A 135,802-nucleotide genomic window follows, 5' to 3' on the forward strand; every position below is an offset into this window, starting at 1 on the left:
GATAATATCATCAATGACGTGTCACGGTTAGAAGTTCTCATAGGAGGAAAACGTGCTGGAAATAATTCACCAGAAATAACCAATGAAGCAGCTGATATTTGTCGGCGACTATTTCAAGGTGGCATCATGGATATCGGCGTTTACCGAGAACTTATTGATGAGCTCGTTGATGACTAGTTGTTAGATAAATGGTAAATAAAATAAGATGATTGTGCATGATAATCATCGTAAACCCACACAGGTTAGAGCGGTAAACTCACGATTACCAATCTATAGTGTTATTTACGGAAATGGACTTGGTGATGTCATTCAGGGATTATTTACAAGGATAGCTCCAAAAGTAGCGCCTGTTGCAAAACAATTATCGATGAAGGCTATTGATATTGTTCGTGATAAAGCTCCTGGTGCAATTGTCAATGTTGCTGGTAAGGCGTTCTCGGCGATCAAGGAAAGATTAGCACGATTATTGCGACGAAAACAACAACCACCGGTGAAACTGGCAAGTACTGAGGTGATGCCTGCAGATGTTAGTAAAATAATAAATCAAGCTGCAAATCAAAAACTAGCGGCGATATCTGAAGAAGCAGAAAAAAATATAACAGCAAATTTAATAGCAGGAAGTGGTCTTCGTCGACGATGATCATCATTTGAAAAATGGTAACTATAATAAAAATGTTCAGGCGCGAATCAGACCCAGTATTTGATATGGAGGCACCTGTCCTTAAGTACGAGTCGGTACGTGATTATCAATTTTATTCCTATGACGCAAGACTACCAAATCAGCGAGGGAGAATCGAATTACAGGTTCATGATACAAGTAGATATTTCTTGCCCGCTGAGGCGTTTATTGAAGTAGAAGGTAAACTTGTAACGGATGTTGTAGCTGATACGGCATATGATGCCAATTTACGTGTTGGTTTTGTCAACAACGGGATTATGGCATTATTTAGTGGCGCCACATACATGATTGATGGAAAAAATATTGAATCAATTCAGAATGATGTTGATGTTGCTACAACAATAATTGGTCTGGCGAGATATTCTGACGACTTTACAAGATCAGCTGGTCCAACAATGATGTTTGCCAAGGATATTACTGACAACGCTGATCATGTTCAGTATATTAAGTTACAGACACCTCAAGTTACTGCATCTGATCCACAACCGGTTGCTGATGGTCCTGAATACGCAGCCAGACCAGCTGCTGCTTTTGATATTATAAAAAGTGTTAGTGCGACTTTCAACTTGGGATTTGTAACACGCCGAGCAGCTCTGTCGGGAGATGATAGAAATTTTTCGTGTGCAATTCCATTATCTCACATCTTTGGATTTTGCAGAAATGTTAGAAAAGTCATCTTTGGAGCTAAACACACAATTGTACTCGTAAGAAAAGGTGATGATAATGATGCAATCTGGCGAGGTGCTGGTGTTGATGACGCTGGTAAAGTAAATATATCGAAGCTTTCATTGTGGATGCCAGTAATAACTCCATCTATTACTGAGGAACAAAAATTACTATCTTTTATGGATCAAGGCGGTAAATCATTGCTATCATGGTTAACAGTAACCACAGATGCTGCTCAAAGCAATATTAATGGTTTATTTACATGGCATATAGCATCACAACAGGGTGTTTCTGCACCACGACATATTTTTATTGCACTGCAAAATATTAACCGGATAAATGATCAAGAACGTTCACATATGATATTTGATAACCTTGGAGTTAATGAAGTTTCCTTACGGATAAATGGACATCAAGAACCAACAGAAAATATACAACTAAATTATGCACAAAATCATGTAGCGCGCGCATATCATCGTTTAATGTCATTCATGGGACGTGATCAAAATATAGATACCGGTTTGCAAATATCACAATTAGATTTTACAGGTCTATATCCGATTAATTATTTTTCGCTAGAACATCTTGATTTATCCAAACAATCTGTTGTTGATATACACTTTCGAGCTCATGTTACTAACCCACCACCTGGTGGTGCCTTCTACAGAGCGATCGCGGTCATACTTAGTGACAAAGCCATGTTACTTGAAGGTGGTAGTGGTCGAATGAGGGTCGTTGATGCACCAGTGGAAAATCTTTAATTATTCAGAAAAAATATTATTTATATAAAAAATGTCGTACAGTCATGTTAATGTTACTCTGACTCCCGGTCAGGTAAAAAAGCTTAAATCAAAAACCGCCAACAAATGCGGAACTAAAATATCACTAAAACGAGATCATATTAGTGGTGGTCCAAACAAATTATCGTTGACAAATAATCAGATTAAACATTTCAATAAAGCCCTAGAATCAAAAACTGGAGTTCAATTCCATCTCTCCCCGAGCGCCATCAAAGACATGGTTAAAACGGGTGGTATATTTCCACTACTCGCGGCCATTCCGGCATTAATAGCTGCAGCTGCTCCAGCCGTAGCAAAAGCGGCCGCGTTAGGTGCTGTTGGAACAGCCGCTGGAATGGCACTAAAGAAAGCAACAGGGCAAGGATACAAAAAAAAGGGGCGCGGCTTAAGATTGCCAGGATCTCGTTGGGGGAGAGGCCTAAGGCTTCCAGGATCATTTCGTTAGACGTTCCAGCATCAAATTTTGATTTACTTAATGCCGCTAAAAAATTAAAAATATCTGCCTTTAGAGGTGTTTTTATGCGAGATCAATTACCGAAACAACCAAACAAACTAGAAACAGGTATTATTAATCTCGATGAACGTTCCGGACCCGGTACTCATTGGGTATCATACGCGGTTGATCCCCGTGGAATTGTTTATTTTGATTCGTACGGGTTAGCTCCACCTGTTGAATTTATCAAGTATGTCGCACCACTCCACGCAACAACCAGAGGTTCCAAAGTTTGGTATTCAACGCTACCCACACAAACAATGACAGATCCGCCAATATGCGGCCGTGAAGTAATTAATGTACTCGACGCTATATCAAAATCATCCAGGCCGCCAGATAAAGTCGTGCACGATTATACAAGCAACCGATTTGTTGCGCGTAAGGTGTTTTAAACAACGGGTCTTATTATAATGGTTGATATTTACGGAAGATCTTATTCACGCGTTAAGAAAAAGCCCGGCGACGTTGATCTGTCGAAGTATGCAACTAAGGATGACCTCGCTGATATTATGAACCTAGCTGGAGTTGACCCAGATGAAGTTGTTATTTTTCAGGATCGATATGGTAAACTAAAAACCAGCAATATCAAATGGAATGATATAGTCCGGCGAGTACTCGGTGCAATTACGGATAATATTCCCGTGTTTACTGACGGTGGTAGAATCAGAGATTCAAGTATGTCACTTAAAACCATCAGAGATGAAATTGCAAAAAGTGTTGCTAATCGCGTGAGAAACACCGGTGACACAATGATGGGTGAACTTAGCATGAACGGGAACAAAATAGTAGTTTTAAGAGATCCAACATCTGACGAAGACGCAGCAACAAAAAAATACGTCGACGTCAACTATGGCACCGTAGACGGTAAATTATCCACGTTACGGGCCGAATATGATGTTCACGTAACCGGTTTTTTAAGGCTTCGAAGAAATTTTCAAAAAACCGATGATTCCATTGATAAGTTCTTTGGCACTCCTCCAGTCATCAACATGAAACTTTCTGATATCAAAACTGACCTAGACACGATCAAACAAACACAGCAAGACATCGTAGCGGGAATTCCTGAGATTGTCAACAAAACAAATTTGATTAAAATTCCAGCTGCAATAACTCCCGGGCATATTACAAACATCGTATGCACGGTATCATCGGGATTTGCAACATGGTCGCAGCAAAATAATACTATCAAATATACCGCAACAGTCACTGGCGTGTACAGGCTGTCTGTGTTTAGTGCTGCAAAATTTGAAATATTTACAACGTTTCCATGGCGTCATTCCACCGACAGGTTTTCCGGGGTTGTATCTGTTATATTAAATATCGGAACCGAAGAAATATTTATTCTGGAAGCAGATGATAAGAAATTAACCGCAACATCCTTCTGGTGGTGTTTGGAATTTGTAGCTGAAACACCTCAATTGGTTACTGCATAAAAATATATATGGACGGTGCACAATACAGGTACAATCAAGCGCGTGAATGGCAGGCGGCGCTAAAAGATCAAGTTGATCAATATACAGTAAAAGTAAAAAAATATCGACGACGATTGGTTATCGTTGATGTGATTGTTTATTCAGTATCCGCTGTTGTTGCTGGAACCGGTGTAATATTATCAGCGTTGACAACGATGGCACCAGTAGCTGTAACTATTTGTATTTCAGCAGCAACAACTATTGCAGGTGTGCTTAATATCATCACAAAAAAAATATGTACTTGTACGAACGAAAAATTATCCGATTACAAAATAAAATTACATACAGCGACGGTAGCATACTCGAAATTATCCTCGTTGTTATCAGCAAGTCTCAGTGATGGAATTATATCTGATTTCGAATTTTCAATGATAACCAAAATATACGACGAAGGTATTAAAGATACAAGTATCAATAATGACAGAATTACTCCAGCAGATCGTGACCAACACAACTCCGCCAAAGATAACGATGATCTCGGTAAGTTCAATTAATCCTGAATTTAGTGTTAATTTTCCTACTGCAATTCCAGTAAAAGAAATAGCACTAGCACAATTACGAGTATATTACAGCTGGCCAAATATCAGATCAAAATCATTTAATGGTACACCAGCAAATAATTCGCTCGTATTTGCTAACAAGAACAAACCCGATGGAACACCTGACTGGGTTGTTGTTGGAATACCAACTGGCAGTTACGAGATTGAAGAGATCAGTGAGGAATTTGGCCGTAGAATAAAATCAATAACGGGAAAAGAAGCAAAAATATCAATTAATGTTCATGAACCCACCCTGTCCTCGACGATTGAAATAAACTCGCCTGATTACGTAGTTGATATTTATAAATCTTCAATCAGATCCGTACTAGGTTGGCCGGATGTTCCCCCAGTGTATGAAGTACCACCAGAACCAACTCGGGATGATTTTACATCATCGAAAAGTTTTCGTCATAATATTAAAATGAATTATACCCGTTTCTGGTGGAATATAGAAAAACGGGTATGGGATTAACGGGATCAATTTCGTATCGAGCTAACTGGTGAATATTATTGGCTCTTACACAACGTTGCTGGTGGTAATTCATTTTACGATGCAGATATCAATAATGTCATTAATATCATAAATTTAGATCACGAAGAACAACTGGTTGATTTACGTATCCTTTTTCATGAATATTTGTCCGATGTGACATATACGCGTGAAGAAATTATTGAACGAGTGGAAATTTTAAATCATATAGCTGATACTATTGAATATTTTCATAATAGAATCATAAACCTGGTTTTTGAATCATCGGGCGATCATAGAAGATTTTTCGCAGCTAAGTACAAAATACCCGAAGCTGACATTGTAACGTTTAAGTTTCCTAATTATAATCCGGATAAATTAAGAAAATATGTCAATGATATCATTGATGAGTTTTTTCCTAAAATACTCGATGCATGGAAAAACCTAGCACCATTAGCAACAGCTCTTAGATATGATAATGATCCACACGGCGGCGGAAGACACATATCTCCGGGAATCGTTAATATAACACCGACGGTCGCGGTCAATCTGGTTTGTGACGTAATCGATGGCAGCTATCAAATAGATCTCGGAAGATCAAATCAAGCTCAATAAGGATACATCCTGTACACGTTCACACCACAAGATCCCCCTGGAAGTTTAATCGTGCAAGAACCAACTAATCCTGTGTATTTACGGTGTCACAATAATATGTTAACACGAATCAATTTTAAACTCACAGACCACCTTAATCGCTTAATTGACATACGTGAAGAAGAACTTGTAATAAATCTGTATGTAAAGTCGTAAGACTTTTGTCGTAAGACTTTTGTCATAAGACTTTATCGTAGATCTTTATGTAATGGAGGGTTTACCAACTCACCCATCAGAGTTATAAATAAATAATAATTCAGAAATAAAATAATAATTCAGAAATAAATAATTTGTAAAATTAAGAAATTTGTACAATTTTATGTTTTTGATGGGGTAAATGGTACTCAAATTAAGAAATTTGTACAATTTTGTAAATTTGATGGGGTAAATGGTAGTCAAATTAAGAAATTTGTACAATTTTATGCTTTTGATGGGGTAAATGGTAGTCAAAATTAAGAAATTTGTACAATTTTGTTAAATTTCAGTAAAAATAAATAAATTAATTCAGAAATAAATAAATAATAATTCAGAAATAAAATAATAATTCAGAAATAAATAATTTGTAAAATTAAGAAATTTGTACAATTTTATGCTTTTGATGGGGTAAATGGTAGTCAAAATTAAGAAATTTGTACAATTTTATGTTTTTGATGGGGTAAATGGTAGTCAAATTAAGAAATTTGTACAATTTTATGTTTTTGATGGGGTAAATGGTAGTCAAAATTAAGAAATTTGTACAATTTTGTTAAATTTCAGTAAAAAAAAACAAATTAATTCAGTAAATAAATAAATTAATTCAGAAATAAATAATAAATAAGAATCTTTGATTCTAAGTACCAAGTAGCCCATCAAAATTGCAAATTGCATGAATCAGAATCTTTGATTCTAAGTACCAACTAACCCATCAAATTCAGAAATAATATTTCTGATCAAAGATCTCAGTCATCTTCATCGGAATTACTACTCTGGATCGTTTCACCAGTAACGAAGTTACTTTCTAACATAATTTTTCTTAATAGTCTTATGCGAGTACTAATCGTTTTCTTTGCCTCATACTCGTGGGATAATAACGACTTAATTCTTTCTACGGCGGTAGAGAGAGGAACGAACTCCTTCACATGATCATCTTCTACGGTAGCTAGCGACTGAAACATTGCCGCCTGAATCCGTTTCATGAGCCTGTATTCAGATGATAGTGTGTGTGTTCCCTGGGTTTTACGTTCTTGTAAAATCTCAAAGTCAGAAACTATTTTTTCAGGATTTAGTTCATCAGATATATTAATTCCATCTTTTTTCAATTTTTTAATAGCAACAATTACATCATTGATATTTTCATGGTTCATTATATAATATATAAATCTTTAAAATAAAAAAAATATCCCTAGAACCCCTATCGAGTGTATTAGCGAGTTCGTCGGGATGTTTCAAGGACAGCACAACCAAGAACTCGTAGCTTGCCACCGCAATCTACCAAGTTCATTAGGCAAATATTCCCTCTACGAGAGCCCCTAACCCGCCAAACAACGGTCTAGAGGCCCAAGAGGGAGGACAGCACAATCCTCATTAAACTCGTAGCTTGCCACCGCAATCTACCAAGTTTAGAGGATATACACATAACATATAACTAACTAAGGACGGCACAAGGACAGCACAATCCTCATTAAACTCGTAGCTTGCCACCGCAATCTACCAAGTTTAGAGGATATACACATAACATATAACTAACTAAGGACGGCACAATCCTCATTAAACTCGTAGCTTGCCACCGCAATCTACCAAGTTTAGAGGATATACACATAACATATATACAATGAAATGGATATATACAATGAATGAAGAGCCCCTATCGAGTGTATTAGCGAGCTCAGATTATGCATTGGACGGCACAAACATATAACTAACTAAGGACAGTACAAACATGTACGCTCAGCAAAAACCCACCCACAATAATTAATCCAGTGGGTGATACGAAAATATGTATCAACCACAAGTCAATATTGTGGTTGGGATTTTGCTGAGCGGAGGGGGGGGGGGGTTTGCGGTTCCCCCCACTATTATAAAAATCACAATTATGCGTACACCACCGACAAATTGTCAGCCATGGGGGTTTGATCCTGGACCGCGAGCGTCACAGTCCAATACCATACTGATTGAGCTATCAAACCTTGTTACGAACATATGTTTTGGAAGTTAATATATAGTTAGCTATATAGCTAAGGAACCAATATTTACACTACACAGCGGTTTCTGAATAATAACAGTTTCTGTATTTATAACAACAGTTTCTGAATAATAACAGTTTCTGTATTTATAACAACAGTTTCTGAATAATAACAGTTTCTGTATTTATAGCAGCGTTTTTCCTAAGCAGACTGCGAATCAATAATAACGGTGGCATGAACACACCTGCAGATCGATTACCATGACAACGGTTTCTGTTCTACACACAGCTTCCTGCGGATCAATAACATTATCATGATCTCTCGTAATGTTGTATGATGGGGAAATATTTAAAAAACATAAATAATACTTCTACGAGTAATTAATTACGATGTAATTAATTACGATATAATTAGTTAAACTGACTAATTACGATCATAAAAACCAAAAATCTACGAAGAAAACTATATTTTACAAAGTAATCTCCCTTTTATATAATCAAAAATTCAGTAGTGTATGGAGGACCTACTGTGACATAAATTAAAAAAATTAATTCAATGTGGTGATGATAGTTAATAATGTGGTGATGATAGTCATTGATACTGAAATGTAATTTTCTGCTTATATTTTTTCGAGAAAGTAGATCTGGTTATATTTTCTGCGACGTATTTTACTACACGCGAGTTAATATCAAAATATGTCGTAGCCGCGTTCATAGACTGAAATATAATTTCTTTGCCAGTTTCTATGTTTGTGGAAATTACCGCCCTCTTTCCGATTGTCTTACATCTTCCTGTATTACCACGTGTATTATTCTCGCTGTATGTGACAACACGAAGGTTGGATAAATTATTGTTTTGAGTATCCCCGTCAATATGATCAATAACAAGACCGTCATTGATCATCCCATTATGACATTCATACGTAAATCTATGACATAGATAATGTTTCTATCCCCCCTCGCATGTGAACCTTAGATAACCATGATTATTAATACAACCAACTGGTTTTTTTAACCTACAGTGTCTGATGATACCATTAATATTTGATTCATAGTTTGTTATGACAGGATGTGGGACAAATATATTTTGCTCCATTATAATAATATTATACGTTTAAATCATTGTTTGTCTGAAATCTTGATATATAATCCTCCACGGATTTTATAGCGTTTTCACCGCTATTATTTTTTTGGTCATAATATCTTTTAAGTTCTCTGAACCGTTTTCCGCCGCACTTTCCACATAATTCTGTTTTTCCTCGCACTCCAATACCACACCGTAGACATGGTATTGGTCCTAGACTTCCTCGTCGTATGTTTTGTGAGTGTATCCAACAAAATTCCTTTCTACAGGATTTGTTGCATCGATTTACTGAGCCGATCATCAACCATCTACATTGAGACATTGTATATATATATATATATATATATATATATATATATATATATATATATATATATATATATATATATATATATATATATATATATATATATATATAATTTTCTTTATTTAAATATTTGTTTTAATTATATGAACGAGTTTGAGAGATTATCCCAAACTAGGCCTGTTAAATATAAATTCAACCTTGACAAATTATCTTCTGACTTGCCAGTGCGAGATTTGGTTGATCCGAAAAATAAAAGTTTGATCTCGAAAATTCACGACGCCAAGAAAGAATTTTACACGGATGGTGCATCTCATACATGGTCAACGTTCAAGATCATACGCAACACTGTCACGGACGCCACAATGAACGACAAGCGAGCGGCAACTATCATTAACTACATCGCTGAATACGAGGGCAATCAAAAATATTTCTTCAGAGTAAAATTTATTGTATTAACAGAAACAGGTAGTTGGATTATCCGTGACAAATATGATCCTGTCCTTGGTAATAATAAAACTATCATATTAAGTAAAAATTCCAGACCGGGTCTACTGACGGGTATTGACAAACCGTATTATGAACGAGCGTATCCTGTAACGGCGGTTATTTATGGAATTTATGAGATAAATAAAAAAACCAACGTTGATAAACTAGCGCCGATGAAATTTTCAAGGTTAAATTGTGTGGCTGAACGAGTAATAGAACACTTTACAAACGCGATGCGTGGAAATGGATTAACTGATTTAAGGCGTGAAAAAATAAACTCGTGGGCTGATTCGGTTAAGGATACCGGTGCTACAATAAAAGATGTTGCTGAGTTAGGAAAAATATTAAAATTTCCAATAACTGTGGCGACAATAACGGGAGAAGTACTGTACCAGTCGAAATATAAATCGAAAGGAGCTCCAATAAATATTATCGATCATAACGCGCACGCATGGACTAACGCGGTAACAATATTTCCACGAGATCGAACTGTTAGATTTTACCCCACAGATAATTCTGTGGCAGATAATTCTGGGGCAGATAATTCTGGGGCAGATAGTATGTTTGATTTTATTAAAGAAATAAGTAAAACCGATCCTGTATCGGTATGGTTATTTAAAAGTAATGAGGAGGGTGAATTTGATCAGTTTGTCAAACCGAACGGTGAAATATATCGAACAGAATCCCTCCATGACGAGATGAAAAATCTTGCGACGTTTTTACAGTGCAAGCACGCGGAAAATACTGACAAATTACTAACTAATTGTTTTACCGTTCCATCTGTTGCGGCTCATTTCGCCAGAGAGAGAAATTCATGGAAACCTACACGATTTGATTTACTCGAGGACGTACGCGCAAGTTGCGTCGAATATGGACATGGCGGATTATGGAATACCAAATATAATTACAATGATGTTATTTCGGTTGATATGGTTGCATGTTATCCAGGAAGTTTTCTGGGATACGGAGATTGTTCTACGTACTTTGAAAGATTTGGTCACCCTACAAACGAGATGACGCGAGTGGCAATTAATGGACCATTACCTGATTTTGATCTGACTGGATTCGCCTGTATTGAATCATTCGAGTTTAACGAAAATCTTCACAAGATTTGTTATGTTTGGTTTGGTAGACATTTTTGTGAAAAACGTTGGGCACCTATAGTTTTGTTGCGATATATGCTAGATTGTATGATACTGACATCGTTGGTGGTCAGTGAGGCAATTATATCATATCATGCACAGACCAAAGTTTGGTTGCCCATGTCAGATTCTGAAGTTATTAGCGAGTTTAAGGATGTTTCCGAAGATGATATTCCTAATAAACTCAAAACCGCAAAAGATCTCGGTAGAAAAATTATAGGTAAATTTACTCAAGGTGGTGCATATGATTATAAAAGACATCACGCACGATTAATTCTAGATGATGCCGAGTACGATTTTATAATCGCTGACACAACAGCGAAAAATATATTTGTAAATCGAGAAAGTGTTTATTTATCCGACGGAACAAAATTAGGTACGATCGTTAGTTACATAAATGACGTCTCCCCGCAATATACTCATCTAAGATCTTCCATGTTGGCTTATGTTTCTATACATTTATTATCGATGATTAATAGATTTCCTGAGACCGCAGTCAGAGTCGCAACAGATTCGTTTTATATTTCAAGTAAATATTTAGAATCTGTTATGAAATTTACAAGTGATGATGAACGATGGGGTTCGTGGAGAATAAAAAAGGAACTTTTACACAATTATGTAGAATCAGCAGATGTTCCAATGAGAGATTTTTATCGCGAGAGTAATAAAATATCAGAAATGTCGAAAGCACCATCGTTGAGTGATCCAATAACCAGATATAAGACAGTATATCTCAATGGACCTGGTGGATGCGGCAAAACAACTCGAACGATTAATGTTTTTAGAAATTCAGATATAATCGTGCTGACACCCACACATAGACTTGCACGTGAGATGAAACAGCGGCAAGTACAATCGTGTACGTATCATAGTTTCTTTCGGTGGCGCGGAGATACATGGACTCCTGAACGGATGGGAGAAAAATATATACCTAAAATAATTATTTGGGATGAGATATGCACGGTGTCATTGGATACATTAAAAATGTTTCTTGATTGGTTGTTGACGAAAAATACCGCCATAATAATGTGTGGCGATCATGGTCAACCGCCGCCTTTTGTTGGACCATCTCCACATGATTGGTTAAAAAATTTCGTTGATTATTACGAAGAAATAGATGATGATCATAGAGCTCTTGATGCAAATTTGAAGAAGTTTAAAAAATTAATCAGATTACAATCAAACAAAATTCAGTGTGAAATAATACGTGGAGTGATCTCAGAGACATCAATGAGTGATTTTTTGAAATTATGGAGACCCACCGATTTGATCGTAGCAAGTAGAAAAATAATCAGAGACGCTTTACAACAGCAGTTATTTCAACTACATAAAGAAAAATATTCAGAATTACCCGTACCGTTGTGTTATTGACCATCAGATACACGAAAACTGAATATTAATGTTGATATTCCAGGACAGACTGAGAATCAAAATCTCGTATTAAATGATATTGTCGCTGTTGATGTCAGTGTGGTTGAAGATGCAATACACGCTGACAAATCTCCATGGGTGTTGGGATACGCTATGACAATCCACTCGTCTCAGGGATTAACTATTTCTGATACACGAGTCTGGATTGTAGACGATCGCATCGAGTGGTCAAATTTAGTTTATTTGGCGGTATCGAGGGTCAGAAATATATCTCAATTGCGTAGAATTATAATTCCTGAAATCGTTGATAAATTTAACATCATCGATGATGATATAATAAGAAAAAAATTAATCGGATACAAACAATCTGATAAAAAAATAAACGTGACTTTGATCTTGATGTTGAATTTATTATTGAGTTAAAACAGCAGCAGAATAATCATTGCACCAGTTGTAATTGTATAATATTATGGCGGTATTCGAGTAATGATTCAAGACAATTTACCGTAGATAGAAAAGATAATAGTCGCGGTCATACACGAGAAAATACCATGTTAACCTGTCTTCAGTGTAATCGACGTAGAGGCGCTAGTTAAGTGATCGAAATCACCGGAGTGATTTTGGTGGTAGTTGTGTATCCGCGGGAATTATTTGTAGTTGTTCACGTGTAAATCCACGTTGAGGAGCGGCCGAATCTAATCTGTAGATTGCAGGTCTGGAAACGCCTACATTTCTTCCAGTGGATCTTGTCACGGTAGATATTTTGTGTGTGGTAACACTCCAAATAGGATCAGTCGCTCTCGCTTTACCACCTTCAAGTTCACCAGGCTCATATAAATATCTGACTGTGACATCACCTAATATTTTTTGTTTTCCAACATCTTTTCGTTGTGTTGGTATATTTTTTTTGTGACCGCGCTAATGGGTTTCATGTTGGTTGTTCGTGTGATCTCATTATTTAATGCAGCTATCACGCCTGGTAATCTTGCAACCCATTCGCGAGATCTTTTATCCTGAATAAATTCCCTCGCGTATTGATATCCAAATAACCGCTCAGCAAGTGTTCGATTAAATCGCTCAACAATTGCTTGATCACGGTGAATTGCAGTATGACCTCGTCGTATTTTGGTATTATGTTGTTTCATCAACGATGATACTGGACCAAGAAATTCCTTACCAGGATCAACCTGTAGTAGCTGTGGCCATCGCAGACCACCTCGTGGTCCACCACCTCGTTGATAAATTCGTTCAAACGCATCGGCTACTTCAGATGATGTTTTCGCTGATAGCGGCTCTGCTTCTTTATATCTACTTGCAACATCAACTACGGTTAGCGCGTATTTGTACGTTTTTCCACGCACAGTATCATGCGGTAAAAACAGAATATCAGCTTGATGAACTTCATTAGGAACACTGACATCGAAATACGCGTACTGAATTTGTTTAGGACGTGGTAGATAAATTTGCCATATTGCTTGTTTGGATAACCACGTTTTAGCAGTAGAATGTTTAACCACCGCTGCATCAGCAAGTTTACCAATTGCTGCTTTGCCTCTCCAGTATCCTCTCGGTGAATAATAAATTGATTCCATTATTAATTACCAGCCCCAATCGCTAATTTACCTTTCATCGAGGATCTTACTAACCAATTAGCTAATGATTCTCTAATATTTTTATTTTTTATAGAATTTAATGAATGAATTAATTTTACATCTGCAATATGCCTATCTTGTAGATTTTGACTTTTATAAGCTACATCATGAGCATGACAAGCTCGATCAATAGCGTTTACTGGTTCCTCGCCTGGTTTTGGTTGATCTTGATTATCGAGCCTGATATCGAGTCCAGTACCAGGACCGCAATAATTATATCCTGGTAGATGTTTTTCCCCACTGTATTTAGCCCATGGAGTACCTGGAAACTTTGACATCAAATTAGCAATATCTCCACCGCGCTTATTAGGTAAAAACGAAAATTTCTTTCTACCGCATATAGAACATTTTCCACCGTACGCTATTTTTTTATTTTTTGTTATAACCGTAGCTAAATCAGTGGTTGAAGTTTTAACTTTACAGCGTAAACAATATAAATTCATGTTATAATTTATATGGATATAATTGATTTCTCAGCAACTCGGCAGCGAGAACCTGTTAAGCATCATCCTGCGCTACCGAACTCCATCAGAATGATTATCATAGGACCATCTGGATCGGATAAGACGCAATTATTACTTAATCTGATAATGAGATGGTTGAAATGGGATAAATTATATTTAGTAGCACCATCCGTTGATGATCAACGATGTTATGATGTACTTAAAGATTTCAATGAAAACGCACGATTACTGGATGAAGATAATGATGTTATAGAGTTTATAACCGATATTGATGAAGCACCATCCGTAGATTCCATAGACGGATTTATTAATAATTTAGTTGTATACGACGATTTGATGCTAGATAAACAATCAAATCCAGCCAGAATATTTCCCCGAGGGAGACATAAAAATACAGACGTAATCTATGTTACTCAACGATATACACAAATTCCGAAGGTGATCAGAGACAACTGCAACATTTTAGTTGTGTTTAATGGCGTAGACACACACACGTTGCGAAACATTCATCAAACTTGGTGTGGTGGTGACATGGATATAATTAAATTCAAAAATTTCTTCTCACGAGCGCAAGCTACCCCACATGGATTTATAACAATAAATTTACATGATCCAAGAACAAGATATCGTGTGGGTCTTGATAAAATATTTGGGTAACAGGGGTGATGATAAAATTAAATTTAATTAAACAGATATCATTAATATAATGAACAACTGTGCGTGGCTGCGTCAAGGAACAACAGATAAATGCAACAAAAGGTGCCGTGGAGAATATTGCAAGAAACATAATTATCTTATAAAGAAAAACCTTCATGCTGGTCCACGAAGTTGTGTTGGATGTAACAACGGCGTTACAGGATTATATCAGATTTGCAAAAATTGCGGTGGAGATCGATACAGAAGTTTGATGAACTATTACAGAAAAAGAAAGAACATAAATCCCAAAATAGAAAAACCACCATCAGAACTTGAATATTACTTGAAATATAGAACAAATAAAGATGAAACAGATGAGGAGAAACGACAGCGAGAACGCGTTGAGAAATATTCATCAAACTTGGTATGGTGGTAAATTTACATAAATTAATAGCAGCAGAGAGGGTACCTACCAACGTTGGTCGTCAAAAAAATAAACAAAAAAAATAAATAAACACGTAGAGTACTTTATTTTTTCAGCTACTATTTCGAATTAAGGTTTTATTAGTATAATCGGCCATTACAGAAATAAAACATCTCAAGGAAACGTTCATTTGTAAAAATCTGGACCTTTCTACGAGATGATTTTATTTTGTTTGTTTTATTTGTTTTGTCGGAATTTTATGGTCTGTTCACCCTCTCTGCTGCTGACGCTGTTGGCAGCTCCAACACGTAGATAACCTTGTGTAACTGAGATATTTTTGTTATTCTGGACACAGCCAGATAAACTCAATTTGACCATTCGATGTGATCATCGACGATCCAGATATTGGTATCTGATATTGTTAATCCCTGAGACGAATGGATTGTTATTGCCTATCCCAGAGTCCAGCACGATAGGTTTAATGACAATGCATGTTGTATAGCCTCTTCCGGAACCTCGACAATATCATTAAGAACTAGTTTTTGTTTTGTCTCCGTTCCTGGAATATCAACAAGTATATTTTGTCTGCGTGTATATGTTAGTCGATAACATAATGGGATTAGCTGATCAAGAATTTTTCCTTGTAATTTACGCTGGAGTGAATCAATGACGTTTTTCCTATATACAACTATTACATCATTAGGACGCAATAAGATCCAGAAATCTGACGTTGGAGTCTCTCAAATTACAGTACGCAGTATTTCACACTGAATTTTGTCAGTTTGTAATCTGATTAACGATTTCAGTTATCGTAATTGTTCATCCTGTGATCGATGGTTGTACAATGATTCTTCATAGTGGCTAACATAGTTGATCAACCATTCGTTTGGCGATTCAGTTTTAAATGGCTGAAGTTGTCCATGATTGCCACACATGATAATTGCAAAAGATTTGTTAATAACCAATCAAGAAACATTTTTTTAAACATCTTTGGATACTGTACCAATCCCATCCCGGATAATTATTCTCGGGATATATTTCTCACCCATTCGTTCGGGGGGGTCCATGCATCACCTCGCATCTAAAGAAACTATGATACGTACTTGCAATGACACCGTGTTGTCGTTTCCCCTTGGCAAGCCAGTGAGTTGATGAACCACGGCTGACACAGCTGGTGTGTTCTTCGATAAGAGGCTGAAGGTCCATTTTACAACGACTAATATAAAAAGAATCCGTGGCAACTCTAACGGCGTCACTGGGAAATTTATTGATCATCGATAATAGGTTTATTGATGAGTAGGAGAGAATTTACGATCTCAAATGAGTAACTTGAGCAGAATTGCCATCGCAGTAGCTCATGATCGTGCCAATAATTAATCCATTTTGTGCTGTTGCATTTCTTCGTGACACCAATTTACATTTTTACAGATGAGTCCCTGATGACAAAACCTACTTTTGCTGGATGCATAATTATTCTTGTACAACGACGCGATGAGCACTGAGTAAATTTGCCAATATTTTTTCTGCATATTTCTTTGTCATCTTGCGGTAACCATACTTTTTTGGGTTGTTTGTACGAAATTATCGCAGAGGTTACCGTTAATGACGTTAAAACTTAGTGTCTAACCTATGTTGTAATAATACTATTGGACCCCAAACCACGCTGACTTTTTGCGCAGTAGTCGTTGAGATTGACATTGGTATCTGGATTTTTTAAATGTCTTCTAAATCAAATTGGTATCACAGAATGAATACTCGCTGAAAACACGAATGATTCAAATCATGGCAAATCCAGTAAGATCAATATTTTTGATGATGGCCTGTTTTTTGCAACTCCTGTCATTTCGTGGGTTGGATGCCTTGATTGTTCAAATTAACGATGACATCCGCCAAGTCCAAGAAAAGCCGCCGGATAAGCAGCAACTTTGTCGACAGAAATCATATCGGAGAAATTATGTTTTGTGTTCCAAAGACCGCCATAACACAAGATTGTAATACATCATTGAGAAATTCGTTTACAGTTGGTCGCAACCGCATATTCAAGATCTTTTGTCAATACGAGCGACCTTGTATATTTTTTTGTTGTGAATTATCATCACTTGGTCTTCTCGCCATTCGGTCGATTAACCCCCCAATGTTGTTGATATTGTGACCAAAAAAATATATATTCACATTTTATTACACATTCGAGGAACGTCTGGGCCCTTTTGAAAATTTGGAAAACTCCCCACCCCCGACACTCGATCTGATCCGGCTCTATAAGGAAATAAATTTTAAAGTAGGGAATGAGCATAAATGTCCGTAAAGAAATAAAAAGTAAATATTTTGGCAAGATTCATTCAAATGCATTTTCCGCCTCTCTTCCCACAAATACAATATTAAATTATTATATTAAAGAAATAAAACTAAATTGAAAATCTCCTGAAATCTGACAAAATGGAAAATACTCGATCAATAAATATTTTCAAAAATCACAAGCTACTGAATAACAGAGAACAACTCATTTTATAATTAGGATGAAATATTCTCTCTAGTTACAAAATAATAAAGGATGAAAACAAGAGACACCAAATGTAAAGTTCCATTTTGAAAATGTAACCAGCAAGAGGTTTAAAAAAATGTGCGTGTGTGTGTGTGAAGCTAATTTCAAGACCGTAATATAATAGTGGCTGTTGGCTAATCAAGCAAGGAATCATTTGTAATTACGCAGTTAGTAGTGGGTAAAGTCACAGTGCAGGACATTTGCCAATTCTAAAATCATATTTTTTAAATCCCGCAGCCCTACAGGAAAATACTTCTGGACTACTCGGTAAGTCGTTTTTGCGAAACAGGACCGGGTTTACGAAAAAGGACCCATTTTTAATATTTTTATATCAAAACATATATATGTGAAATGGTGTGTGAACTGGGTTATTACACAAAATAATTTCATTTGTGAAATGTAAATATTGACCGAAACTGTCAATACAATCATCTTCAGTCCTTTTCTGAGACGGTAAGTCCTTTCGTGTAATGGACCGGTTCTTTTCGCGAAAAGTAGTCCTATTAGGAATTTCGTCACAATTAATACTTCCAGTTCAGTACCCAACGAATGTAGTTCTAGTCTATTTTTAGAACATTTTTTCCTCTCTCATTTTGGTGGTGATAGAGAGTTTTAATTATGCATTTTTGGTAGGGATTTAAAGGTAACTGTTTATTCTTGATAATATGAGCTCAGGCTTTTGTTGTCTGTGTGTATTTCGGCGACAGTGCACAGTGAGTAATAAGACCTTGGTGATGATCCGGAAGTGAAATCTGTGTTCTGTTTATATGCTGCTATGTTGACAGTCCAGCATCTAATAAAAGAGCAAATCAACCTTTGACGAGAACTTCACCGTGAAGTCATCTTCGAAGATATTTTAGATTAACATATGATTTGTATTGATTGTCACACAGTGGAAAGGTCAGTACTGAGAAACAAATGTAGAGAACATATAGTAAAATTAATTGTGTCCTATGTCCATGAGCAGTTTATACAACCCGAAAGAAAAAAAAAAAAAAAAAAAACCCACGAAAACTTGAGTACTGCGATATCCTGAAATACCATAGGAAGCAGCCGTTTTATCTGATAGCTTCAGGCCATAAAAGCTTTAAACAAATTATTTTAATGATTGTAAGTTTCCTTTTAGGGATTTATTTTTTCCTGCATTGAAACGTAAATATGTATGTGCCCTTTGCAAGTCTCCAGTCATGCGCGATGGCAGAGGCTGTATCCAATTTTCGATTGTCACTTAATTTCGGTAAGCAGTCAACACCTGACTTATCCATCGTTTTCAAGCACGATTGTGGTACGAATTAAAATTGCTTGTTAAAAAATTGTATTACTTTATTTAATCGCGAGATGATTTTTTTTGTTGTTGTTTTTGTTATTTTTTTAATGCACCTTTTTTCGTCGAGAATGGGTGACACATGAGGTCAATGACATTTCCATGTTCCGTGTAGTGTACTAGTCTACTAGTTATAACAGAATGTTACATTGTATGAATAGGGAGAGCAAGAGAAAAGAAAAAGAAATGAAATGGGTTTAAATATGCTAAAACGGGTCTGAATAACACACATAAGCACAGATATACTTCCTAAATGGAAAAGAAAGTTCCACAGCAATATGTATCTCCAGCTGTTATTTTTCAGTTTCTCATTTTAATGAAATATATATCATCATGACAGCAGTTTTGGAGCATCATGTGTTTTGGAGTGGCCATTTTATTTTGTTGATATCACATGATAACGTAACTCATGATACAATTTTCAGAAATCTTTTTTACAGTTATGTCACGCTTTACAAGTAAAGAAAATCATGTAAGTACATGTATACACATTATGCATAACAATGACCAAAAAAATGCAAACTTGCCTAATACGTTTTTATACCCATTCAGAATACATTTTTTTTTCGATGATGCCAATAAATTGAAACCCCTGATGCAACTTTTTTCCCCATTGAAGCCCATTAAATTAGTTATAAATTTCAGTGTTGAATTTAAGGATATTTTCTTTTTTCATTGTTTCCTTATTTCCAGTATTGAAGAAGGAAAAGAAGTAATCTAATTGACATTGATATTGTTATGTCAGTATATTTTTTAAAAAGAGAAATATTTATTTTATGTGTAAGCCTTAATCTAAGTAGCTTTGAAATATCACTTGACAGTAAAAGTAATCAGATATTCCACACTGGACTGGAACTGATACATACCAACAGCTGGTTTAGTTTATATATACATTCACTAGGGTTTATGTTCCATGGGAAAAATACTTTCAGGGCAGTCTTTAATCCCCATCATAGCTTTATTGATGTCTTGTATTTAACGAATATTATTATACAGGGATCGTACTGGGCTTCGCCAGTGTCGCAAATTGCGATTTATTTTCCTTATTGGCGACAAAAATATCCCATCTGGCGATTTTTTTGGCGACATACTTTTTGGTTATTTAATTTGTACATACAATCATGGATTTGGACTGGATAAATTAAAAGGCAGAACGAAAGGAAGCCACAAACTTGACTAAGAAATGCATTGGAATCAGTCTGTTACACAAACGATTTTTTGTTCTTATTGACAACCCCATCTTTACAGTGCATTGCCACATCATAATCTGCTTATGCTGACATCTGGGCTGAGTACTGTATGCTGCGATACAGTCAGTCATGCTACCGCACTATACCTACAACTGACCGACTTCTGAAGACGCGAATAGAACAGATACAATTAATTCTATGGCTAATCCTTCTGGTTTTTTTTTATACATATACCAATACAATAGTTTTGCTGAACCTTCATAGAAAATTGATAACCTTTGAAGTACCGACTACTGTGTATAAATACAAAGCAAATGGAAAAAATCTCAATCACAATTACATCTGTCGCCAGTGCAGCATTTTACTCATTGATCTTTTCCTTTTGCCATCAGTCCCGTGTTACGGCTGCAGTGGCTTAAACTCCACAACAAGAAATAGCAACAAAAAAAAACAGTTTTGCATAATTAATAATAATTATTTATTTCTCAAAATCAGGAGTGAAAGAATCCCTAACTTGGGTGTGAATTTATGCTTATATATATGGTCCAGTATTGCCAGGTGTTGACTCGTGTAAGTTTCATTCGTGGGAATGGAGATCCTATTTTTCTTGTCGAGAAAATTTATACAGCATTCAGTGATCATTCTTGGGATTTAGGAAGCAATTCGCTACAAGCTTTGTGAAGCTAGCCATAAAAAGGGGGGGGGGCTGCTGAGAGACTACTGGTGTCACCTGTCAGCACTGTAGACTGTGAATGTGGATTCCGTAAGACGAACCTCATAAAAACTGACATAAGAAATAAGCTCTGCATCTCATCTCTCGAGAATTTAATGAGAATCAGCATGTACAGATGTGAAAAATTAGACTTTGAAACTGCATTCAACAAGTGGGCAGCCCTAAAATCGCGACGGATCTTCATGTAACACTTTGTAACATTTTGTTAATGCTTGTTGTAATTAAAGTATTAACTAACCCATCTTTTGTAATTTTCATTGCCTGTTACATTAATAGACTTAATTAACACTTGGAAAAATGTACACTACTTGATTTGGACGACACTTTTTGAAAATTGACGACAAAATATTGAGGTTGGCGATTTTTTTTGCGACAGCTTTTTAAAAGCCAGGACCATCCCTGTAATGCTCATTTTTTTCCCCGTTAACTTTACATTGTCAGAATTGTTCAATATTACCCGGTACTGAACTTGCGCGACACTACACATATAGCTTTCACGTGCATAAAGGAACTACTTTCTATTGTAAACAAACAATGGACGCAGATGCCAGCACTTTTGATTTTGTACACAAATCATGTACACTCGCGTAAGAGGCTCTTTATGTTGTGGTTGTTTAAATTTGTTTCTGAATGAACTAAAACAGATGTTTCGTGGACTGGCACATACCAGATGCTTTGGCACATTCCACGTTGATACAATGTTACGGATTTAGGCTAGCTACATTATATAACAGACGCAAGATAATGTCCTTACAAATAACATACAAGTGACAAGTCATATACTCTATTCTTAAGCTGGTGATAAGAATGGCAAAATAAAATATACTTACAGTTTTACATCCTAAATTTCCTCAAAATGTATTTTCTTAATTCTGCAAATCCGAATTACATGAGCCATGTCATAGGTTTTCAATCTGGATTACACATTTCTAAATTGTGCTGTAATTTCGATGATAAGTGCAATTGTATCCTCCTTACAGCACTCAAAATGAAATAAGCATTAAATTCCATAGCGTCTTTTTGATAATTGCAATTGAAAGACTTCATATTTTTCCCACATTATGATTTCAAACATTCAGTGACAGAAACAGAAACACATTTGCAGATGTCAACACGCTTCTCCCTAGCTTATTAAATCTCATGTATTTCATGTGGAATCGTCACATACAGATCCAGTCAATAATCATGAAATTTCCTAGAATCAAGAAAAATACCAAAATCTATTCATTCCAGGTCAAATGGAAAAGTTGTTGCAATGCACATTTCTTCACAATATGACTCCAAATTTCAATTTTAACTAGACACACCATTTTCTTTTGAAAGTTATGTAGAGCACGCGACTAAGTTCAAATTTATCTGGGTGGAGTTATGTGTGCAGTGATAATGTTGATTTGTGTAATGATGAATATGCGCTTGTGTATTTAGTTTTGAATGTGACATACATTTATTTACATTGTTTCTTGTAGTGTATTGTTTTTATACAATTAAACCTTAGGTAGAATTTAAAAAATGAGCATATAATGAAAAAGGTTACTGCCTTTGTATGGGAAAATGTGAACTCGTTTTGTTGGAAGGATGTACTGCACTCCCAAGGTCGTGCAGTATTCCATCCCAAAACTCATTAATATTTTCCCATACAAATGCAGTAACCTATAAGTATAGAATGCCTTCTGCAGTTATTCTTCAGTAACAATAACATTACTTGGTAGCAGCAGTAAAAACAGAGGATTGAAATTATCACAGTTGAAAATTACTTCATTTCAATTTACAAATCAGGACAAATTTGACTTTTTGAGAACTGAAACTTGGCAAAAGTGGTTTCAGCGCTTTGAACATTTTCATCAGTCGTCTGCACTTAGGGAAAAAGAGGAAGAAGTTCAAGTAATTACCTTGATATATTCCATGGGAAGTGAAGCTGATGATGTTTCGTCTTTGTTCAACCTGAGAGAACAAGATCAAAAGAAGTGGAAGCCTGTGACATATAGATTTGTGCAGTATTTCATTCCAAAGACGAGTGTAATTTTTGAAAGGGCAAAATTTAATCAAAGAAAACAGGAAGAGGGAGAAATAGTGGACAGTTTTGTTACAGCTATCTATGTGTTAGCAGATAATTGTAATTTCGGGCCACTGCATGATCAAATGATCAGAGATCAACTTGTAGTTGGACTGAGAGATTCAAAACTGTCGGAAAAATTGTAGTTAGATGCAAATCTAACTCTAGAGTCTTCCATTAATCAAGCTTGACAAAATGAGGCTGTGAAAAAGTAGCAATCAATTATAGGAACAACTGGAGAATGAATGACTGAAATGGATGCTGCAGTAAAATCGTCTTCACTGAAATATGTGGAATAAACATAAAATCCCAAAAGGTCAGCAGAAAAGGATGCATGAGATGTGCAAAGAAAGTTAGTCATTCTTGAGACCAGTGTCCAGCAAAAGAAGCAGAATGCCACAAGTGTAAGAAAAGAAAATGTTATGCAAAACACAGCCTGTAAAAATCTGCAGTTCGAACGATAGAATTGAGAGCGGAACCTGGATTTCTAGGGACTATTAGCACAAAGAAAGGTCATGAGCTGTAGATAACACATGTGAAATTAAACAACACTTCACTTTTATTCAAGATTGATACTGGAGCTGATGTGACTGTAATTCCTGAGAGAGATTTACAAAACATCAGAGACCAACAACTATCAAAGTCTGATTGAAAACTGTATGGACCTAGAAACTCTGAAGTTAAAGTGCTCTGAAAATTTATGTATGGACTGGAATTGAACAATGTGTTAAGTGTACAAGACATATTTGTTGTAAAGGGACTGAATCAGGCACTCTTGGGCAGGCCTGCGATTCAGGCTCTCAAGATTATTGAACAGGTAAATATATCCCCAGTAAGTGCCGAAGATAAAAACTCACAAAATGCAAGCAAATTTCATGATAAATCCATAAATTTAGATAAGGATTATCGTGAGAAATTCACAAATTTGTTTAAAGGTCTAGGGAAAACAAAATGGTTCTATAACACAACTCTGGACAAAAATGCCAAACCTTATGCTTTATCTACCATAAGAAAGGTTCCTATCCCTTTATTGAATGAAGTTCAAGAGGAGTTGGATAGAATGAAAAACATGGGTGTTATTTCAAAAGTTGTTGAGCCCACTGAGTAGTGCATGGCAATGGTTGTTGTTCCAAAACTAAACAGTATGGTAAGAATTTGTGTTGATCTAACTAAACTGAATGAATCAGTTAAAAGAGAGAATCACCCACTTCCATCAATTGAAGAATCCCTCACAAAACTAGCAGGTGCAAAGTTTTTCACCAGCTTGATGTGAACTCAGGTTTTTGGCAGATAAACCTGTCAGAAGATTCATGCTGCCTCACAACTTTAATTATTCCTTTTGGTAGGTTTAATTTTAATTGCCTTCTATTTAGAATCAGTTCCTCAACTGAAATTTTTCAGAAAAGGATGTCAGAATCTCTGGAGCAACATGGCGGAACACTCTGTCACATGGACAATGTTCTTGTTTTTGGTGAAATGCAGAAACAGCATGATGAAAGACTAGAAATGGTCATGAAATCAATTCAAAAGGACTACATCACTTTGAACACTGAATAGTGTGAATTTTTTAGATCATCCATTAGGCTTCTTGGGCATGTGGTTGACGAAAATGGTTGCAAACCTGATCCGGAAAAAGTCAAAGCTATAACTGAAATGGAAACACCAAAATGCGTAACAGATGTACAATGATTTCTCTGTATAGTAAATCAGCTTGGCAAATTTAGTTCAAATTTGGCAAAAAATAAAAACCATTACATGAGCTTTTGAAAGGCAATTACTCGTGGACTTGGGGGTCCAGATCAAGAACAAGTTTTTAGAGATGTGAAGCAAAAAGTGATATCTTTACCAACTTTAGTTTTCCGAACAGAAGAATAGTTGTATCTGCAGATGCATCTTCATGTGGACTAGGTGCTTTGCTACGTCAGAGGAATGGTAGCATTCTGAAATCAGTGGTGTTCACATTGTGAGGTATGTCAGAAACTGAGGAACACTATGCTCAGGTAGAAAAAGAGGACCTTGCAATCACTTGGGCATATAAACGCTTTAATTGGGTCACAATTCAAACTTGAAACTGACCATAAGCCATTAGTACCTCTAATGAGCACAAAAATCATGGGAGATTTACCCCCTTGAATTCAGTACTTTAGAATGCATTTGATCAAATTCAACTTTTGTATAGTTCATGTTGCTGGCAAAAATATATTAAGTGCTGATGTTCTATCCAGAGCACCTTTAACTTATAACTCTGAGAGTCGCAGAGAATTTCAGGCTGAAACTAATGCCTGTTTTGATTTCGTAGTTAGTAATTTGCCAAATGGTCTAAGTTTCTTGCCTTTAGCTGATCACTCACATTTTACCTCTGTCCATGTGGGTTTGAGATTCAACTTGGTATGTGAGAAAGCTTATCCTGTGCTGAAAAGTGGCATTAAAACCTGAAACACTTAGTTACAAAATCATTACCATTAGCAGATACAACTGCTAGAAAGTGAAGAATGGCATTGTTAAATTAATTTTCTTCATAATTAAATATTTTTATTTTTTATTTCAGGTGGAAGACATAGTTGTAGCATGGAGGAACAGATAAATATTGGAACAAAATGAAAACAAAAATGACTTTCATTTGAAAAGAGTAAAGTGATTTCTATGCAAGAAACAGTATATATTAATAGATGAGTGAACATTGTCTCATAGAGAAATGAAGTCAGTTTATGACTGGTGTTCTGCAGCAGATAAAGATATAAATGACTCAGAAAATGAGAGATTTCCATTTATCCCAATTATCATTTGTGATTTTATTAAGAAAAAAATTTCTGTTTAAAGTACAGCCTGCAATCCAGTAACACCATTTTATTGAGGCAGATAATTCATAATGCAGTTGATATCTTGAAAGATATGATTTTCAAACTCATTAATAAAATTAGACTTTTGTTAACTAAGATACAGTGAAAATTACACCTTTCTAGCTTATGTAGTAACCATCATTCTGAATACCATTTGCTTTCTTGTGTATAGTAGCATTGCCACTTTGTGAAAGATATTATGGAAATGGAAGCAGTAAGCAACACAGTTTTAAGTCAGCAATGTTTTATCGCAGAAGTTGAAAATAGTATTGACTTTGATGATAATATGATGGAAAGCGTATGCCATGACTTTTGTTGTGATGAATGTACAAGCAGTGATTTTTACGTGGCTACCAGAGAGGTGACCAAAGACCTTGAAAATCACAATTTCTGTTGTGATGAAAATACATGTAAGGTTTATATGCTCATGCATGCAGAGACAAGGGAAACTTGTGCTGAAACTTCCACTAGTTCATCAATACACCATCATATTGCTGATCATGTGATGTCTGTCAGATCTGGACATCAAAAAGATGATGTTAGTGAGAACCATTTTCAAATTGATGCAAAAGGTAGATACTTCAAATAATATACTTTTATCATTCATCATTATAATGGTATTAAATTAAAATTATAATGTTTATTTTTTAATGTACATCATCATATATCCTTGTATGTATGACATAACTCTTGTGATATTTAGTTTGGAATTTAAACTAGTAACATATCTCTTGATAGGTTCATATTCAGGATTTTGACATTCTGATATATCACAAGAAAACCTGACAATGGATACAATTTTATGTCATGCTTCAAAAGTGGTAAGACATTATTACTGTTAGGGACATTCCACTCAAACATACTGTACATATTACCCAGGAAAGGCAGTTTTAAAAAAAAAGTCTTACTGAAGGAGTTCATATGAAAGGGATACAGAATTATAAGCTTCAGTTCATTCTCTGGGTCCCACATATGTTTTATTATAACAGCCCTTACCTGCCCTGACTAGGTGGGTCTGTTGCATAAGTGTGTATTTGAGATGGCACTTACCTTCCATATCCTTGGCATGATATAGCCAATTACCTGTTGAAAGTGCCATTAAAAACCATCCAACCAATCAATACCCATGACAGTCTGCCCATCTGGCTGGTTAGGTCTTGCATTTAAGATCATTTACAGGCTCTGTAGTAGGGCATTGACTTCCATGAACATGTATCTTTTTTACACAAGTACACTTACATTAGAAAAAAAAAGTTTTGAAAAGTATATTATCTGTATAACATTTTTCTCTCGTCTGCAAAGTGTACATGAGCTGTAGATGTCCTTTTCCTATCATATTCTTTTTGATAAGGTTTTTGCTGTTCCTGTAGGCATCAGCATTACATGTAATTATTTGATTGCTTTCCTCTACATTTTTGAAAAATAGTGTTTTGCTTGCATTGTCATAGAACTTGATGGATGCGCATATACATTCATCTTGATTAGTGTTTACAACAGCTAACTCAGTGACTTAATTGTCACTCTGCTTGATGCAAAGTGTCCACATGGGTAAAGCCATCTCTGGTTTTATGTTCTAAAAACAAAACAGAATCCTGTTGACACTAGTCTGTGTTTTAAAATCCTCTGTGAGGCAGTTTCAAGAGTTGAGAAATGTGACTACTTATGTATTGTGTTAGAAAAGAAGTTAACTTTCAGACAAGAAATGCAGGAATCAGTTTGTAAGGTTGTAATTTAAAGAGATATGTAGGGATTTCATTCCAGTCTCAAAATTTAGTATAATGTTGCTATTCTTTTCCATATCATTTATTTTTTCTAACATTTGGTGCAGTCTACTAAAGACATATTGATCACTTTAGAAAATACAAAAACTAAACATGCAAATAACCTTAAACTCTTATTATTGTACAAAATTGACGAGATATCCATTAAAAAATCTAAATTCTTAAATCAGTATAACATCCCTTTTAAAGGTATGTGCATTCATTTTAGGCACTGTATTAAAACTTGCAAAATCAAGTTGAAGCTGCCTCTAACACTTCCACTCTGTGGATTATTTTAGGTTTTTGGGATCATGTAGGCATGAACATGGGAAGACCCATCTTTATTCTTTTTATAGAGAAATGATTTTATGATATTGCACTATTTCTCCTTCAGATCTTTTATTAAGTCATAATATATTTGAAGAACATCCACTACATTGCAGGTCAGATCCTGCTGAGTGAAGACAGATGATAGCCATTCTTTTGACTTGTTTGAGCAATATCAATAAAATCCTTAATTGCTTTTTCAAGAATTGGCCCTGTTTTTTTTGCATAGGGCTACGATTCCATGACTTCAGCATGTTTTTCCATCATTGAAAGTAGTTTATAAGCCAGAATGAAGACCTTTCTGACCCTCTAGCCAGTTTAGTTCTGCCTTTACTACAGTCTTTGCTGTCATTCAAAAAGGAACTTGCCATGGTTTTTTATTTGGTTGAATAAAGTCACCATTTGAACCACAGTCTAAGACCTTGCTGGCTCATTGTTAGTTTAGGATCCTCTTTATTGTCAGCTTACCATAGCAGGCAGAATCAATGAAATTAAGTTACAAGAGTTTGATTTCTTTCATTGTTTGTATTTCATATGAGAATCAAAAATGCAAAAGGTGGCTGTAGATTGGAGCTTATGCTTACTTCAGGATAAGGAGATGTAAATTCCTTCACTAAGGGATGTAAATTCCTTCACCAAGGGATGTAAATTCCTTCACTAATGGATGTAAATTCCATCACTAAGGGATGTAAATTCCTTCACTAAGGGATGTAAATTCCTTCACTAATTGATGTAAATTCCTTCACCTCTTATTAATTCTCTGAGTGTATTATGATTAGGTCATGTATTTTTGTCAAAGAAACCAAATTTAGGATAAAATAAGTTCCTTAGATATATTACCTGATCATAATATGGACACTCCCTTCCAAGCCCACCCTGCAGGTTCATTCCTGAAAGTCTTAGAGTAGACACTTCTGGTGTGGTAGTAAATGATGAAAGATGGGATTTGGCACCATCCACTCTAACCAGGGTGAAATCATTCCCATCTGACTTCCATCTTGGTAAGTAGATGATACTTTCATGTTTAATGTGGTAGACATCTGTTTTGCTGGTGTGGGCTGTATTTGTGAGGTAGTGGATTCCCTTAACATGTTATGATCATATATTATCAAAGATTCGGCTCTAAAGTGTTGTATAAATGTCATATTTATTGTTTACTGCTTTATTCATTTCAGCTGCATATAAATCTAAATATAAGAAAACAAAGAAAAAGAAACAAAAAGAAAAGCTAGCCAAGTTAATGCAAAAATATAAGCCTCCAGAAGGAAAATGCAAAAGCACCTCAAGATATGCAGAGAGTTTTCAGGTATTTAAGACTTTTTTATAATAAATTATTAAATGGTATTTGTGAGGTATGACATTTGGTTAATAAGGGTATACAGTAATTTATCGAAACAATTTTTCTTTTTGAGGTAAAGGTGATCAAGTATTAATACTATCAGCCATATAGTTCTTAAAATACATGTATTATGTATGATAGGTTGAAAAATCTGGTTTACTTGATTGCCATCAAGGGTCCTGGTAAGTCTGGTCAGAAAATAATGGTTTCTACACAGTAAGTTTAGTTCAAGATCACAAACCTTTACCAAAAGGTTTAGAATTTAAGAACTTGATGTTCCTAAATGACTACTTGTGGTGCTGTTTTGAAAATGTTACTATTGTTGCTCCGGAACAGAAGATCATATCAGCATGGTCTTTTAACTAAAACTTGCTTCTCATGGTATAAACTTATCCTGAATACAGATATATTACTTGCTGAAATGACTAATGCAGCATTTGTCATGAAAAAATCTTGATATGAACAATACTTCTAAAGGGATTGTTGTGGTTTTCACTTGAACACTTAATGCTGTATATAGTCATATACTGAAATGATGCTGATACAGCTTCCACCTTGAAAATTGTATGGGTACTTCTCCTGAATTAATGGTTGTATCGCCATGGGCTTTTCACTAAAACACTATCACAATATGCAGCAGTTCCTGAATGAAAATGTTGCTGATCTAACGCTTTAATTCATCACTAGTGTAGTACATATTTCTCCAGCAATAAGCCTGTGTTTTATTAAACCCAATCCCATTTTTTAGCTTAATTAGGCTAATATTTATTTAGTATATTTGTGTCATTTAATGATCCCTCCCTCACCCCTCTTTCGTCATGACAAGTTGAGATGAATCATTGTTATTTATTATAACTTCATGGTACAGTCTCAGCTTCAGTTTTCTGGGTCCTATGTCTTATGTAATATTGTCAGAACTTGCTGAGCATAAAATTATTTCAAGCCCTAAACCCCAAAATCATGTAAGAGACTTTATCTCATTAAAATTTTGCATGCTAGTAAAGAAAATAGTTAAGAAGATTCTGACTTCATTTAGACTTTAAGCCAGATCGTGAGTGTTTTGCTCAGCTGGTTTCAGGAATACAGTAAGTCTGCATAAAACCCATTATAACGTGATTCGTTATAACTTGATTCCACTTATAATGCGATGGCAGCATGGTTCCCATTTTTTATTTACAATGACCTTTCTTTTTAACATCCTAAATACATGCTGTCAGAAAAGTTGATTATTCGTATCTGTAGCAGATTTTTAATCCCAGCACTGCATTTAATGTTGCCTTAACTTCAGAAATGTTCCAAAGCAAATGGTATGTGATCAAGAGGCTAGTTAAAACGGATGACATTGAAATTTCAATGCAAATTTTCTATGGGGAACCTTTTCCCCAAAAAATTCCCGCTTATGTTGCAATGCTATTATTTGGACCCCGAGCATCCCGTTATAACAGGTTTTACCTGTATTATTAACTGCTCCAGTGGCCTAGTGGTTAGAGCATCCACCTCAGATGCAGGAGGTCATGGGTTCAATCCAAGTCCGAGTCATAACAAAGACTTACAAAAATGGTACCAACAGCTGCCTTGCTTGGTGCTCAGCATTAAGAGGTTATTGTTAGGTCTGGTCGGTCTCGTGTCAGGATAATGTGGCTGGGTGGGACATCATGCTACATATCTGTGGCATGATGCCCCAGTGCTAGACATCACTGTACACCGTCACACTGCAGACATCGTAGCGCTATGACTCATTTTAAAAAAAAGCTATGTTAAAAATCCAAATCACACACACACACACACACACCTGTATTATTATATATAATTGGGGCTTTGCCCCAACTTTTATTTTTTGACAAATTTATAATACAGGATCCTGATTTTAGCTTGCAATAAACAATGAATAACAGTAATCCAATTATTCCAGGAACTTTTGAGTCCTAGAGGATCTGACTCTGAAATAAGCAGCACTCTTACCTGTCCAGTGTGTTTGGAACTGTACTTCCGACCACACCTGTGTCACCCTTGTCAACATATATTCTGTGAGCTTTGTCTGCGGAAATTGACAACCAAATCAGCGGAGTCTGTGCCTTGTCCTCTATGTAGAAAAGTCATTCAGAGCTGTTCTCATGATAAAGGTATTCTGATATTGCATTCTGTTCTTTGACTTGTCAGTGATGAGCATCTCAAGTGGCATCTTTGACTTGTCAGTGATGAGTATCTCAAGTGGCATCTTTGACTTGTCAGTGATGAGTATCTCAAGTGGCATCTTTGACTTGTCAGTGATGAATATCTCAAGCGGCAAGATATAGCAATTCATCCATCCATCATCAACTCTTTGTTGGCTTTTATATGCCCCATTGCTTGTAGTTGTGTATTAACATTTAATTCGTCGACAAATAAAATTTTGTTATCATTTTTTCACATTTAATTAGATGACCTGATCGGGTTTTCATGACACAAAAGTAGTTTTACCATTTTTAATCATTTAGGAACATTTTTAGGATCTTTGCATTACAGTTGTACAAAAACTACTCCATTTAGAAGATTGACATTAAGTAAGAATGACATTTAGAAGATTGACGTTTAGTAAGAATGCTTGGCTGCATATGTATTTGATTAGATTTTTATGCCATTAAATCATTTCAAATTTTTTATTGTAGACAAATCAGTGCAGATAATCTTGTTTATATGCATATGTAGATGGCCTAATTAGATTCTCATAAAGCAATTTTGTTTCCCCTCATATTAGCTCACTTAAATGAAGTAGTGGATTCTATTTTACTACCTTTGGTATCTGTGCCTGCACAAATAACACCCCGGGGCCACAAGTGGCCAAATGGTCTAAAGCACTCACCATTATGGATCACTGCCATCTCACCTCTGTCTGCGTGAGTTCGACCTATGTGGGTATGTGAGAAATCTTGCCAGTAGCTTCTCGTGGGTCATTGGTTCTTTCCGGGTTTTCCCGGGTTCTTCCTCCACTATTAATACTGCCCATCCATGTATAGCCTATCTTGTGCTGAAAAATGGTGTTAAACCCACAACACCAATAGATAAACCACCATGTATACATAGGTACATTCTCACCAAATCTCAACCATTCTTTCTGCCTAAGTCAAATGCAGCAGTTTTGATTTGGTTTTATAGTATCTACCATCCCCACCCCACCACACCTCACTCCCAGATGGGGCTGACTTTGTATATAAATGTACATTAGTTGTACAGCCTTGATGAAGTTTGTTTATAGCTGAAGTTTTTTGCGTACTGTATGAATACTGTTATATCTGGAATAATTAGACTTGGATGAGGGTATGCATTTTAAGTACAGCAGCCTTCATCGTAAACTTAGGTCACTGTGACCTTTATACAGCTCTTTACTGACTTTGGTTAAATTTTATGTTTTAAATTGATTTTTCAACTTTTTACATGGTAGAATCATCAAATTTGAAAGATGTATGCATTTCTGTTGGTACCATACCCTTACCAAAAAAAGTAAGTCCCTGTGACCTATAATTTCACACTTGCTTAGTTTAAGTTTTTGCATTGATATTCATTGTGACCAAATTAAGTTTGGTTTTTTGCACCTTGTGTACATTCTGTTAGATCTGAAAACATAACATGAAATTTGTTGAGTGACTTCACTGACATTAGGTCAGTCTCAATCACTTTTCCTCAAAATCCTCGAACTTAATGATTGTATGCACCTCTGTTAGTACCAAACCATTATAACAAAAGTAATTAATGGTCCTACAGTTCACATTTTACTGGCTTCACTTCACTTTTTGCATTTAACTCATGACCATATAGTTCTTGGGATATTTTTCCTTTTTAATACTGTTTAACCTGGAACAGTGAAACTTGGTTACAGGATGCATCTTGAGGAGTACTGCACCTTCATCTTAAAAGTAGGTCACTGTAACCCATATTTCACATATGACTGACTTTGGTAAAATTGCGAGTTTACTGTACATGTTTGAATAATTAAACTTGACAGCTGTATACAGCTCTTAGTGCCACACCTGTACAGAAGAGGTCATCATGACATTACATTCACATTAATAGTGGCATAGGTTAAACATTTAGCTCTTGACTGCATAGGTTTTTGCATGCTATATACATACTATCCTATCTCGAGTCATGAAACTTTGTGAGGAATGCATCTTGCTGAGCACTACTTCATTTCAGTAGGATGTCATTATAGCCTATATTTTATGCTTCACATATTTTAGTTAAATTTTGTGTTTTTGATCATTTCTCAGTCACTGTTCACACATGATTCATGAAATTAATGAAGATATATTTCCATGTTACTACCACACCCTTATAACAAAAGCTTATCATGACCTGGCCTGTTTTTGGCTTAAACTGTCTTTGGTTAAATGTTTTCATGAGCTTTTAATCACATGAGTTTTTGACATTTTGTATGTATACTGCTATCTTTCCTAGAATCATGAAATTTGGTGAGTGAATGCATTTGGATAAATTCTACATCCTCACTGAAAATATAGGTTTCTGAATAGTATTTCATGTTTCACTAATTTTGTTGAAATTTTGTGTTTATAGTTTATTTATTAAGTGCTGTTTATGTTCCATAAGGAAACTTGATAATTGCATGCATCTATGTTTTCACCATTTCAGCCAAAAGAAGGGAGGGCCCTGAGTGGCTGAGTGGTCACTGTTATGACCTCTATCTGTGTGGGTTTGAGTCTCAGGCTCAGCAAATGTGGGTACCTGAGAAAGCTTGCTAGTAGCCTCCCATGGGTCAATAGTTCTTTCCGGGGTTTTCCTGGCTTCTTCCTCCACTATTTCTACTGGCCGCCATGTATAGCCTTTCTTGTGCTGAAAAATGGCATTAAACTCAACAATAACAACAACCAGAAAAAGGTCACTGTGACTTATACTTTATTGGTTAGATATTTTGTGTTTATGACCAGTAATTAATATTTACAGTGAAACTACTTAAAGCTTCATTAAAGTTGGCTATATAATCATCCAATGCACTCCGCTTTATAATATATGTCGGAACTCAGCACTTGGTGTCTTTTGGCTGTAGTAGGTCCAACATGTTTTACAAACACAAATCTAGCATGTGTATTTACTCAATTACACGTCAAAAACCTTAGACCCTGATCTGATATTTCATAGTGCACTGGCAGATCAGGCTATATGTTATTTGTTCTATTGATTGTTCTAAACAAACTGCATAGACCCAGATATGCAGATGCATTATGTGATGGCCAATCTGGGTCTATGCAGTTTGCAGTTGGACTTGACTTATAAGTGAATATATATGGTAATGGAAGGGGAGTATATTTTTGAGCATAAATGTATCATCTTCAAATTCATGTTTCCATTGACAGTTATCAGGCTTTGCATAGAAGTATACCATCGGACATCAAATATCTCAAAGGATTTGAGGTCAAGGTCACAGTGTCAGTTTGTTAAATGTCTTTAGAAGTGACCTTATCAGTTGTTTTCCTAGATATGTTGTTGTCAGATTTTTCCTACAAGTTCATTAGTGGTCATAAAAGATCCTTGGAAATGAGCAAAACATTCCAGGATGAGTTATTTTCAGCTTTTGTGGAAATTGTTGTAAGGTTTAGCAAGTAGCAGTATCCTCTGTTTTAATTTGTGGATCATAATCAGATTTTGCACCTAAAGAGATATTCACAAGGTCAAAGGTTAAAGTTACAGATTATTTGGTAATGTATTACCAAGGTTTTAGTAACATTCATTGCTATTGTTTCAGCAGTAACTTACAAAATCAGTTTCCAGCTTGGTATGTGAATGTTGAGTGTGTTCAGAGTAGAATTTTTAACTTACTGAATCAGTTTCCAACTTCCTAGAGTTTTTTTTTATAACAAATGTTGAAATGGGATGAAAGTTCTTCAGTAACTTCTATCTTTTGTTTCTGTTCTTTGTTATCCCCTGACAAAATTTCTTATTTGAATATCAACTAACATGGTAAATGAACATTGTTCCATACAGTGAACAAGCTTATTGATATTTCTTCACATGCTGGTCATTAATTTCTGGCCTTCTTTGTAAATATGGTATGACAAGTGAGTTGTTCAGTTGCTTCTGACTGTATATATTATGAGATCTCCATTTTTTTCTCACTTAAATCTGCCATTTAAGAAATTTTGTAATATTGTATTTGAATACAAGTATTGGATTTGAATGGGAAATAGCATCTTGATCATAGTTACATGTCACTGTGATGACCTGAGACACATTTCCAATGCTTTATACAGATCTACATGTATGTATGTATGTATGTATGTATGTATGTAGACAGAAAAAAGAGCATTAGGTACTGAACAAAATAGGCATATTTGACAAATAAGGTTGATCAGATTTTGCTTGTAACATAATTACATGACTTATAATAAACTGGCTACATATATTATTAGGTAAACATAATTATGCCTTGTCTTTTTTAAACTAAATATACAGAGCCAGTTGGGGCCAAGTCAGCTTGAGCCTTAGCCCATAAAAAAACAGACAAGATTTATGTTTGAGAAAGGTCAAGTAAATATTTGGCATGGTCTTTCATCCATTATGTGCCATCTTCCTGGATTCTTCTTTACTTGATATGATGGCTGCCATGTGCTGATAAACCCCACAAAACCAAAACCAACTGTTTTCAATCCATTCATTTATTTCAGCAATCTGTTTTATAGAATTAATGCTTATGGCACTAAAGTTTATATACGCATAACAATTTTTACCTTGCCCTTACCTAAAGAATATAGATCATGTTAATGACACATAGGTGGCAGGATAGTAGAACATGTTAAGCTAATTGAATCAGTCCTTTCAGTTGACAACTCACCAAGCCTTACATTCCTACATTGACAGCCAGTCAGTTTGTTATCCAAAATTTGAATGGACAACTGACCAGGATACGGGGCCCCAAGTGGCCGAGTGGTCTAAAGCGCTCTCTGTTGCGGATCACTGCCATCTCACCTCTGTCTGCGTGGGTTCGAATCTCGGATTCAGCCAATGTGGGTATGTGAGAAAGCTTGCCAGTAGCTTCTCGTGGGTCGGTGGTTCTTTCCGGGGTTTTCCCAGGTTCTTCCTCCACCATTAATACTGGTCGCCATGTATAGTCTATCAGTGCTGAAAAATGGCGTTAGAACAACAACAACAACAATGACTAGGATACTAGGCAAATTAAGAATAATTCTTTGTATAATTTGAACTATTATAACTTCTCTATCTTTCATCCAATGTTTATGAAAGTTTCATGATGAAATGAAAATTACTCTCAAAGTGGAATTTGTTTAAAATACAGACTTTGAATTTATACAGTTTGGTTCGCTGATGAATAGGTATTGTTACCTCTGCCTGAGGATTTTTCAGTTAATATATTTATTCTTTATCCATACAATTTATTGCATTTCAGATTTGGACCAGAGACTCAAAGTTGATTACCCAGATATATATCAAGAGCGAGCAAGGATAGAAAAATTGTGCAAATCTCGCTGCAACCAGCTTCCATTAACAATACCTCTCCCATTTAGTCGTAGACTTCTTCAGTCCATAATCCAAGACCATCGAGCAAGAAGATGCATCCTAGACTGGCTGTATGAATTGGTTTATTCCAGCCTTGCCTACCTGCTATCCCTTGGATTTGGATTTAGCTTGTCCTTTCTTCTGTTCTTGTATATTGGCAAATTGAATACTGAATCACAGGTTGAGGTTGCCAACACCTGCTTTCTTGTGATGGTTCTGGGTCTAATTCTTGCTTACGTCATGCACAAGTCGCATTTGCTCAGATTTGCCACATTGAACAGATAGGCATGAGAGAATGTTAAATAGTTTGATTATGCAGGTATAAAGGACATTTTTTGATGAAAGTAGCATGTTTAATAAATAAATACATAAAATGCTTAATATATTAAGATCTTTATATAAATATTTTATACGATTCACTTTTGGATTTAATCACAGGTGATATGGTGGATATCATACAAGTGCACTTTATGTTAGAAACATGTCATTTTTCTATACCATGTTTATATGTTTTGGAAATCACCTTTTATTATTTATCTATTATATTTTGTTGCCAGCTCTTTTGATGGTAGGGATTTTTAAGAGCTTCATTTCAAGACAGCTCTTGTTCTAATCCAGTGTGAATAATTTTTCAAATTGCCTTTCTAAGTCAGCTAACCAAACCATCTTCCAAATTTCTATATAAATTTCTGTCTCATTCCTGATACCAAAGGTTCTGTGCTTATTGTTATACACGGATTTGCCACAACTTTGTCCTATGTCCCCCAAATTGTGACCCCCAGGTGCCCACTGGGTGCATTTATGTCAGGGGAAAAAATCCTCAAATATGCCTACATCTTTTCTTTAGTGCATATCCATCCTTGTCTATGTTATCTGCTAGCAGTGAGTCTGCAGAAATTATAAAAACTGAAACAAGGCAGTTAGCTTCCATTTTAGCACAACATATTTTGTAATTAAAACATTAAAGATTTGTGTTTTTCTACCAAGTATCATTGTAAAGTCACTGTCATTTGCTAGAGTAACATAGTTTTGAGGTTGATGGCACATTTACAGCAGTGAAGATTTAATGTATTTTGACATTGAATCAGTGACAAAAGGGACTCAGTTTATGCAAATAAATTCTGTGAAATCCTAATTAGAAAATAAAAATATTTCAGAAATCAGTGGGAATTATTTATAAATGCTGGTAGAAAATGAATGATGACTAAAGTTAAATGGAAGCAATATTTGGAATGGAAAATTCCATAGTACAACTCAGTTAAAGTTAACCAGATATTAAAACATGGTAATCTTTATTAATATTTTACTTTAACACTTTATAATAACATTTTTTACAATAATTAAGTTTCCAAAGAAAGGATGATGGTACATTGCAGGTGGCAAAGTTGGGGATGGGGGTAACTGTTTGGATCCTAGGTGCAGCAATGTTTATTCCAATTTTGGATCACAGCAAATATAGTCCATTGTATTCCATATTTGGTGTTATTTACAGGATTTCTAAGCAGAATTGCAAATTGTGCAAATGTTGACAAATAGAATTGCAAACTGTGCAAAAGTTGAGAAACAGAAGTGCAAATTGTTTCAAAGGTTAATATACAGAAGTGAGATAGTGCAGAGGTTAATATACAGAAGTTCAGATAAAATGTTGCTTCTTGGATGTATTATGAACTGAATCTTAATTATTTCACTCCTGTCTAAGATCAGGGAAATGCCTCCATAGATAGTGAAGAACATTTGTCAGTAAATTTAATTTTGCATACAGTGAAATTGTTTTCATTATATGGTAAATAAAGAATGAAGCTTTGTCTTTCCTCTTGTCAGTTTATTATGTATTATAATTTAGAGGAAAAAAGTTAATTAAAACAGATATATGTAAAACGATTTATATGTATAAACATTTTATTTATGTCAGGTTCTTGATATTATTTTTTTTATGAGTATATTGGTTGCCACATATTTTTCCAAAGTTCCAGAATTTAAAAAATTACAAAGTTCAAAAAAGGTAAGAAAAACTTAATAATAACTTTTTTTTAAAATCTTCTGAGTGATGAGGTTTTTTATCCAGTGTATTGTTACACATAGTTATGTGATCAATAGACACAAATTATACATCATTCCTGCTCTGATTTTGCTTCTTCAGGTATCTGATATTCCTTTGCTATTTCTATAGCTTCAATATTATTTTCATCATCATCATCACTTGCATTTGTACTTCCAGGACTTTTCTCACCATCTCTTTGTTGCTGTAAACTTGCAGCTGTTGACTCAGAGGCTATCACCTTCTTTCCAGTGGCACTGTCAACTATGTTTGGATGTGGTTTGTGAATCTTTGAATTAAACTTGTCTTCCATTTGGAAACCTTCTATAAACATCTTTACATATGAAGGTGTTCCACGAGGGTCATGCTCATTATTCTTAGAAGGTGCATTCCAGAATTCAATCTGATTTCTAGGGAGGGGTCTGGTCTTGTTCAAATGGATTTCTTCAAGTAGCCATTTTGTCATTTCTTCTGAAAAATGAGACTGGAATAATTCTGATATTTTATGCTTCGAACGAGCCAATTTGCATTTAGCCACCGTAGTGGATGGTAAGAACACTTTCATGGCACTGTAAACTCCCTGGAAAATGGCATTGTGGTTTACACAGATGACCATACCTAGCCGTTCTGGGTAGTGATTGGACATCACCTGCCAAACAGCATAACCCAATTTTGGATTGCATACTGGTAGTGTCATTCCTGCAAAACAAAAACAAAACAAAAATTTGGTCAAGGGCTGAAATGCAAATATAAAAGGGGGATTATTTTACTTAAGCTCCATTTTAATTCAGCTTCTACATGTACTTAGGGAAATTGTTCCATATCAGGTTCTTATTGGCTGGTTAGATTTTGATGACTCCATTATTATCAGCTGGGTGTAGAGTAAGCCTCAATAGCCTGCAGTTTTTGTACACAAAGAAAACAAGAAGTCCTCAGCATTTTTCACACTTTGTTTGAAACCAATCAACATCTTAGCTCCACATATTTGACAAACCAGTCTGACAGGCTGTTTCAATTTCAAATACTACTGACAACCCAGATGGTCTTTCTAGATTCCCCTACTAATAGAGGAAAACTGGAACCATAACAGAGTATGATTAGGCCAAATAAAAAAAATGTTTGGTTATGGTTACAATGAAAACAAAACTAGTGTATGAAGATTGGTACATGTGTGTTGTTTTGTTGAGGAGGGGTTGGTCCAGATGCATTTTAATGAAGCATAAACTAGAAAAAATACCTACTTTGCATCCTAAATTAACTTTGTACTTACAACCCTTTGTTAATTTTTTTTTCCTCTGAAATATTTTCTTTTTCAACAACTTTAGAAAAAAAATCTACAAATTTTTTTCTAGGGTCAGCAGGAAAAAACAGGGTCAGTCAGGTAATCAGAATAACACATCCTTTTTTATTTGGACTTGTTATTTGTCATGAACCTACATAAAGAATTACTCTTTCTGTTCTGGTATATTTCATTGCTTGAGAGCAAAATTTCATGCTAAAAACAAGAATGTTACTATACAGCAGGAGAAAAATATGGCCATCATTTATGGTTTTAGTTACCCTTTAGTATTGCTTGGTATTTAAATTAACATCATTGAATTGTTTTTTTAAACAGACTCATATTTTCCATTGGTTGTTTTAGTGTTGAACTGGCAAGGTAATAAAATTGCAAGATGTGCACTTAAAATATGATTCCAAAAACCAGTCAATATTTTCTCTCCTTTCAGTGCTGATTCAACACTTAAAATTTTGCTTTAAAATCTAAGTTTCTCTAGTACAGAAATTCAACGAATAAACACCGATCAGTCTGGCATCTCATATTAATCCTCCAGGGGTGTATTTTATCATCTTATCCTGTACTGATTTGAATCCTAGAATACAATGCATATTTGTTTGACGGGCAGAAACTAATAGTTGCAGTCAATTGTGAATAATATAGAAGCTAGATCTGCATGCACAGTAAGCATTTGGGTGTGCATTATACATGAGCTAAACATATAATGGAGCAAATATATATATATATATATATATATATATATATATATATATATATATAAAGCTGTTCTGTTAATAATTTTGTGCTGGATTTCAAGGCAGTCCTCACTTTTTAGTTGATGATGTATGTCTATCCCTCTGCCTTAAGTGCATAGGCTTTAGTTTGCATTTAAGTCCTTGTCTGTTATGCTGTTTTTTTCTGGAATCACATGATTTATAATGCAAAATGTTTCACGAAGAGTACTACAGGCATCAGTGAAAATTATGTTACTCTAATTAACAAACGCAACCATGAACATGCTGTCACTGAAACCCATATGTTGTTGTTGTTGTAGTGTTTAATGCCATTTTTCAGCACAAGATAGGCTATACATGATGGCCAGTATAACTGGTGGAGGAAGAACCACTGACCCATGAGAAGCTACTGGCAGACTTTCTCACATACCCATGATAGCTGAGTCTGAGACACAAATCTACGCAAACAGAGATGAGATGGCAGTGATCCGGAATGGTGAACGCTTTAGACCACTCGGCCACTTGGGGACCCGAAACCCATATGTGTGGGATCTGCATCAAACAGTGGTAAAGTGGCATGCAGAGATACTATTTGACATCTTTACAGTCAAACATAATCTCCCGTTTATGGTATATCATTTTTCAGATCTAGTCAAAATAATGTTCCCTGACTCAGAAATCACACAAAAGTTCTCATACAAACAGATGAAACTTACTTGCATAGTGACCCAAACTATTGGGATAAGAAAACTGAAGACATGTGCTGCAATGAAAATTTCACCATTTTTATTAAAAGATCCTCCCTCGTTTGAAGTCAGAGCTCAAATTTTGCATATCCCATAATTTGACTGTAGCTGACTTTTCTGTTTTGTCATATATATGATTATGGTCATTATTTCAACCATCAGTGATCACTGTTAACCTTTGGATTTACCTCAGTGCTTAAGACATAACTGGTATTACCTACAGAAAAAAAGCAAGCTGGTTTGCAGTTGCAATATAAGAAGTATTCTGTCTTTTAGTCAGAACTAGGTAAATGTGAGCTGTATTTTTCATGCTGCAGCAAACAACATAACCTGGCATATTGTTCTTGGATACTGTTGCATGTTGTAATATGGTACACAGATGTGTCCTAAAGTGCACTACACTATTTTGATAAAACAAATCTGAGCAAGCCATGCTGCCATCAGTGGTTTCTTGTTACATATTTAACATGACATTACTAAACTCATTTCACTAATTTTTAATATGATTGTTTACAAAATTAGTGTCAATCTCATTATCACACATCTAGACATAGATCATGTACATCATAATGTTTCAGTGTTTTCATTTACAAATAAAGAATTCTGGTTGCAGTTCTAGTATGTGTTTTTCTCTTGGTAAAACTCTGCTATGTCTTTCTGTTCAGGCACATGTGCTGCCATTGGTGATAAATTGGCACTACCCAAATATCCCCAATGACCAGTCCTAATTACGTTCCTGCAAACTCTGGACAAATTTGCAGACTAACAGATCAAGTTACTTAATCAGTTTGAGTCAGCATTAAGTATTACCAGTAACAAAATCAATTGATTAAAACCCAACATGTCTTGATTATTGTTAGAAATGTATTTCTAACCATGTCACAGGCCCAGATTATAATAAGTTATAGAATAACTGATAGGAGTGAGTTATAATATCAAGATTGTTTCTTAATGTAAAGATTGTCTGTAATGTATTTTCAAAATGATATATTGTTACATATATCTGATTTAATTCATATTTATTTTAATTTAATTGTTTGTGAGTTTAAAATTTTTTATTCTATTATATGCTATTGTAAATTTATTCACTGGATATATTTTTCCAGAAAATTGGTTGACCTAAATCATTCTTTTCATAAACACCAGGTGTTGGCCTGGATGCTGACCTTGATTCAAAATTAGTAAACAAAGTTCTATTTTTATTTTAAAATGATTGGTTGTTGTCAAAGTCATGAGGGGGCTTTGGGTTTAAGATGTAAACAACTTTTTTTTAATTTTTTTTATTTCTTAGAGAAAATTATTGGTCTAATCAAGGCCATATTTTGTGTAAACATGATCATGTGACCCCTCCTTCTGATTTTGCAACTTGGGGGAATTTAGAAACTGCGTCTTATAATACAATTTAACCTTTGTTTTAGAGAGAGATCTCACAGTTTTGGGCTTTTACACTTGGTATCAAGTTGTTTTCTTTGTTGTTGCCAGATTCTGAGTTAATTATCTTCAGATCATTTGGATTTCAAAGGAATTCTTTTTTCTCTGGAAATAATTTGAGGAGTGCTCACACAGAAATTTTGGAGGGACAATGCTAACAAGTTTAATTTGAATTTCCAACACCGGAGTGCCATTATTTATATTTCTACAAGGAACTACAGATAAGCACAGTACTGACTACAGCATACATCATCGTCATCCATCTTGGATTTTCGATCAGGATTCTAGCTTGAAATTATTAGAACATTTGTTGCTATGACTTTTACAAAATAATTCGTGGATTAAACTTAGATTATTTTTGGAGTTGATTCTTGAAACCGTAAGTTCTTATTTTTTCATTTTTACAGAATTTTTCCAGGAAAATAAATTATTTGTTAAATTTTAAAAAGCTTGTTGTTTTCACTCTTCCTGTGTTACTTTTATTCAAGCCTAAACATGTAACAATATTTATATATGTAAGTTATCTCTCCTCTGGAAACATTAAAGATATAGTTTCTTTCAAAAATGCTTTAAATAATCTTGACACTACAGTTTCAGATATAGTGAGGATTCAGTAAATATGCAGATAAATCAAAATAATATAGACTGGTTCAGGAATTCAATTCCAGAATTGTTATTTTTAATAGTACTTAGGTTTAAAGTCCAGACCAACTACATCCAAAATGAGGTTATCAAGGGCAAATTTAACTTGAATAAATCTGAGATGTCTAAAACATAAAAAACTGGTATGTCAAAAATGTTAATCACTTTCTTTAGAGAACTATATGAATCACACTGTTTGGGCCATTTTACTGCTACCCATTATGTACACTTTTGGTTAATCCATACATTAATTTTTAAATAAAGTGGTTTCGTGTCTATGTAAACACCAGTTTTTGTGTGCTGGAAACATTCCTGTATGTTCCAACTTTAATTCTGTATTTTCATGGGTTTTAAAAGAGTAATGAGGTCTTGGATAAATGCCAATGACATATTTGAGAAAAACAAACTTATTTCAAGCAAAGAAAGAAGAAAGTGATACCTGTACAATCAAGAATATATATCCATGTAGATACACCAGGGCCCATTGAAGCTTTGGCATTCTCTAGTATATAGGTACTGTGGGTAATGGAGTCTTCCACAGAATTTCTGTGGCAGATGGCCTGGGAAAAGTTGGAATATACCACTGGTCTGCCTATCAGATCAAATCCAACTTGGCGCTGAAACAGCAAGTAATAGAGATGGATGCAAGTGATGTCCTTTGTGGGTTTCAGAATATGATAGGCAATACATAGCAGCCATTATATTTGTTGGAGGAAGAGCCTAGGAAAATCTCAGGAGGAACCACTGACCCATGTGAAGCTGCTGGCCAAGCCAAGACTCAAACCCATGCAGACAGAGATGAGATTTCAGTTATCTATAAAACCATGCTCCTTCAACCACTTAACCACTAAGGATACATTTGAAAGGAAATTATTCACAAACTTAGTAATCAAGAATGTGGTATTTAAAAAGAATTCAAAAGAAGAATGCTTTGCCATTATGTTCCAGTTGTTCCCAGGGTATAATAAAAATGTGGGTTTATTTTTCCAAATGAATGTTTAGGTACTGAAGAAAAGGAAGATTAATTTAAATACATTAACAGAAGGATGACCCTGCCTACTGCCTTTTACTTCAAACTGCAAATTAGCTACAGAATTCGTATTTTGTAAATCTCAAGAAAAAATAGACATCACTGGACAAAATTGTGTTTCACTGCACTTTAAGGTAGATGCTGCCTCAATTTCATGCATATTTAATTATTAAACTCCAAATGCATTAAAAAATTACAATTATTGTATTGGAAGCTATTGCAAAACAAATGTCCCATTCATCCTTTCTGAAGGAATTCACTATCCATTCACCTTGCAGTTACATCTTCCTTTATACTACATTGTTTACTAACATTCTCAGATATACATAGACAAACCATAGTACCATTGAGTGGAATCCAGGTTTATCGTGGCACCATGTACAATCCATATGCAAGGGTCGCTTTTGTCTCCTGTATTCCACTGTCTCTTTCAGCATTTTTTCAGAGGCATTTATATCCCAGTTCCGAGCCTTGAGGAACCGTACAAGTCTGCAATATGTAAATGTAGACACTTATATAGACAGATGGCCATAAAAACATGAATGTATGCTTAAATATATATCTATATGCAGGGTTTATTCACACATCAGTACAATCTTTGCTTTATTATGTTCATTAAGTTAAGACTTCTAGAGAAAGGCATAAAAGACTACATATTATGGTAAAATCATAAAAATACCAATATGTTATATGAACCTAATTCATTTAATTCTTCTGATTGTGGACATCATCATGGAATGCATCCCATGTCAAAATGGTGGTCGCCTTATATAACATGTAGGAATTCAAGGCATACCAGACTTGTTCTACATCACCAAGTCCGCAAGTGTACATGAATGCAGATATATACAGACATGAATAATGTGCACACAAATGTCATGTACATTCTTTACATACAAAAAGAGATATAAATAATGCATTGGCCTTAAATTTCATTCACAGATTTTTGGAATGCTGTTAATCAATGTAAATTATTATTTTTTACACATACACTTTGTACAAATAGCATCTTTTCTTAATAAATTGGAGAAACATAAAAGTTATTAAAATGAGAATATTATTTTTAATAAACCTGCAACTGAATACATTGAAAAAAGAAATATTGCAGACATTACAGAAAGTATTAGCATTAGTTTTTGTTTTTGAACACTAAATCATGTTTCATGCAAGCCAAACATTGTTGCACACTTGCACTGGACCCAAACACAAATAAAATGACCCAGACATTGGTTACGAGCAAATTATTGTCCTTGCACTTTTCTTATGTCTAGCAACATACAGTGAAATTCGTATAAGAAAGCTGTGCTTGGCACAGGTTAAAACTAGCTGTAATATGGAAAAGCTGTGGTTGGAACAGGTGTGTTTGTGCGTGTGTGTGTGTGTGTTTTGGATTTTTAACGTAGCTTTAACAATTTTATAGTCATACTGCTACGATGTATGCCGTGTGGCAGTTTATGGTGATGTCTACGACTGAGGCATCATGCCGCAGGCATATAGCATGATGTCCCGCCCAGGTACATTATCCTGACACCAGGCCGACCAGCCCTAACAGTAACCTCTTAATGTTGAGCACCTATCGAGGCAGCTCCAAGTACCGTTTTTACAAGCCTTTGGTGTGACTCGGCTGGGGTTTGTCGTTGTTGTAGGGTTTAACGCCATTTTTCAGCACACGATAGGCTATACATGGCGGCCAGTATTAATAGTGGGGGAAGAACCCGGGAAAACCACGGAAAGAACCTCCGACCCACGAGAAGCTACTGGCAAGCTTTCTCACATACCCACATTGGCTGAATCCGAGACTCGAACCCACGCAAACAGAGGCAAGATGGCACTGATCCGTAACGGCGACCGCTTTAGACCACCCGGCCACTCGGGGCCCCCTCAGCCGGGGTTTGAAACCACGACATTCCGCATCCGAGGCGGACGCTCTAACCACTAGGCCACCAGAGCGGTGCGGGTTGAAACCGGTCAAACTACTTGTAATATAGAAAAACTGGGACAGGTTAAACTAGTTGTAATATAACGGCGGCTGTTATTTGGAATACAAATTTCAAGTTGTAACAACTACAATCTGTATGACTTTTCAAAGATATACGGCCATATCTGAATAGGTATGTGAGCACAATTTCTCAAGTATTTCTAATGAGAAGCACTTGAGGAATTGTGCTCACATAAATATATTTTCACACCCACCGATCCCCAGTCCATGTTGGAGTTGAGTCTAATGTCCCAGAAGAGCACAGCACTTTGAAAATAGTGTACACAAAACGATTGGACAACATAAATATCAGAAGATTATAAGAAAATAATAAACACTCTCACAATAGCCCTCTCAAAGTTGCAAAATACAGTCATAAGTTGAATCCAGCTAGAAGTAAACAAATCGCAGCGAATCTTCAAAGCATAAATGGAATATAGAGATTTGTCAAAGTATGAATCTTTATTAATAATCAGATTCACAGCAATTCATAGAAACACTGCATGAATTTCGTCTTACAGCCTAAATTCCGTGCAGGACAATCAAGTCAGAAACTCTAGCAAGAAGGGCAGGAAAAAAGTGATGTGCCCACAAGTCCAGATGATGACCAAACCTACCACCAATCGTGGCAATCAACTAAACAACGCGGGACTATTTGCACTAAAATGATTGTGTTGTACAACGCATTATATTGCGAGATAAAAAGAGCACAAACTCTGATAAAATACAGGAAAAAATGGTTTATCGATTTATGCATCTTCATATTATGACCAAAACATTACGAAATTTCACGGCACTTCATTTGGGAGAAACCAAAAGAAAGCGAGATTAATTGCTCCAATGAAATTGTGTCTTAGCATGCATTAAGCTACAAGACAGAATGGGCATTAAAATAATTGCCGGAGCAAAGTAATCGGTCGATATGCATACTAGGACCATAGGGCCTACTAGAAATCAATGTTTGTAGGAGGATCAGTATGAGGACTAGTATAGTAATCAAAGCTTAGATGAGGACCATACTAGTAATCAAAGTTTAGATAAGGACCATACTAGTAATCAATGTTTAGATGAGGACAGTAGTAAGGTGGGATACCCTACGTACAATGGGAATTAGCATTACAGGGACCCCTGGGACACTCTACGTACAATGGAAATTTAACATGGCGAAAAATCGTGGGACACTCTACGTACAAGGGGAATTTAACATGGCGAAAAATCGTGGGTCACTCTACGTACAAGGGGAATTTAACATGGGGGAATAGAGTTTGGGTTTGTTTAGGGACAAGGGGAATTGAACATGGGATTTTTTTTTTTTTTTTTTAAATTTTTTTAAATTTAAATTTAAATTTAGGCAATTGAAAGGCTATCTCTTTTCGAGAAATATGGCTGGCCCTGAAAAGGGCCTTTGGGTTTATGTTAATGTATTCATTAACATAAAGGGTACCGCATTGGTCTTCTTCTTGTCCTTAGGCTACGTCTCACTGTTGGTCCGTAAATCAGCACTCTTTTCAGGCATCCTTGTCTTTCAAAGTAGATCGTACGTATCCACAGGCTGGTGTTTGTCCTGTGGACAACGGTCCACTTGGATCGGACATACATGGGTATGTCCGTCCGGAACATCATGGAAGACACAAGCGTAGAAGATTGCACATCGGTCCACATCTTGAAGCGACGAGAACAAATGAATCAATGCACTGAACTGCGCTTATTTATAGGTACAGGTAGGATTGAAACGATTGAGTTCATTCACCAATCCAAACACGCGTTACAAAATTCAGTCAGCCCGCATCCAATCCGAAGAGAGTAGTCTGTGACGTCAGTTGGTCTATATAGATTCGCTAGCGATTGTGTGCAGTCAATCTATGCGACAGTGATTCAACATGACGGAAACTCAGAAAACGATCCATTGGGGTGCACCAGCAGGGGAGACTGCCCAAGGGAACCCAGACTTACTTTCAGAAGAGGTACATTGGGATTTTGTGGATTTTCTTATCTCGCAAGAATTTGTTCCGGAACCTTCGTTACCTTCTTCATTACCGCAAGTGGAGAATTTTAGACAGAGACAGAAAGAAGAATTGGAGAAATTTATGCAACGACAAAAGGAAGCGGAACAAGCTTTTCTCCTACAGCAACAGCAACAGCAACAAGAAGAGGTAAGAAAAAAACAACAGCAACAACAGCAAGAAGAAGTAGCAGCAAAGAAACAAGAGGGTGAAAATCAAACGGCTACGGTACTGTTGGACATTTTAGCGGAGTTAAGAAGTCTGAAACAAATGTATCAGACTTCTTTATCACGACCAAAGAGAATACGACCTTCCCGAGCTAAACACGCCAACCCTGTGACTAAGCCTGTCGTACCACCCTTAGTGATTTCAACCCAATCATCAGAAGTAGGCCTTGGCCGTGGCAAAGGCTTAAGGCAGTTAAAGTTGATTGGTTAAACTCACCCCTACACCAAAATAAAAAGGCCCTTTTCAGGGCCACCCACATTTCTCGAAAAGAAATACAATTTCAATTTGCCAATAACTCAAAAATAAACCCCACCCATTTTACCCTTATAGTACGTGTCTGTGTATGAGTGCGTGAGTGTAGCTTCTTATTTTAAAATCAAAACTCAAAGACACTTACCTTATATCATTCATGTATTCTTTTATCCATTTTTTTTACAATCCAATTCACAATTCACCACAGAACACTTTAATTAAAAGTTCATTGACTTCTTCTTTCTCCTTGTTTAGTCTCTCTGTTTTTTTAATTTCTTCACCGTTTCTTCCTCATTTTCTTCCCTTCTTCTTTTCTTCTCCTGTTTCTTTGCTTCTTTTAAATAGAATTGTCTTCTTTCTTCCTCTTCTTCCTCTGAAGAATCCCTCTCTTCTTTCGAAGAATCCCTCTCTTCTTCCGAAGAATCCCTCTCTTCTTCTGAAGAATCCTTCTTTTCTTCTGACTCCTCTTGTTTCTTTTTTGGGCAATCTGGAGACCAATGTCCTTTTTCTTTACAATAATAACAGGTATCTTGACTTTTGTCTTTTTTAGCCCCTGTTTTTTTTCTTTTTTGACGGTCTGGACACTCTGAAGACCAATGCCCTTTCTTCTGACAGATATAGCAAGTATCCTGACTCTTATCTCGAAAGGAAGGAGAGTAGTCCGTCGGCTGGTCTGAAGAGAATTTTCTAATGACCCCTCGCAAAGCTCTGACGAAACGTTCCATCTGGGTAGTCTCTTCCATCGTTCTCCTCGGTTTGAGAGTGAAATGAATAGTGAAAGGACAAGACACACCCTTTTTATATACGCTGGTTTGCCAAGACTATAAATTAGTCTATGGTGTTTGAACTTGAGTCATTTGACGTTTTGCACTCAAGATGAAACGATCCTATTCATTCGAGAAGAAAGAAGAAGAAGAAGAAAGTAAGAGACAGAAACGTGATCTATCGCCTCGTACCAGGGCTGAAATCTTGGCACAAATTCATGCCAGTGATTTTCAAGAGGACATGAGTGAACCAGAATCCGAACCCTCTAAACCAAGTTCGTCACCCTTAGTCAACCCTGAAAAATACTATTCCATTCGAGAGACGGAAAAGCGCTCCTCTAGAAAATTTAGAACTACGGCTTACACCTACACGGTGAAGTTTAAAGATTTCAAGGCCGACGTACCCTTAGAGAAAGCAGAATGGTTCATCACCGAGATGTGGGATTCTTGCTCACTGCACTCAAGCGACAATGTCAACCCAAAGAAGACGATCGCTTGACACTATCCATAGATCACGACGGTTTGAAATCCCCTGTTTGGATCGAGTTTAGCAGACCCGCAGAACTGACCCCTTCCAAAGTCATGGACAAGATTCAACACGTACAACAATCTAATGACCAGTTTGACATCACCGATGGTAAAGCCACACTGAAAATGGCTCACGCCTCTCTTCCTCAAGGGACAGGACGCAAAAAGATGTTATTGGTGGACGACCTTCGCAACACCAAAACAAGTCTCGTCCGAATTAACAACCCTCAAGACCAGATGTGTTTAGCTCGAGCCATCGTGGTGGGACGAACCTATGCCAACAAGAACGACACGGTAGAATGGAAAAGAACCTGGAACACTATTCAACGTTCCTATCGAGCCAAACAACGAAACGAAGCAGAACTCCTGTTACAACAAGCCGGACTGTCCAAAGACACACCCTGTGGCATTCCTGAGATGCAAAAATTGCAAGATGCCCTAGCTCCATTCTACACCTTGAAAGTGCACCCTCAAGAAATGCGCGGGCCTCTGTTGTTTCGAGGCCAAGATTTTAAGGACGGAAAATACATTCATGTCTATCATCACGATGACCATTTCGATACCATTACCAGTATCACTGGATTCCTGGGATACGGTTATTATTGTGAGAAATGTGATTATGGTTATAACAATCGAGAGCAACACAAGCATTGTGGATTGAAATGCCCAGGATGTTTGGCCTCTCCACCCTGTCTGAGCGAAGAACCAGTGCCTTGTTCAACTTGTCTGCGCACGTTTGTCAGCCCTGCCTGTTACCAGCAACATCTGAAGACGCAAGGTTCACAGCAGAAATGTGCTTGTCAACTCTTGAGATTGTGCCCTACCTGTGGACAAGGCATACTTACCAACAATGCCAAGGCACACGTATGTCGAGGAAAGAAAAAATGTCACATTTGTCACCACATCGTGGACTTGGAACACGAATGCTACGTGCAAAAATACCAACCCCCACCAGAGAAAGAGGACGGTCACAAGAAGAACGGCAATTTCATCTTTTTCGATTTCGAATGCATGCAAGAGACCGGCATTCACATTCCTAATTTCTGCGTGGCTCATCGAGCGTGCGAGAAGTGCATTCAAGAACCTATCTTCAGTCATTGCCCTCACTGCAGCAAGATTCCCGGAGGGCGTGAAAAAATCTTTCGGGGACCAAACACGTTAGCCGATTTTGCCCAGTGGGTCTTAGACCCCATCGACAAGACGTGGAGCCAAGAGGACATCGAACGTTACGGAGATTGTCATCGTCATGCCACAGTGATGGCTCACAATTTCTCCGGATACGATGGACAGTTTCTTTTGAGGTACTATGCGGAACAAGGCACCGAACGTCCTAAAGTGACTTTGAACGGAGCCAAAATCATTTTCATGCAAGTGGGACAAGTACATTTTAAAGATTCGATGAGTTACTTGGCCATGCCTTTGAGCCGAATGCCTAAAACGTTTGGAATGACAGAAATGGCTAAAGGGTACTTTCCACACTTTTTCAATACGGAAGCCAATCAACATGCTGTTCTACCCCATTTGCCTGAGGCTCACTATTACGACCCCGACAACATGCGTACCGAACAACGAGAAGCTTTCTACGCTTGGTACCAAGCTCACGCCTCGGACCCTTTCGACTTTCAGGAAGAAATGCTAAAGTATTGTCGTTCCGACGTGGACATTTTACGGCGATGCTGTGGAAAATTTCGAGAACTGTTCATGGAACACGGAGGGGTCGATCCTTTGAAAGAAGCTTGCACCATTGCCAAAGCGTGTTCCTTAGAGTACCGCCAACGATTCATGCCTGAAAACACCGTGGCTGTCATCAGTCCTCAAACGACCCACTATGTCAAGCGTCAATACTCGGTCAAAGCCCTACGTTGGTTACATTACTTGTGCGACAAGGAAGACAAATGGATTCAGCATGCCCGCAACGGAGGAGGCGAAAAGACCATCGGAACGTATTCGGTAGATGGCTGGGACTTAGAAAACCCCAAGATCGTGTACGAGTTTAACGGTTGCTTATTTCACGGATGTCCCGTCTGCTACCCTGACCGTGACACTAAAAATCAGTTTTTACAACGGACCATGGAAGACCTGTACCAGGACACTTGTCAGCGATGCCTAAAGCTAGAACAGCAAGGTTACCAAGTGGTGGAAATGTGGGAACACGAGTACGATCACCGTTTGAAAACCGATCCCGAGTTTAAACGCCTCGTGGAAAGTTACCAGTTCATGGACCCGCTGAACCCGAGGGATAGTTTGTACGGAGGAAGGACCAATGCCACCTGTTTGCTGTACCAAGCCGACGACGAGAAAGGAGAAGAAATCAAATACTTGGACGTGTGTTCGCTGTATCCCTACGTGTGCAAATATTGTCGCTTTCCTGTAGGGCACCCGCAATTGTTCACGGAACACATCGACCTGAAAAACATTCGACAATACGAAGGCTTGATCAAGTGTAAAGTTTTGCCTCCCACGAACCTATACCATCCCGTCTTACCTCACCATTGTCAAGGCAAACTGATGTTTCCCTTGTGCCGTACTTGTGCCGAAACGTGCAACCAGGACCAACCTTGCCATCACAGCCAGGAAGAACGTGCCTTGACGGGAACCTGGGTCAGCGTGGAATTGTTCAAAGCTCTGGACATGGGATACCAACTGTTAGAAGTGTACGAAATTTGCCACTTTCCCAAGACACAACAGTACCACAAGGGTGACCCTACTCAGAAAGGCATTTTCGCCGACTACGTGGATGCCTTTTTGAAACTGAAACAAGAAGCCAGCGGCTATCCTTCCTGGTGTCACACTCCCGAAGACCAAATACAATTCAAAGAGAAATACGACGCACAAGAAGGCATCTCTTTAGACCACATCGAAAAAAACGAAGGCAGGCGATCGTTTGCCAAAGTGATGTTAAATTGCTTGTGGGATAAAATGGCACAACGACCATGTTTACCCAAGACAGAATATTTGACAGAACCTTCCCGCTACTTCCAGATGATTCACGACAAAACCAAATACATGAAACACGTGGACGTCGTTCGAGAGGATTTGATCTTGGTCAATTACGAAGAAGATCTGGACTTTGTACAAGACGACCCTTTTGGAAATGTCATCATTGCGGCTTACGTGACAGCTCATGCTCGCTTAAAATTGTACGAAGCTTTAGAACTGTTAGAAGAACGCGTCCTGTACTTTGACACGGACAGTTGCATTTACATACATCACCCGATTCAACAGCACCCTGACATCGAAGGAGACCGTTTAGGAGCCTGGACAGACGAGCATCCCGACGACAAGATTCTAAGTTTCGTCAGTGGTGGTCCCAAAAATTACGGCTACGAATACCGGGACAAACAAGGAGAAGTGCACACGACGTGCAAAGTGAAAGGACTGACTCTGAATCATCGTACCAGTCGAGTGGTCAACTTTGGGGTATTGAAAGAAGCCTTGCAATCGGGAGAGGATGGAAACTTTAAAGTGACCACCTATCAACCGAACAAGATTGTACGTTTACCCACTCACCACATCGTCAGTCGACCCTTGGAAAAAGTCTATCAAATTGTATACCAGAAGCGAGTGCGACTTCCCAATCACTTCACCTTACCGTACGGTCACGTCGGTATTGGTCTGTATATAAAAAGGAACCCTAGGCAAGATCGATAGTTCATTGTTCATTGAAGTAACTTACCATGTCGTTGACGAAGAAGAGACCAGATTGGTTAGGAGTCAAATGTTGGACATCACCGAGACCAGGGTTTTGAGGCTTGGACACAAGAGGTGGCCTAGTATGCACGAGAGTTATTCAAGGAAAAAAGTTACTTTTCAACCCGTGTTAGTGACGGTGCCAGAAGAACCCGTCACCCAGGACAGGACTGTCGTGGATAGGCCTGAAAGACCCTTTCGGGAGGACACTTGTGTGACCTTACCCGTACTATAGAACTGGTTAGAACTTTACCCAAAACATGTTGTACAGACACTTGTTTTTATTCCACGTTCATGGTTATCATGTGCCTTTTATTCTTGTACTTAAGCCTTTGGCTTTTATGTATTTTTTGTCTTTCGTATTCATGTTTGAAAAAAACATTCAATAAACGTGTTCTGAAAAAGTATATAAACTCTTGTCTTGTTTGTTTTTCGTGTCACAAGTGACATTTCTCACACCATGGCTACCTCTGCTGTCTCTGCTCCCTCTTCCTCTACTGTCAAAGTCATCGACGAACACTTAGATCGTGCCAGTTGGGAGGCTTTGTATCTTCGCCATCCCTTTAACATGCTCATTGCTGGACCTAGCGGTTCAGGCAAAACCGAATTCGTCAAACGTTTGATCGAACATAAACATCATTTGATCGATCGACCCCCTCAACGAATCGTGTGGTGTTACAAAGAGTGGCAATCGGCGTACAGCCTCTTGCGAGAAAGTCAAGGCGATTCCATCGTGTTTGTGGAAGGCATTCCTAAAGAAGACGATGGCATCGTCTCTGACTCCCGTCTGACCCATTTGGTCATTTTCGACGACATGTTAGGAGAAGACGAAGAAGAAATTAAACTGTGGTTCACGCGCAAAGGGAATCACCGTAATGCCAGTGTCGTTTACATCACCCAAAATTTGTTTCAACAAAGTAAAGCCCATCGCACCATCAGTCTCAATGCGCATTACGTGGTCTTGTTTAAAAGCCCTCGAGATAAATCACAAGTGCAAGTCTTAGCCAAACAGTTAGGAACGCCTTGGCTGACTCAGGCGTACGACGATGCCACTCAAACGCCACACGCCTATTTACTCGTCGATTTGAAACCTACGACCCCCGAGGATTTGCGATTTCGTACCCACTTGTTTCACCACTGGTGCCAAGATGGAGGGCCTGTCCTGTACACGTCTCCGTCCTCGACTTCATTTCACTCCCCATAAAAAATCTATAAAAACCTCAGACCCTTTTTCGTCTGTCTCAGTCTCAGTGCGAACATGACGTCCCTTCAGTCGCATCTTCCCGTCAAATTGATTCGTGCCTTGTATGGCATCAGTCGAGAAAAAGATCCACAAACACGAGCTCGTGTCTTAGAAGCTAGTCTCAAAGAAGTCTTACGATGGTTCACGGTGACAGCACGTCAATTACTCCAAGGAATCATTCAGATTCCTCATCAAACCAAACGCTTTTTCGATCGAAACAAAGTCGCTTTGGTCCAACTGGCCGATCCCCGCATCGACACTCAAACCAAAAAACAAATCATTTTGAAACCTGGAGGGAGCGGTACTCTAGGAGGGGTCATCATTCGCTTACTCTTAAGATGGGATCCTAATGCCCCCAAAGTTATACCCAAGACAAAAGTCCAACGAAGCCCCAAGAAGAAAAAGACCAGGTCCCCAAGGAGAACTTCTCCAGTGGCAGGACCCTCCTCTGACCAGACACCACCACCACCCCGGAAAAAGAAAAGAAGCCCCAGAAAAAGAAAAGTCCACAGAAAACTAGTCGCAAGAGAGGCACTTCGGCCAGGACGCAACCTTACACTCGCAAACCACGACCTGCCACGGCGGTGACTGCGTCTCCGGCAGCTTCACGTTTGTCCACTTCTCCGTTAATGACACCCAGAACTGAAGAGTACTTGGAGACGTTGATCACACCAAGAACTTCTCCGTTGATGACCCCCAAAAGAATTTCCCCAGTGGCAGGACCTTCCAATTTAGTGGCAGTGGCTGCTGCTCACAAAGTACCTTCTCCCAAAATCAAAGTTCAAGAAAGATCGGGCATGTTACAAAGTTTGCTGGATTTGTCCAAGCAAGAACTGGCTCGATTTAGTCCGTTAAGTACCCCTGCACGACGTGTCATGCCTGTCCTCAAACTAATACGACGTAAAGACAATCAGTGGCGACGCGTTCCAGTATAAAAAAGGCCTGTGACCAAGTCGGGTATCAGTGTTTTTTTTGGTGCTCCTGAAGACTCAAAGATGTCACCCTCCAGAAAACCCCAAGGAAAGAAAAGGAAAGGACTGCCACCACGTTTAGCCAAACATGGGGACATGTTATCTGTCCTGTCCAAAGCTTCTCCACCCCTACGAAAAAAACTCATTCAAACAGCCTCCAAAGAGGTGATCGATACCGTGTGCGAATGTTGTTTGAACGTTTTGAAAGGCACGATCCCTTTGTCCAAACACCAGAAACAATGCTTAGGCAAACATCGTCACGTTCTTCGCCAAATGGTTCAAAAGAAAATTCCCATTCGTCAAAAAAAGAAGATGTTAGTGCAACGTGGAGGTATTTTGCCTCTCTTGTTAGGCCCCATACTGAAAGGAGTCTTGGGAACCATGTTGGGAGGACTGGTGGGAGCAAGATAAAAAGGCCTCGGAAGTTCCAAGATCTCAGAATCGACCCCTGACAACCCCATGGAAGGACAAAAACTAGCTTCAGTACCTTACAAACGATGGATGGAATACCATCGGTGGCAAGAACAACACACCCCGCATTTACCTCCCAATCCCCATTTGAGCGAGATGTCCCAGTTACAACACGAATTGCAGTCCTTGATGGATCGCCAAGATTTGTCCGAAACAGAAAAATCGCAAAAGTACGGTCAACTCTTGCAACGACTGCAACTCTTTCACCAGAAAGCTTTAGACGAAACAGCTCTACCCACTCTGAAAGATTTTAAGACCTTGATGAAAAGTCCAGCACCGTCACCAGTACCAGTACCAGTACCAGTACCACCAGTACCCGTGACCAAGACAGAAAAAGGAGAAGAAGAGGAAGGGTTTCAAACTCCACCAGAAAAAGTACGCAAGTTAACAACACCACCTACCTCCAGAATTGGATGGATTAAAAAGATGATGGCCACCCCTTCTTCCTCACAAGAGAAAAAGAAAGTGAAGACAGAAGTGAAGACAGAAGTGAAACAAGAACCGATATCCCCCGCTCAGACATCCTTCTCCTCTTCGACACCTATTGCTGGCCGCACACGCAAAGCATTGCAATCCAAGAAAATACCCCAAGAGAAAAAGAGTAGCATCCTCCAAGAGTGGGTGTCTTATTAACACACCAACCAACACAAAAAAAAAATGGAAAAAGTCTTAGCCAGCATTTACTACGATCCCTCCCATCCTGCAGGTTACGCAGGAGTTATAAAATTGTATCGTGCTGCCAAAACGCGACTGAAAAGTCTCCGTTTACCTCAAGTGCAACGATGGTTACAAGAACAAGCTACCTACACTTTACACAAACCCATTCGACGCAAGTTGGCCAGAAGTCGCACCCGAGTGGAAGGCATCGATCATCAATGGCAAGCCGATTTAGCCGATGTCTCTCATTTGGCCAGCTACAATCGTGGCTACAAATATTTGTTTTGTGTCATCGACGTCTTTTCCAAATTTGCCTGGGTCGTGCCCTTGACTTCCAAATCGAGCAGCGAGTTAGTGCGAGCCCTGCAACGGGTGTTGAAACAAAGCGGTCGTCACCCTCTTCGATGGCAAACGGACAAAGGCACCGAATTTCTGAACCAAGCTTTCCAAAAAGAATTAAAGAAACGTGACATTCATTTTTTTACCACCGAGAATCCCGAAACCAAAGCCAGCATCGTGGAACGTTTTCAACGCACTTTGAAAGAACGCATGTGGAAATATTTTACGCATCACCACACTCTGAAGTACATCGACATCTTACCGCACCTGGTGCAAGCGTACAACCAATCTTACCATCGAAGCATCGGACGTGCCCCGCAAGACGTGACTCCCGACAACGAAGTGTTTGTGTTTGAGCGCCTGTTTGGTACGTCCCCGACGAGGGCTGTCCCCAAGAAAAGTGGAGAGTTGGCCGTAGGAGATTGGGTGCGCATTGGCAAAACAAAACGCACTTTCGACAAAGGTTACTTACCTAACTGGACGACCGAATTGTTTCGCGTCACTGGACGAGTGCATGGCCGTCATCCTGCCGTCTATAAATTGGAAGACATGAACGGAGAAGTGCTCAAAGGAACGTTTTATTTGCCCGAGTTACAACGTGTCACCAAAAAAGAAGACGACGTGTACGACATCGAAAGCATTCTCGAACGCAGAACCCGTAAAGTGGGCAAACGACGTGTCAAAGAAGTCAAAGTACGTTGGAAAGGATATCCGCCCAGTTTTGATTCTTGGATCGACGCTTCGCAAGTCATCGACTATAAAAAGAAGTGACCATCATGCCCTTTCACACAGCAGACGCAGCTACGTCGACCACTCCTCCTTCACCTAGTTCTTCTGTGCAAGATTTACAAAAACAACCCTTGTGGGTGTGGTGTGGAGAACGTGTGCCTAAAACGCAAATCGTCTTTTTCTGCCAAATCTTCGTGGTGTATTGTGTCATCGGGGCAGCCATCGCCAATTTGAGTTTGCAACAAGGAGACAAACAATTGTGGACCATTTTATTGAGCAGTTGCATCGGTTACCTGCTTCCTAATCCCTCCCTGAAATTCACCTCGAACGGAAACCCCGGGAACCTTGTGTCCAGTGCCAGTGCCAGTCACCACTTCAATCACAACCAGAACCCCATTTTAGACGGAGACACGCCTCTGACGTCCAGTAACCCCTCGGACAGCCACAGAACTCTGGAATTATGAGTCACCAAAACCAATTTTACTTAACTTTACCCAGTGACAGTTCCATGGAGGTGTTTCCCAAGAACACGTTGTGCTGTTACACGGCCAAATTACCTCAGGCCATCCAGTTAGATCACGAAGCCCATTGGGAAGTGGCTTTAGTAGAAATGATTCACCCGACCCAAGTCCTCAATGTCCTTCCCAATCAAAATTTTTTTGATGTGGAAGTTCATGACGAGCAAATGCAACAGTGGATGGATAGCAATGTCAAATATGACAAGAAAACCCGTACACAAAAGTACACTACCTATCACTTGTTCATTCCCCCAGGCTATTATTTTAGTGGTCAACATTTGGTCAGCACCATAACCTCCAGGTTTAATGTCGTGTTTCTGAAAGCTTTGGAGCATGTCAACAAAAATGTCACCATGGAGTACCACAAAACAGCTCGTCGCTTCTTGATGAAATTTGAACGAAGTAAAATCCTGTCCATTTTATTTTGTCCTGAATTGTTTGACATGTTGGGCGGAGACATGGACATGAGAAAGACCATGATGAAGAAAAACGAATTACCCATCGTTTACGACAACGAGTCTTTTAGCAAGTTATTTCGTGCCCCGGTAGAACTGAACCAAGGACTGAATTTGATGTTCGTGTATTCCGATGTGGTGGAGTACAACGTGGTGGGACACACCTCCGTACCGTTACTGCGTGTCATTCCTTTCAAAGTGGATTCTGCCACGAACACTGACGAGGAAGGTGGAAACACTTACCACGTCCACCGCGAATTTGTCCATCCTCACTATCTGCCTGTCAGTAAGTCGTATTTGGACACGGTCAACATTTCTATAAAAGGAGATCTGGGACAAAATATTCCATTCACCAAAGGAAAAGTCACGGTGAAACTCCATTTTCGAAAACGGTTCTCTCACGACTCTTAAGTCATGTATCCAGTGTACCGAGGGGTTGCTCGACAGCGAGGACACGGCTTAGGAGATATGTTAAAATCGGCCTTTCGTTCGGTGGCCCTGTGTCGAAACCGATGGTGACACGCGGATTGCACGCCTTGAAAGATGTGGCACTGACGCAAGGCAAAGAATTTCTCCAAAATGTCGTCATCGACAAACAAAACCCTAAAGAAGCCTTCATGAGGGCAGGCAAAAATGTCTTGCTGCAAACGGGCAAAGACATTTTAGGCCAACGAGAAACACCTATAAATGCCCTGCACGCTACCGAGTCAGGCATTCAGCAAGGACAAGGCAGAAAGATACGACGAAGAAAACACCCTTTCACCAGACTTCAAGCGAGAAAGGCCAAGAAAAGAAGAACCGTTCGAGACTTAGACGTTTTCGATTATTGAGAAAAGAGACAAAAAAAATGATGCACCGAGAATCTTGCGCTTGTTCCAAGACGGAACTGGATCTGTTTGCCATGCCCCCCACGATGATGACGATGCAAGAATCCCAGTGGGTGGAATTTCACCCCGTCTCCTCACTGACCGATTCCGCTCCCATCGAGTTTGAAATCAAAGGACAGCCCGAAGATTACATCGATCTGAATAGCAGTTACTTGTACCTGAAAGTCAAAATTCTAGATAAGACTGGAGGTGCTATAGACGATGAAGCAGTAGCTCCCGTCAACAATTTCATGCATTCCTTGTTCAGTGGAGTGGACTTGTATTTGAATAACAAACTGGTCAGTAGCAGCATGGATACTTACCCTTATCGTGCCTACCTGGAAAATCTCTTGACGTACGGAATAGATGCCAAGAACACTCATCTCAATGCTTGTGTGGTATGGGAAGCTGACGAACCTACCAAGTTTGAAATATTGGAAACTGATGAAAAGAAAGACAACAATGATGGATTTGTAGAACGAAGAAAGAGAATCACGGGAGCCGACACAAGTTTAGAACTGATGGATCGTTTGCATTTGGACGTGTGGTTGCAAGAAAAGTATTTGCTGAACGGGGTGGATGTCCGCCTCAGACTGAATCGTAGCAGTGCCGCTTTCCATTTGATGGCTGATAGTGACGGTTACAAAACCAAAATCCTAGAAGCCAGACTCTACGTACGCCGTGTGGAAGTGTTACCTAAAGTGGGAAACGACATCAGTCAGACGTTGAGCAGAACGACCGCCAAGTATCCCATACGACGCGTGGAAGTGAAAACCTTCACCATTCCCAAGGGACAGCGATCCATGATCGAAGATCATCTGTTCCAAGGACAGTTACCCAAACGTTTGATCGTTGGTATCGTCGAGAATACAGCATTCAACGGAGCTGCCGAAAAAAATCCTTTCTACTTTCAACACTTTGGAGTGTCCAAAATCGAAGTCAGTCGCGATGGCAAGACCTTGTGTACCCGACCTTTCGAACCTGACTTTAAAAAGAAGAATTACTTGAGATCGTACTTGTCCTTGTACGAAGCCACCGGACAGTTAGGAACCAATACCAGTCACGGTATTACGTACGAGGATTATGCAGGAGGCTACGCTTTGTGGGCTTTCGATTTCACTCCAGACCAAGGCAGCGACGAGGGACATTTCCACCCTATAAAATCCGGCCAGATTCGTGTGGAAATTCAGTTTAAAGACCGAGACCCTGATGAAACGGTGAACGTCATCCTGTATGCAGAATTCGATAATACCATAGAAATCAACAGTTTGAGAGAAGTCATCCTAGATTACTAGAAACCATGGAAGACTGTTATCCCTCTTTACCTAGTGGAGAAACTTTTAGTGTTGCATTGTTGTTAAAAAATGTTAGAGTTGTTGTTGTTTAGTGTTAAGTGATTTTTGAATAAAAAATGTTGTGTTTTGAAAAAATTGTTTGATGTTATATTGTTGGATTATTGTTAAAAATGTTAGAGTTGTTGTTTAGTGTTAAGTGATTTTTGAATAAAAATGTTGTGTTTTGAAAAAAATGCCTTTGTCTTTTGTTTAGCTATAAGAATGTTGGATTGATGCTCTTTCATTTCTTACTATCCCTCTCATGACACTCACTAAACGTTGCGACTCAAAAACCGTGTGGGGGATGTTTTCCTTCACGTCCGCGCTTTGACTTTAACGACCGGGTTGTTTCCAGTCTAACCATCCATTGTCGACTCATCCTCCTAAGAAGATGTGCTCCAAACTAGCTAAACTCAACGAAGCCTACGTGAATTTGCATAGGGTCAGACACAGTCTGATACCGAAGCCAGAAGAAATAGAGAATGTGAGAATGTTAAAAATCACTGAAGACCTGATAGAAGAGCTCTTCAGAGAAGAAATGAACAGGGAAAAAGAAGAATGGACAGAGAAGTACAGACTTCAGAGACAGCAGCAACAACAACAACAAGAGCAGCAGCAGCAACCTGAAGCTGACAGAGGCTTTGTCGATTGTCGTATCGACACCAAAGAGTTCTTCTTCTCTTTCCGAAGAAGCAGACCTATCGCCAGAAAGTCTATCCTCAGAGGACATCGCATTCTTAGAAACTAAAAAGAATGCCATAGCAAACAAAAAAACAGCCCTTTTCAGGGCTACCCAATACTCTAGAAAAGAAATAACAATCGATTTGCCAATGTGTGTAGGTAGAGTAGTGTGAAAATAAACACTAACTCTTTTTTAAAAAAAATGTGAGGGTATGTGTTTGTGTGTTTGTGTTTGTAAGTGGTTAAGTAAGTTGGTATGGATAGTAGATTAAAATGATGTCTTTTTTTTTTGGTGTTTGAGGTGTAAATTTGGGGTTAGATTGGATTGCTTTGCGTATGTGGATAGTCTATTGAAGTGATTTATAAAAAATTTTAAAATAGTGATGGGTAGCATAAAAAGTGAGTGAGTGTTTCTTTTAGGTCCGCGCGTTGTTGTTTTTTGGTCATGATGTAGGTAAGATCAATTTTATGTTTTTAGGGGATGTTTTCCTTCACGTCCGCGCTTTCACTATCAATTGAAACTCGTTCGGCAGTCCAGCTACCCTTGTTGATTGATCAACACCAAAAATGAACACGAGACTGGAAAACTGTTGGAACTTTATGTGCATCTGGAATATGCCAGGCGCATATTAAATGAACTGGCCGCGGAAGCCATTGTGGAGGAGGGAAGGATAAGAGAGGAGGAGGAAAGAAGGAACAAAGAAGAGGAGGAGAGAAGATATAAAGAAGAAGAGGAAAGAAGATACAAAGAGGAGGAGAGAAGATACAAAGAAGAGGAGGAGGAGGAAAAGGAGAGAAGAAGAAGAAATTTCAGAATCCCAGAGAGCGAAAATTGGGATTCTGAAGCGACATATCCTGCCTCTGCTCTCTCCCCCAAAAAGGTAAAAAGTAACTGGGGGACAAGATGTGTATGTGGCGCTAGGCCTGGAAGGTGCCACCATTAACCAGGTGTCCATGAAGTTCCAAAAAAAAAAAAAAAAACAGCCCTTTTCAAGGCTACCCAATACTCTAGAAAAGAAATAACGATCGATTTGCCAATGTGTGTAGGTAGAGTAGTGTGATTATAAACACTAACTCTTTTTTAAGATAGTGTGAGGGTATGTGTTTGTGTGTTGGTGCTTGTAAGAGCTCAGGTATGTTTGTGGGAATAGTAGATTATGGGTTTCTTTATTGTTTCTTAGCGTAGGTGAAGAGTATAGTTAGGGTTCTGTAAGCGCTCACGTACGATTGTGTGGATAGTAGATTATGGATTAGTTTATTGCTCTTAGCGTATGTGTTTGTGTGTTTGTGTTTGTGTGTTTGTGTTTGTGTGTTTGTGTTTGTACCCGCTCACGTACGATTGTGTGAATAGTAGATTATGGATTTGTTTATTGTTCTTAGCGTATGTGAAGAGTATAGTTTGGGTTTTGTAAGCGCTCACGTAAGATTGTGTGGATAGTAGATTATGGATTTTGTTTATTGTTCTTAGCGTATGTGGAGAGTATAGTTGGGTTTTGTAACCACTCACGTACGACTGTGTGGATAGTAGATTATGGATTTTGTTTATTGTTTCTTAGCGTATGTGGAGAGTATAGTTTGGGTTTTTATTATATGAAATGAGAAAGTAGGGGGATGTTTTCCTTCACGTCCGCGCGTTGTTTGGTCATGATCTAGGTAAGATCAATTTTATGTTTTTTAGGGGGATGTTTTCCATCACGTACGCGCTTTCACTATAAAACTAACAGTGTTGGTCATTGGAGCCCATTCTACGGAATAAGCAAACAAGAAGATGCCAGCAGCTTCAGCTTTATACAACGATCTTATGGGAAGTTGGTATTGGATGGTAGATGGATTGAGTGTAGCAGAAAGGGTTGAACAGGAATGGAGGTATGCAGTGACAAAAGACTTCGTCTCAAGACAAGTAACCAGCCTACACTTATCAGTAAATATTGTAAAAGAAATGATGGAGGATGAGGAGAAGAGAATCAGAGGTTTAATTAACCTACCGTATGTGAAAGTGGGTAAGTTAAAAGAAGCAATAGATCATGTGACGAGTGCAAGGTGCTTTCTAGAAGACATTGCAGAATGGACAGATTGGTGTTTCGCGAAGTGGGGGTTAGAAAAACTTAAGAAAGCTGAAGAACTAATGAGGAATGTGCTGACCGAAGAGGTCAAGAAGATCAAAGAAAAGTGGTCAAAGGAAAGAAAAGAAGAAGAAAATAGAAAAAAAGGAAGAACTAGAAAAACTGAACACAAACTGGATGAAAATCCAAGAGAAGTTCCGGGCCATGGGCCACCCGGACTGGATGCCGGAAACAGAAAAGAAGAAAAAGAAAGGAATGATGGACAAAATAAGAGGATGGTGGAAAAAGTTAAGAAGTTAAAAGAAGAAAAAACCCAAAGGCCCTTTTCAGGGTCAGCCATATTTCTCGAAAAGAGATAGCCTTTCAATTGCCTAAATTTAAATTTAAATTTAAAAAAATTTAAAAAAAAAAATCCCATGTTCAATTCCCTTTGTCCCTAAACAAACCCAAACTCTATTCCCCCATGTTAACTTCCCCTTGTACGTAGAGTGACCCACGATTTTTCGCCATGTTAAATTCCCCTTGTACGTAGAGTGTCCCACGATTTTTCGCCATGTTAAATTTCCATTGTACGTAGAGTGTCCCAGGGGTCCCTGTAATGCTAATTCCCATTGTACGTAGGGTATCCCACCTTACTACTGAGGACCATACTAGTAATCAAAGTTTAGATGAGGACCATACTAGTAATCAAAGTTAGAAGAGGACTATACTAGTAATCATAATTAGAAAAGAACCATCCTAGTAATCAAAGTTTAGATGAGGACCATACTAGTAATCAAAGTTAGAAGAGCACCATACTAGTAATCAAAATTAGAAAAGGACCACATTAGTAATAAAAGTTTAGACGAGGACCATGCTAGTAATCAAAATTAGAAAAGAACTATAATAGTAATCAAAATTAGAAGAGGACCATACTAGTAATCAAAGTTTAGAGGAGGACCATACTAGTAATCAAAGTTTAGACGAGAACCGTACTAGTAATCATAATTAGAAAAGGACCACACTAGTAATCAAAGTTTAGACGAGGACCATACTAGTAATCAAAGTTAGAAGAGGACCATGCTAGTAATCATAATTAGAAAAGGACCATACTAGTAATCAAAGTTAAATGAGGACCATACTAGTAATCAAAGTTAAATGAGGACCATACTAGTAATCGAAGTTCCATAGCAAACGATCAAAGACAACTGGACTCGGGTTATTTGCGATAACAAGACTTTCTTACACTGTATTATGCTAAGATTCAAAAAGCCAGTTTTATTTTACATCATAAGTCAACGGCAAATTTTGTGTTTTATTCTAATTTTTAAAACACTGTTCTCTTCTAAATATTGGTACATAATTATATTACACTGTAAACCTGATCTCCGATGTATTTATTAAAAGGCTCAATATTGTTAGCATCATGTTCGTGGTCTACCTATAATCGAAGGTAGAAAAAATAAAGACGTCAAAAAATGCAAGCTGCTGAAATGTTTATTTAAGTGCGCGTATTGCTAGGCTAGACCTATTATGTGCAACTTGTACTAAACAAAACGGCATGGAGCATAACTGTTAAACATGGAAGAACATAGCTGTTGATTACGTCTGGCTGTGATGTCAGATTGAAAACGTCTAAAAACCTAGCTAATTTTGTTGTGTGTTTGACAGGAGTGATGGTGCAGTTTTAGTAAATGAAACCATATCTCGTATTATATATATATATATATATATATATATATATATATATATATATATATATATATATATATATATATATATATATATAAATCAATACCACTTGTGTGCAATATGAAAATCATACCGCATTATACAGCCAGATATTAGTGTCGTTTTTCATCAAACATATTTTTATTATCGACTTCTTTTCACTCTTTATTCATTCCATTATAATGCAAGACTCTTTGTGCCCATTTCCCTGTTCAGTTGTGAATGTCTTTTTATTCCCCCTGTTTTGTTTTGGTTTTAATAGTGTGGATTCTGCCATTTTAATACATTAATTTTTAAACATTTTAAATACATGCACTTCAATATCTCTGTTATAAACTTTTGTTCTTTGCCATTATTTTTTTTTTCTCCATTTATTTTATTCTTTTATCGGATCTGTCAATGCTATCTTTTTCTGCACATTTAGAGAGTACTGGTTTAACTGTTGTGTTGTTGTTCAAGTCAACATCATTTGTGCAAGAATTACTCGTTTGCTTTTCAGAATCACCATCGATTTATTGGATTTCAATATTTAGAACCATCTGTATTTATACTTATTGTGACAGTTAAGTGCCAAAGTATTCGACTGGTTTCTTTATATTGACCATGTCGCCCCGTTGGGCTCAAGGATGCAAAATAGGTCTGATGCGCTATCCTGCATGTCTTTAGAGGAAAGTAATGGAGACAGCGTTATAATAATAGTAATGAGGACTTTGTATAGCGCCTATTGTTTAGAAGCTCTAAGTGCTTTACAACATTAGACAACACATATAACATAAAAAAAACATATAATGATATGATTACAAAAAACAAACACCATAAAATTAGAAAACATTAAAAAAAAACATGCTGAAAATATTTAAGGTAGGAAACGTAAGTTTGTTCCTGCATTTGAAATAAGTGAGTTTTAAGAGCACTCTTGAATGGGATCACTGTGTCGTTGTGTCTAAGTTCAGTGGGCAATTCATTCCACGTTGCTGGGCCCTAGTATGCAAAAGAACGTTGTCCAAATGGTTCTGTGGTTAACGTGCCAAGTGCCTCGACTTTCGAAATTAACATCGGCAAGATGGAGCCTTGAAATGAGGCTGCTTCTGATCAATGTGAGACTGCAGTCAATTAAAAAACTCGGGCGATTAGGATGGACCCGGAACCGCTGTCAGGGCTGGGACATTTAGTGTTGATCCCTCAAATCCCGTTACGCCACAGAGAGGATGAAATCTCTGAAGAGTGTCTCCGCCTCAGGAGGTGCGGTGCAGGCCTTAAAAGGTTCTTGCTGTGTTGCAGAAAGACCTTCAACGTCTCAAAGGTGAAGAAGCTTCGCAGAGCGCCACCGACAAGGAGAATGCATGACACAACGTCTTCTCGCCACTGGAGTTAATTATTCCACCTTCAAGAGACTGAAGGAGGACGCCGAAAAGAAAAATAAGTATGCGGAGCGATAGTCAGGAGGGTACGGGCCTTGAGCTTCAAGATATCCAAACTTTTGACTAGGAGGCAATCCTGTGTCCTCGCCGATATCCTTATTTGTGACGCAGAAACCAGCGAGGATAGGTCGGAGAAACCTTCTACGGCCTGGCAAATTATTGTATACAGGAAATAATTATGTAACCTCTTAGACCAACGCTGAGTGCGGAGCAACTGAACATCATGAGATGCTGCCAAAGAATGCCTCTCCATACTGGAGAGAATCTTCTTGTCTTCATTGCCAATGTGCTTACGACAAAAGTCTTTGGGAAGAATGCGGTAACTTTCGTTCAACGTCTTATCATACGTCCTAACTTTCTCTTCTTGAAAGACCTGGCCCGACAGTAGGCAAATAGTCAGGGCTCCCACGTGAGGCGAGGGACTGTCGCCACCGGTTCCTCTGAGAAACCATTTGAGTTTAGAATGGTGGAGGTTGTCTGTCCCATTATCTTTCCGGTAAGGGAATCGTCGAAATGTTTTTGTTATTATCACGAAACCACTTATCAGGGAGTGCAGGCGGGAACTAACCTTACTAGTAAACCTCCTAGGTGAGTGGAATTGTTGATAGGACGTGATCCACCTGTCTTCCCTCATTTTTGTTGGTCCTATTAGAAGAAGACGTAGCTATCCCACGGACTGTCACGTTCACCCTATCAAAGTGCATGGGGGGGGGGGGGTAGTGCCGTTCCCGAAGACGGGTTTCCCCACATCACGTTTGGACTTAAGGGTAGAAAATGAAGGGGGATGCCAATGCGTGCACGCTAAGAAGGTTGGTGAGTAGCCAATGGGATCTTCATGTGCCCACACCTTGAGAAATTAGAAGCTTTCATAGATAAAACTCCACACAAAACTGGAACCTAAACAAAGGAGACAACCATTGCCCTCGCAATGAAACAATGAAGAAGATACGATATAACAAGGCACATCTTGCTAAGCAGGACGCACACAAAACTAAACATTACAAGGAAAGCTCAGATAATACTCAAATAAAGCAAGAATTCAAGTTGCAAACACATAATTAATTTTAACAAGTGTACGTGAAGTACGAAAGGGAAGAAGAAGAAAAAAATTAAAAGATGAAAACGAAAACATATTTAAATGAGCAATATAGGATGGTATTCCACATGTTGGCTGTAGCCACAGGGGTTCGTATTGTTGCTTACTATTTACCTAATTATTGTATATGTACTATCTAATAAGACAGGACACCTGCTCTACCTTCTTCTAACACAACCAATCAACGCTGTTATTTCAAGATGCACTTTACACAGCGTAAATAATTTGTACCAATGTTTAGTTACCTCAGGCATTCAACATTTTATGTCGACACAAAATTTTACTTATTATTACTTTATCTAAAAAGACGCCAAACTATTTCCCCACCTACCGATTGACAAGGTCATGATCGCGCCGCTTATTATGAAAGTACAACGTACTGAATGGAATACTGCCCCCTTATTGGTCGACTGAAAATCAATAAGCGTCATTTTCGCTCGACCAATGAGAGGCAGTATTCCATTCAGTGCGTTCTACTAGCATATTAAACTGCTGTGATCATGACCATATCGACTGATAACACCTGAATACTTATATCCATGTATTCCGCTTCGTTTTTCTCCACCCTCACCCCCTGCCGGTTCAAGAATAATTATATCTTCGATGTGTCCTACAGATGAAGTTGGTGACTGTATATCACAATATTATATTGCAAGATACTTTCAGTAAATGCCGATATGAATCAAGTACAATAGTGTACTCTTATTTGGAGCAAGCATCTAGTAACAGAGTGACAAATCAACTATCGGACCTTTAGTTATGTTACACATATACAAAAACTATAATATATCGAACGATACTATTCATATAATTTGGATGATACTGTAAGCAATGATTAGGAATTACTGGTATATGTAACTATACTAGAGACGAATAGCAATCGTTAATACACTGGCTATAGCGGATATGTCACTCATTTCCACTCAGATTGATATTAGCTATTAAGAAGTCTGTACTGAATATCAAGGTGACATGGAAGATACCAAAAAATCCATACGCCACGAATAAATTAGTATGTAAAGATTTTATGAACTCGAAGAATAAAAAAGTAGGTCTCAGTGATCCAGCTTTTAGGGTAAATAGGTCTCAGTGATCGACCTTTTAGAGTACCTCGAATTTTTCAGATCAACTTAAAATGTAGTCGATAGTTTACAAGTTACATAGTTACATAGTTTACAAGAAAACTACAACTGTACGTATGCAGGAACTGAAATCAATAACAACGAAGGGCACTATCCTGCCAAAACACAGGCCACAGTTACTCTAACTTAGCTAGAAGAATTCCTTTAGGATCTTCCGCATGTAAAATTTCAGGGCTATCTAGGTATGCCATAGAACCGGATTGATGTGTATGTCTAGTTGGAGAACAAATATAGTTAACTTCATTATAGAGGGGGATCGAATATGTGTGTGTGTGTGTGTGTGTGAGAGAGAGAGAGAGAGAGAGAGAGAGAGAGAGCTCTGATAAATAAGTTGTATTAGAGTTGTTACGTTTCTTCTGAAGTGAAAAAGTCCGGTTCATCCTCCAGAGGAGAAATATCTTTCATCCGGGTCCTCAGTTCAGATATCTTTTCCGAGTTATCAGTTCCCATATTGTAGAAAAATCAAGCTGTAAATGGAAATAATATAATATAAACAAAACTTATCTGACAATACATATGGGATGCATTGCAATAAGTCTCCAGCTACAGTCAAACTGCAGCACCCGACACGCTAAGAAATAAATGATTTAGACAAAGTACATGTATATGTGTGTGTACAAAGTATCTAATGAAAATGTTATACAACTAGTGATATATCAGCCTACATATTATATATATATATATATATATATATATATATATATATATATATATATATATATATATATATATATATATATATATATATATATATATATATATATATTATCTATACTACATACAAATATACCTACTTTTCTTTACTAAGTTAAGTAATAAGCTCTTTGTTGGGCCGTCTTGTATAATTTGGCTTAGAAACAGCTGTTCATACTTCAGACAATATCTGGATTAACAGTTGCCCAACTCGTCTAGATCAAAACACTTTCGGCGTATTTATGAGCCCTGTGATGCTAAATGAATTTTAAAAAAAGCATCGTATGGCTATTGCTATTAATACATGATACAAAATTTCGTATGCCTTCAGACAAGTTTGTCAAATATAAATGAACCCTAGCCTTAATTAAATGAGATGCAACTCGTATCTCTTCTTAAAAACAAACATTTTTTATCAGAGATAACTGAAAATGTGCATGCAAATGGTTAAAGATATCAAACTATACCCATGACACTGGCATTTATGGTGCCTCGTGTTTTTGCTTCGACATCACCAGGATCCAGCAAACGAATTGCTACTCCTCTCTTTTCTAATAATGAAAATCGCCTAGCTTTCGAATTTCATATTTTGACAATTTTCATTTTCACTTATGATGTGACTGGATTATGGTGAATACAAGCGAGATATGAAATGTTTGCGCATCGATTCACATACACTTATGGGTCATTGTCGAAGGGCTCCATTGATCACTTAGAATAATAGAAACACGTAACCGCTGATCGCGGAAAGCAGGTAGCCTATATATGTATGAAGACATTTATATAGGAAACTTGCATTGGTTTACAAATTTGAATGGCAGCTAAAACCATTTAACCGCTATATAAACGTTTCAATATACACACCTTTTGGAACATTCAAAGGGATGACGGCATATTTAGATAATAAATGTGACCTCAGAATCCGATTCTTTTACGACACATTAAAGATGTAATAAAAATATTTATTAAAATCAGCTTTATAATTAGATTAATGCCATTATGACAGAAAATGTACCCGATCAAAGGTCATAACTCTTACACTCGGATTTTGGTTGGATATAGCCAATAATTTTCAGATCGTCGTAACTATGCATTTCAATATTACTGTTTCATTTCAGCTCTTTTATTTCAAAAAATATTGTCCATAAGGATTTTATTTCATGTCATCAGTGTTACTTGGCAACTAGTATACTTTTGAAATAAAGGTTTCTGCCAATTCGAAAACCGATCTAGGGGTCCGTGGAATCGGAATCTTTTGGCGTAAATGACAAAATTAAAAACTTGTAAGAGTAGTGTTTTATTGCATATCGATGGAACAACAAATAAATTATTATGTTTAGTAGATCTCTGTTCCCCCTTAGCTTCTAGACCAACATGTTGTTCTCCTTCGTCTCTCCCTATAAAATATACCTTGCTTTTATTTAAGTTTTATTATGCATTTTTGACCAAGCATTTGACGGACAGAACCCGTATTTGCGATATCACAATCTGCATTTTCAGCAATGGTGTTCATTTTGTGACATAGAATTTATATACCAATATTTGCCCTGCAACACCATGTTTTAGAAGCTTTGAAAAATGCATCCATGTTGTAGCATTCACTGAGATACTTGAGATACAAATTTTTGATAGGTCTTTGAAGCGTATGAGTCTATCAGAATGGTCGTCACAACAAAGCACATCAATATACTGAATTGTAAGCGTATGAAGCTATTAGAATGGCTGTCACAACAAAGCACATCAATATGTTGAATTGTAAGCGTATGAAGCTATCAGAATGGCTGTCACAACAAAGCATGACATTATGCTGAATTGTAAGCGTATGAAACTATCGGAATGGTCGTCAGAACAAAGCATGGTAATATGCTGAATTGTAAGCGTATGAAGCTATCAGAATGGTCGTCACAACAAACCAAGACAGGAACAAACTTATTGGTCTCGATAGATAGAAAGTAAGCAAAGAAGTATCAACGAAAGGTCTTATTACAGCGAAACAAGACCTGAGTACCTTTTCGGGACCTGGAGGGAGAATGTCTTAAACAATATATACCTATTTTAGAACAAATAACTTGACCTAAAGAGCAACAACCTAATAGCACTCACAATACGGGAAATCTCACTCATCTAACATAGAAATAATAAGACACGTTTAGGTACAGAAAAGGAAGGCAGACGTGAGCAGGGATCTGCGAACCTTGAGAAGTACCGGGTGTGGGTATCATCGAGCTATGTCACATGGCGCTACGCGATGTGGATAAGCCTATGGAGTAGCCTGGGAAAAATCAAGCTGGCAGAATATATTACACACCAAACATACACACGACAGGAACACAAACTAACAAGTTTTCCCAGCACACCAACTAAGCAACCATGCGTACTTAGCATGAACACAGCACGTTCATTATTTTTATTGTTTCTCTTTTGGCTCTTTTTAAGTCGACTTCGACAAAAGTAAGCGAAAACAGGTTAAGTCGATAAAAGGGCAAATAAAGATTGATTAACCTGGCCTTTGTAAGGCTAGACCTGTAATAGAAGAGACGGAAAATACACTAATAACACACACTTGACTCCATAGAAAACATATGGAAGTCTTTTTATTTTCACTTATGTTTTTATTTTGGGGTATATAACACGATACTGGCCTCAAAGATATTTGGCAAAATTAATTTTATGCAACAAAAGGGAAACAACAGCAAGTGTAACAAGCGGCTTCCCCACCCTTTTTGTTTGTAAATCTTTTTACCAAACTAATCATATAGACAAGCAATATAAATGTCAGTCTGGTGGCAATGCCGTCCTGACGAAAAAATCTATACAAGCAATATAGCGTGTATCACATGGCAGACATAGGACAGTATGGCGATCGTCTGTTCAAATGGTTACTAGAGATATGGGGAAAGGAAATCAGCCTTATACATATGTGTCTGGTAGGGAGTTCGACCCCCTTAATCTCACACAAAATGGGAACGTTGGGGAACCAGACTGGGTACCTTGACTAGTACCAACAGTAGATAGATCAACCCCAAATTTAAAAACGATACCTAACTAAATTTTCAAGTCGAAGTTCTTATTGATCTTTTTACGGAAACACAAGATTACAGACTTTTGGGTGATACACCAACACATAAAAGCCATTAGATTTTCGGACAAATGTGGTGACTCCTCAAAGGCTACCAGTTTATACAGCTGGGAACATGCGAGGAGCTCACATGAGACCAAAAAGTTAAGTTTTTATGGGTTTTCAGTTTGTTGAGCTTTCCTAATTTCACTTAAAACGAGATAAAGCCAGTATGTGAATACTGATTAGCGCATACTTCACGTTTTTTTAAAAAAAAACAAAACATGAGTGGACATTTATGCTGCAAGTGCTGACACTACTTTTGTATCATCATATACATTTATATTTTTATGTAACTTTACATTATTTTGTAAAATTGTAACAGACTGTAATATGAGAGAACGTTCTTGCGAAATTGTTCTTTTTCTAGTCTTTGTCCCTCAAAAATTTTAGGCTAAAGGTTCGAACTTTGTTTTAATATACGAAGAACTATTGTTTTCATAATAATTTCGGTGTACATTTTGTTGATCGGCACATAATCTTCTTTGTTTTACACAGCCACTGGCGCTATGTAACAAACAATTAACTTTGAAAAGCCGTTTCTTTTGCCAGTTGTAAATGTTGCCATATTAGTTACACTAGTTGTTTTCTGCGCTAGTGCGAGTGCCGGTCTTTGTTTTACTTCAATAGTAACCATGGCAGCTGGCTTATCTCATTATTGGGGTCTGGCAGCTACTTGGAATCGTTTTGAGCAAGTATCTTTTTTGTGACTCAGGTTAATTTCAGTGTAAATATGAAATTTGGAACCTAACATTTATTACAGTTTTTAAAGTCACGGAAAGCGGTTAGAAGAACATTGAAGCACGTCGAAAGTGAATATTCTGCAAGATCGTTTCGTTGGAGAAGCTAAATAACTGATTGGACTGTTACTTACTTGATGCAAGATAGTAGAATTCCAAAAGTTTTGAAGTCATTTGGAGGCATATTTAAAGCAATTTGAATAACAATTTTGGAGAACGTGTAAACTTGTGTTTGTGCTCCTTTGTTTCTTACTCTTTTGTTTCGTATTTTTATTTCCCGACACTTAGTTCTTTGAAGACTTGTTCCTATATTGATTTTGCCCCCCACCCCCTACAAATTAATAACGATTCTTAGGTTCTGGAACTTATTCAATATTAAAGAAAGCATAAAGTTTGAAATTGTAATGTCATCATGTCATCCACTATCATAAGAAGATGAAGTTGTCCTCTCCTACATACAAAGGTCGTTTTACATCATAGATGCATTTTCTCTTAACATGAGAAAATTGCCAACCTGTCAAAAGCACACGCTATAATCTGCAAAATTCACATCAATTTCTTAAAGATAGCATAATAGTATTATTCAGGTTATGTCGTGTGTACACGCTGATAAGCTGTGTCCAAATGCAAACTGCACAGGCCAGGGTCTGAGCCAATGCAGTTTGCTAGAAGTAATCATTATAACAAAGAACATAGACCCAGCCGGCGCAGATCATTAGGCACGGATTCAAGACACAGAAGAGATTATGTTGAAGCATTCCTTTCCGACGAACTGTTAATAAAAGTAATACCTTGCAGATACCGAGAAAAGCTTATCCATATTTGGTGTTGTCACGTGCATGAATAAACATCTTAAAGATTATCACATACCATTAGCAGATCATGCGGATTAAATTGAGACAATTCAAATTTATGGGAGTGATAATCCAATGCGTGACTGATATCTACAAATAGAACACTTGAATAGCGAGAAAATCAGAAGAAGGACAAAGAAGAAGAGTAAGATCCTGATCCGAGTCAACCAGCTCTCTCACCCTAAAAGAAATGAGCGCGAAACCAATGAAACGTTACCTCAAATAAATTTTAATTGCAGTTAGATGGTTAAAATGTCATGGAGACACTAAAATGCAGGACTGCAAAAAAAGCTAAAAAGATGATAAGCGGAAAAAGATTTAAAAGAGTAGCATCACGACAGTACCCCCTAATTCAACCGCAAGCTTACTATTAAAGCTATCAGATTCCGCTGGTTATCATTAGATAAAAGTAATCTGAAGTCTTACACTAATTAAAAAAGTGGTATAATGTTCCCCTCCAAGTGTACTAATGTGTTCATATGTTATGGTTGGGCTCAAGGAACAATGTGTGGTGACATGATGCAAGGCGCATTCATTGAATATTACCAGTTTTCTGTACATTACGCCATATGGTGATCGTTTCACAAGGTGTTAGTACATGGTACAGATTTATCAGCTGCGATAGCAAGCAGTCATGTGACTATATATACCTTGATTTCTTTGATAGGAATCCGGAATGACTGTCGATAGATGAGAACTACTTACTAGATCGTCATGCGAGTGTGTCTGCTACACACGAGTGCATATTACACCTACTCATTTGCATCATTTATCGGTGATGTATGCTTAGTAGTGATGGAATATAGCTTGGTGTTTGCAGGCAAGGCGATGGGTTTCGTTTACCCGCCGACCTGGGTTCGAATCTCTGTATATATATATATATATATATATATATATATATATATATATATATATATATATATATATATATATATATATATATATATATATATATGTGTGTGTGTGTGTGTGTGTGTGTGTGTGCGTGCGCGCGCGCGCTCTTATAGGAGCTCACCTTAACATCATTATATACACTATTTGTTGTCCAAATGTATCTGATCTGGAGAGAGAGAGATGTATACAATAATATCAAATTAATATTTAGCGCAAGAAAAAACAAACAAGCATTCAGACTAAATTAATAGCAATGTTGGTTGTTTTGCTTTGTTACGGTAGAACTTACGTATAATGAAGTTGACGGACCAAATTATTTTTATTAAATAATCGTGTTGTTTGCTTATTTTCTGCAAAATTATGAAGATGTGTGTTTTATGAGCAGTGGCGTCACTATGGGGTGCGGATAGTACGGATCGCACCGGGTGACACCACCAGAAAGAGTGACACCTAAATGACTCATTAAAAAAAATTATTTCTGGTGCAGGAAGGAGGTCCACGGGGGTGTCACCATGAGTTACCGCACTGGGTGCTACTAACCCTAGTGACGCCACTGTTTATGAGTATGTGCCTGATAACAGGAACCACGGTGGTTTTCGGGTTAGAATGCCGACTAAAAGGGTTGGGTCTGAATTCTACCATCGGATCAGCTCCTGTAGTGTACCGTCGAGTGTGATTCGACAAGGCACTTGACTTTGATTGCCTCGGCAGTAAATAATTTGATTGTACAAACAGTGCAGTAAAACATGAAACCGGGTGTAAAGTGAATTGTTGATGTACAAATCTACTAGATGACAACCTCGTATAAGAACATTGAATATATATATATATTATACGAGGATGTATATTAAAATCCATTTGGTTGACGAACCGAGGGGCATTGATTACCACAGATATTACTACAAATATTGCCACCCTAGCGCTAAACGAGCAATTCCAATAATTCGCTCCATACTGGGTTTCTGTTTGGTATCGAACCTAGGAATACTGATGGAAGGGTTATTGAACAGGTATTGTCTACAAACGATCTTTTCCCTTATTAGTCCATGAAATCAAGGTAAATAACATTATCGTTTTATTTTACAAATTGAAAACAAATTAGGTAGCAAATCTTATCTTTGGTGTTTCATTCACAAAATCAATCCGTATCTTCCAGAATCCAAAGGTAATTGTACATGAACCTTGCTTGAGCTCATTTCGTGAGAAATATGAACTGTAATATAAATTGACAGATGAGATGACGGACAAAAACGTTGTAAACTCCAAAGCATGTACCTCCCAATACCATATAATGGGGTTAAGAAGTGAAACTATAACCCTCTATGGACATATGTGTGTCAATAGATTTGTACAAATCAAGTCATCATTTGTCTTTGATTGCTGTCGGTCTGCAAAAGTCTACTCCATTCCTCATTCCCCTTATGCTTGATGAACTGTTTCATGGAACCATAAACAAAAATCAATGTGTTGTTGTCATAGAAGATGTTAACATATATTTTATTATATTCTCTAATGTTTTTCATCGATCGGACTGAATACCTACTAGCCTACACACGTCTGCAGACTCTTACTAATACAATCGTTACCATTAGTTCTTTAAATTTTAATGAATAACAATGGTGATGTAGATTCTTCTCTTTAAATTCTTCTTACCCTTACGAAGACTTAAGCATTGTCCTTAATATTTGATTACAAATTGAAAATTGTTTTTTGACGAAGATTTATTGCATTAGTTTTGTGACAGTTCTATTATGTTCATTCCATTCGAATGAGTGTTATCGAGAAAAATAAAAACACATAGTATAGCATTTGCCTTTCAGTAGAAGTATTGATGATATTGGTAAATCAGTTATGGACAGCGACGAGCATAACGATGTAATAATCTTCGTGTCATCGCAATATCAAATCGATGCTAGTTATCGATTGTTGGAAGTAAAGCAAGATTTTGAAATTCCATGTATAGATATAATTATCTGACTGAAAGTGCAAGGCATACGATGTTGAGAGACAGACTAAACCAGTCATGAGCGGTATACACACAAAGAACTATGAATATCATTACGGCAAGACTTTCTGGACCCGAGTCAGGAACTCTGACCTTAGCACGGGGACCCCCACTGTTTATAACTGACATTTTAGTAGATGCATTGAGTGTTGTTGGTGATGTTTTAAACTGAAAAGTCCAATAAATCTAACCCCTTATATATGGCACGGTAGCTCAGCTGGTGGAGCGTCGTATCAGCAACTATGTGGGTTTGATACCCGCTTGGCTGAATCTTTGTCATTGTAGAAGACACTTATCACGCATTTCCTGGGCAATAATAGCCACATATGTGCTAAAAGTGTCATCAAACTCACAAAACGAACATTATATCTGACACAAAGAAAAATCTTGCGTGTACGTCAGGAATTGTTGATGATAACATCAAGTAACAAAAAGATAACATAACCTATGATTATCCCCACTGACGCTTTGTATGAGATATGATTATACTTAGAACCACTGTTCAGCAAATGTGCTTGTTTTAAATAATCCATGGTACATTTTTGTTGAGATTGAAATATGACTTTAAGGCCCAATGGTGTATAATGGGGCCGAAGAAAGCAAATCAATATGTGCTAGTCATGAATAGACAATTTGTTGCCTGTATGCGAGAGTTATTCTGGTGTTACGAACATCGGGAAAATATTTCTGAGATGGCCATTAAAGATTTGGAATATAAAATCAAACGACACTGTGGCAGATGCAACAGCCGGTGCAATATAAGATGAATGAGCGCATGCGCAAGATTACGTGAGCGTGTAACGTCTCGAAACGCTGCCTACAGATATTTAGACACTTCAAATTTAACTCAGCGATATGTGACTTTTAGTGGTCTAAAGCGCCTACCGATCCGGATCACTGCCATCTCACCTGCCTGCATGGGTTCGAGTCTCGATCTCGGTTAACTTGGGTATGTGAAAATGCTTGTAATTAGCTTCTCGTGGGACGGTGGTTCTTAGTGGAGTTATCAGGGTCCTTCCTCTATCAGTTATACTGGCCTCCATGTATAGCCTATCTTGTGCTGAAAAATGGCGTTTAACCCTACAACAGTTGCAACAACTCTGCGATCTTAATGGTTTGTAGATGACCACAACAGTCGTAGACTATTTTTAATGCATCTTCCTTAACTATACCCAATGTCCAAGGTAACTTACTTTAGAAAACATTTTATACGGTAGGGTGGGTGGGAATTGGGGTATTATTTCTCGGGGATCGAGTCACAGTATAACAGATGAAGAGATGTTGTAAGAATGGCAGTGAACTAATCAGAGGTGCCAATTTTCTGGGTTACTACATGTAAGAACTTAATTGGTCTTATATATATATATATATATATATATATATATATATATATATATATATATATATATATATATATATATATATATATAGATAGATAGATAGATAGATAGATAGATAGATAGATAGATATCAGATTATATATAACCATATTCATACTTGCACATCTGTTATATTTGTATTAGGACAGAATGTTTCAGTAAAAGTAATAAGATTGAAATTTTCTCTAAATTGTATTAAAAGTAATTTATCATTAAATTATATTGAAAGTAATTTTCTATTAAAATATATTGAGATTAAATTCATTTATTTCGTATTACAATTACTTTTTAATAAAGATTTCACCCTTATGAGCAAAAGGCAGAACTCTCTATACATTTCCCTTGTATCATAAGTCAGCAAAGAACTACACTCGGTAAGTTGTGAGATAGACGAACTAGACAAATTCCAAAAATTCCTTCAAGAAGGGTAAATGAGCTTATCTGGCAGAATTGTCTACCTAATGACGTACATAGACCCATACGATAGTCTGTAAGGAACGATGGAGCCTCACTTTGAGATTCTGGCGTACACAAGAACTAGACGTATGTCCATATTTGGACATGTCCTAAGAAACTGGTATAAAAAAGCGTCAATTCGCGGACACTCCAGTTCATTCGTCAGAGACTCAAAGAGGCTCGTGTCGTTACAGATCACCTACCCTCGCATCTCCATCAAATATCTCGAATTTAAAAACATAAAATTTATAACATAACAGGAAAAAGATATTAGTCGTGATACGCATTGTAGGCCATCGAACGAACTGTTGCTGATATTTGCTAGCTTTGTTTCGCTTCTACTGATTTTTCCTCGCTGCGTTTTATGACTGTGCTTGTTACAGACTTTCTTTAACATGAAAAGTGCATACACCGCAAGAATTAACGCTGTGTAATTTGCAAAGATATTTTATCCATCCAAGTTTTCTCTAGTTCATCATTATTTCCTGAATTTGCTCAATTTTTTTCAACTCTTTCAGGCGTTCCTGCTTCCATATCCTCAATAAGCCGCAGCATGTAAAATCTTAACTTTGGTCTTAACTCCTCTAATTTGCTGTCTATTCTATCTAATTTCAAGCTATGTTTTTGTAATTCGTTGGTCTATAGCCTGTATATCGTTTCTGTTGTTATCTTTAAAAAAAATTTGCCAAACTCTCTTTTACTGCAGCGTTTAACTTTAATTCTTGTATTTCTTTGTTGCTGTAACGTTCAACCTAGATTTATCTTGCAAACTAGCATTTATAGAAGCGATAAAGCTGTCTAGTTCTTTTCGATGCTTATTCAAGTTTACATTGTCTAAAAGGTAGACATATTTAGGTAGGAAGTCATTAGGCATCTAGGCCGTCCTAATAAGGCAGAGTATACATCTAGGTTGCCTTAATCAGGCACTTAAGTTGCCTTTATTTGGCAGAACACATCTGGAAAAACCTTTACAGGTATCTAGGTTGCTTAAACAGGCAGAATAGACATCTTCGGGTAGGTTCCCTTAATCAGTCATACAGATTGCCTTAATTTCCACGAATATACGTCTACAGCTAGGTTCCTTTAATTAATCATGTTACAGATTGCCTTAATTTTCACGAATAGACGTTTACAGGCAAGTTGCTTTAATCAGTCATACAGACTACCTTGATTTCTACGAATATGTATCTAGGTTATCGTAATCAGGAAGAACAAACACATATATTACAGTTACATGCATCTATTTTGCCTTAATCAGATAAAATATACTTCTAGATTGCATTTACAGTTACAATGGTTGCCTTAAACATTCATCGAGGTCGCTTTAACCAGATCCAATAGGCATCAAGGTTGGCATCTTAATAGTGTTTTGGTGACTTGTCAGTTTAGTCTAGATGCTAATGTGCAAATTAATGTTAAATATAACATTTTAAGTGAAGATAAAAGTTCGATGGTAGCAATTATATTTATGATTGTTAATAAGGTGTTTGACTTTCATCAGGGAAAAAAAGCACGACAGAAGATATTGATATGTATCACCTATTATTACGATTGACAGAAACTACATCATATTTCGTTATAGTGAGCATTGGTCCATCCATTAATTAATCATGTTACAGATTGCCTTAATTTTCACGAATAGACGTTTACAGGCAAGTTGCTTTAATCAGTCATACAGACTACCTTGATTTCTACGAATATGTATCTAGGTTATCGTAATCAGGAAGAACAAACACATATATTACAGTTACATGCATCTATTTTGCCTTAATCAGATAAAATATACTTCTAGATTGCATTTACAGTTACAATGGTTGCCTTAAACATTCATCGAGGTCGCTTTAACCAGATCCAATAGGCATCAAAGTTGGCATCTTAATAGTGTTTTGGTGACTTGTCAGTTTAGTCTAGATGCTAATGTGCAAATTAATGTTAAATATAACATTTTAAGTGAAGATAAAAGTTCGATGGTAGCAATTATATTTATGATTGTTAATAAGGTGTTTGACTTTCATCAGGGAAAAAAAGCACGACAGAAGATATTGATATGTATCACCTATTATTACGATTGACAGAAACTACATCATATTTCGTTATAGTGAGCATTGGTCCATCCATCAGTTTCAACATGTAACCTAGAAGTTGCATTTATAAGCGTAATTAAGTTTTAAGATACATTTTCTGTTAATGAAAATTGAAACCTAGTATTTAAATACCGTATCATTAAGACCTTTAGACTATGTATTGATGATAGATGCCCAAGCGTGTCTGTATTGATCTTTAAGTCTTAGTTCTACTATCCTTGTTAATCATTTAACTGACTTCAATTTATACACATCTAACTAAACCTAACATGGAGTTTACTTTTAATCTCCATATATTGTCATAAGAGTTGTAAAAAAAGTCTGCAAAAGAGAGATTATATATAAGATATTTTTTCTCGACAGACACTAACTAATCTACAACAATAATTAAACATGCGAGTTTTAAAGCTAATAGTTAAACGGAATAATTCAAGTTCACTACATATTCCATATGAATGGTTGCATATTTTGACGTTGAATATACTCCTCAGAAAGATGTTTATTTTTCCACAATATGAGATCTGGAAAATCCCCAGATTTTACAAGCATATATTAAAATTGGCACAATCGTCTGACTGAACAGTTTTACCTGTCAAATCAATACTCAAGTAAAAATTATGAACGCAATTTCGAAGTAAATACACGCCTTTATTAGCTATAAATAATAGATTTTTAAGGCCTAATTATTTATATTGATCTACAATATCAATATAAGCATTTCTTATCTTAAACTTTTGTGTGATCTTGTTTTAAATATATTAGTCAAAAATAATATTTCGTTTCGCTGTATTGATTGAACGTGTACTGGTATTGCAATATCTGCAAATTGTATCAAGTGAATGGTGTCTGTCAGTACGACAAGTAGAGTGTCATCAGTGTATAAAAACATTTCATTTTTACAAAATCAATACTTTTGAAGGGTACAGCACAACCTAGACACCCGTTTACTAATTAAAACTGATTATATAAAAGCGCACTCCAGGCAAAAGCAATATTTCATACGAATTAGAAACACATTTTCCCATATGGTACTAGTATATTGCAGTCATCGGTTCAACGAGGTAAGCGATCACCATAAAATGATTCCTCATTTATGTCTTCAAATCAGTTAAGTTTAATTTCATTGAACCTTTCGCACCCTATGGGACCCTACGAGATGATGCATATGTCACGTGACTTGCCAGTTTGCAAGTCCAATATGATGGTCAGTTCATGGTTTTAGCTACTCACTAATGTGTACAAAAAAAAAAAAACAATAAAAAAACGTACATTATTGCGCGTTAAATCCCAAACTGTCCTAAATGTTTTTTTCTCAAGTCCCAAATTTATGCAGTATTCCAAATTAATTCCAAAGGTGTTCTGAATGACTTCCAATAGTCTCGAATGTGCTAAGGTGCAAACATTCTTGATGTATTACAATGATATAGTCAAAAATACAATTGAGTGAATTCACAATAATTCCAAAATAGTGATTCAGTTCGAAATTAATGAATGGTACTATATAATTCTAGTGAATACTTTAAATAAAAAATTCCTCTCAAATTAAATCTGAACATAATTAAAGTTAAATATAGGAATACATAATTATGTTTACTTCCAGCTTATGTGCAGACTGTGACCTGACAAAAATGCACCGGACCTAGGTCATTTACAGTAGAATTTCCATCCAACTGTAAACAAAATTGTTTCTTTACACTTTTAAGGTCCGAATTAAGGCTGTATCTAGAACTCAAACCTAGCAAACATGTTTTCCCCCAAATAATAATGATTATTATATATAATAAAAATCCTATACAAAAATTAAGTTTGTTATATGCTGCTTAAACATAAAAAGACGTTAGCCTTAAACTCAATTACTGACAAAGGTCAACTACACAATATTATGCATTCTTATTATACATAACATATAATCATGGCGAATAACTAACACGCAAAACAAATTAAATATGCATAACACCAGATAAATAATTCTAATGAGTGCAATTCAACTGAATTGTTGCAGCAGTAACAAGCTGATCTCGTCAAAAGCACACTAATTATGTGGCTTCCCATATCCTCTAAAAAGCGCATGCACCAGCAGACGTTTCAAACATCTCACATGTCCGTGTACATTCAAAGCATGATATTGTCTTAGATTGTTGGGAATCTAGTCCTTATAGTGTACTAGGTAGTAATAGTACTAGAAATAAAACTCACATAACGTGGGTCTTCATTTTACAATTCTTCTGCTCGGGATTAAGGGACAGCAAGTAAGACTGCTTATGGATAATACAGTTGCCCTTCCATACATTAATAAAAATGGTTGGTTTGGGAAACTTGACGATTGGGCTTTTGGAAATATGGGAATGACGTAGTGCAATATATATTTGGCCCAGTGCTTGTCATCTGTCAGGCATGTTGTACATGGAGGCTGACGTTCTATCGCGCCAATTAAACGATGATTCAATGGCTGCAATAATACAACAGCTGGTTGGAGCAAAGACTCTATGTTCTTGAAATATATTATGAAACATATAACATCTGACTTGACATTCAGTGAAAAATTATTTCAAACAGCTCCTTCTCATTGTTATCAAATTCATTACATGCATTTATCATGCTTAGTTTAATTTGCATAATAAATCCTCATGATTTCCTTTATACCCTATTTGCTTCTGTCAGAGGATACACTCTAAACATCTCGTGTCGTCCCTTTGGGTACGAAAGGTTCAGTGAAATTAGAAATTTAAACCATACTTACCACGTTGAAGTTTGATGATAATTTCACTGAACCTATAGTACCCTTAGGAGTCACGCGCCCACCGATCATCTCTATCTCTCATCTTGTATCCTCTGACTTCTCTTAATACTGACCAGTCACGTAACCATGTTCAATGAAATTATCATTAAACGTCGACTTGGCAAGTATATGTAATACAAATGTTTCATAGAAAATTAAGTTTCGAAGGCTTGTTCATTCGTCACATCGTATCTATGGTAATTGTGACTCCGATCAGCTATCGTACAAAATCTTTGGTTGAATATCTGAAATTTCACTGGACTTGAGTAAGAAAGAATCTTCTATTCAGGATGTAGCTACCTCATAGCAAGAGTATGCAAAGCATAAGGACCTACTAATTATTTTTGTGATGCTTTACATTAAGTATGGGCCTAGTCCTACAATGTCAGACATTGTCCCTGATATTTATGTGCTGAGGGTCGTGGTTTTACTGCCTAAATAACGGCACTCTCAAACTTTGAGGAATATCCGACACATTTGGCAGCCCGAATCGATGCTTTTCTACGAATTAAGATAATACTATTTTATTCAAACTTTTCTTACTCCGATGTCTCTTTTCTAATAAATTCACATGCTCACACAAGCAAATATGCGTGTTTTCAAGTTCCGTTGACCTACATTTCAGTTAGCTGGAATGCTATGAAAGCCAAGAATGAAAAAAAAATCGGATTAAGTTGGAGTATATTTCTTAAACGAAACGAATGTAAATATATTAATATTGAAGCAAGTTTTGAGATAGCTTTAGTTCGTTCGAGATACTTGTCATCCTTTAAACCGATTTTGGCATTCCCTCCCCCACTTCCTCCGATTTTACCTCTAAACATGTTCGGCATACATCTGTAAACCTTAATGGCTGACCAATACATGTTTGCTCCTGCTTCCCGGAATAGTTTCTGTTGGCGCCACTGTTGGGGGTAGATTTGTTGGATTATGTGTCTTCTTGGCTGTCAACTTTCTAGTAGTTGGGCGCTCCTAACCAAAAAGATATCTAGACATGTTATGTCGATCTGAGTTTATATCATTACGGTTCACGCTGTCGCCATTCTCAAATTGTTATTTATGTAACTCAGCTGTCAGATAAACTGTGACTTTTCCACTGGAAATATCTGCTTAGCTATAAACCACAAGCCAATAAAGTATTCAACAACAGTTGCGATTGGTTTGATTATTTTATACTCCCTATTTTACTCTAGCTGAAGTAACCGACATAAATAACTGTCGCATGTTCTACAGCAAGGTTCCATTTCTTTAACTGACCAATGGAAAATTGTACTGCTAGATCAAAAGCTTACTGTCTGTCAAGTCAAAGATGAAAGATACCGCTACCATCCATATCTTGGTGTGTTGGCCAAAGACGAGCATTCGCTAGTCCTGCTTATTTAAGGGCTCACGCCGGGGGGGGGGGGGGGGGGCAAGTACTAGGGAATATGATTATCTAACAAATAGTCAGCAGCCAGCGCACGTAGGGCCATTTCTTACCTATAGAAATCACTCAACACTAAAGAACCAGATTTACGGGTCAAATACTTGTCGCTAGAAAAAAAAATTAAAATTCCGTTATAATTTCTAACAGGATAACTTCTTTGTTTTTTATGTATAAATATTTTATAAGTTGCCCTACCGGGTTTTCACGTGAAAAACAAATGGTTGACCAGCTATACAAATGGTTGATTAACGGGCAAGGGATTTGTCTACCCATGCACTTACCATGTATCTTCAATAAACTTTGTATGTGATTTGTACATGTAGTTTGAAAGAAACATACTAAGTTTGGGGGTCAAAAGGATCAATTCCAGGGTCCATATTTCTCTAAGAAGAAACAGTATTGTATTTCTTTCAATAACTTTAATTTTAGAAAGGATATATATTGATTAAACTTTGTGGGTGGTCTACATTGTTAGTAAGAAACAAACTCTTGATTTACAGATCAAAAGGTCAAATTAAAGGTCACATTGACGTGCAAAAGAGAAGTGGTTTCCCATAATAATGTTAGTTCTAAACCATCTACCTTCATCAAACATTTAAGACAGATTGCATTTGCGGTAATAAATACTCCTGTCGATTTTGGGGTCGAACTATCACAGGTTAAGGTTACAGTTCGGTTACAATGAGACCATAAAGATTTTCGTTTGGTAAGTATGATTTATAGTACGTGATTTGACCAAAATTTGCAAATTGGTTTTAATAAAGACAAAAAAGAAAACTTTTTTTTTTTATTTTGGGGTGGGAAGGTTAAATATTGCGCCAATATGTATAAATATACATCAAACAATGAAGCTGAACTATGATGATGACTTGTTCGCTAACTGATGTAAGAAATTACATAACTGATAGACAGCTTTAAAGTCAAGGTTACCTTAACAAAGCTAACTGGCCTCCTGGTACATTTTATCCAGAGTTTGCTTAGACACGGTTTGGTATATGTTATTAATAAAGATAAGGACCAGCAAGATCTACTAAACAAACACTATACAGTAGAAATAATTGAATATAAACATGGCTACTCATGGTTCACACACTCTTGTTGACCTCATACTCACACATGTATATATATATTTGTGTGTGTGTGTGTGTGTGTGAACAGAAAACACATTTTTATAACTAAGAATCTTGATTATAGGTATACCTACCCTTTAGTTCAAGTATAGATCATATATTGTCCTTTTTGTGCTTTTTCTTTCTCCTGTTTAATGTGATGTTTTACATGGGGCAACACAAGTGCCAGGTGAACAGTATGTGCAACGTTTAAACTAAAATGCTGACTGAAATGAAAGGCGATAGCACATTAGCTTAGCACAATGTATAAATATCCAAGCTGTCGTTTATTAGATTGTGTTACATGTGAGATTAGATCGAAAACTAATTCAGTTTGTGGCAAATTTTGTGGTATATCTCTCTCTCTCCCCCGTCTCTCTCTCTCTCTCTCTCTCTCTCTCTCTCTCTCTCACAATTCATTCTTTCGAGCTCGTCATCGACTGTAAAAAAATATTTTTTAAAACATAACTTTACATAAACAACGACAGAATTGTTGTAACACGGTTAAGTTATACTGACGCTTACCTTATCACCCTTTGTTCTTAACAGCCGAACCAAATGGTCACGTCATTTTTCACAGGGGTCAAAATCCCAGACTATGGACGTTGATATTTAACAGCTTAAACGTCGCATGATTAAAATAACATGACCGTGATCTATATAGTCCTCAATGTTAACTTGAGTCAGCCAACACCGATTATCTCCGATTTGTTTATTCACTGGTCTGATATAAGCAGCATTTATCTACGCACTTTACACTCCTTTCGAGTTCAGAAATTCACCACATAAAACCATTCAGACAGTGGTTTTGGTAATCAATACGCTGCCTACAAAGATTTAACTGTTTCCAGCCTCATGGTTTGTTGCATGCATATCAATGACAAAACCGGGCCTTTTGCAAGCAACAAAGATTTTACTTCACTAAATTGAAAGTGCTGAAATCCATTCTCATAAGTACGTAGAAGCCGAAAAGTTTAACAAATTATGCATGAATTTGATGACATAAAATCGAATCCTAACGACATGTACGTGGAGAGCATAGATGGACAAGGTTCAGCTGTAAACTATGTTGCCATATATGAAATATGCTGTCTATTATTAGATAATTCGTTACCTCAGGTTAAGAAGTATTACCCGCCTACTCCCACCCACATCACAACAATTAGTCCCAAATAAATCAGCACCCAAGGTAGTTACCTGTTAACATTATTGCTAACATTTCCTTATCGTTATTATTATGAAAGAAGGTATTGGTTGTAGTTTTTCATTAGCTTATATCTTTAATCTATTTGTACATTTTCATCCCACATGTCAATATTTATGATGAAGCTAAGACAGTTCATATGACAAGCTCACCCGTCCTATCCTCTGTCTCTTTATACACACACGCACACACACACACACACACACACACACACACACACACATATATATATATATATATATATATATATATATATATATATATATATATATATATATATATATATATATATATATATATATATATGTGTGTGTGTGTGTGTGTGTGTGTGTGAGTAGTGAAGGGGGACACTTTACGTACAATGGAAATTAGCATTACAGACCCCCTTGGGACACTTTACGTACAATGGAAATTTAACATGGCGAAAAATCGTGGGACACTTTACGTACAAGGGGAATTAACATGGGAATAAATCGTGGGAACATATACGTACAAGGGGAATTTAACATGGGAATAAATCGTGGGATACTATACGTACAAGGGGAATTTAACATGGGATTTTTTTTAAAAAAATTTTTAAAAGGGGTAGGCAATTCAAAGACTATCTCTTTTCGAGAAATATGGCTGGCCCTTAAAAGGGCCTTTGGGTTTTCTTCTTCTTCTTCTACTTCTAATTTCTCCTTTTCCTCCACCAACTTCTTATTTTATCTCCAACACTCTTTCTCTTCTTTTTTTTCTCCTCCTCTTCTTCTTTCTTCTCTTCTTTCTTCCTCTTCTCATTTTCTTCTTCTTTTTCAATTTTTTCGTTCCATGTTCTTATTCTTATCTTTTCCTCTTCATCCTCCTTCTCCTCCTTTATTTCCTTCATCACACCACTAATCATGTCCTTTGCTTTTCTTAAGTTGTTAATTTCCATTTTTACTCTATGCGGACTATAAGAATAGTGGTCTTCAACGAGTCGTACGAGCATTTGTTCTATCATGCCCAAATTGTCAAGGACGTCTTGCAATGATTGAAACTTATCCAGGTGGTTTGAAGCCATCTTCTATGTAGAATGGTTTGAACGACGAATACTGTGGGTTCTTATACTTAAAGCGCGTACGTGAAGGAAAACATCCCCCTAAAAACATACAATGGATCTTACCTAGATCATGACCAAACAACGCGCGGACGTGAAGGAAAACATCCCCCCTACTTTTTCATTTCATATAATATAACCCAAACTATACTCTTCACATTTGCTAAGAAACAATAAAGAAACCCATAATCTACTATTCTCACAAACATACCTTTACTCTTACTAACACAAACACATACTCTCACATTTTTATAAAAGAGTTAGTGTTTATATTCACACTACTCTACCTACACATTGGCAAATTGATGGTTATTTCTTTTCTTGAGTATTGGGTAGCCCTGAAAAGGGCTGTTTTTTTTAAAAAACTTCAGAGACCCCTGGTTAATGGTGGCACCTTCCGGGTCTGGCACCACAGACACAACGTCTACTCCAATCATTAGTCCAATTCACATGACTTGTTTGAAGAGCAGACGGTGGGTGAGTGGCTTCACTATCCCACTCCTCCGTTTGCGGAATAGTGAACACTTCTTCTTCCCTCTGTCTTCTTTGTCTTTGTTGTGATTGTGGTTCAGCTCTCTTTCTTTCATTCTCTTCTTTCATTTTTCTCTCCTTCTCCTCCTGTTCTATTCTCACTTCTTCCACAAGGGCCTCCGCAGTCAGCTCGTTCAGTAGGTATCTGGCATACTCCAGATGCATCTGAAGTTCCATCAATTTAGTCAGTCTTCTGCTCATTTTTTACTGTTGATCAATCAACAAGGGTAGCTGGACTGCCGAACGAGTTTCAATTTATACTGAAAGCGCGGACGTGATGGAAAACATCCCCTAATAACATAAAATTGATCTTACCTAGATCATGAACAAAAAATAAAACAACAACGCGCGGACCTAAAAGAAACACTCACTCACTTTTTTATGCTACCCATCACTATTGTAAAATTTTTATAAATCACTTCAATAGACTATCCACATACGCAAAGCAATCCAATCTAACCCAAAATATATACCTCTAACAGCCAAAAAAACTAACATCATTTTAATCTACTATCCACACCAACCTATTTTATCACTTACAAACACAAACACACAAACTCATACCCTCACATTTTTTAAGAAAGAGTTAGTGTTTATTTTCACACTACTCTACCTACACACACATTGGCAAATCGATCGTTACTTCTTTTCTAGAGTATTGGGGTAGCCCTAAAAAGGGCTGTTTTTTTGTTTGCTATGGCATTCTTTTTTAGTTTCTAAGAATGCGATGTCCTCTGAGGATAGACTTTCTGGCGATAGGTCTGCTTCTTCGGAAAGAGAAGAAGAACTCTTTGGTGTCGATACGGCAATCGACAAAGCCTCTGTCAGGTTCAGGTTGCTGCTGCTGTTGTTGTTGTTGTTGTTGTTGTTGCTGCTGTTTTTGAAGTCTGTACTTCTCTGTCCATTCTTCTTTCTCCCTGTTCACTTCTTCTCTGAAGAGCTCTTCTATCAGGTCTTCAGTGATTTTTAACATTCTCACATTCTCTATTTCTTCTGGCTTCGGTATCAGACTGTGTCTGACCCTATGCAAATTCACGTAGGCTTCGTTGAGCTTAGCTAGTTTGGAGCACATCTTCTTAGGAGGATGAGTCGACAATGGATGGTTAGACTGGGAACAAACCGGTTCTTAAAGTCAAAGCGCGGACGTGAAGGAAAACATCCCCACACGGTTTTCGAGTCGCAACGTTTAGTGAGTGTCATGAGAGGGATAGTAAGAAATGAAAGAGCATCAATCCAACATTCTTCTAGCTAAACAAAAGACAAAGGCATTTTTTTCAAAACACAACATTTTTTATTCAAAAATCACTTAACACTAAACAACAACATTTCTAACATTTTTTAACAATAATCCAACACTATAACATCAAACCATTTTTTTCAAATCACCAACATTTTTTCTCAATAGACAATCTATTTTAAACAGGGCTGACAACGTTGTGAATTAAATTGTGATTTCCACTGTTGGAAATCATTAGGCCATTGATGGACACTACGTTTCCTAGCTTGAGACAAAAGATAAGCATAATGGTCACAAAACCATCGATCTACTTTCACATCATTTCTAGCAGAAGAACGAGGATCGAAATGAGTCACTAAATGTTCTAAGGAATAGCCCAGGCTGCGATGATGCAGAAAATACACACAATATTGTCCACACACCAAGGAATCTGTGCCTTGTAATTTCACATTATTGAATCGGGTGGTTTGAGCATTTCTTCTCATAAAGTCGATGATATCGTCTTCCAAAGGGGGCAATCCGTACGAATCGAAATATTCCACACATCCTTCTTGAGGAAAGTAGACGGCTACCCAGTGGGTTCCTGGGAGATGACTGTCGTCCGTGTTGATCACGTAAGCTTGATGGTCTTTAGGTTTGCGATGAGGGAGTTCATCTTTAGCACAGACGACAGGATTCCAAGAAGCCGTATACGAACTGTGGTTCAAAAGGTAATAAAGTTCCCAGGTATCCATTGATTTGTGTTTTTTTCTTCTTCACAGGTAATAATAAGTCGTCAATTCGATCCTGACTTTTTGCTTGAAAATGTCTGACGAATAAACGGTTATTCGTTCTGTTTCCTCACTCTGATTCAGGAGAGCTTCGATACGATGGATCTCTTGAGTGGTTAATGGTGGACAAGAATGTTCACGCAAGTCTTTATACCACTGGTGCAACACGTCTTTGTTCGAGATGAGACTCCAAGCTTCGTCCAGATACTCGTCCAATTTTTCTTCTTGACTCAACATCAGGCATTTATCGTGTTGAATTTGACTGGGATGATCGTTTTGACATCCATAACAATTTTTCTTGATCAATTCCGTCATTTTGTCGACCAAGTGTTTGGCAAAACAGGAGACTAAATGGGCTTCTTGTTCTGGCCATCTTGACTTCATCATGATCACTTCTTCTTCCACAGTCTCCTCACATTTCATGTCCAAAGTTTCTCCACTTTGTAAAGAGGGATAGCAGTCTTCCATGGCTTCTAATAATCTAGAATGACTTCTCTCAAACTGTTGATTTCTATGGTATTATCGAATTCTGCATACAGGATGACGTTCACCGTTTCATCAGGGATTCGGTTTGCAAATTGAATTTCCACACGAATCTGGCCAGATTTTATAGGGTGGAAATGTCCCTCGTCGCTGCCTTGGTCTGGAGTGAAATCGAAAGCCCACAAAGTGTAGCCTCCTGCATAATCCTCGTACGTAATACCGTGACTGGTATTGGTTCCTAACTGACCCGTGGCTTCGTACAGGGACAAGTACGATCTCAAGTAATTCTTCTTGGTAAAGTCAGGTTCGAAAGGTCGGGTACACAAGGTCTTGCCATCGCGACTCACTTCGATCTTGGACACGCCAAAGTGTTGAAAGTAGAAAGGATTTTTTTTGAAAGCTCCGTTGAAGGCTTCATTCTCGACGATACCAACGATCAAACGTTTGGGTAGCTGTCCTTGGAACAGATGATCTTCGATCATGGATCGCTGTCCCTTGGGAATGGTGAAGGTTTTCACTTCCACGCGTCGGATCGGATACTTAGCGGTCGTTCTGCTCAACGTCTGACTGATGTCGTTACCCACTTTAGGCAACACTTCCACGCGTCGTACGTAGAGCCTGGCTTCCTCGATGACAGTTTTGCAAGCAGTATTACCTATCAAATGGAAAGTGGCACTGCTCCGATTCAGTCTCAGGCGGACATTCACCCCGTTCAGCAAATACTTCTCTTGCAACCACATGTCCAAATGCAAACGATCCATCAGTTCTAAACTATCTCCACTTTTGATTCTGTTTCTTCGTTCTATAAATCCATCATTTGTTGATTTAGTTTTATCCTTTGTATCAATTTCGAATTCTTCAAACTGGCCTGCTTCGTCAGCTTCCCATAGCACACAGGCATTGAGATGAGTGTTCTTGGCGTCTATTCCGTACGTCAAGAGATTTTCCAGGTACGCTCGATAAGGGTAAGTATCCATGCTGCTGCTGACCAGTTTGTTGTTCAAGTACAAGTCCACTCCGCTAAACAAGGAATGCATGAAATTGTTGACGGGAGCTATTACCTCATCGCCATCTAGAGTCGAATTGTCCTCATCGACAACTTTAACTTTCAAGTACAAGTAACTGCTATTCAGATCGATGTAATCTTCGGGCTGTCCTTTGATTTCAAACTCGATGGGAGCTGAGGCTGTCAATGAGGAGACGGGATGAAATTCCACCCATTGGGATTCTTGCATCGTCATCATGGTGGGGGGCATGGCAAACAGATCCAGTTCCGTCTTGGAACAAGCGCAAGATTCTCGGTGCATCATTTTTTTTGTCTCTTTTCTCAATAATCGAAAACGTCTAAGTCTCGAACGGTTCTTCTTTTCTTGGCCTTTCTAGCTTGAAGTCTGGTGAAAGGGTGTTTTCTTCGTCGTCGTCTTTTTCTGCCTTGTCCTTGCTGAATGCCTGATTCGGTAGCGTGCAGGGCATTTATAGGTGTGTCTCGTCGGCCCAAAATGTCTTTGCCCGTTTGCAGCAAGACATTTTTGCCTGCCCTCATGAAGGCTTCTTTAGGGTTTTGTTTGTCGATGATGACATTTTGGAGAAATTCTTTGCCTTGCGTCAGTGCCGCATCTTTCAAGGCGTGCAATCCGCGTGTCACCATCGGTTTCAACACCGGGACCACCGAACGAAAGGCCGATTTTAACATGTCTCCTAAACCGTGTCCTCGCTGTCGAGCAACCCCTTGGTACACTGGATACATGACTTACTTACGAGTCGTGAGAGAACCGTTTTCGAAAATGGAGTTTCACCGTGACTTTTCCTTTGGTGAATGGAATATTTTGTCCCAAATCTCCTTTTATAGCAATGTTGACCGTGTCCAAATACGACTTGCTGACAGGCAAATAATGAGGATGGACAAATTCGCGGTGGACGTGGTAAGTGTTTCCACCTTCCTGGTCACTGGCCGTGGTATTATCCACTTTGAAAGGAATGACACGCAGTAACGGTACAGAGGTGTGTCCCACCACGTTATACTCCACCACATCGGAGTACACGAACATTAAATTCAGTCCTTGATTCAGTTCTACAGGGAATCGAAAATACTTGTAAAATTCCGTATTGCTGTTGATCTTCGGATTAAAATTTGGAGCCATGTTTGTGTCTCCACCTAAAATATCAAACAAGTCACGATTGAAACTGATGGACATCGTTTGGGTATCCTGAAATTTCATCAGTAAGCGACGAGCCACTTTATGGTACTCCAGGGTGACACTTTTTTTGGCTCTGTTCAGGGCTTTGGCAAAGGCGAACTCGAACCTGTCCGCAATAGTGTCCACCAAATGTTGGCCACTAAAATAAAACCCTGGTGGAATTTTCACGGTGTAGATTTTGAAGGCTGGATTGCTGGTGGATGTTGTTGTGATCCCTGAAAACCCGATGTCAGTCATGGCTTCTTGTAATTGTTGGTTCAGGATTTCGACCTCAAAAAAGTTTTGAGTTTCAGTGATGTTTTTGATTTGTGTAGGGTGAATCATTTCTACTAAAGCCACTTCCCAATGGGCTTCGTGATCTAAGGGGATGGCTTGAGGTAATTTGGCCGTGTAACAGCACAACGTGTTGTGGGGAAACACCTCCATGGAACTGTCACTGGGTAAAGTTAAGTAAAATTGGTTTTGGTGACTCATAATTCCAGAGTTCTGTGGCTGTCCGAGGGGATATTACTGGACGTCAGAGGTGTGTCTCCGCCCAAAATGGGGTTCTGGTTGTGGTTGTTGGAGTGGTGACTGGCACTGGCACTGGACACAACGTTCCCGTTCGAGGAGAATTTCAGGGAGGGATTGGGAAGCAGGTAACCGATGCAACTGCTCAATAAAATGGTCCACAATTGTTTGTCTCCTTGTTGCAAACTCAAATTGGCGATGGCTGCCCCGATGACACAATACACCACGAAGATTTGGCAGAAAAAGACGATTTGCGTTTTAGGCACACGTTCTCCACACCACACCCACAAGGGTTGTTTTTGTAAATCTTGCACAGAAGAACTGGGTGAAGAAGGAGTGGTCGACGTAGCTGCGTCTGATGTGTGAAAGGGCATGATGGTCACTTCTTTTTATAGTCGATGACTTGCGAAGCGTCGATCCAAGAATCGAAACTGGGTGGATATCCTTTCCAACGTACTTTGACTTCTTTGACACGTCGTTTGCCCACTTTACGGGTTCTGCGTTCGAGAATGCTTTCGATGTCGTACACGTCGTCTTCTTTTTTGGTCACACGTTGTAACTCGGGCAAATAAAACGTTCCTTTGAGCACTTCTCCGTTCATGTCTTCCAATTTATAGACGGTAGGATGACGGCCATGCACTCGTCCAGTGACGCGAAACAATTCGGTCGTCCAGTTAGGTAAGTAACCTTTGTCGAAAGTGCGTTTGGTTTTGCCAATGCGCACCCAATCTCCTACGGCCAACTCTCCACTTTTCTTGGGGACAGCCCTCGTCGGGGACGTACCGAACAGGCGCTCAAAACCAGCACTTCGTTGTCGGGAGTCACGTCTTGCGGGGCACGTCCGATGCTTCGATGGTAAGATTGGTTGTACGCTTGCACCAGATGCGGTAAGATGTCGATGTACTTCAGAGTGTGGTGATGCGTAAAATATTTCCACATGCGTTCTTTCAAAGTGCGTTGAAAACGTTCCACGATGCTGGCTTTGGTTTCGGGATTCTCGGTGGTAAAAAAATGAATGTCACGTTTCTTTAATTCTTTTTGGAAAGCTTGGTTCAGAAATTCGGTGCCTTTGTCCGTTTGCCATCGAAGAGGGTGACGACCGCTTTGTTTCAACACCCGTTGCAGGGCTCGCACTAACTCGCTGCTCGATTTGGAAGTCAAGGGCACGACCCAAGCAAATTTGGAAAAGACGTCGATGACACAGAACAAATATTTGTAGCCACGATTGTAGCTGGCCAAATGAGAGACATCGGCTAAATCGGCTTGCCATTGATGATCGATGCCTTCCACTCGGGTGCGACTTCTGGCAAACTTGCGTCGAATGGGTTTGTGTAAAGTGTAGGTAGCTTGTTCTTGTAACCATCGTTGCACTTGAGGTAAACGGAGACTTTTCAGTCGCGTTTTGGCAGCACGATACAATTTTTGAACTCCTGCGTAACCTGCAGGATGCGAGGGATCGTAGTAAATGCTGGCTAAGACTTTTTCCATTTTTTTTATTTTTTGTGTGTTGGTGTGTTAATAAGTCACCCACTCTTCGGTGATGCTACTTTGGGTGGGTCGAAAGGGTGGTTTGGAAACGGATTTACGTGTCCGATGGGCTACGGGAGTAGAAGTCGAAGGTAGTGGTGGTGGAGGTGGAGGTGGCAATGGAATGGCTTTGGTTTTCTTTTCTTTTTTCGCTTCTGGTTTCCCTTCTTTCTTTTTCACTTCTGTCGAAGGAGGCGTGGACATCATCTTTTTAACCCAAGCTTTCATTTCTTCTCGTTGGGGTGTGGGGGACGGGGTCAACAAGGATGCTGCAATCTTACTCGAAATGGGAGCTGCTGACGGTGTTTGAAACACTTCGCGCATCTCTTCTTCCTCAGGTCTTTGTGGGGTAGCATCTCTGGTGACCCTTGGGGATGGAAGTGGTGGTGGGGGTAATGATGATGATGGTGCTGGACTTTTCATCAAGGTCTTAAAATCTTTTAGAGTGGGTAAAGCTGTTTCGTCTAAAGCTTTCTGGTGAAAGAGTTGCAGTCTTTGCAAGAGTTGACCGTACTTTTGCGATTTTTCTGTTTCGGACAAATCTTGGCGATCCATCAAGGATTGCAATTCGTGTTGTAACTGGGACATCTCGCTCAAATTGGGATTGGGAGGTAAATGCGGGGTGCGTTGTTCTTGCCACCGATGGTATTCCATCCATCGTTTGTAAGGCACTAAAGCTAGTTTTCGTCCTTCCATGGGGTTGTCAGGGGTCGATTCTGAGATCTTGGGACTTCCGAAGGCCTTTTTATCTTGCTCCCATCAGTCCTCCCAACATGGTTCCCAAGACTCCTTTCAGTATGGGGCCTAACAAGAGAGGTAAAATGCCTCCACGTTGGACCAACATCTTCTTTTTTTGACGAATGGGAATTTTCTTTTGAACCATTTGGCGAAGAACGTGACGATGTTTGCTCAAGCATTGTTTCTGGTGTTTGGACAAAGGGATCGTGCCTTTCAAAACGTTCAAACAACATTCGCACACGGTATCGATCACCTCTTTGGAGGCCGTTTGAATGAGTTTTTTTCGTAGGGGTGGAGAAGCTTTGGACAGGACAGATAACAGGTCCCCATGTTTGGCTAAACGTGGTGGTAGTCCTTTCCTTTTCTTTCCTTGGGGTTTTCTGGAGGGTGACATCTTTGAGTCTTTAGGAGCACCAAAAAAACACTGATACCCTACTCGGTCACAGGCCTTTTTTATACTGGAACGCGTCGCCACTGATTGTCTTTACGTTTTATCAGTTTGAGGACAGGCATGACACGTCGTGCAGGGGTACGTAACGGACTAAATCGAGCCAGTTCTTGCTTGGACAAATCCAGTAAACTTTGTAACATGCCCGATCTTTCTTGAACTTTGATTTTGGGAGAAGGTACTTTGTGAGCAGCAGCCACTGCCGCTAAATTGGAAGGTCCTGCCACTGGGGAAGTTCTTTTGGGGGTCATCAACGGAGAAGTTCTTGGTGTAATTAACGTCTCCAAGTACTCTTCAGTTCCTGGTGACATCAACGGAGAAGTGGACAAACGTGAGGCTGCCGGAGACGCTGTGGCAGGTCGTGGCTTGCGAGTGTAAGGTTGCGTCCTGGCCGAAGTGCCTCTCTTGCGACTAGTTTTCTTCTGTGGACTTTTCTTTTTCTGAGGACTTTTTCTCTGTTTCTTTTTCTGGGGGCTTCTTTTCTTTTTCCGGGGTAATGGTGGTGGTGTCTGGTAAGAGGAGGGTCCCGCCACTGGAGAAGTTATTCTTCTTGGGGACCTGGTCTTTTTCTTTTTCTTCTTGGGGCTTCGTTGGACTTTTGTCTTGGGGATAACTTTGGGGGCATTAGGATCCCATCTTAAGAGAGAGCGAATGATGACCCCTCCTAGAGTACCGCTCCCTCCAGGTTTCAAAATGATTTGTTTTTTGGTTTGAGTGTCGATGCGGGGATCGGCCAGTTGGACCAAAGCGACTTTGTTTCGATCGAAAAAGCGTTGGGTTTGATGAGGAATCTGAATGATTCCTTGGAGTAATTGACGTGCCGTCACCGTGAACCATCGTAAGACTTCTTTGAGACTAGCTTCTAAGACACGGGCTCGTGTTTGTGGATCTTTTTCTCGACTGATGCCATACAAGGCACGAATCAATTTGACGGGAAGATGCGACTGAAGGGACGTCATGTTCACACTGTGTGAGACAGACGAAAAAGGGTCTGAGGTTTTTATAGATTTTTTTCATGGGGAGTGAAATGAAGTCGAGGACGGAGACGTGTACAGGACAGGCCCTCCGTCTTGGCACCAGTGGTGAAACAAGTGGGTACGAAATCGCAAATCCTCGGGGGTCGTAGGTTTCAAATCGACGAGTAAATAGGCGTGTGGCGTTTGAGTGGCATCGTCGTACGCCTGAGTCAGCCAAGGCGTTCCTAACTGTTTGGCTAAGACTTGCACTTGCGATTTATCTCGAGGGCTTTTAAACAAGACCACGTAATGCGCATTGAGACTGATGGTGCGATGGGCTTTACTTTGTTGAAACAAATTTTGGGTGATGTAAACGACACTGGCATTACGGTGATGCCCTTTGCGCGTGAACCACAGTTTAATTTCTTCTTCGTCTTCTCCTAACATGTCGTCGAAAATGACCAAATGGGTTAGACGGGAGTCAGAGACGATGCCGTCGTCTTCTTTAGGAATGCCTTCCACAAACACGATGGAATCGCCTTGACTTTCTCGCAAGAGGCCGTACGCCGATTGCCACTCTTTGTAACACCACACGATCCGTTGAGGGGGCCGATCGATCAAATGATGTTTATGTTCGATCAAACGTTTGACGAATTCGGTTTTGCCTGAACCGCTAGGTCCAGCAATGAGCATGTTAAAGGGATGGCGAAGATACAAAGCCTCCCAACTGGCACGATCTAAGTGTTCGTCGATGACTTTGACAGTGGAGGAAGAGGGAGCAGAGACAGCAGAGGTAGCCATGGTATGAGAAATGTCACTTGTGACACGAAAAACAAACAAGACAAGAGTTTATATACTTTTTCAGAACACGTTTATTGAATGTTTCAAATATGAACACGAAAGAGAAAAATACATACAACCCAAATAGTGATGTACAGGAATAAAAAACACATCATAACAATCAAAGTGGAATATAAACAAGTGTCTGTACAACATGTTTTGGGTAACCAAGATGTCCTAGGGACAGTGTGTAATGTTCTTACAGTCTCTACATGAGGTATTGTCACACAAGTGTCCTCCCGGAATGACCTTTCAGGCATGTCCATGACAGTCCTGTCCTGAAGCGAGTGGTTGTTCTCGGTGACGGGTTCTTCTGGCACCGTCACTAACACAGGTTGAAAAGTAACTTTTTTCCTTGAACAACTCTTGTGCATACTGGGCCACTTCTTGGGTCCAAGCTTCAAAACCCCCTTTTTTCCAATCACGAACATCTGTCCAATCGGGATGTAAGTCACAAGCTACACACACATCGTCATACACGTCTTGGGTAGCTAAAAGTTGACGAATCTTTTTTTCCTGTTGAGGTCGAGAAGTATCCAAATGAAAACGCAAGGCTTTGAGCAAAAGGAGTTTTTCGTGACCATTTAAGGCCATGGAGGTGGTAAGTACTGATCGTAAAGAGTCCACAAAGAATCGGCTGGTAAACGAAATCCCAGAAAACAAGTCACTAAGACACACACCACTTGTCGTCCCAAATTGAATGGATACAGTTCTTGTAATAATCGATGGTAATGATCCACGGTTTGAATATGGTCATTGAGTTCCTTCCACGGAATCTGTTGGATGACATGTGACATAAACCGTGGCATGGCAGCCTGTTTTTATATTCTCTTTTTTTCGGATGCAATAGACGTACTTTCTAGCCAGAGATCTTCGTTCTCCAGTAGGGAATCTAAATCTTGCATACTGTAACCGAAACGTCAGAGTTCGTTTAGGTGTTTCCTCTTCCTCTAAGTAGATTCCACGTAAAATATGTTGGTAATCCTTTAACTTGTCTTCCTCAATGTATTGCTGTAGGTGAATCTCGAAGTAACCATAATCATGAACATGTCGATCATTAGCGACCTCAAAGTTTTGAACAAGGTCTGACCATTGAAAGAATTTCTGACGAATCAGTTCTCTTATACCATTCAGGTACCAGTGGTTAAAGATCTGGTGACGTATCGGATGCAGTTGTTCTTTACGTTTCACTTGTATTTTCACCAGCTCTCGGTAAATGCGTTCTCTCAACTCCACAGGCAAAGCACGAATGTTCTCTTGTAAAGTATCCATGAATAGGTCATACTAAATCCTCTTTGGTCTGACACAAGAAATGTACTCTTTGCACAAACATGGTTTCACTTCAGTGTCGAATTTAAATCGTTGAGTCACTAATCTACACATTACAATTCGTTCAGAAGTTTCCTCTTTCACCAAGTTGACATTGTGTTCAAGATGTTGGTAATTCGTTAACTCTTCCTCTGGAATTCGATGCAGTACGTTTACAATGATGTAACTACAATCGTCCATACCAAACCAATCCTTTTTAAAACTAGAGGATCGTTGATCAATGTCTGTCCAATGGAACACTTTCAATTGAATCAGTCCTTGTATAGCCTTCAGGTACCAGTGGTTCAAACACCGGTGACGTATCGGATGCAATTGTTCTTTACGTTTCACTTGTATTTTGACCAGTTCTCGATAAATGCGTTCTCTCAACTCCACAGGCAAAGCACGAATGTTCTCTTGTAAAGTATCCATGAACAGATTATTATGGTAAAAGTTACCTCAATGTCTCGGTCCCACTAAAGGTAAGTAATGACAATTCGGTGACCATCGAGCATGTTCTACGTAGGCCGAATCTTGCGGTTCCCAGTGGTGAAGTGACACACCGCAACTGAAGCACTTGACTTTATCTCCTTCACCCAAGTAGAAAAATCCGGCTCTGGCTAATTCTTCGGGGGTCGGTCCTCCCAGATACTTTGGCCATTTTCCTTTGAACGATTGAAGACGATTTTCAAAGTCGCAGTATTCCGACAAACGCACAGGGAACGAATATTCGTTTTCCAGAGGTTCGTTTCGATGAGGGTTGGGTGACAGGAACAGGAGTTTGCTCAGGGCTGGATGACATCCGTAGGGGGGTAGACGTGAAGGTGAACATTCCCCTTTAAACCCGGTAAAATGTCTAAGAGGACGAGCGGCATCGCTTTCGCATCCCTCAGGTTTGACACGCACAGCATCACTTTCCATGACAGGGGCAGTGAGAACAAAGTTCCCATGATGCTTTACGGCATCGCTCAGGTCACAAGGTACAGCAACGGTCCCATCGCAAGGCTCACAATCGCACTCGTCTGCAAACTCCGTTACGCAATTACAATGGTAACCACATGGACAATCGCAGTTTCCTTCCGGACATTTTCCGTCGCAATGCCTGGGTCTTATCCATCCAATATTAGTCACACTAGAGGAAGATACAACTTTTTTACAATCCCCAAACTGAAACGATGTCTTTTTCAAAGTATTCATCTTGTTCGCTCGGTCTTGGTAGTCACAATGAACTATCGATCTTGACCATAGCCCCCTTTTTATACTAGTCTCAATGCAGTCTCCAGCTTGTACATCTTTCCTTTTTTACGTTTTTTATGTCTTGTTTTGGAAGGTACCGTCTCTAAGGTACCGTCAACATTGTACCGTAGTGTAATGGGTGGAAAGGCCATAGAAAGGTAAGGGTAGTGCGGAGACCATCGAGTATGTTCCAGAATAGCTGAATCTTTATAGATACATAGATCCATTCGTAACTTCAGTCCACAAGCGAAACACTGTACCTCGTATCCCAATCCTGACTCAGGTCCCAAGTAGACAAATCCTGTTCTAGCTAAAACATGCGAAGAAGGTAATCCTTCCCTATCCGTAGGCCATTTCTGAAACGTGTCCAATCGACGGGCACAATCACAATAGTCAGGTAAGAAGACTGGAAAATGGTAGGGTTTGAACTTGGAGTTCTCATCGGGTTTCTCACTCGATTCTTGCTGTGGCGAAGTCATCTTTCTGGTGGGTGGCTATCCTCTTACAACCAATGTTTTATACCAACGTGTCCATACGGTAAGGTGAAATGATTGGGAAGTCGAACTCGCTTCTGGTACACGATTTGATAGACTTTTTCCAAAGGTCGACTGACGATGTGGTGAGTGGGTAAACGTACAATCTTGTTCGGTTGGTAAGTGGTCACTTTAAAGTTTCCATCCTCTCCCGATTGCAAGGCTTCTTTCAATACCCCAAAATTGACCACTCGACTGGTACGATAATTCAGAGTCAGTCCTTTCACTTTGCACGTGGTGTGCACTTCTCCTTGTTTGTCACGGTATTCGTAGCCGTAATTTTTGGGACCGCCACTGACAAAACTTAGAATCTTGTCGTCGGGATGCTCGTCTGTCCAGGCTCCTAAACGGTCTCCTTCGATGTTAGGGTGATGTTGAATCGGGTGATGGATGTAAATGCAACTGTCCGTGTCAAAGTACAGGACGCGTTCTTCTAACAGTTCTAAAGCTTCGTACAATTTTAAGCGAGCATGGGCTGTCACGTAAGCCGCAATGATGACATTTCCAAAAGGGTCGTCTTGTACAAAGTCCAGATCTTCTTCGTAATTGACCAAGATCAAATTCTCTCGAACGACGTCCACGTGTTTCATGTATTTGGTTTTGTCGTGAATCATCTGGAAGTAGCGGGAAGGTTCTGTCAAATATTCCGTCTTGGGTAAACACGGTCGTTGTGCCATTTTACCCCACAAGCAATTTAACATCACTTTGGCAAACGATCGCCTACCTTCGTTTTTCTCGATGTGGTCTAAAGTGATGCCTTCTTGTTCGTAATATTTCTCTTTGAATTTTATTTGGTCTTCGGGAGTGTGACACCAGGAAGATAGCCGCTGGCTTCTTGTTTCAGTTTCAAAAAGGCATCCACGTAGTCAGCGAAAATGCCTTTCTGACTGGGATCACCCTTGTGGTATTGTTGTGTTTCGGGAAAGTGGCAAATTTCGTACACTTCTAACAGTTGGTATCCCATGTCCAGAGCTTTGAACAATTCCACGCTGACCCAGGTTCCCGTCAAGGCCCGTTCTTCCTGGCTGTGATGACAAGGCTGGTCTTGGTTGCACGTTTCGGCACAAGTACGGCACAAGGGAAACATCAGTTTGCCTTGACAATGGTGAGGTAAGACGGGATGGTATAGGTTCGTGGGAGGCAAAACTTTACACTTGATCAAGCCTTCGTATTGTCGAATGTTTTTCAGGTCGATGTGTTCCGTGAACAATTGCGGGTGCCCTACAGGAAAGCGACAATATTTGCACACGTAGGGATACAGCGAACACACGTCCAAGTATTTGATTTCTTCTCCTTTCTCTTCGTCGGCTTGGTACAGCAAACAGGTGGCATTGGTCCTTCCTCCGTACAAACTATCCCTCGGGTTCAGCGGGTCCATGAACTGGTAACTTTCCACGAGGCGTTTAAACTCGGAATCGGTTTTCATACGGTGATCGTACTCATGTTCCCACATTTCCACCACTTGGTATCCTTCCTGTTCCAACTTTAGGCGTCGCTGACAAGTGTCCTGGTACAAGTCTTCCATGGTTCGTTGCAAAAACTGATTTTTAGTGCCACGGTCAGGGTAACAGACGGGACATCCGTGAAATAAGCAACCGTTAAACTCGTACACGATCTTGGGGTTTTCTAAGTCCCAGCCATCGACCGAATACGTTCCGATGGTCTTTTCGCCCCCTCCGTTGCGGGCATGCTGAATCCACTTGTCTTCCTTGTCGCACAAGTAATGTAACCAACGTAGGGCTTTGACCGAGTATTGACGTTTGACAAAGTTGGTCGTTTGAGGGCTGATGACAGCCACGGTGTTTTCAGGCATGAATCGTTGGCGGTACACTAAGGAACACGCTTTGGCAATGGTGCAAGCTTCTTTCAAAGGATCGACCCCTCCGTGTTCCATGAACAGTTCTCGAAATTTTCCACAGCAACGTCGTAAAATGTCCACGTCGGAACGACAATACTTTAGCATTTCTTCCTGAAAGTCGAAAGGGTCCGAGGCATGAGCCTGGTACCAAGCGTAGAAAGCTTCTCGTTGTTCGGTACGCATGTTGTCGGGGTCGTAATAGTGAGCCTCAGGTAAATGGGGTAGAACGGCGTGTTGATTGGCTTCCGTATTGAAAAAGTGTGGAAAGTACCCTTTAGCCATTTCTGTCATTCCAAACGTTTTAGGCATTCGACTCAAAGGCATGGCCAAATAGCTCATCGAATCTTTAAACTGTACTTGTCCCACTTGCATGAAAATGATTTTGGCTCCGTTCAAAGTCACTTTAGGACGCTCGGTGCCTTGTTCCGTATAGTACCTCAAAAGAAACTGTCCATCGTATCCGGAGAAATTTTGAGCCATCACTGTGGCATGACGATGACAATCTCCGTAACGTTCGATGTCCTCTTGGCTCCACGTCTTGTCGATGGGGTCTAAGACCCATTGGGCAAAATCGGCTAACGTGTTTGGTCCCCGAAAGATTTTTTCACGCCCTCCGGGTATCTTGCTGCAGTGAGGGCAATGACTGAAGATAGGTTCTTGAATGCACTTCTCGCACGCTCGATGAGCCACGCAGAAATTAGGAATGTGAATGCCGGTTTCTTGCATGCATTCGAAATCGAAAAAGATGAAATTGCCTTTCTTCTTGTGACCGTCCTCTTTCTCTGGTGGGGGTTGGTATTTTTGCACGTAACATTGGTGTTCCAAGTCCACGATGTGGTGACAAATGTGACATTTTTTCTTTCCTGAACATACGTGTGCCTTGGTATTATTGGTACGTATGCCTTGTCCACACGCGGGGCACAATCTCAGCAGTTGACAAGCGCATTTCTTCTGTGAACCTTGCGTTTTCAGATGTTGTTGGTAACAGGTAGGGCTGACAAACGTGCGCAAACAAGTTGAACAAGGCACTGGTTCTTCGCTCAGACAGGGTGAAGAGGCCAAACATCCTGTGCATTTCGATCCACAATGCTTGTGTTGCTCTCGATTGTTATAACCATGGTCACATTTCTCACAGTAATAACCGTATTTCAGGAATCCGGTGATACTGGTAATGGTATCGAAATGTTCATCGTGATAATAGACATGAATGTATTTTCCGTCCTTAAAGTCTTGGCCTCGAAACAACAGAGGTCCGCGCACTTCTTGAGGGTGCACTTTCAAGGTGTAGCGTGGAGCTAGGGCATCTTGCAATTTTTGCATCTCAGGAATGCCACAGGGTGTGTCTTTGGACAGGCCAGCTTGTTGCAACAGGAGTTCTGCTTCGTTTCGTTGTTTGGCTCGATGGGAACGTTGAATAGTGTTCCAGGTTCTTTTCCATTCTACCGTGTCGTTCTTGTCGGCATAGGTTCGTCCCACCACGATGGCACGGGCTAAACACATCTGGTCATGAGAGTTGTTAATTCGGACGAGACTCTTTTTGGTGTTGCGAAGGTCGTCCACCAATAACATCTTTTTGCGTCCAGTTCCTTGAGGAGGAGAGACGTGGGTCATGTCCAATGTGGCTTTTCCATCGGTGATGTCAAACTGGTCATTGGATTGTTGCACGTGTTGAATCTTGTCCATGACTTTGGAAGCGTTCAATTCTGCAGGGGTGCTAAACTCGATCCAAACAGGGGATTTCAAACCGTCGTGTTGTATGGAAAGTCTCAAGCGATCGTCTTCTTTGGGTTGACATTGCTGCTTGAGTGCAGTGAGCAAAGAATCCCACACCTCGGTGATGAACACTTCTGCTTTCTCTAACGGCACTTCAGCCTTGAAATTTTTAAACTTCACTGTGTATTTGTAAGCCGTGGTTCTAAATTTTCTAGAGGAGCGCTTTTCCGTCTCTCGAATGGAATAGTACTTTTCAGGGTTGACTAAGGGTGGTGAACTTGGTTTAGAGGGTTCGGATTCTGGTTCACTCATGTCCTCTTCAAAATCACTGGCATGAATTTGTGCCAAGATTTCAGCCCTGGTACGAGGCGATAGATCACGTTTCTGCCTCTTACTTTCTTCTTCTTTCTTCTCGAATGAATGGGATCGTTTCATCTTGAAAGCAAAAAGTCAAATGACTCAAGTTCAAACACCATAAACTACTTTATAGTCATAGCAGACCAGCGTATATAAAAGGGTGTGTGTCTTGTCCTTTCACTATTCATTTCACTCTCAAGCCGAGCACAACGATGGAAGAGACTAACCAGATGGAACGTTTCGTCAGAGCTTTGCGAGGGGTCATTAGAAAATTCTCTTCAGACCAGCCTACGGACTACTCTCCTTCCTTTAGAGATAAAAGTCAAGATACTTGCTATATCTGTCAGAAGAAAGGGCATTGGTCTTCAGAGTGTCCAGACCGTCAAAAAAGAAAAAAAACAGGGGATAAAAAAGACAAAAGTCAAGATACCTGTTATTATTGTAAAGAAAAAGGACATTGGTCTCCAGATTGCCCAAAAAAGAAACAAGAGGAGTCAGAAGAAAAGAGGAATTCTTCAGAAGAAGAGAGGGATTCTTCAGAGGAAGAGAGGGATTCTGCTGAGGAAGAAAGAAGACAGGTGAAGAAAAAGAAACAGGAGAAAAAAAGAAGAAGGGAAGAAAGCGAGGAGGAAGAAGAAGAAGAGGAAAAGAGTGTGACGGTGAAGAAATTCAAAAAACAGAGAGACTAAACAAGGAGAAAAGAAGAAATCAATGAACTTTTTATTAAAGTGTTGTGAATTGGATTGTAAAAATGGAGAAAAGAATAAATGAATGATATAAGGTAAGAGTCTTTGAGTTTTGATTTTAAAATAAGAAGCTACACTCACGCACTCATACACAAACACGTGCTATAAGGGTAACATGGGTGATTTTTTTTTTTTTTTGAGTTATTGGCAAATTGAAATTGTATTTCTTTTCGAGAAATGTGGGTGGCCCTGAAAAGGGCCTTTTTCTTCATGGTAAAGGGGTGAGTTTAAGCAATCAACTTTAACTGCCTTATGCCTTTGCCACGGCCAAGGCCTACTTCTGGACTGCGTAATGTTGATGATGATGATTGGGTTGAAATCACTAAGGGTGGTACGGTAGGCTTAGTCACAGGGTTGACGTGTTTAGCTCGGGAAGGTCGTATTCTCTTCGGTCGTGATAAAGAAGTCTGATACATTTGTTTCAGACTTCTTAACTCCGCTAAAATGTCCAACAGTACCGTGACCGTTTGATTTTCACCCTCTTGTTTCTTTGCTGCTACTTCTTCTTGCTGTTGTTTTTTTCTTACCTCTTCTTCTTGTTGCTGTTGCTGTAGGAGAAAAGCCTGTTCCGCTTCCTTTTGTCGTTGTATAAATTTCTCCAATTCTTCTTTCTGTCTCTGTCTAAAATTCTCCACTTGCGGTAATGAAGAAGGTAACGAAGGTTCCGGAACAAATTCTTGCGAGGAGAGAAAATCCACAAAATCCCAATTCACCTCTTCTGAAAGTAAGTCCGAGTTCCCTTGGGCAGTCTCTCCTGCTGGTGCACCCCAATGGATCGTTTTCTGAGTTTCCGTCATGTTGAATCACTGTCGCATAGATTGACTGCACACAAGCGCTAGCGAATCTATATAGACTACGTGACGTCACAGACTGCACTCTTACGATTGGATGCGGGCTGACTGAATTCTGTAACGCGTGTTCGGATTGGTGAATGAACTCAATCCGTTTCAATCCTTCCTGTCCCTATAAATAAGCGCCGTTCACTGCATTGATTCACCTATTCTCGGAGCCTCAACATGTGGACAGACGTTGAATCTTCAACCCTTGTGTCAACAATGATGTTCAGGACGGACATGCTCATGTATGTCCGATCCAAGTGGACCGTTGTCCACAGGACCAACAGCAGCCTGTGGATAAGAAGAGTCTATATAGAGAGACAAGGTTGCCTCAAGAGGACTCTGATGTATGGCCCTGCTGTAAGACGAAGTTTGAGGAAAAGAAGATGTCGCAAATGCCCTCTATGTTAAGGGCATATTAACATAAACCCAAAGGCCCTTTTCAGGGCCAGCCATATTTCTCGAAAAGAGATAGTCTTTGAATTGCCTACCCCTTTTAAAAATTTTTTTAAAAAAAATCCCATGTTAAATTCCCCTTGTACGTATAGTATCCCACGATTTATTCCCATGTTAAATTCCCCTTGTACGTATATGTTCCCACGATTTATTCCCATATTAATTCCCCTTGTACGTAAAGTGTCCCACGATTTTTCGCCATGTTAAATTTCCATTGTACGTAAAGTGTCCCAAGGGGGTCTGTAATGCTAATTTCCATTGTACGTAAAGTGTCCCCCTTCACTACTTGTGTGTGTGTGTATTTATATATAAGTAGTGATGTGAGGTACTATAGCGACAATGAGACTTCAGTGTTAGATTGGGGTGGATATACCCTGGGGACATGGGGAATTTGAGATTAGGAATGGATTGGGTGTATATCTATATGGACAATAGGAATGGAACAGGATGACGTCATGGACACTGGGGACAATGTTGCAGGTGATTGACCTCAATAGGGCAAAACCCTGACAGCAGGGAATAAAGGTATAACGCTTGGCGGGGCGGGGCAAAAAACTGTATAAAGCGCATGGCGGGGTGGGACATATAACTTATTTAGGAACATAAACAAAGAAACAAATTTAAAAAAAAAAAAAAACAAATGCACAAATATGACTAAAGAATAGCTATCTTTTCGAGGCAATGTAGTGGTCCTGAAAAGGGCCATTGGTTGTTTTTCTCTCCTCCCTTCTTTTCCTCCACCAATATCTTATCTTCCTATCACATTCTTCTTCAGTTTCTTCTCCTTTTTATTCCCATTTTCCTCCTTTTCGACTATCTCCTACTTCTTCCTCTTCTTATTATTCTCCTCTTTTTCCATTTTCTCGTTCGATGCTCTCATATGTTCTTTCTCTTTTATATCTTCCTTTTCTTATTTTTCTTCTCTAATAATCTCTCTGTCTTTCCTTTGTCTTCTTCAAATTGTTTATCTCCATTTTGAGACGGTGGAGACTATATTCACCATACTCCATTCTTAGTAAGAATTCCTCTACCATGCCCAGATAGTCTATTGCCTCTTGCAACCTCATCATCTTATCTAAATACTTGTTTGCTATTTTTATTCAATGTCGAATGGCGTGAATCAGTCAATCAATTAAATGATTTAAATCGCCTATGCAACTAGTGCTTTCGCGACTGGTTAAGTCTCGAAGGTCGAGATTTTCAATTGATCGGGACTGTAGAAATGGAATCACTGCAGTCCCATTTTTATGTGCGAATGTCGCACGTTTTAATTCATGAACATGTCCGGCCGAGATAAGGAGGCAAGGGACGCGCGGAACTCGAAACCTCACAGGAAAGCTGTGCGCCCAGAAACGGCAAAGCGCGTAAGATCAAATCAAGTCCAGTTCTACTAGTAGAAAGAAATCTATTCAATTGGTGTGTAATTTTCCTAATCCTTTTGAGTTGTGTAATTTCATTAATATATTTAATTAAAGTTGGAATTTGGTGTACATGGTGTACTTTTGATTTTCCGAAATGTTGTCAATCAGCTGGGTGTCAGGCATTCTATACATGTTTGGGTCATTCTGTGTTTACTTTCGGTATTCACTTTTGATAGTCATATACAAAGGATCGAGTTAGGGTTGTGGGGATAGAGCTTTTATCGAAAGAGGTCTTCAATAGCAAAAGAAAGAACATCATATAAATTAGCAATTTGAAAGTCGAAGTCCGTTTTCTTCTTTACTCCTTCTTCATTCTATGTTGCCCTTTTTCTTTCTTCTTCGTGCTGTTGTAGTGTTTGGCTGGTTTGCTAGAGTTTGCCGTTCTGCTTCGACTCGACTTCCATTGCCTTAGATCTTGATGTTTGCGACTGGTCTTTTATCGCCATGATTCTTTGTTTAATAGCTATATTGAATTTGGAAGGTATATTGTGTCCCTTTTTGTTGTATACATTAGTATGTTTGGTCCGAAAATCAGTGTTGGATTTGCATGTGTTAATAACCGGGGATTGTGTTGTTGTTGCTTATTTAGTTCCGCCGTGTGTAGGGACTGGGCTTAGGTCACCTTATAGTCTTAAGATGGTTGGGGCCTAAGAATTTTTTTGTGTTTATTTATATCTTACCACTCTTGCTGTCGTGTGTATCTGGGCCTGATGGCGGGGGTTTGCCACCTTGCGAGAAAGAAAAAAAAAACAGTAAAAAAAGAAACAACAGAAAAGCAGACGCACACAACCACAACAACATCCATGGGCTTGTGCATCAGCTAGCAGTCTTACCTTACTGCTTTAGCCCTTCTATTAATTGTTATTATAATTACTTGTGGGTGTATTTATATGTTGCCATGTTTGTTAATTTGTTTGAGGTACCTTATTATGTTTATGTATGTGTTATCGATGTTTTTATTGCGTACCTTGTCCAAAAATGCAGGGTATGTTATAGGGGTATTAATTTTCTTTTGGTAATCTTGGAAACCGACTCGTTGATTATGGTATCTGTGACAGATGTTGTAAACGAGGTCCAGTGTTTCTGCAGCAGGGCAATGAGATGTTTCCAAAGGCTGTTTCGGATTAAGGTTTTTCCTGTTTTGATCCTATTGATAATTCGGATGTCCACGATTTCCAGGACTTTAGGTGTCTTGATTACCCTTGTAGCCTCTTTTTGCAGTTGATATAAATGTCTACCCTTGTTGGTGTTGTCCCAGAGCTGCTGCCATTTCTTGTTCATTTTGCTTCTTATATGGCTATATATCTCATACACGCTGTAGTCAAGTGGTCCTGTTGCATTGTTTAGGAGACTGTATTTCACCATTCGGTCAGCTTTACCGTTGCCAATCAGATTGATGTGAGAAGGTACCCATAGGAATTCGATGGCTTTTTGTTTATGTTCGATCTCCCTGGTGCATAACAATGTCTTCTAGCATGTTAGCTCTACTTTTTGACGTGTCAGTCTCTAAGGATTTGAGTACGTTTAGAGAGTCTTTTATAATGACGTACAGGCTGTGGTTTTGGGTCTTAATCCATTTGAGGGCTTCATTTATTGCCCAGAATTATGCTGTGTAGATAGAGCAGCCATCCGGATGTCTTGCATCAAATTCAACTTGTTGTTGCGGCACCACTATTTCAGCAGCAGTTATGTTTAGTTCTTTCGATTTAGATCCGTTCGTGTAGATTTAAAAAAAATCCAGGGTTAGTTTCTTCGATGATTTTCTGGATTTCTGTTAGTATTGTTTGGTGGATTTTGTAGTTTGGATCCTACGTTCTAGACAGACAGGTTTATTTTGGGCGTGCGGTTTTTCCAAGGGGTAGGATCTTTGATTTTGTATTGTTCTGCTTGAATTCCGGATAGTTAAATTTCGTCACAGAGTGTGTGTATTTTCTTATCTGCTGGGGGTTAGAGCTCGTTTTTGCCTGAACGGAATGTTGCACTTTTTAATTATCATTTTGGTTGGGTTGGTGTCTTAATGTATTGAGTTTCTGGTAGCATATCTCAATATGTGCTCTTCTCGTCTGAGGTGCAGCGGTATATTTCCCGTCAGTATTTGTAGCTCCTCGAGTGAGATGTTAGGTAGGGTCCCCGTACATAGTCTAAGTGCTTTATATTGTATGCTGTCCAGTTTAATTAAACAGGTCCTTGTTTGCCGAGGCACGCACATGGCAACCGTAGTCTAGTTTACCCCTGATTAATAATTTGTAGACGATGAACATAGTTAGTTGGTGAGCTCCTCACGTTGTCCCCTTTATATTTTCAAGGAGGTTGATGTCTTGTTGGCATTATTTGAGTAGGGTTGTTATGAGCGTTTTCCAATTGAGTGTTTCGTTAAGTAGCATTCCCAAAAAGTATGTTTCTTTTCCGAATGGGATTGGTGTGTTTTAGATGTAGAGTTTTGGGTATGTAGTAGGTTTCCAGTTTGTTGGAGAGAAAAGCATTCCTACTGTTTTAGTATAAGATATTTTGAATCCATAGTTGTCTGCCCATTTGCCGATGGCGTCTATGCTTTGCTGTAGTTGCTTGATGTTGGTTTGGCTAATGGGGTTGCCTGCCTTCCATATTCCACTAGCATCAACAACTTGGGACAGTTCGACTAGATTGTTGGTAATATTGTTGCAGAGGATGTTGATCATGAGGTTGAACAGTGTTGGACTTATTACGCTTCCCTGTGGAGTTCCGTTGTCCAGAGTGTAAGTCTCGGAGAGTACATTGCCTACTCTGGTTTTGATTGGTCTCCCCGTTAGGATGTTTGAGATCCAACGGTGCATTCTTCCTGTCATATCGAACTGATTAAGTTTGGAGATGAGGCCTTTAGTCCAGACCATATCAAACGCTTTTGCCAGGTCAAATAATACCGCAATTAAGTGCATATCTTTTCTCCGTTTGGCATCGAAGGCAAGTTTCATGCTGGCTTCTAGTCGAATTAGCTGACCAATGGTGGAGCGTTTGGTTCTAAATCCACTTTGATTTTCACTAAGTAGGTGGTTTTGTTCCAGGTGGTGCCTTAGCTGGTTGTTGGTCATTGTTCCCATGACTTTGCAGATAGTGTTAATCAAGGAGATGGGTCTATATGATGTTATGTTTTTGGGGTCGTTTCCTGATATAGGCATGGCTATGACCACTGCTTGTTTCCATAATGTGGGTATGTTTCCAGTATGCCATATTAGGTTTATCATGTCAAGTATGATTCTTTGTATATTTATCGGGAGATGTTTGTAGATGACATAGCCGAGGTTGTCTTCACCTGGGGATGTGAATTTTGTTAAGATGGGCTTTTCTCCATTCATCGAGGTTGAATGGGTCATTTAGTGGTGAGTCATTGTTGGTTGGGTCCGTGGATATGTGAGGGAATTCTTCTTCGAGTGCCCCTCTTTGGTTCATACATTTTTGGGTATGATTGTTATTACTGCTGGAATTAGCAAAATGTCGTGCCAGGCTGTTCTGCTTTGTTCTGGTTGGTGTCTGTTCCTGATATTTTGGTGATGTTTCCGGGACCTTCCCTTTCATAGCTTTGACTTTTGCCCAGACTTCTTTTGAGTTGGTATGATGGTTGAGTGTGGAGCAGTATGCTAGCTATGAATTAGTTTTTGCTTCCTTTATTACTGTTCTTGTGTTTTTTTCTTTTTGCTTATATATTATAAAGTCCGAAGCTAGTTTTGTGTGATTAAAACGGTGAGGACTTTCTTTTTGTCCTTGATGGCTATGCGGCAATTGTCTGTCAACCATGGTATAATATTGTTGATGGATTTCCCGCTTGTTTTAGGTATACTGTTTTGTGCCGCTTCATTTATAGCACCAACAAAAGGTCCACCTTAAATCAGCTATTTAGAATTGAAGCTAGTATAAAACTAGCATTCAATGCCAAGCGCAAGTGCGACCGATATTTAATTGCAGTATTCCTTAGACTTTGAGAAAGCATTTAATCTAGTATGGACAAAGGGTCTAATTGCGAAACTAAACCTATACGGAATCGCTGGCCGCATGCACAATTGGATATCAGACTTCCTGACAGATCGTAAAAAAAGGTAAAATAGGGGATCAATATTTAGACACGCACAACGAAGAAAATGGAACACCACAAGGTAGCGTGCTTAGCCCCACACTTTTTAATATCATGATTAACGATCTAGATAAAGAAATCAACCAAAATACAATAGAGCTATTCCAATTCGCTGATGACAGAGGGATATGGAAAACAGGAAATCCTTCCAGCCTAAATGTTATAGAGCACTTTCAAGATAGTCTAAGCTTGATAGGTCGGTGGACTGATAAATGGGGTTTTAAAACCTCCCCACATAATCGAACTAATATAGATTACGTAAAGCTATACCTACAAGGAAAATTATTAATATTCACCAAGGTAACCAAATTCATAGGAATGTACCTTGATGAAAAAAGATCTCACCCGCAAATGTAAAACTGATCTAAACTTACTAAGAAACTTCAAGGGAACTACGTGGGGGAAGGGGGCAATCAAAAAACCCTTTTAACATTATACAAGTCACTTATAATATCCAGACTAGATTACAGATGCCAAGTCTATGCATTAGCCAAACAAACAACACTTAACTAACTTGATTCCATACAATATAAGGCACTAACCATCTGCACTGGAGCTCCAAATTCTCACAGGAGAACTACCACTGAAACTAAGAAGAAATGAAAACATATTAAGATATGCCGCACGAGTTTCAATTCACATAACTAGCCACCCCACCAGAAAAATTATCCAACAAAATCATTTCTCTTTCAGTAGAAAACTAGTGCCCCAACCACCCGGTACAAACAAAATACATGAGCTAACCAAAGATCTTATCCTACCCACACTACAACCTGAGCAATGTAATTACCCCGACCCAACATCTTGGACCGGAGATAACCCAAATTGCAATACACCATCCCTTACTTATGGCAAACAGACTAGACCAGACACATGCTATAAGGACCAAAATATTAACCGAACTGGAAGACAAATACATAGGGTACACCAAGATATACACCGATGACTCAAAAATTACAAATCCGATCAAAACTGCAGCAGCAAGAGTAATCCCTGCAACAAACACAAAATTCGGAGCAAGATTACCCGACACCTGCTCCATTTACACAGCCGAATTTTAGGCCATTATGGAAGCCCTAAAATGGCTCCAACTAACAAACATTAAAAAAGCAGTTATCATTAGCGACTGTCTAAGTGTCATCAACTCGATCAAACCAAACCGTTCATGTGAGTGTCCTCCCACATTGGACTAACAGGTAACGATAAAGCAGATCAAGTAGCTAAACAACATCTATATGAACCTAATTCAGTAGCATTATACTACGGCGTCCAAGAATTGTACAGTATAATCAGAACTAAAATTGACAGTAAATGGCAACAACTGTGGGATAGCAGCAAAAAAGGACGCAAACTATACTCCATACTAAACAAGGTCACAAGACATAAGAAACAACCACTACTCGTTAGAAGTCAGGACCAAAAACATATCAATAGGATAATGATAGAGAAAACCAAATTAGCCACCATCTATGGGAAATAGCCAATAAACATAAAACTAGGAAATAAATAAGATCAGATGTCTTTGAAATGTGGGAGCGATGCGAATATTCGGCAAAGTTATCTCATTAAAACAGATTTAGCCTGAAATAAAAAACATCACATAAATAAAACAAAATCGAAATAATTATCAAAACTAGTAGACAGGCTAATAAACTTAAAACTAGGGAATAAATAAGATTAGATGTCTTTGATATGTCATAGCGGCTAGAATATTCGGCAAAGATGTCTGTCTTATTAAAATAGATTTAGCCTGAAATAAAATAAAAAAACATCACATAAATAAAACAAAATCGAAATAATTATCAAAACTAGTAGACAGGCTAATAAACTTAAAACTAGGGAATAAATAAGATCAGATGTCTTTGATATGTCATAGCGGCTAAGATATCTATCTTATTAAAATAGATGTAGCCTGAAATAAAAATAACAACATAATAATAGCTTCATCAATAAAAACTAGGGGAAAAACTTACAATTATATTTATTTTTATAATTTTATTTTCTTTATTATTAATTATCTTCCTAGGGTACCGAAATCATACAATATAAAATTAAGGACACTATGGCACTAAATCACAGTCTCACCGTCAGGCACCAAAAGATTAATCAATTAGAACACTAAAAAGCCATCAGGACCCGCTGAACAAGGCGGCGAAGTCTAACAAGATAAGAAAACTTACTATAACCCCAAAATTAATACATATGAGGTGGTCCAACCCCAAGGACCATCAGGCACGACTGCAGAATGCGGCAAATAAATATCTAGAAAAACTAGTTAAGACCCCAAAACTTAAGAATATATGAGGTATTCTAAACCCCAAGGACCATCAGGCACAGCTGTACAATGCAGCACACCAAACAGCCTAGGAAAGCTTAAGATAACCATAAGTAAAATGGTGAACTCAACCAAAATCACACCATCCAAATCAGACAAACTGGATACAGTTATAATAATCCTACAGAATATCACTAAGACGTCACTGGTGAGGTACTATCCTTATTTAAAATAGCACAGAATATTTCTCCAATATAGCTCAAAAACTCCGTCAAGACGACAATTCAATAACCTTTTGGCACGGGGGTAAAAAATAAATACCCTGGATACACCAAGGTGCCTTTCTGATGCGCGGGCTCCTCCCTGACCGAACTTTCTTTCTTGCCACTTCCAGACATAAAATGACGAACACTCAAATTCATATGTCTCAAGCATGGACGTAAAGGAAAACATTCCCTCTCACCATCTACCCATATCACCTACCAAACAATTCACAAAGATGAGTATGTTAACCAAAAATAACTGTTCGTACAAAACAACACACTAATACCAAACCTTTTGTGTTTTTGTTGTGTTTAGCAATAAGGGTTTTTTAAGGGAAAAAGAGGGATACGTTTACGTCAAGGAAAAAACAAACATACATACACACATAAACGCACGCGCGCACACATACACACAATCACACATACATACATACATATGTACGCGCACACACATGCATACGTACGCGCACACACATACACACATCTGTAAAGGAGTTAGTGTTTATAGTCACACTATTCCACATTTACACAAATTGGCAATTGATCAGTGGCTGTGGTGCTGGTAGTGGCTGTGGTGTTAGTAGTGGTTGTGGAGGCGTCTTCAGGCTTGACCTCACACAGAGACCTAAGTATGAGGTGAGACAGGATCCTTTCCTTCTCGTTTTCTTTCCTTTTCTTCTCCTCTTCCTCTTTTTCTTCAAGCCTTGCACTTTCCTGGATTGCTTCCATGGCCAGTTCGTTCAGGAGGCGTCTGGCATACTCCATGTGCATTTGGAGTTAAAGCATTTGCTTATCCTGCTCATGTTGCCGTAGTTGTTTTTTTTTTTTTTTTTTGACGATGGGGCAGAGAGACTCATGATGATGAAGAGATTTGATTAGCGTCGCTTGCGTACATGGTGCATGCGCGACGATTTAAATTCCGCAATAGCGGACTAATTAATTGTTCGAGGAGGACGGAAAAAGAGCCTCATATCCCCACGCTTTAATGCACACAAAGTGTGCTACTTAGTTGTGTCCGATTTCGGGATAATGTAATCGCACGGGAGAATCAAAGAGCGGAAATAAGAGCACCCAAGAACATCGGTTTTAGTTTGTATCAGTTGCTTCGCTTATTGGGGAATTACACCCCACTTACAGCGCTACCCCAGTACCATGATGGCACGTCCATCGGGGTAGTAGGATTAATACGTGTTAGCATAGTATGACTGAATGTCTGGTTGAGGGTAGGAAGGTCGGGTTATAATTAGGACGGGAGCTGTTTCTGACATCCATAGTTAATTTTGATCCCAGTTTCCAGAGTAAATAGCGTCTTGCTGAATTTTTAAAGATTGTATATGTGCTGTTGGATATAGTTGAAAAAGAATTTTAAAAAAATAATAATAATAAAAATTTAATATATATTTATATTTTTTTAATTATTTTTTTTGAATGTATATTGTTTTATTTGTGATTAAGTTCTACTTTATTTTCATATGGTTTTTATTTGTATCATTTGATAGTTTATGGTTCTAACTGGAGTAGAGTGAGGGGATTATCATAAAGGGTTAAAATATTTCCTTGTTTGCCAATTTCTTTCAGGAAAAATAGGATATTATTATATGTAGAATTGATGTTAGGGTTACTGGACGACAGGGATTCCGGGTAGGTTGTTCGCGATCCTATGTGTTTTTGATTTGTCTTAAAGATGTCCCGTTGTGCTTAATATTTGTTGCTGTCATAAAAAACAGGGTTTAGATCTTCTGGGGTGGAACAATGCGGGTAATTCACGCCTCTAGCATTGTTAATATGGATGTATTTTCCGAAACTGCTGGCTAATAATGTATTTTCCAGTTGAGATTCTATTGATAACTTTCTGGTTTTGTTTGTTGGCCAGAGTCGGCGCTTTTATATTCCTGGATACTTCCATTTGTATGAGGTAAAGTGTGCGACCTTTTGTACTATTGTCCTGCTGCCATTTCCCTAGAATTGTATGAGGTAAAGTGTGCGACCTTTTGTACTATTGTCCCATTCCTGCTGCCATTTCCCTAGAATTTTATTCCTGATTATGCTAGAGTATTCTTTGCAGCTGTACTGGAGTTGCTTTCTTCAAGTTTGTTTTAGCTGCTTGGTCAGCTTTTTCGTTTCCTGTGATATTGATATGGGATGCTACCCACATAAATTCGCTTATCCTGTCCTTGTTTTCCATTTGTCTCAGTAACAGGCTGGTCTCTTTGACGAAATTGTGGCGGCAGGTGGAGATTCCGGATTTAAGTGATTTTAAGACACTTAGCGAGTCACTGATAATTAGTTCTTTTCGAATGTTTGTCGATTTCACACATTTAATGGCTTCAATTATGGCCCAAAATTCTGCTGTGTAAATAGAGCAGTTATCTGGAATCTAGCTCCAAGCTCTTGGGGGGTGCGTGGCCTGGGCCTGACGTCCCGCTTGCCAAAGGAAAGTGAAGCGTCTCTCATAGCCTCTCCTTCCCAGGTGTAGTGATCGCCGCAGGACCATTGTCTCGCTCTGCGGGGCAGGAGGTTACTTGCATATGGCCTCTCCTACACTATTGTGTCCACAGCAGCACCTTCACGTGGTGCCCCCTGTTTTAACAGAGCCTGCTGTGTGGCGCGACCGAGTACCCGGCGGTATAACTGGGTGGGCAGACTGGGCTCATTAGCCTTGGCAGGCAACCAGTCTAAGAGAAGGGAAACTCTGACCCCAAACCCGGGCAGATGAAGCTCGTTAGCCTTGTCAGGTAGTTCATCTAGGAGAAGGAAACTCTGATTCAAAACCAACCAAGTCCCATCCATTGGATTATGGCTCCACTGCCTTGTGGATATCTTCGGGAGAAGGAAAGGCTACGGGAGTAAACCCAGACAGAAAATCAGGAGTGGAGCCCCTAAGGCGGCTGGGGGTCGACTACGACCTCCTTCCGGCAGCTCCTGCATCCAAACTGGTGCCAAATGTCATGCTCAGCATTCCTTTGGACCCCACCAGCAAGGACGAGAGGGGGATCCTGACGTCTGGGCAGCCCAGGATCTCCATATTCCACGCCCAGGCTTGCGCCCTGGAGAGGACACTCCAGTCTCGCTACTGAGTGAGGAAACAACACGGAAGCTGACAGTTTACGGGTTATAAGTCCCACCCGATTGGCGTAGGGAAGGGGCGCCACGGGTCAGCTTTGACGGTGGGAGGGATCATCGTGTCCCACTGGCCAACTATCGCCCGCCTCAAGCCGGGCAGCCCCCGGTCAATAAGGTGTTGACCCGCCATCGTCTGCCTGCTCCAGTGGGTGTCTGGAGCTCAGTGTGTTGTTCAGCATGACAAGCAGACGGTAATTCCACACCAGACAAAAGAAACAAGAAACCAATAAAGAAGACTCCAGCTCTTCGATTTGCAAGCTGGAATGTGCGCACCATGTGTACAGGCATCTCCGACGACCTCAGAGAAGTGGACGACACCAGAAAGACGGCCATCATCGATAGAGAACTCACCAGACTAAATATCAGCATAGCTGCCCTCCAGGAAACCAGGCTCGCCTCTAGTGGCTCCCTCAGAGAGGAAAACTACACCTTCTTCTGGAAGGGTCGAGAACCTGAGGAGCCCCGTCAGCACGGAGTGGGCTTTGCCATCAAAAACAATCTCCTGGCCTCGGTTGAACCTCCAACAGGGGGCACTGAGCGTCTCTTGTCCATCCGCCTCACCACTACTTCAGGTCCTGTCAACATCATCAGTGTCTACGCCCCAACCCTCATGTCATCAGAAGACGTGAAGGATCAGTTCTATGGGCAGCTGGACGAACAGATCAAAGGATGCCCCAAAAATGAACCACTATTCCTCCTCGGCGACTTTAATGCCAGAGTAGGTGCGGACCACGAGTCCTGGCCTACCTGCCTCGGATATCATGGCACTGGAAAGACCAACGAAAACGGCCAGAGACTGCTGGAGCTATGCACCTACCATGGCCTGTGCATCACAAACACCTTCTTCAAGTGTAAGCCACAACACAAAGTGTCATGGAAACACCCCAGATCTCATCACTGGCACCAACTCGACTTGGTCATCACCAGGCGCTCTGCCCTTAACAGCGTCCTCTCCACCAGAACCTACCACAGTGCAGACTGTGACTCCGACCATGCCCTTGTGAGCAGCAGAGTGCGACTACAGCCACATGTGCTACACCGCACAAAACCAAAAGGATGTCTTCGCATAAACACTGCACAGATGTCAGTCCCTGCCAAGGTGGAGGAGTATGTGTCTGCCCTGAACAAGGCTCTCCAGGACCTGCCTGAGTATGACGCTACAGCCAAGTGGAACGCCATGAAGGGTGCCATCTACAGTACAGCTATGTCAACGTTTGGCAAGAAGGAACGACCCAGCCAGGACTGGTTCAATGCACACCTATCAAGGATGGAACCACAAATCGAGGAGAAACGAAAAGCCTTCATAGCTTACAAAAAATGCCCTAATGAACGGACGCTTGCTGCTCTCAGAAGTGCCCGTAGTAACACCCAACGCATTGCTAGACAGTGTGCAAACGAGTACTGGCAACAACTGTGTGAAGGGATCCAGCGAAGTGCCGAGTCCGGACACATCCAAGGCATGTACAGTGGCATCAAGAAGGCTCTAGGCCCTACAGTGAAAGGGGTCGCTCCCCTGAAATCCCTGACGGGAGAGAAGATCACAGACCGTGGGCAACAGATGGCCAGATGGGTGGAGCACTACTCAGAACTATACTCCCGAGAAACGTCAGTCACTGATGCAGCCCTCAGCAGCATAAAGAATCTGCCTACCATGGAAGAGCTCGACAAAGTGCCAACCTTAGAGGAGCTCAGCAAAGCAATCGACTGCCTTCCAAACAACAAAGCACCAGGTAGTGACAGCATCCCACCCGAAGCTATCAAACGTGGAAAACCAGCATTGATTAAACCACTGCACGAGCTACTTTGCCGCTGCTGGGAGGAAGGAGTAGTCCCCCAAGACATGCGTGATGCCACAATTGTGACCCTTTACAAAAACAAGGGCGACCGCAGTGACTGTAATAATTACAGAGGGATCTCGCTCTTGAGTATTGTTGGTAAAGTGTACGCCCGCATCATACTCAACAGGCTGCAGTTGCTGGCAGACCGTGTGTACCCGGAATCACAGTGCGGCTTCAGAGCAGGCAGGTCGACGACAGACATGATCTTCTCCCTACGACAACTCCAAGAGAAGAGCAGAGAGCAAGGTCAACCACTCTACATGATGTTCATCGACCTCACCAAGGCCTTTGACTTGGTCAGCAGGAAGGGCCTTTTTGAACTTCTGAGTAAGATCGGTTGCCCCCCAAAACTCCTCAGCATGATAATCTCTTTCCATGCAGATATGAAGGGAACAGTCATGTATGATGGATCATCCTCAACTTCCTTCCCAATTAACAGTGGTGTGAAGCAGGGCTGCGTGCTGGCACCAACACTTTTTGGGATCTTCTTCTCCCTGCTCCTGTCCTACGCCTTCGACACGTCCACGGATGGCATATATCTACACACCAGGTCTGATGGGAGCCTGTTCAACCTGGCACGACTGCGCTCAAAGACCAAAGTGAGAGCTGTGCTCATCAGGGAGATGCTTTTTGCAGATGACGCAGCTCTTGTGGCCCACACCGAGGAAGCCCTCCAGAGACTGGGAGACCGTTTTGCTGTTGCCTGCACGCACTTTGGTCTCACAATCAGCTTGGAAAAAACAAATGTCAGCGTGCAAGATACCACCATTGCCCCTTCAATCAAAATCAACGGTGTCACCCTGGAAGCAGTCAACAACTTTACCTACCTAGGGTCAACCATCAGCAACACTCTCTCGATTGATATGGAGCTGGACAGAAGGCTTGGAAAGGCAAACACCATCATGGCTCGATTAACAAAGAGGGTTTGGGAAAACAACGCGCTGACAGAGCACACCAAGGTCCGAGTCTACCAGGCCTGCGTTCTCAGCACCCTTCTATATGGAAGTGAGACGTGGAGTACCTACATGAGGCAAGAACGCCGGCTCAACTCCTTCCATATACGGTGCCTAAAACGCATCCTGAAAATCAGCTGGCAAGACCGTGTTCCACACAGCGAGATCCTGCAGCGTGCAAGAACCCCCAGCATGTACTCCCTGCTAATTAAACGCCGCCTTCGATGGCTGGGTCACGTCCGACGCATGGAGGATGGAAGGCTGCCAAAGGACATCTTATATGGACAGCTGGCCACTGGCATGAGAAGAGTCGGACGCCCCTCACTCCGTTTCAAAGATGTGTGCAAGAGGGACATGAAGGCATGCAACATTTCACCCGATGGCTGGGAAGAGCTGGCTGAGGACCGAGGCACCTGGAGACTGATGGTAAACAATGGCATATCAGTCGCTGATGCGAGGAGAGGCCAGTTGGTGGCAGAGAAACGTAGGAGAAAGAAGAACGCAACAGCAACCACAGTAATGCAGACTTCCCAGTATGTCTGCACCAACTGCAGTAGGGACTGTCACTCACGTATAGGCCTGCACAGCCACAGCAGACGTTGCCAACAGAGACAGGCAACACCCCAAGGGCGCTATTCGCATGGTCTTTCGAGACCGAGTCGCCAATGATGATGATGAGCTCCAAGCTCTATGTTTTTCCCCGGTACTACTAGAGCGGCTGCTGTTCTGATAGGATTGTTTGTTTTTGATCCATCGGTGTAAATCTTAATATAATTTTGATATGAGTTTTCTATGTTAGAGAGTATTGTAGATCTTATATCTAGAGGTATGTCATTTTCAGGTCCAATTCTGGTTGCGCTGAAATTTATATGCACTGTGTTGCATGTCCATAGTATGAGATCAGGATATGCGATTTGTTCAGCTTTTATGTTTGCAATTTCAAGATTTTTGGTTAATTCGTGAATCTTCTTTCCTCCTGGTGTCTCTAGGACTAACTTACGTCTGAAAGGCACGTTACATTTTGCTACACAGATCTTGGTTGGGTGTGAGTCTTCATGGATCGATAATCTGGACGCATATCTTAGTAATAGTTCTTCTCTTCATAGACGAAGGGGGGAGTCCCCAATTAAGAATTTGATTTCCTCTCTTGTGTTATTGTCATGCACACCTGTGCATATGCGGAGGGCTTTTGTATGAATGCTGTCTAGCTTTTTTAATAGGTACTACTTCGACGAGGTATACACCTGGCACCCATGATCCAACTTAGATCTCATTATTGATCTGTATAGGATTAAGAGGGTATCCTGGTCTGCTCCCCAATTTAATCCTTTAATGTTTTTGGAGGAGGTTCAAGTCCAGGCTACATCTTCTAATAAGCTCCTGGATATGATATTTCCAGGTGAGATGCTCATCAAAGTACACACGTAGGAATTTGGTGACTTTTCGAATTTAATTTGTGTATCTTGAATGTATAGGATTGGGTAATTCATTTTGATCTTTGTTCTAGGTGTAAATATAATTCCTACCTATTTTTCTTTTGAGATTTTGAATCCCCATTTATCAGCCCACTTTCCAATCTAGCTTGTAAGAAGTAGGGTGAATAGCATCCAAAGTATTCTGGTCCTCGTCCATTTCATGAAAGTCAGACCATTGGAACTCTTTCAAATAAATAATTCCTCTTATACGATTCATGTTCCAGTGGTTCAAACATCGGTGACGTAACGAATGCAATTGTTCTTTGCGATGGTCTTGTATTTTGACCAACTTTCTGTAAATGCGTTCGCTCAACTCCAAAGGTAGATTGTGATTGTACTCTTCTAAACTAGACATTCACAGCAATGTCTTTATTTTGTCGGAGGTAATAAGTGTACTTTCAGCACAGAGCTGATCGTACTCCAGTGGCGAATCTAAATTGCTTAAACACTAACGTGCACATCACACACCGTTCAGAAGCTTCTTTTTAAACCAAGTTTAATTTGTGTAGAAGATTTTTGGTAACCCTCTAACTCTTCCTCTGGAATTCGTTGAGTAGGTCTGCCTTGTAGTAGTAAATAGAATCAACAAACCAATCCTTCTCGTCCTTGGGTAGTTGATCAATTTCTGACCACTGGAACACTTTCATCGGAATCAGAACTCTTATTGCATTCAGGTACCAGTGGTTTAAACATTGGTGACGTAACAGATGCAATTATTCTTTGCGTTTCACTTGTATTTTGATGAGCTCTCGATAAATGCGTTCTCTCAACTTCACAGGCAAACCATGAAAGTTCTCTTGCAAAATAGAGCATGTTCCAGGTAAGCGAAATCTTTCTGTTCCCACTGGTGAAGTGACACACTGCAACTAAAGGCCTTGAATTATCACCTTCTCCCAAGTAGATAAATCAGGTTCTGGCTCATTATTTGAAGGTAGGTCCGCTCAGATATTTATGCCATTTTCCTTGGAAGGTTTGAACACGACTTTCAAAATCGCAATATTCAGGCAAACGCACAGGGAACGAATATCCTTCTTTCACTTGCTCATTTCGATGAGGGTACGGTGAAACCCGCAGTAGTTTGCTCATGCATGGATGACATCCGTAGGGAGGTGGCCGCATGGTTTCACGTTCATTATGAAAACTAGTAAAAAGTCCATGAAAACGAGTGGCATCGCTTTCGCATCCGTCAGGTTTGACATGCACACTTTCCATGGTAGAGATTGTAGTAGTAGTCATAGAATAGTACCCATGATGTGGTACTGAATCAATGAGGTCACAGCAATTGCAATGTACGGCATCACATTCCACTTGAGAATCGCCGAACTTGAATTGTGCCTGATTCATCTTAATCGCTTAACTCTTGTAGTCACAATAAACTATCTTCTTGGACGTTTTCCCTTTTTGTACTAGCCGTACTGAAGTCACGAGCTTGTAAATCTTTCCATTTTCATGCCTAGTTTTGGAAGTCATTCTTTTTTTCTTTCTGAACAACGATACTACCTTTTCTAAGGTATCATCATAAATGTATCGTGGTATGATGGGTGGAAAGGCCATAGAAAGGTAAGGACAGTGCGGCAACCATCGAGTATGTTCTAGAATAGCTGACTCTTTATAGATACATCAATCCATACGCAACTTCAGACCACAGCTGAAATACTGTACGTCGTATCCCAATCCAGTCTCAGGTCCCAAGTAGACAAATCCTGTTCTGGCTAAAACATTCGAAGTAAGTAATCCTTCCCTATCCGTAGGTCTTTTTTAAAATGCTTTCAGTCGACTGGCACAATCACAATAGTCAGACAAAAAGGCAGAAAAATTGTCTTGTTTGAACTTGGAGTTCGCAGTGGATCTCTCGCTCGATTCTTGCTGTGTCGAAGTCGTTCTTCTTGTTGGTGATTATCCTCTTTGAACCATGTTTTTATACCAGTGTGTCCGTACAGTAAAGTTAAGTGGTTGGGAAGCCGCACTCGCTTCTGGTAATGATTTTATACACTTTTTCCAAGGGTCGACTGATGATTTGGTGTGTGGGTAAACGTACAGTCTTGTGAGATTAGTAGGTAGTCACTCTAATGTTTCCATCGTCTCAACATAGCAAGGCTTCTTTCAAGGCCCCAAAGTTCACCATTTGACTAGTGCAATAATTCAGAGTCAATCTTTTCACTTTACGTTCCATGTGCACGTCTTGTGGGTCACGGTATTCGTAATGTTTAGGACCGCCACTAGCAAAGCTTAGAATATTATCGTCGGGGTGCTCGTCGTCCAGGCTGCTAAACGGCTTCCTTCGATGTCAGGGTGTCTGTGACCCAGGAGCTCAATGTAAATTCAAATGTCTGTGACAAAGTACAGCACATGATCTCCTAACAGTTCCAAAGCTTCGCACAATTTTAAGCAAGCATGAGCTGTCATGTAGGCCGCAATGATGACATTTCCAAATTCGTCGGCTTCTACAAAGTCCCGTTCTTCTTCGTAGTTGACTAAGATCAAGTCCTCACGAAGGACGTCCACGTGTTTCATGGTTTTAGTTTTGTCCTGAATCATCGGGAAGTAGCGGGAAGGATCGGACATATACTCTATCATAGATAAACACGCTCGCTTTGCCAGTTTGCCCCACAAACAAATTAACATCACTTTAGCAAACGACCGCCTTGCTTAGTTTTTCGCGATGTGGTCTAATGTGATGCCTTCCTGTTCCAAGTATTTTCCTTTGAATTTCTTTTGGTCTTCTGGAGTCTGGCACCATGAAGGATAGCCGCTGACTTCTTGTTTCAGTTTCAAAAAGGCATCCACGTAGTCCGCAAAAATGCCTTTCTGAGTCTCGTCACCCTTGTGGTATTTTCTTCTGTCTTGGGAAAGTGGTAAATTCCGTACACTTCTAACAATTGGTATCCCAGATCCAGAGTTTCGAACAATCCACGCTGACCCACGTTCCTGTCAAGGCACGTTCTTCTTGAGTGTGGTGACATGATTGGTCTTGGTTGCACGTTTCGGTACAAGTACGGCACAATGGAAACATCAGTTTTCCTTGGCATTGGTGAGGTAAGACGAGATGGTACAAGTCGGTGGGAGGCAAGACTTTGTACCTGGTCGTATTCGTATTGTCGAATGTTGTTCATAATGTGTTCCGTCAGAAATTGCGGGTGCCCTGCGGCAAAAATGACAATATTTGCACACGTCAGGATTGATCGAACACACGTCCCAGTATTTGATTTCTTTGATTTCGCCTCATCGGCGTTGTACAGCGAACAGGTTACATTCATCCGTCCTCCGTAGAAACTGTTCCGCGGGTTTGATTTGTATTGTCACGTTTAGGGTAACAGATGGGACATCCGTGAAATAAGCAGCCGTTAACCTCGTACATGATCTTGGAGTTTTCTAAGTCCCAGCCATGCACCGAATAAGTTTCGATGCTCTTTCGCCTCATCCGTTTCGAGCATGTTGGATCCATTTGTCTTCCTTGTCACACAATTAATGTAGCCAACTCTGGGCTTTGACCGAGTATTGACGTTTGACAGAGTTCTTCGTTTGGGGGCTTATGACAGTCGGGGTCTTCTCGGACATGAATCGTTGGCGGTACACTAAGAAGCACGCTTTGTCAATGGTACAGGCTTTTTTCAAAGGATAAATCCCTCCGTGCAACATAGACAGTTCTCTAAATTTTCCAGAGCCACTGCGTAAAATGTCCATGTTGGAACGACAATACTTTAACATTTCTTCCTGAAAATCAAAGGGGTCCGAGGCGTGAGTGTGGTACTAATCGTAGAAAGCTTCTCGTTGTTCGGTGCGCATGTTGTCAGGATCTTAGCAGTGATCATCAATCAAATGAGATAGAACGGCGTCTTGATTGGCTTCGGTATTGAAAAAGTGAGGAAAATAGCCTTTGGCCATTTCTATGATTCCATACATTTTAGGCATTCGCTGAATGGCATGGACAAATAACGCATCGAATCATTAAATCATATTTGTCCCACTTGCATGGAAATAAGTTTGGCTCCTTTTAAAGTAACTTTCAGACGTTCGGTACTTTGTTCCGTATAGTATTTCAACAGAAATTGCCATCGTATCCGGAGAAAATGTGAGCCGTCACCGTGGCATAGCGATGGCAATCGCCGTAACTTTCGATGTCGTCTTGGTTCCACGTGTCGTCGATAGGGTCTAAGATCCACTGGGAAAAAATCGGCCAGTGTGTTTGGTCCTTAAAAGATTTTTTCACGCCCTCAATGAATCTTGCGACAGCGCGGACAACAACTAAAGATCGGTTCTTGGATGCACTTCTCGCACGCTCGATAAGCCACGCAGAAATTAGGAATGTGAATGCCAGTTTATTTCCTTTCTTCTGGTCATCTTCCTCCTGCTGTGGGGATTGGTATTTTTGAATGTAGCATTCGTGTTCCAAGTCCACAATTTGCTGACATATGTGACATCGTTTCTTTCCTGGACATACGTGTGCCTTGGAACGTATCATTTGTCCACAAGTAGAGCACAATCTTAGCAGTTGACAAGCACTTTTCTTCTGTGAACTTTGCGTCATCAGATGTTGTTGGTAACAGGCTAGGCTGACAAAAGTTCGTTGGTATGTTGGACAATGCACCCATTGTTGTCTTTCATAAAGACAGGGTTTAGAGGCCAAACATCCTGAGCATTTCGATCCACAATACCTGTGTTGCTCTCTATTGTTACAGCCATAGTCACATATCTCACAATAATAACTGCATCCCAGGAATGCGGTGATGATACTGGTAATGGCATCAAAATGTTCATCGTGATGATAGACGTGAATGTATTTTTCCGTCTTTGAAATTTTTACCTCGAAACAACAGAGGTCCGCTCACTTGCTGAGGGTGTACTTTCAAGGTGTAGCGTGGAGCCAAGACGTCTTGCAATTTTTACATTTCAGGAATGCCACAGGGTGTGTCTTTAGATAGACTTGCTTGTTGTAATAGGAGTTCTGCTTCTCTTCTTTGTTTGGCTCGGTCTGATCCTTGAATAGGTTTCCAGGCTCTTTTCCATTCTGTCGTGTCGCTCTTGTTTGCAAACATTCGTCCTACAACGATTGCACGTGCTAAACACATCTTGTCTTGAGGATTGTTAATTTGGACGAGGCTATGCTTGATGCTGCGAAGATTTTCTACCCATAACACCTTTTAGCGTCCGGTCCCTTTGGGAAGAGATACGTGGGTCATGTACAGTGTCGCTTTTTCATCGGTGATGTAAAACTTGTTTGTACGTGATGACTCTTGTCGATGACTCTGGAAGGTGTCAATTTTGATGGAATGCTAAACTCGATCCAAACAGGGAACTTCAAACTGTCGTGATAAATGGAAAGTGTCAAGCGATCGTCTTCTTTGGCTTCACATTGTCGTTTCAGTGCGGTTTACAAAGAATCCCTCACAATGGTAATGAACTCTTCTGCTTTCTTCAGCGGTACTTCGGACTTGAAATATATAAGCTTTACCGTGTACGTGTAAGCCATGGTTCTAAATTTTCTAGAGAAACGTTTACCGGTCTCTCGAATGTGGCAGTATTTTTCAAGCGTTACTGATGGTGAACTTTGGTTTGGTGTAAAGTCTCTGGGTCTGGATTTTCTGGTTCACTCATGTCATCTTCGAAATCGCTGGCATGGATTTGAACCAAGACTTCAACTACTGTGCGAGGCGATAGGTTATGTTTCTGCCTCTTATTTTCTTCTCCTTCCTAAACGAAATGATGCGATCGTTTCAACTCGATGGCAAAAAGTCAAATGACATACATTTGAAACTTAATGGCCCCCTACATCAATGTAAGACCAGCGTCTTCCCTATAGAAAGGGTCAGTGTCTTTCCTCCAAGTTTTAATTTCACTCTCAATCCTACCAGAAAGATGGAAGAGCTAACACAGATAGAACTTTTGATCAGAGCTTGGCGAGGTGTCATATGAAGGTTTTCTTCGGAAAAGCAGACGCACTACTCCCCCTCCTTTCGAGATAAAAATCAAGATACTTGCCATATCTGTCAGAAGAAAAGGACTGGTCTTCAGAATGTCAACAACATCAAAGCAAGACAAGCGTCAAAAGAGATAAATGTCATAATACCTGTTGTCACTGTAAAAGAAGATACACTGGTCTTCAGACTGCACTAAGAAATAGCATGAGCAAGTGGCAGAGAGGGCTTCAGAACAGGAAGAAGAGATACCATCCAAAAAGGAAGAACCCAAACAAGTCAAGAAAGAAAGGAAAAGAAGACAAGAAGAAAGTCAGGAAGAAGAATAAAACATGTGACAGTCAAGATATGCAGAAAAAAAAACAGAGAGAGTGAAAAGACAAAGAAGAAGATAATGAACTTTTTAAAATGCTGTGTTGTGACATTGGATTGTAAATTTGTACCAGAATATACAAGAAAAAAATGTAAGTTCTCTTTGCTTTGATTTTTATAATATGGACTTACACTCACGCACTCACACACAACTAGCATGGGGCAAAAAAAGGAATTTTGAGTTTTCATTGATTTTGGCAAATGAATAATATCTCTTTTCGAAATAGATGGGTGGCCCTGAAAAGGGTCATTGGCCGTTTGTTTTCTAAAAATATCTCAGGAACGGGAAGTAATGAGCTTCAGCTGCCCTATCCCTTTGCCACGACCATGGGGTACTTTTGGACCTGCTCCTGTTAATGATTTGATAGAAATCACTAGGGTGGCTGTCTCAGGCGTAATATGTGTGTGGACGGGGTTGCACTCTTTGGCTCGGGACGGTCTTTTTCTCTAGGGTCCTATCAAAGGATATATTTCGTTCGGACTCCTTAACTCTCCCAAAATGTATAAGAGTAATGTGACCGTTTGACTTTCACCGTTCTTCTTCTCTCTTAGACGTTGTTTCTTCTCTGCTTCTTCTTCTTCCTGTCGTTTCCTTCTTGCCTCTTCTTCTTCTCGCTGTTGCCGTTGAATGAGAAAGGCTTGTTCTGCTTCTTTCTGCTGTTGCATAAATTTCTCCAATTCTTCTTTCTGACTCTGTTTAAAATCCTCAAAGTGTGGTAAGGAAGTAGAAGGTGGCAAGCACAGGAACAAATTCTTGTGAAGAAGAGAGAAAATCCAATAAATCACAATTAAAATCGGTCTCTTAAGGAAGTAGGACTGTTTGCTTTGGGAGCCGCTGCTATGCCATCACTTCTCGTCTCCACGGCCGGTGCACCCCCAATTCATATTCTTCTTAGCTTCCATCGTGTTCTAACAATGTCGCATGATTCGCTGAGCACAGACGCTAGCGCTGATATATAGGAAATGTGACATCAAATGTAGCTCTCTTCGGATTGGAAGACAAACTCCGCACTCTGACTGAATTTTGTAACGCGTGTTTGGATTAGTGAATTAAATCAATCTGTTTCGATCTGCTCTTACACTATAAATAACCGCATTCACTTCATTCCCTTCACCTGTTCTCGTCACAAAATGTGGACAAACGTAGAATCGTCTACCTTCTACCTTTGGTGCTGCTCAACCCAGACTATCCCATGTATGTCAGATCATCATGGGCAATTACCCAGATCACAGAGAGAACCCTTTGGAAAAGAAGGATATATATGGAGAGACAAGGCTGTCTGAAGATAGTCTTAATCTTTGGACCAGAGGTCAGACGAAGTTTGAGGAAGAGAAGAAGATCCGTGAGATGCCCTCTACGTTAGCTGAATGGTGTTAACATAAAAACCAAAGACCCTTTTCAGAGGTACTATATTGCCTCGAAAACAAATATAGTTATTCTTTTGCCATATTTGTGTATTTGTTTCTTTGTGTATTTGTTTCTTTGTTCATGTCTCTAAAGAAGTTATATGTCCCGCCCTGCCAGGCGTTATATAAACTTATATGTCCCGCCCCGTCAAGCGTTTTAGCATTATTTCCCGCTGTCATTGTTTCGCCTGATTGAGGTCAGCCACTTGCAACATTGTTGCCAATGTCCATAACGCTACCCTGTTCCATTCCCATTGTCCCTATACAGACCAAATCCATTCCCTAAGTTAAATTCCCATTGTCACTATAGTGCTCCACAATGTCAAAGTCCCCTTGTTGCCAGGGTACATCCACCCCAACTTAACTCTGAAGTCACATTGCCGCTATAGTACCCCGCATCATTACTTTATATATATATATATATATATATATATATATATATATATATATATATATATATATATATATATATATATATATATATATATATATATATATATATATATATATATATCTGACCCCAATAATAGATTATTGTCGTACTGGGCATGAATCACTATGTCATGGCCATATTCTTAGAACAAAATTCGTTCACAATTTGATTGCGGTTGCTTTTCTTTGTTTTTCTTTGTTTTCGTTTTTTTCATCTGTCTGTATTTCCTAAACCTCTTAATGGATTTTCTTCATACTTAGGAAGAAACATTATGAATTCATTACCTGACATGCGCGCTTGACCCCTTCACCAGTAGTCCATGTTACAGTCATACTTACTTTCCTCGTTTTTTGCGTGATTTTGCACCTAAACGTGCCGTGCGCAATAAATAAGGTCTATGCAAACAATAAGTTTGATATTCAACTCTCTCTCTCTCTCTCTCTCTCTCTCTCTCTCAACGCTGACTGTTATGAGAATACGCTATTACTATGTGTGCATCCTTTTCCTCTCCACGACTGATATGTTGGTTGTCAGTATTTTAGGCTTTTAAGTAGCTAATATAGTCCACTCTAGATTATTACATTACTGGGGCCTCATGTAGTTGCTTACAATTTTTCCTGTCACACATGTACTAGTATAGTTACATTGTAAGCAACAATACTAGCCCCTGTGTATTTCATATCATAATCCCGACTGTTGACAGAGATACCAGGAACAAATATAGCTACCATTATGGCAATTGTTGGGGTCATAATAACATTTGGTAGCCTCGACTGTTCAGTTTGCCAAACTCATATTCAATTAGTTGCTGTGTAGAATTCTGCCCAGACCAGCCCCATTCCTCTGCCATCCCGTGGACGAATCAATTTATCTCCTTTGTTTCTGTAATAAATATTAGTTCATGTGCTGATGTGCCGATAATAAATCAATTAAGTAAGCATAGAAAGAACTAGCCCTCGATCTTCAATAATCATATGCCCCAAGATCAATGTTTCGCTGGATAATGGTTGAATTTGCTTGTATTTCCGTCCCTTTATCAGCCCGTTCGTTATACTTGTATATCTAGGCTAACAATATCTATTAAACTGCATGAAATAATTAAACTTTAAGATGGTGCACGTGTACATCGAGCCTAGAAGTCGCGCACCATATTTCTATTCACAACACCACCTTTAAAAAATCAAGATGTCAGAAACGTACAACGTTGAATACTGAGTTGATATCATGTTCGGGATGTAATAATTTAAATATTGGAGACATATTGATGAAACATACTGCAGATATGGACCATTATCACAAGGCGTATGTTGTATCCTGGATTTGTATCCATTATCACAAGGTGTATGGTGTATCCTGGATATATATATATATATATATATATATATATATATATATATATATATATATATATATATATATATATATATATATATAATTCCAAGTTTAAACTGCAATTATATTCAGATCAACTGTTAGAAAGAGACTGAGACCATATTATGCGTTAGGACTGTGCCAATGACGCAAATGGACATTTAATTCTAGCTCCTTTATTTGTCTATAAATGAACATGACAGGAAAGGCAACAAAGTACAAAATTCTGCAAGTAGTAAAACAGAAAACTACTTTAGCCGATCCTACAGTAAAAATTTGGACTCGCCTTTTTTGACATTTTTAAAATATTAATTTAAATATCAGCATCATTCATTGACTGAGTAGTCGAGGATTTTTAATCCATAATATATTTCTGTAGTAACTATGGTTTTCGTACGGGAAAGCGGATTTGGGACAATGCTTTCACCGGACTGATTTTGGTACATTATGTATTTGGCATGGATTTTGTCCATATGTAAATCCTGAATTAAATCGCTCTAATACCGAACACAGCAAAACTCAGCATCTTAGTTTTACAATGTATCAGTGAAAAACGAAAAATAAGAAACGGTGATACTGTTGTTTTTGTGTTTGAAAGTTGAATTTTAGCTAGTGCCTAATAAAATGTATGATTCTCCGTTTAGCTAAGCCTTGCAACTGCAATATACTTAAAGATGTCTGTTAGGGTAACTCACTTCGAAATTCGTCTCAACAATTTCAATGCATTATTGCTTTATCTCTTCGCTCTGAAGCTGCTATATATTCAAAAGAAAGAGATAAATTTATCATGCAGTGACGGTGTCGTTTATCACATTCCTTCTCATAATGTCACATGCTTAGCATGCAGAGTGGTAAAGACTGTTATAGCCTATCTATTGATAGAGCCAGACGTCAGTCTAGTTATCATAGTACTATCCTGACCCAGAATAAACCTTTGGTCACATTACTCAATTTAGTATGGACATGAGTCCTTCTGGAATTGTCAAGTAAAACAAGACACCCAAGTCTTTAAGGTATTCTAATCCATAGTAAAACTTTAAACAAATAATTAAGTTACAACCGAATCGATCAAAAAATTATTTTTCTCATTAATTATGTACTTAGAGTAACAATCGAACTCAATGCGAACAAACCACCACACAGTCAATAAAATACATAATTCTTATATAATACACTGTTGCATTAATTAATAAATAATTGCGATCAAACCTGTGTACACATAAATCTCCGGGGTGGGGGGGGGGGTAGGTAGTATGACTCATTATTGATTTTTCTGGGTGAATATCAACATGAAAGGTGTATTCAGCTTTTTTGTACCAGATAAAATCTTGAAAAAGATTACAAACGTTGAACAGTTTTTAAAAAGTATTTTAAACATTTTTCTTCGATATAAATTTTGCTCAAGACAGTATGACCGTTTCCTTTTACAAAATATACATTGAATTCTAAAAAAAATAATTAACCGATAAACCTTTATGAAAGGTATTTATTTGCCAAAATGTTTGCAAATAATTTTGCTAGTTAAAATATCAGTAAGGTAATATTCCAATGTTGTTTTCTAAATTTTCATTGCCTTCAAATGCACTCATTGCCCTACTTGTT

General features: G+C 38.9%; 2 protein-coding genes across 8 annotated transcripts; one reads left to right on the forward strand and one right to left on the reverse strand.

The window, feature by feature from the left end:
- Nucleotides 1-18,766: 18,766 nt before the first annotated feature.
- Nucleotides 18,767-38,917, forward strand: LOC149782549 (uncharacterized). Of its 3 annotated transcripts, none has more exons than XM_089933987.1 (5): nt 18,767-18,941; nt 25,890-26,753; nt 29,444-29,574; nt 31,520-31,730; nt 37,004-38,917. In XM_089933987.1, the coding sequence occupies exons 2-5, from the start codon at nt 26,381-26,383 to the stop codon at nt 37,396-37,398; spliced, it is 1,110 nt and encodes a 369-aa protein (XP_089790113.1). In that variant the 5' UTR covers nt 18,767-18,941; nt 25,890-26,380; the 3' UTR covers nt 37,399-38,917. The 3 variants fall into 3 exon arrangements, with proteins under 3 accessions (XP_089790113.1, XP_089790114.1, XP_089790115.1); XM_089933988.1 differs by lacking the exon at nt 18,767-18,941 and adding an exon at nt 19,023-19,151; XM_089933989.1 differs by lacking the exon at nt 18,767-18,941 and adding an exon at nt 19,438-19,837.
- Nucleotides 38,918-38,994: 77 nt separating this feature from the next.
- LOC149782550 (phosphatidylinositol transfer protein 3-like) lies at nt 38,995-88,483 on the reverse strand. Of its 5 annotated transcripts, XM_089933984.1 has the most exons (6): nt 88,212-88,483; nt 85,966-86,123; nt 70,499-70,616; nt 45,355-45,499; nt 44,420-44,597; nt 38,995-39,850 (listed from the first exon to the last, which is right to left on the reverse strand). In XM_089933984.1, the coding sequence occupies exons 3-6, from the start codon at nt 70,597-70,599 to the stop codon at nt 39,225-39,227; spliced, it is 1,050 nt and encodes a 349-aa protein (XP_089790110.1). In that variant the 5' UTR covers nt 70,600-70,616; nt 85,966-86,123; nt 88,212-88,483; the 3' UTR covers nt 38,995-39,224. The 5 variants fall into 5 exon arrangements, with proteins under 5 accessions (XP_089790110.1, XP_089790109.1, XP_089790111.1 ...); XM_089933983.1 differs by lacking the exon at nt 85,966-86,123 and having other exon boundaries at nt 88,212-88,482; XM_089933985.1 differs by lacking the exons at nt 85,966-86,123; nt 88,212-88,483 and adding an exon at nt 87,782-87,903.
- Nucleotides 88,484-135,802: the final 47,319 nt, after the last annotated feature.

This window comes from Sinohyriopsis cumingii, chromosome 15 (genome assembly GCF_028554795.1).
Source record: "Sinohyriopsis cumingii isolate HCF-2022 chromosome 15, ASM2855479v2, whole genome shotgun sequence".
In the NCBI taxonomy this organism is placed as follows: Eukaryota; Metazoa; Mollusca; class Bivalvia; order Unionida; family Unionidae; genus Sinohyriopsis; species Sinohyriopsis cumingii.

What these genes read in the sequence shown, in the direction of transcription:
- LOC149782549 (XM_089933987.1), top strand. Translation starts at nt 26,381, where the DNA reads ATGGAAATGGAAGCAGTAAGCAACACAGTTTTAAGTCAGCAATGTTTT. An exon ending in TTTTCAAATTGATGCAAAAG is followed by an intron (nt 26,754 to 29,443) that starts GTAGATACTTCA and finishes TATTCATTTCAG; the next exon opens with CTGCATATAAATCTAAATAT. An exon ending in GATATGCAGAGAGTTTTCAG is followed by an intron (nt 29,575 to 31,519) that starts GTATTTAAGACT and finishes CAATTATTCCAG; the next exon opens with GAACTTTTGAGTCCTAGAGG.
- LOC149782550 (XM_089933982.1), bottom strand. Translation starts at nt 48,611, where the DNA reads ATGATGTTCCGGACGGACATACCCATGTATGTCCGATCCAAGTGGACC. An exon ending in ACAAGAAGAAGACCAATGCG is followed by an intron (nt 45,500 to 48,432) that starts GTACCCTTTATG and finishes TACATATTGCAG; the next exon opens with ACTTGTACGGTTCCTCAAGG. An exon ending in AACCTGGATTCCACTCAATG is followed by an intron (nt 44,598 to 45,354) that starts GTACTATGGTTT and finishes TTGCTGTTTCAG; the next exon opens with CGCCAAGTTGGATTTGATCT.